This window comes from Nothoprocta perdicaria, unplaced genomic scaffold (genome assembly GCF_003342845.1).
Source record: "Nothoprocta perdicaria isolate Ctin4 unplaced genomic scaffold, notPer1 scaffold_187, whole genome shotgun sequence".
NCBI classification, from domain to species: Eukaryota; Metazoa; Chordata; class Aves; order Tinamiformes; family Tinamidae; genus Nothoprocta; species Nothoprocta perdicaria.
The window spans coordinates 1,405,987-1,550,165 of record NW_020455060.1 but is presented as its reverse complement, the minus strand read 5'-3'; the positions used below and the strand labels follow the sequence as shown (position 1 = coordinate 1,550,165).

The 144,179-nt window shown below is 42.9% G+C and overlaps 1 long non-coding RNA gene across 2 annotated transcripts; it reads left to right on the top strand.

Annotated features, from left to right (window-relative positions):
* Positions 1-30,735: 30,735 nt before the first annotated feature.
* LOC112945262 lies at positions 30,736-101,076 on the top strand. Of its 2 annotated transcripts, XR_003248983.1 has the most exons (4): positions 30,736-30,830; positions 93,681-93,738; positions 95,589-95,706; positions 100,433-101,076. It is a non-coding gene; the product is annotated as an uncharacterized LOC112945262 (long non-coding RNA). The 2 variants fall into 2 exon arrangements; XR_003248982.1 differs by lacking the exon at positions 100,433-101,076 and having other exon boundaries at positions 95,589-95,755.
* Positions 101,077-144,179: the final 43,103 nt, after the last annotated feature.

The following is a 144,179-nucleotide window of genomic DNA, read 5'->3' as shown; positions in this document are numbered from 1 at the left end:
CAAGAGTGGAATATATTTCGTGCCGAGGTGACGTTACCGAATGTCCAGAGAAACTCCCTTTTTTTTTCTTTTTTGTCTTTGAAAGGTGATGTTTTATTAGATTATTCCCATTGCCAAAAGACACAGCTACTGTCTGGCTTCATTTGCTGAAGATTTATTCCATGCACAAAAGCAACCTATTAAGAGGGGAAAAAAAAAAAAGTTGTTTGTTTATTTGTTTCTGCTAATTTCCTCCTAATTAATGCAGCATGTTAGGATGGAGGCTATGACTAGTCTTCGGTGGGTTATGAATTGAAACTGGCCTCACAAATTGAAATCTCTCTTGGAGTCTCTGAGATGGAGGTATTATTACAATGCAAACCAGCAGGAAAGATTCCAGAGAGAAAGAGGAGAAGTGTGTTAATTGAGAACAATAACATGCCGAAGACCTCCAGAAGCTGGTGGCCTTAATAAAACGAGACAATGCTGTGTTTTTGCATAACCTGAACTTCAAATTCAATTTCAGTTACAGTGGAACAGAAGTGATGCAGAGCTGGGTTTCCTTTTCTCTTTTCATTTACAAGGCCATCTGAATAGAAGAGGTTTCACAGGTCATGATGAACTGCGCTTGAACTGTATTTCTCTCTACCATATTAATTACTTAAGTTTCAGGAACATTGAGCACACAGAAAGTGACATTTGCAATTAAAGTAACTTACGGGTGGCACTAGCTTCCATCCTTGGTTTGCTTTCTTGCCCTGTGCAACTCTCCCATCATTGCGAATTAAACTCCTGGTAAAAGGATAATAAGAGAATGAGTTGATGGCTTTAAGTTTGGTTTGAAGAGCCCAAGATTTTGGAGCTTGTTTCAATCCCTTTTTTGTCTTCCTCACCTTGCACCAAACTGATCTGAACTTCCTTGGAATGATTCCAGAATTCCCAACATTGAGTCTGTCCTCCTTGGTCTTCTTGAGTCAAGACTCAATATATTGTGATATACTGATATATTCTGATATATTCTGATATATTGTGATATATAGCTGATATTCTACCAGCTTCACAGACTTTGGGCACTCAGGAAATCTCCCTGCTGAATTGCACCGTTTTCCACCCTCTGTGTGGAAGGTTCTGCTTTTCATCTTCCATGAAAAAAGTGAAGTTAAGAGCAAGAAGGTGCATTGAAATCCATGAGCAAATTCATGAGTAAATCTGCACAACCCGGTTGTAATAGCAGTGACAGCTCCGTGGGCATCTGCTGCTGGCACTGCCTGCGGACAATTTATAGCAGCAGTTCCTCATATGCCCAGGACGGTTTGGGATGTGCTGCTGGTATTATTTCTGTCTGTCCGGATGAATCACTTCCCCACTGATTTCCCTCTGTTTATTTTGATGCAATGTGCAGAAAAACATTTGATTTCTTTTTGCTGGATAAAAATGCTTCTTTTTGTAAAGGGCGAGTGCAATATACTACTAAAAGTCCTGAATATACTAAATTAAAGTGTATGTTTAAAACYGTCGTTAGTCCCTGTGTCTAGCCAGTATTAATAGCCCCTTTAACCTCCTTGGAGAGCAGCAATCCATAGCACCTACAAATAAGTTCTTAATTTTTACTAAACCTGGCACGAATAAGATGACAACATAAAAACGGTCATTTTCATCTCCTCTTATTTAAGCAAATAAACAGAGAGTAGAAAGTAAATAAAAGCTTTAGGGTATAGCATGTGAAATTCTACAGCAGCCTATATGTGAGAGCATCCTGGAACATTTTATTAGCTACCAAAGAGCAGTGCTGCTTTCCCGTCCTCCTTTTTTGTTTGGACAATAAGAATTTAATTTCATTATTTGTATACAACTTGTACAACCTTTATAAGTTTATATGTTGTTTGTGTATTTCAAAGCCACTCTGGGGTACAAACCTTAATTATTACAATACCTATAATAATTTTCCTCTTCTACCACTCTGCGAAATCCAGCAGTTTATTGTCTGCCTACATAAAGTATGTATTACTGGGATGTATTTGCACATATCAAAAGCAGCTCGTCTTTCAGTCACTCATTGAAGGTTCCAGTTGGCTTAGAGTCTTCCTGAAGAATATGTTTATTTTGTCTTCTTGACTTACCTTTCCTCGTGTCTGCGCATTGTGCCTCCAGGAAGAACAGCTTAAATTGCTGAAGTGGGGCCTTTTTACAAAGGCTGCCAAGAATAAAGTAGCTTAATAAGAAAGCACAGAGATTTCACTTGCTTGGAGGTAAAAAAAAAGAAAAAAAAAAAAAAGAATAAGTCATTCAAATTGAGACTGAAAACTTCCTTAGGAGCCATGGATATCTTCTATGAAGATAGCTCTATGAAATATAGAGCTAACTGGGCATGAAACTTGGAAAGAAGTAGGATGCTGCCAACCAAGTTTGATCTCTAAACAGGCACTGATTTATGGAAATTAATTAATTGCAAGTCAGTGACAGTAGGTTCATAGCATCGCTGGCTTCTCAGGAGACATCTCTGTCACAGCAGAGGTGTTTTCCTTGGGCCACACCAGTGCTGTTTTGCAATAGCAGGAGAGTCCGTGTGTCTGACATATCAATTTGGGCAAGAGAAGCACCTGGGAATGTGTTTCATTGAGGATCAGATGTAAAGGCCAGAGCTGCTCTCCAGGCGTGTATTGCAATCTAGTTTCCTTTAGGATTGGGACAGGAGGTCGGGGTCAGCCTGACCCTCCAACGTGTTTGTTTCTGGCTGCCATCSTCTGTGCTGCCACTGTCATCACCAAGGGTGAGGCTGAGATCACATCTGCCCATTTGCAACCTGGCCACCAAATGAGAAGACACTTCCATTTCTGTCGTGGCCAAGGGAGAGTGCCAACCAGTGATKATTCTGTTTATTTTTGTCTGAGCAGTATTTGTACAATAAACAGAATAGGCAGCCGTCTTGACTCATATTGCTTGGTGCAGAACATATCCAGTTTCTGTTCCCCTCACCAGCAAGGGCTGTAACAGTGGGAGGGAAATGCATTGTACGGGGAAAGATAGAGCAAGTTCTTGCCAGTTTTCTTCATCAGAGAAAGGGGAGTCCAGGCTTCAAAGTCCCATCAAGCCCTCAAATTTTAGGTCTTTCTGCAAGGAGCTAAGACCCATGTTGAGCTCTTCTAGCTCTGCCATCTCCTTGGGTGCCCTGGCAAGATGTCAAGGAGCTATGGGCTGAGGGCAGCTCCTTTTTCCTTCTTCCCAAGGTTCATTTGCACAAGTGCAGGTTTACAGAGTGGAACCTAACAAAGAGAAAAGAAAACAATATGTGGTGTTCCATACAAACAAGTTGAGGTTTCATGCCTCGGCTAGCACACGGCACCAGCGAGGGCACATTGTGTCCTAGCTCAGGGCCAGATCATCGCTGCAGTGTTGACTCAATGGGCTGGCTGCCACTTCTTGAGTCACTTAGCATCACTTCTCGATACACCTGGCTTTTAATTTATTTTTGGAGGTTTCCAGTCTAAGTYCAAATAAACATGCCCAGCCCATGTTAGATCACTCCCTTAGGTGATCACAACCTAATGCTCCTCTACGTGGCGTGCTGGAATTAGCTGATTTGAGTAAGGGTGTCAGGAGCTGCAGCTCTGAACGGACGAAGGCATTCAAGCCTCCCATGCTCTGTTCACCTTCAATTCAGCAACTAAGCAGATTTGTAAATCCTCTCATTCCACACCAGCAAAGTCACCTGTTTGCAGAAAGAAACTCGCTGGAAAAATTATGTGGGCACTCAGATTTCTTTGTGGTTCAGCCACTCCTTTGAAACTCTGCGCAAAAAAAAAAAAATCAGGCTGCCGAGCCCTGGAAAGTGCAATTTGTCAAAATCTCACTCRTTTCTGAATAACTACCATCATTTGTACTGTCCTGTTGCATCTATACCATGCATAAAATCTCTTTCCCCATGACTTTCACTTGGCCACTTCCTGCATCCAGGCTCTTTCACAGAGTTCTTCGTTTTAAAAATTGAGCTGATTCACGTAAAAAGTTATGGCATGGAATGGGGCAAAGAATCTGGCTGGTATTTCCAAAAAGCCTTGCAGTTAATAAGTTCTGCTTGAGCTAAGTAATTGCTTCCCTGGCAACTCTCTTCACTTTTCATGTGGAAATTTCTGCATTGCTTTGCAAAGGAGATACGTGTTTGCTGTTACTCAGATGCAAGGTCTGCATTCTGAGAACTTCAACAATAGGAAACTTTGAAAAGTAAAATGAAATAAAGTGCAGAGGCATATTGTTTTCTGCAACATTAGCTGCTCCCATGACCYGCCAGGCAATGGCCGTATCTAGCCTTTTCTTATACTATGAAAAATAAATTTCTCGAGATAGATAGCGCCAAGTTCAAGTTCCAGACAGGCCAGTCAGGTCAATCTCCTTTCTTCTGATCCTATTATTTAATACCAAATGCAGTCAATTCTATGGCTACATGCTGGAACATCACTACAAGTTTTAAACTCATTAAAAAAAAAAAAAAAACCTACTATAAAAACGGATTCCTGGAACGCAGAAAGCAAGCAGAGACCCAAGGAAAAACCCCAACCTACGTCAGGCCCAATATGTATCAGGAACCTGACACTCATGTGGTCATTTTTGTTTGTTTGCTGTTGAAATGAAGTTTATTCAGATTTGTAATCTACAGACTTTCCTTTAGGCTCCTGGGCTGAAAAGGGAAAGTTGGGTATGGATGAAGCACATTGAAGGAGGAGGAGAAAAGATGACGGGAAAGGGAGGAGGCAAGGAATAAACTCCGGCTTGCCAAAAATGGAGGGTACATAAACTGAAGTTTTTGCTGGTCRTGTCTCTGATTCACAAATACTGTGATGTGAATACTGTTCATTTTAAAATGACAAGCAAATTGGATTAGATAGATTTTGTCCTTCTTTACCAATAAAGGAATAATTTTAAATGCTAAGGAAAACTTTTCAGGGAATTATTATTTGTAAAAATAGGCTGATCCAAGCAAAAAGAATACTTATACAATACAAACTTGTATTGGAAAAAGCTGTTCCCTTTGAAGAAACTGGAAAACAGAGAATGTTCTCCAATCCGTTAGCTGCTTGCCCAACATATACCCAAATGCAAAGAGGAACAGTAATGTGATATGTTCAAAAATTCTGCTCTTTGGCTTCAGCTGTCTTTAGAAAATGATTGATCTACTTTCTTATGTGAATTAATTTTGAGGTCATCTAACCTGAATAGGTGTACTGGAGTAAGTCATTGAAAAAAAAAAAAAAAGAAAGAATATAAAAAAAAAGAAGCTCTATGAGACGCTAAGCTTCCTAGTTCCTAATCTAAAAAGTGTATATTGTGCACGGTCAAATAATGAAAAGGGAATTGCCCAAAAAGGTGAGATGCATGGGAACACATCACAATTTTGTTTTCAACTTGGAAATAAATACATTTTTCACTCCTAACCTTTAGGCTGTACAGCTTTGCTGGAATGCTGGCCACTGAATTGCTTRAATTATTTATACCAAGTATATCCATGTCCTATCCTGCGACATAAAATGATTATATACAGATAACAGGGAAAATACTATAATATAGTCTTTGTGGCCATTCATTTGGGTAGGAACCAGGAATTCTCTCTATCATTATTCTATGCACCTTGTTCACTTTTTGGGAACATTGGCATGAGCGAGAGGAACATGTTGTGAAACTAAGCAAATACTTACGCAGGAATATTCCTGTACTGTGTGTATTTACATAAATATTCACTTGAGAAGCTTTTAATGGCTGCTTTGACAGGCGATGTGCCGAAGTGAGCTGAAATAATACCCTGTAACTTGGTAACCGTTTGCACGGAGTAAATTGGGATTGGATTTGTGTAGCAAAAATGAAGCCTAGGGATGCAGAGAACACCAGGATACGGGGATCCTCTGGTTATGTGCYAGTAAGGTGAAAGAAAAGAGGAATTCTTCTTCCTTAGGGGGCCGAGGAGACCCCGAGCACATCTGGAGAGCAGGGAAGTGCCAGGCGGACAGAAGCTCTCCGGGCTCCGTGTGGATATTGAGGCTGTGCACTTGGGGCAAGGCTCGCCCCCAAAGTGCATGCAGTACACATGCCCGGCACGCAGGGYGAATGTGTGTGAAATGTTTCAATTACCTCTAAAATAATGTTTAACATGTTCCAGACATACTGCATTAAGCAAATACCCAAGCAGTATTTGAAGCATATTCTGTTTTTCATTTTAATAGATTGTAAATGTATTAAACACATGTTAAGAATATATTTCATATACTGCATTTGTAAAATATTATCAAATTTATATAGGCGGAAACCACAGAGCCACCACAGCATCAGCCCGAGAGCAATACCATTTTGCAAGTTAACCTTTTAGCACCATTCTATCAGAAGGGTGGAGGAGTGTATTTTATTTGATTTTATTTCATTTCATCATTTCATTTATAAAAGAGAAATGTAGGTGAAAACCTACTGTATCATTAACGCTTTAGCTGTGCAMTTCGCGGTGAATACGAAGCTTTGAGCTCAGTAGCCTGAGTTACAGGTTTGCATGCAAAGACTGAACATCAGAGCTGAGTTTTCCCCACTGCTTGTAATGTGTCTGCTTCACATTTTAGGTACCCATTCAAATCGTTTGATAATGTTAAACCTCTCTAGATGTTTAACATCGCTAGATGTTTCGAACTGTGCAAAAGATTACTGAGCATCCAGGATTCACCTCAGCTTCCATCTGCAAGCCTTGCAAGCCCTGAGAAAAGTGGAGATGATTTTTGGTCCAAGCCATGGGAAATGGATTGGGTTTGAAGAAATAGTCAGCATGAGGACACCCTCACATTTCCCTGAAATGAGAATCTTGAGCTTGGTCTGATCACTGGAAATCTCACTGGGCTCACGCAAAATCCTGAGTGCAAAACTTAATCCAAAGCAGAGCTTAGGGTTTGTGAGACTATTTGCTTTAAAACTATAAGAATTAATCACTGGTACCGAAAAAGTGCCCCTCATTCTTGAAGTGCATTGGAATCCATCACATTTCAAGAATCAGCCTTCACTGCTTGTAATAGAGSAATAATTCCAGTAGCTGGCTGCTACATTAGATTTGTCTCCTTTTATGTGGATGCAAAAGCAAAGCCAACCCAGACCCACAGCTTGTGAGTGAGAATTGCGACTTCCAAATTTCACACTCCGCAGAAAGTTGAATGGGAATCCCATAACTTCAGGGGCCAGGGGCCCAGCTCTTCCAGAGCTGCTGCTCACCCTCAGSTCTCGCTTGGCCTCTCGTCTCCTCTTAGTTTGGGAGCGCAGGTAGGAGCTTCACAAACAGAAGTGTCACTTCCCAAACGGGACTGAAATTCCTGCTTTGCTGAACTATAGAAAAAGCCACTAATTGGTGATGCAGAGGAATATGAGCATTCATATTGTCATACCACCACTTGGATTTGTCATCCGAGGAACTCAGTGCAGAAAACAACTTTCTTTAAAAAAAATGGAGTAAATAAAAGTCTGTGATTGATGCGAGGCCCTTTCACAGCCCCGGCAGCAGTGCCAGAAGCACCTTTTGCTCATTAGTAACTATTCTATATTGCTTTTCTATTTAAAAAAAAAAGATTAGAAGGTTATGAGAACCATACTGATATGGAGTGCCCATGTAGGAAGATTGTCTTCCTACATGTGTCATTAAGACACATGCAGTTAGAAAAGAAATAAAATGGATCAATGAGGTWGTTTCTTTTAAAATGTTATTTATGTTAGCCTCTACAGCCCCTCATAGAGGACCTAAATGAAGAATCTGGTTTTCCCCCTGCTTTGAGTGGACAGCGACTCTATTTTTGTGTTTTGCTTTGGGGAGAAGCTGCTCCGTGGCTGCGGTGGCGATGCTGAGTTGATGGAAGGAGAGGAGCTGGGTAAGAATTGGCTGTTGAAGGCCGGAATTACATGAAATCTGTGTCCGTMGCTCTGTAGGGAGCAAGCAGGGCCCTGGCCAGTGCTTTCCATCTCCGAGTCCGTGTGCAAGGAGAGGAGGTTGTCCCAGCTGCGGTGCAGCGCAGCCTGCCTCGCTGCTCCTCTTCCTCAGCCTGCTGGGATGCTAAGTCTTTGCTAAGACTTTTAGCAGCATCGCAACAAGTTATTTTTTTCTTTTTTCCTTTTCAGCTGTGGAAAATGAGATGCTGATACTATTTTTTCACCTCCAGCTTGAGCATTTTTAGTGAAAATGTAATGGCAGAGCWGTCTTGCAGACTGGAAATTCTTACCTCATTGTCCAGCCTGGCCATGGGAGCATTTGTGAGCTCCACACGGCTCTGCAGCACTGTCCTGTCCTTGGCTAGGAGCTCTCYGAGTTTCTTGCAGGTTTGATGCATGCAGAAAGGGGGATTTTATGAGTCCAGAATCCAACCTTGGGACTGATCTCCCACTTTCCTTCATCCAAGGGAATGAGTTGAGGAGCTTTCTGCAGTGCACAGGTGGAAAAGAGGGATCTTTCAGTAGCAGATGATGAGACCTTAACACACTACCAYGGAAATGATATACTCTATTGACACTATAAAATATATTACCATTGACCTGTGGATATTCAGTTTCCACGGGTCTGCTGCCGTTCTAGAGATACATTACAGTGCCAAGTGCATAACATCAGACACGTTATGGAGCTTCTCATAAGAGTTATGACATTCGTGTCAGAGTAACTTAACTACACGGTGAAAAAATATTAACTGTGAAGTGTGTTGCTTTTTGTAGGCTTATTCCGTGCCATTACCCACTTAACTATTCAATAATGTTCCAGGTATGTCCAACAAGCAGCAGGAGATAGCTGCTCTGTTTCAACTTCCCAGTGATTTTGAATGGGTGATGAAAATGAAACGGCAGTCGGGGATTCTGAGGAAAAATAATATTTACCAGTTCCTCAAAGGAATTCTCTTTATCTTGCTTTTAAAATTATAGGATTTGTTTCTCACATTTGATAAGACCTCTGCTGCATTGGTTATTTGCTTTGCAAGTTTAAGGACAGTTGAAAGGAATAAACTTACCTGGTTTTTACATACACATAGGAGGAAGCTGCCTTAAAACGTTTGGTTTTCAGGCAGAAAAATAAACACTTTGGCAAGCAATGCATTTCAATGCATGAAGCAGCAAAGCAGGCACCTTGCATTGTGTCTGACTTGGATTCATCCTTCCAGGCAGCTACTGTATAACCTAGCAAAGAGGCAGCTTCTGGAAGTCATTTTTCCCCATATGATAGCGTTTTTCCTTTTCATTGAGTCTGCAGAATAACTCAGAGCAAGACAGACATCCAAGGCTGCTTTCTCAAAGTGAAAATCAGAGTTTTCTCAACCTTACAAGTAATCCATAGCATGAGGCCGCTGAGATGTGCCTTCAATACGTTAACTCCTTCCAAGCAGCAGTCCCCACCGATGCCAGCTGGGCCTCTCCTCAMATTTGTGAGCTAAATAGGTGTCGATTTGTCTCGATTTTTCACCTTCCTCTGCAGCAGTCACTGAACAGGTAAGGGGGGGAATTGATTTTCTCTTTTGGAGTGAGTTTTTCTGCAGCTAACTAGACAAATGGGGCAGATGATAGGATTTTGCTGTGCTCAGAAGCCACTGMCATGAATTCAGTGAAATCCCATCAGTGGGTTTGTGCGGCAGGAATGTGTACAAGGAGTGCTTGCACCCTGGCTTCCTCACTTGTATTGMATGTGTGCATATAAATATTACTGTGTTAAAAGGTTTTTGAAGCCACACAGGTTTGCATTGGTTGCCCTTGAATTCAGTGGGAATTAGATGTCAGAAAACCTTTTAAAATATGATCTGTAATGTGTAAAACCAAAACTAAGGGTTTGGGGGTTGTTTTTCCACTGATAGCAGATCCCGATAACGTCGTTGATAGCAGAAGCATTGCTGCATGTCCTTTTTTTCTCCCTTTTATCAGATAACAGCTCTTGCTGCAAGGTTCACACTGTCACACAGGTTTCGAGAGCAGCACACCTGGCTTCGATAGAGCCACACCAGAAATGAATTGAACCTAAGAACCATTCTGTGCAGCTGTGAAATATATGCTAAGACACAAGGATTGAGAGCAGCCACCTCAAACAGGCTGCAACACGGATCCACTGAAGTTTTCCAGCTCTGGTAGGAGTCACCGTGAGTTCTGCTAAATGGCATTTGCTGCAGCAACGCGTTGTGCTTTTGTGACATGGAAAGATAAAGCTGAATTGGGAATTAATATGCCCTGTCCACATCTGTCTTGTACGGCTGCTGCTTGGCTCCATGCATTCGGGACAAATTCTAGGCAAGAGGCCACCGGGAAATTGTCCAGTTCTCCGTACCCCATGCCCAGCGCTGTCACACTGACTGCAGAATAATTTATTTCATACACTTCCCCCGGCCAAGGAAAACATATTTGTGCCTTGTGGCAGGGAAGCTCTGCAATGAAGGCCCTGTGTTGCAAATTATACACCCTGGGGGTTGCCCCGGGCTCGTGTGCCTCCTGACCTGGAGGAAACGCCGCGCACGGAGACGGCGCAAGCCAGAAACGCCCTTTATGGGTCCGGGCGCCCTCCGGAATCAATTTATAACCAATGGGGTGCGATAACTTTCTCTGCACTTCATAAAAGTCCGTGATGAATTGATTTTGTTGCTTTTTTTTTTTTTATTTACAGCTGTACACAAGGTAAAATTTGTTTCTAACAGGCTGAAGAAAGGACCCCTCCAAATGAAATATCAAAATGTTGTTTTATGTCTAAGCGAATCTGGGCTCGGGGAGGGGGGAAATGGCTGTGCAGCCGTACTCAAACTTAATTTCCTTATGTTTTCTCTGGAACATATTTTTATAAAGGTATATTGGAATACCTTTCATTGAAAGCAACCCCCCCCCACCAAAAACACATTTCTYGCTCTGCACCCCAGAAATACTTTAATTTGAAGCAGCTGGATGCAGTGCTTTACATCAATCATATCAATTTTGCCACTCGAACCTAATGTGGGGCAAAATCCTACCAATTTTGGAGTCAGTGAGAGTTTTGCTGTTGAATTCATGCATTTCACTTTGTCCTTTCAGCAGATCCTTTTCTGCCCATGTATCCTCAAGGCCTCTGGAGCCAGCAGGATGAAACAGACAGTTTAGGCTGGATATAACATCTTTTATACTTTTGGGATACAAATGTGGTGATAAATAAACGTTATCCAGGTATCACACGACAGGGAAGACTTTTCTGCTCTCTTGTAGCAACAGCAATTTCTGAATTCAATCTTCCAAATTTTTATATTTCTTTAATATCAGATATTTGGAAGAAAGAGTCAAAATTTTGTTTCGTGTCTCACCCGACCTTGAGATGGTCACACGGTCTTTGAGGGACAGGCAAGGCCAGTGCAAATCTGTCAACATGATCTGAGGTTCATCTGGCTCCAACAGTTGCAATACTTAAGGCTGGCAGAACACTTCAGAGGAAAGAATAAGCATGTTATAGTCTTTCAATCTTGATATTATCCTAATGTGAATGTTAAAAGCCACTCCTCCTGTTACTAAATCTTTAAAAAAAAAAAAAAAAAAAAAAAAAAGTCTCAAAACTTTCTCCCTTTCCAATTTATAGCATTCTCCAGAAGGCTCTTTCAAGGCTTAGCTATTGTTTTTATCCGTTCCTTTGGGCATTTACCATAAGGGCCCAAACCTAGACCGTTTTCTGTATGAGCTCAGTAAACCAGAGCTTCATCTGGAGCGAGTCAGGATGGTTCCTGCTGAACTCCCAACATCTGGTGCATTCTCATTCCTCACAAAGATGGGCAGCACGGGGCTGCCCACATGAAGGATGTTCCGCATGCGTGTAAGCGTTTGCAGGACTTCGTTCTCAATGAGCTCAGACACTGTATTATTAAAAAATAGTGCAAATTAAGCTTTCAGCTGCACTGATGCAAATGCGACCTAACTCCTCTGACAACCCTTTTATTTTCTTTGGCTTTCCAGAAGCCCAATTTCRCTGCAGTCGCTGGAGTTTCTCTGGATTTACAGGCACATAACAAAACTCGGGAGATGGGAGACGAGCAGCCTGTGGTCTGCTATGGACGTGGCACTTCTCTGCCAACTTRTGTGCATGGCAGCTCCAGCGCATGGAGATTCGGATTGGGATGAAAATGTTATATTGCAGTGAAATAGCCTGGTTCAGGCATTATAGCTGCAAGTTTTTTCAGYGTTTGGCTGAGTTCTGGGCGCTAGATTGTGCTGTTGGGTGGGAGTCTGGAGGGTTTTTCTTGATGCAACGGAGTTAATGTCAAGCTTTACAGTAAATGGGTGAAAATAGGGTCCCGAGAGGCTCCATACCCCGTGTCCTACAGGAAATTATGGGAGCGTCCAGCACGTGGGGCTCTGAAGCCACCATSCTGGGAGTCACTAAAAAGCACTTTTAAGCCAAATGGGAGAGCTGAGCTTTTGCAGTCCTGCGCAGCGGTTTCCTAGCTGAGCAAATGTGTGAAAGACTCAGCTCAGCATTCAGGGGTTTAGCCCTGCTRTCAGGTATATTTGGTTTCAGACAACTTGCAAGAAAACATTTAAATTCCGCGCTTTATCTAGTGGCTTCTGCTCAACTCCAGCCACGTGTAGCTCAGCAGAAAGGTTGAAGAGGGAAGAAACTTGTTTGTTCTCTTGAATCTCTCTTTCTCAGCAACGTTTTAGGGCGTCTTGAGCTAAATCTTCCCGAATCCTGTACTCGCAGGGCAAGCACCAGGGATACAAGCCCACCTTCGGTGAAATGTGTAGTTTGATGTGGAGGAGCTCCACTTCTGCAGACCTTGTGTGCAGGAGCTTCTTGCTGTGTCCCAAACTGTGTCACCCGGGACTGAAATTTCATCCGATCATCTGAGAAACTGAAAAATTCCTCCCTCTCCTGTTCTTTGTGATTTTTTCTGATGGCTGGTTAAACACAACCATCATGAAGGAATTGGCTGAAATTGGGGCTCAGAAGAAAGGAAGGTTTTGTGCATAGGTGTGGGTATGTGGAAGGAGGTAGCAAGGGTAGCCTACCTACATTTTTAATAGTTTCTTTATAAGTGTGATACAGGTATTTTCCTATAATAAAACTGTAATGTTCCCAACCAGCAAGTGCTGTTCTTGGCATCTTGTTTTATTCCAATTTGCTTTTCTTGCAACTGTGGGCAAGATTCATGAAAGGGCCATACCTAACAGGTAGGTAAGAGAAGGCACTATTTTTTATACAAATAAATGTCATTCTTAAATTATCTGCTTGCAGACTGCACCATATGGTTCTGGCCTATGCATACCTCTCTCCCACCTCCTAATTGGCAGCTACCATGAAATACAAAAAGGTGAGCAAATAGTGACTTGTTCCACTGAATCTGCAGCTAATCCTACTGCCAAAATTAAAGACAAATGAGTGAACTGCTTGCGAATATCAGTAGCGAGGACTGATTTAAAAGTTTCCATCAAAATGAATGAAACCCTGAATATTAAAAAGATTTTTTCAGTAGTATATAATGAGATGTTAATGTTTCCTARTAATTTATCCATAAGCGACTTAAGAATTCCTACATTTTTAAAGAAAATTCTCTCAACTTGTTTCAGAAAATTTCTTAGAGAAAATGGACCGTGAGACAAGGAAGAAGCGACGGTCTGGAAGTCAGGGAGCAGAAATCTGACATATTCTGCCCTTTATTTGCAGCTGACCTTGGTAACCTAGTGTCACTTTGCTGTGCCCGTGCTTGTCTGTGTGAGACTTGATCGTCCTACTCGCTTCCACAAACCATGTAGGGAAACATCTGCAACGGAAATCCAGCTGTGTCTGCACAGAGCATTGCAGCGTCCCGGAGAGATACTCAGGTTAGCTCTGTGCTACATATATCTATCTTTAGGTTTATTTTATATTTAATCAACATCTTTTGTATTCATTAATTTCAGTCTTCATTTACCTACACATATCAAATAGTTGAGCCTTCTAATGTTCTCACTGGGACCAGGGCACAGAATTTGGATACAAGCTTAGGCTCTAAAGCTTATTTTGATAAGAGTAATTCCGGATTGGCTATTTCTAATTACAGCAATGGAGCTCGACCACTCTATGTAAAGTTTCTAAGTGAATTATAACTCTTATATTCAGGGCAAAGCAGGACATCCTTCAACAAAAACGTGTGTTTTGTTTTGACAATAATTAGGGCAGCAATAAAATTGCATGAGAAAAATAATAGATAAATGAGATAATTCAAGGGCCAATGTAAAACTTTACTTCGAAGACTCATCCTTTTCTTAAGTATTATTTATAATAACTTTAATTTTGTGGGGTTGGTGAGCCRGTTTTCAGATAATTGATGACGAGCCAGTTTTTGCTGCTCTCCAGGATCTACAGTAATTATTTTTTCTGGGCAAAACTCTGCATTTGCTTCTCTTTACCTGTTTGCTGCATTCTACCTTTGAAAGAAATTTGGAGGGACTATTCCTAGCTCATCTGGAGCTGGAAACCCCGTGTGTCAGTGCTGGATAACACTTCAACCTTCTGTCTTTTCTGCCACGGGCTCCAAACCACTTTACAAATTAAAATCATATTGTGAACGAAGGGATCGGATCTCACATTTCAGAATGCAGGAAAAGGGCCTCTGGCTGCAAGTCAAAGGTTGAGGAACATCCCGGCTCCCCTTGCTGTGGAGGAAGCCTAGTTCTCCAGGGAGGCATTTTCAGGTGTGCACGTTTGCTGCAGCAAGTATGTCATTAAAATACCTGCTGCAAAACTGTCTGTGTTGATCTGCACACCTCAGCACTAATTCATAATACTGCACACTGCTGTTTTATTGGCTACCTTGACCAAAGGTGTGAGATTTTGGGGGTGTTTCKTTATTCTTCTGAACCAATCACAAGCTCTGCTAAAAAACCTGAAAACCCTTCCTTAAACTAATGGTTACAGTAAACTTCCCACCTTACAGTTCCAGGAATATAGCAGCTGAGGTTTTCCTGTACTAGCTCCAAAGGGCCAAGACAAACCCTAGTGTTGGTGGTTCCTCCACAATCCTTCAGTAAGAATAGGATGTTTCCATCCACCACTGTATATTGACTCTCGCTATGCTTCTGACCTTAAATCATTTGATGACATCACATTGTTACTTTGAATCCATGTACAAATAAGCTGTATTTCCATTAGGGAACATAAAATGGTCCGTTTTGACTCACTCTGCAAACTGTTTATGGGTTACTTGCAGCTTTCAGGGTTTTTACAAGAGAACATCCAGTGTTCGTTTCCTGGCTCGGCTCCAACTGGACATGTTAACTTTGCCTAATTTCCAAGACATTTGGTGGGAAGGCTTCATAATAGAAGCATGTTTTTCCACCAGGGAACTTATACCACTTTTTTTTTTTTTTTTTTTTTTTTTAAAGTCTATTTTTCCCAGACAAATTAAACCTACTTTTTATGAGCTTCTTCTAAAGGGTAGAACAGTAGCTCGCCTTGTTAGATATTAGTGCTTCTGTTCGGAAGGGTGATCGTGTAACTGCAGGGCCTCAGTATTTTACACTTTCTGGAGTTCATTAACCAGAGGCTTCTGTATTTGAACCTGTAACGTTTTAGCTGGACGAGACCCAGAAAGCGAAATCAATCCAGTCCCGTAGCACAGAACTAATTGTCATCATAGCCAAATGTGCAAATATACAAGAGGTATATAGGAAAAGAGAAGGGGGAAAATTGAAGGTTTTACTTTTTGGGGTATTATGTTGCTGAAAAGTTTTTACATGCTTCCTAACTGACATAAAATACAAGATTGAAAATATGTTTCCTATATCAAAATATCTGTACCAAATTGAATGGTTTTATATACCTACATTCATCTAATCAACTGCTTTCCACTTAAGTCATCTATTTGACCGCTTGTTGGGTTGTGTGGGAGGTGGAGGAGATTTTTCTTCTTGTCAAGGCGTATAATGTCACCAGCTAATTCAAGGAGAGAGGCAATGTTTTCGAGCTCAAGGGCTTGTAGAGCAGAAGTCTCTGCAAGCCTCTCTTCTCATGGGCTTAGAGAAATTAGGGACCTTCTCAATACCGGTATTACACAGTCCTGGAACTCCATGAACTGAAAGAATAAGTTTGTATCTGGCTGGGAAATACCTGCAAGCCTAGCAAAATTTTCAGGTGCAGCAGATGACACAGAAGGTCTTGATGTCAAGCCTACAAACATCTCGCAAGTGACATAGTGAAATCTGGCTTCTCCTTCCAATGGCAATGTTTCTGCAGCAGCTCTTGGGCTTACGAAGCTCCCATCCTCTAGTCAGTGTCCTAACTTCCATAGTTATCACAAAAGCGGAAAGCTGCCAAAATTCAGTGCATTTTTTTTTTTTTTCAGTTTAGAAGCAAAGAGGTTATTAATAGAAACACAGGCACTTGGTTATCTCCCGTTGTGACTTACAGCATCAGCACATTGGCAGCTTTAGTCCTTGGAACAGGAGYTGGGGGGCTATGGCTAATCCGAACTAAATCCTTTCTAAATAAATGCAGCTATATTTAATTCATGCATGTTTCAAAAACTCCAAGGATGCTTCCAGAGAAGGGTTTTTTTTTTAAAAGGTGTTACCATATGGTTTTAATTTCTCAGAAATATATAGACTAGCTTGTTCATGGAGAAAACCGTGCCAAATACGGCATGTCAAGATAGCTGAAAGTGTGATTTAACATCTAGTCTTTTCCTACAGTGATTCGTTACTAATACAGAGGCAAAGTTCCCAGCAGGAAAACTGAATGAACAGTTAAAGGAGGAAATCTAAAATATTTATTATTTACTGCGAATAGAAAAGAAAATATGTTTTATTGCCAGTATTTATTACCATCACCAATATCTTAATTTCTGACACTGTTTTCAGAAAAGGGAGGCAGCATTTGCTGTTGAACTAAGAAATTTAGCAGGGTTAAACAAATAATCTACACAATCTACATGAAAAATTCACTGAAAAGATAAAAGCTTAAAATCTAAAATTACCTCACTGGCAAAGAAAAGCTACGGCTACGCAGCTTTAGTTAAATTAACAAAATACAAYGTTTAGGTGGTCCGGTCAATTATTTAGTGACCACTGAAAGTCATACCCTTCTCTCTATCCTTGTCATCTATTTATTTTTTTGATGAAAATATGAGTGTACTGGGTAATTAAAAGGGAATCCTCCATTAGGGACCACCCCTTCCACAAAAGGCCATATTTTCTCCTGGCCCCAAACATTTTCCGTGTAACTATAAACTAAAATGTCTATCAGTGTATTTGCCATCACTGCGGTTGGTCCATTTTCACACTATTATTATTTTGTCTCAGAATTCCTGTGTTTATAAAATAGGCACAGAAACTCAGACTAAATATATATCCGTTCTCCTTCACACCGGACAAGCTAAAAAAAGAAGCCAGAATTCACAAGATTTCCAAATATTAATTAGGGAAGGTGCCTGAAGCTTGCTCCAGCGTAAATTTAAAGCAGTCTAGGGGAGAATCGCATCTGTTACAGGAGAATAAAACTATTTATGGACCAGTACAATGAGCAGAAAGCCAGTTATCACCCTGAGCATCTTAGAAGTGGGCATCATCAGTTAGGCCTTTTTAGAAGAAAAAGCCTCACTGGTCCATGCCAYGGTCCTGCTCCGGTTTCCCGCCAAGCTCTGCAATCCATATCAGAATAGATCTGCCAATTGGCAGATAGGAAATAGGAAGAGGACATTTAGACCAGGGTGTCCTGCAGTGCTTGTCCATATTCCTTCCAAAACTCATGAGTGAAAGAAGGAGCCTCCAATCAGTCCCATCCTGGAATGCCTTTTTTGGTGACGTTCAGACATGAACACAGTGTAAAAGAACTATATTTAAATAGAAACTTTGCAGAAAAAAAGATCTTTAGCAAGTCGCATTAAAGCTCAACAGCAAATTTAAAATTTGCTTTTTCATTTTTAACATTTTTTTAATAAATAGATTTATACAAAGCATAAATTCAAACATGTTTCCTTCTTGGCGGTTCCACAGCCAGCCCAGCAACCCACCCCAAAGYGCGGGTGATCATTACGAGCTGTGATAATGGTGCTCACAAAGATTGCTTGTTCATAAGCAATATTTGCCCACCAGCACTGCCTTGCGAAACGTCGTGCTGAAAAGGAGAAGGAGGAAAAGGAGGAAAAAAAGCGTGTGCGTGCGCACGTATAGCGGCRCTGCAGAACTGCCGGGGCTGTTTCCCATTTAGAGGCTGGAGCATTACGGACTCCACAATGCTCCTGGGAGCAATGAGGAAGACTGCGGGAACTTGCTGCCTCTGCTGCCCCGCGCCGGCGGGGACCAGCCTCAGAAATACACGATGTGCTGAGGGGGCTTCATATATTCTGGTGTGCACCGTCGCGTTGCGAGGGCAGGATTACATCTGCAAGGGCAAGCTGGAGCACGCTGAAAATACCRCCCTGGTTTTGGTTGGCTTGTTGGAAAGGAGAAGGCCAACTTTTGTTTTGAAGGCAAATAAATAAGTGAATGTGACGGGGTATTTTCACCAGCCTCCTGTTGACTTTGAATGCTCCTGTGTAGAGTATGGAGTCAACAAGTTAATTCTTCTTCCCGCTTTCGCAAAAACACCCGTCTATTCTGGGCCTGTGGGTACAATCTGAGTACAATACTCTTCCCTTTCCCAAACGGTTTCATTCTAGCTAAATATATATATATGTACAAGGCTTTTTGTCCTTTCAGCAGCTCGGGGGTGATGCACAGCAGAGAGGTGCTCCCGTGGCCGGGACCTGGGCCTCGRGCACAGCTTCCACCCTGGCTTTTTTCCATATCTCATGATGTATCTGCACTGCGGCAGGCTGTGAARGAAAAGTGACAAAACACATCAAAGGACCGGGCAAACATTCAAGTAATGACAGAGCCATTCCATGGAGTAAACATGCAATTAATCTTGAGCAAGTATTAATCATCCTTATATGTTTGCAAGCTTGTGTAGATGTATATGTATGTATATATATTGTGTGATCTTGTGGTGAGCATAGGAAAATGCAGCGGGCATTTTCAACAAACCTCAGCTGCTTCAAAACGCACTTTCTCTCCTCGTTTGCAGCATCACTGATGGTTCTCCTAATGTGATCGCTGCTGTGGTTGTGAGCACCATGCTAGTTGCTCAGGTAAATAGGAGCTAAAAGGGTTTTTTTTTAATTATTATTTCTGCCCAACAGAAGCTCAGTTTGGCCCCTGAGCGCATGGCATTCTTTTTATTCCTTTGCATCTCTTCTAGGGATGGGTGAAGTGCGATGGAAAAATAAGAGCTGGCCAAACCAAACCTCAGCCCAAACACTGACATCAAACCAAACATTTTTGAAGGTCAGTGTTAGTTTGGATAAGCAACCCATCTGCCCAGCCATAAGTAGGGCTGGTTAGAAAATGGATTTTCCATGTTATAAAAAATTTAGAGATTGGATCTTTGTTTGCAATCACAGGTTTTGAAAAGCTAAAATTTTGAACTTGCTCTTTATAACCTCGTGTATTTTCATGACTGCAGAGGCTGTCTTCCTAAAACACAGGACATGCTATAGAAGGCTATCTCTGGGCAAAAGTAAATTGCAGAAAACCTGGTAAGAGAAATATTGCCGTTGTGTTAGCATGTTTAAAATAATAATATAAAACAATGTTCTTCAGAGGATCTATTTTCATTTCAATATGAGACCAAAATAATGAAGGCAACATTTTTTTTCCATGAGCATTTAATTAGATACTGGGGGAAAAAAAAAAAAAAAGAAGAAGAAATTAAAAAAAAAGGCAAACAAACTAGACCCCAGCAACTCAATACTGAGCTTTGTGTATAAAGGAAACTTCACGAAATGTGAATCAGGTTAAATAGTTCAATTATTGCCGTTGCTTACATGTTTGAGAAGGAGTGCAACTGTTTGAAATTGTTTAAGTAGTTAGTAAGGTGATCGTAACATTTGCCAGCAAATGACATAAATCCAGAATTAATTATAATGGCTTAAATGGTTAAAAGGAAAAGGGATCATTGGTCCCGTGGTTTATTGTGAATTGTCAGGATAATGGAATTTTAATCAGCCCGTTTATTTTAGGAAGGATTAATTGCATGGCGTGATGCAAAAAATACAGCGACCAACTTTGGAAATGGAGCTGGCCGCGTAATTTTATTAAAGCAGATCAGCTGTAGCATCTTAATTTCCTTGGACATGTTTATGGGGAGCCATTTGTTTGCTCGGAGCCCCTTCCCGCCCGTCCCTGCTGCAGGCTGGGGCCAGACCTTCACCAAAATGGGGCGTTTCGGAGATTTCCAATGGTCTTTACCTATAAATGTGCCATTTGGCTTGAGGTTGCCCACACTGGGGATGCACGAGTCGCGGTGTGATGAGGAGAGCATCCCATGTGCAGAGGTGACATCTCCATGGCCACCCTGGCCTCCCTGCGAGCCTGGCTAACCTGGGGTTTGCTCTCAGGCACTTTTATTTTCATAAGCAGAGGTATTTAAAATAGCTTAATATCAATACAGACTGTGCTTTCCGGAGCTGTTTGTTGTCAAACTATTATTAGGCTGCATTCGTCAGCGAGTCTAAATTCAATGTGGGTTATGTGGCTGGGTTTTACTGCTGGGCTAAAATAAAGTGACATCAAGTGAGGAAGATGGAAACGGAGTTTACGGCATCGCTTCCCTTCCGTCTCCCTTCACAGCAAATGGAAAGTAGGATGTTTGCCTGGCCAGGGGACTGCACAAATAGGGTAAAACAAAAAATAGAGCAAAGCAAAGGGTGCTGTTGTGTCTGAGCTCCGGGGAGGAGTGCAACAGTTGTTGCACTACTACAACCGCTCCATTTGAAATAAGGGTTTTGAAGAAATTTTGTGTTTTCTGGAATTGATTATTGAAAAGACCCAAACAGAAGAGAGGTGCACAGTGCGGATGGGAGCGCTGAGCGAGCCGCGTTGCTGGAAAATCCTGGGCAATGTGAAAAGCCCAGGGCTGCTTTTGAGACGTGGATTGGGTTGTCGGTGTGTTACCCATGCTTCCCATTGGGAAAAACTGGGAAACCAGGAGGTCTAGATCTTGATGCAGAAGCGGAGAACATGGTGGGAACCTGACCCCATGGATCCTCATCCTTTGGGAGACACCTGGGTCCTGCTGCATCGTGAGCCGCACYCGAGGACGCTGCTGGGGACATGAATGGAGCTTTGTCCCGGGCATTGGGAGTCTCCTTCTTGCCACAAATGTTTTGAGAAGCAATTAACTTATTTAAAAAAGCAGCCAGCATGCCTACCAGTTAACAGCAGTTAACGTTTAAAGCAAGTCACTATTACGTCTTATTTTTTGAAAGAATCAGGCCTTAATGGATGCTGATACTTGCGTAACATTAGACTATGTGTTTATTTTAATATTACTTTTCAGAGAATCTGAAAATTCTCTATCCCATCTCAGATTGCTTTTTTGCAGTTCGGAGAGGAAGAATGGAACAGTCAAACTTGAAATTCTCATTGAATTTCAAAATTAGCTTTATATCTTTGTTAATATTTAAACTTATTGGAGTTTTATTGCCATCAAGTATGAAGYGAAAATTCAAGTGGAAAATCAAGACCAATGAACAACTGTCTGTTTTTTAAAACATTGATTTCTAAAAACACACATGAATTCTCCCACACACAATCATGGATATGATATCTACATATCCGCAGCATCCAGCCTAAGTCCAATGGGGTCTCCTATACAAGACGTTATCACAGTTCCGCAGAAACAAGCCTGATGAAAGTTAGTATTCATGACATGGTTTAAAAAAATGACTTTACATATACTTTTTTTTTTTTTAAATAGCTTTTTAATAAGATATCATCCCTGGTTTTTGCCAGCAAACAAACGTYGGCAGCTCCTCGCACAGCATCCATAAGCTCCATCCCAAAAACCAGGGAAGCAGAGCTGCAGGGCAGCAGGCTGACATCCCCCTTTTCCATCTCCGTGTTTTTTACATAAAACTATTTGTTTGGCTTGAAAGAGAATCCGTGGCGGGCTGCAGGGCGCGGTGGCGGGGAAGGGGCTCGGGTGACACTGCGAGCTACTCAAAACAAACAGCGACGGGATGGGGCGCGAGGAGCCCCCGCGCCAGGTACCAGAATGTCCCCTTTATAGGACAGGCCTCTCGGAGACGGAGGCWGTGAAATGTTGGCCGGCATCTTAACAAAAAAAAAAAAGGAAAGAAAATATTCCCCTGGAGGTAAAGAAGCCAGATTGACAAGTGGGGTTTTATTTGATATCAATTATAAATCGCTGCTGRGCTCATTTTATCACAGCCAGGATGTAAGAGACTCCCATTAGCAGGGCTGCAACCTAAAAGTGGGCTGCAAAACGGGGTTTTTGCTCTGCTTTTGTGCTGTTCTGCTGAGAATGGGACAAGTTTCTGCATCATGCCCACAGTTCCCTCAGGGACTCAGCTATGAGTTTTGTCCTGACGCTGGATGAAGGACTTTGGGGCAGAAAATAGGAGCATATTGGTTATTAAAAAAAATGAAATGGTCTGTTAGTCCTCAGCCAGCCTGGGCACCAGGGATGGGGCCTCGGAGTGGGTGACAATTTTGACAATTCAGACCCCAGTTTTAGCCCCTGCTCTTTGGGATCATTTACCCAGAGTTTGGGTAAAGAGCTCAGGGGGAGAAAGAGCGAACGAGGGCGGGGAGGGGGCTAAACCTGGAACTCATTTAGCAAAGGGGACCCGAGAGCGTTTTACCCATCGCGAGTGGCTGGTAACACCTCGAGTGCTCCTAAGTCCATTACCCAGAGAGGCAGCCCTGGCTGAGCTTGATTTTATGACCTGTGAGGCTGCTCTGTTGAAAGTCTGCAAATTGGACATAAATTGGGCTGCAGAAGGCCGGGGGGCTGAAAGGGTTGGGGTTTTTTTCCCTGGTGATGTAACAGCCTTTGGCTGCAGCCCGGCGCTCTCCCACGAGCAAGGTGAGCGTGAGACCCCCCATCCATCTCCCGGGGGGACTAGCACGAGAGCTCAGCCCCACGTGAGGACGGGCAACTCGTTACACATCCCTGGGCGTCCCCGGGCAGCGCCTGGTGGGCTCCCCCGGTCCAAAAATGGGGAATTTCAGTAGTTGTTCTGTTGTGTGGTTCTAGCCATGTCATTGGAGACATCGTAGGATGAGCTGAGGAGCTGAGGTCTGCGCCTGGATTGGGTTTGCCCACAATGGGGCTTCGAAATTGAGGTGGAACAAGCAAAATGGAGATTTTATAAATTGGGATGGGACTTGCCAAGGCCTCTTCCCAAGGCTGTTCCCAATCCAAATTCTTGCAGCCAGTGCTTGAGCCCAGGTGATGGCCCAAAYTGAGACAAACCAGGCTTGGTGCTCGCCCCGGTGGCCAATGTCCTCCCCYGGCAGCCCGGCTGCCGCTGCCTCCTCCTCTGCTTTCTGCTGCTTTTAGGCTCAAAAGAATTTACCCCTAGGTAATAGGTGCAGGGATCATCAGATTTCATTAACTGGAGAAATTGCCGGAGAAATATTTTCTACACAAAAAATTGTATGAAAATTTGATTTTTCAGCTCAATGGCTGAACTAATTTTATAGGAGAAAAAAAAATCCCTTCTTCTTCTCAGGGTTAACCTTTCTTTTTATTTTGAATGTCTGGAAATGTAGGCAGGTTTTGAAAAATGAAAAATTGAACTTATTCAAAAAAAGTCAGAGCAAGATGCTTCTATTAAAGAAAAACCACTTCAAAACTGAATTATTTTTTACAAAATAACTATTTTTTGAATCTCATTTCAGCATTAAACCTCCAAAACAGTCAGGCAAATGCCTGAGTTTGCACAAGCACTGGAACTAGCAGGTTTCATACTAACTTAAAACTACTTTTTGTGTTTAAATCGAGCACGTTCACGGATGCCCCTCTGGATGGGGAAAGCAAACCCTGCACCTCTCAGCATAGACCTCTGCAAATTTGATTTAGGAGATTATTTAATGTGTTCTGCAAGGTATCTTTTTCTCCCTGGTCATCGTGCAGGGTCRGTAGCAGCTCCTGGGGTTTTTTGGCCCGGCCGAGCACAGCACCGCTCTGTTATTTGATAAGTGAAGGTAACACTGCGAAACACGTGGCTAATTTTACCGGCAAGGTGGCAACAATTCAGTATGTGATACGTGAGGGCAAAGCACAGGCAGTTCATTTGGGTAATTTCTTAGCCTTCTGGCTTCTGCAATGTTTCTTTAGGGGGCACTGAATATGAGTGATTGAGTGCGAGAGAGTCCGACAGAATTAGCACACACTGGATCTTTTGACCAAGGGGAAAAAAAAAAAAAAAACCAACCCAAAACAAAACAGTCTAATGTTGGTCTAGGGGCACGTTCCCTTAGGATTTGGGAAAGAAAAACACCAAGCCATGTTCGCTCCGAGCACCTCGAGCGGAGCAGCGCGTTCAATTAAAATCCATTTCGACGAAATAAAAAGACACTTAATCTCGGATCAAAAAATAACTGCAAAATAGCAGGCAGCACCACCCAGCCCGAGCTGCGGTGGCATTTCCAAGGCAAATTCAGCTCACTGATACTGTACCGCGAAATGCCTTTCTAAGAAGTTGCTGGCAAGCCCCTCGTGGAGTTTCCAGCACTGCCTGCTCCGATGGAGCACCGGGGTCCTCCTCCCATTTACCCCGTGGAGAAATTTCCAGTTAGCTGGTGTGAACGGTGTGCTCATGTTGACCATGTCACCTAAACACAGGTAAAAATGTTCAAATTGCTCCTTTTTTTTAAAAATTCTCTTTCATTTTCTTCCATTTTCCTGTTTTTTTTTTTTTTTTTGTCTTATTAATTCTTGCTTATGAGTCAATGAGTTCCCCTCAAAAAAGACCACTTTTTTTTTCTTTCTTTCTCAGATGGAATTAGCACATGAAGAAATAGCACCATTTTAACACCAATGTCTTGCAGGACAGCTTAGAAACCTGCACGTGCCTTGCACAATCAAGCTGCTGCACAGAGAGAATGAAAGCTGGGATGTTCACCTCCTCCTTCCCTCCACATCTCGCCCCCTGCAAGCTTCTGCAGAGATATCTAAGGTATCGGTGATCCCTGCTGATGARGCTGTTGCCCAAGGAGTCATATTTCCATGGGATGAAGCTTGGACGCCAAGCTGGTAAAGGTGGCCACACAGCTCAACACCACACACGTTATTTTTGCTTKATTTTACCAGGAATTGTGCATCCCTCCTGCTCCAGCAGCTCCTTCCTCCTCACATGCAAGCCCCAGGTCCTCACGCACTACCAGGAAGGCATAAAAAAGCATTTAGAGATAATTTATCCTCACCGAGCAACAATAGCCATAGTTAATCTCCTCTATTAAGACCTTTAATGACTTGGGGGACTTATGAAACCATCGGAGCCTGTTTAATGAGTAGCTGCTCTGGCCCACACTTTTGGCAGCTTAAATCTTCAGTAGAGCAGAAAAGAAATTCACAACAATTTTTGGGGGGACTGCACTGAAATTTATGTTGCTGCTTGGCTTCCAGGCCTGCCGTTCCCGCTGCGCGAGGCTCTGGTGATGTATTACAGTGACATGTCATCGGGGCCATGCAGCTCCGTGATACATTACGGCAATAAGTCGTTTGCAATACATCATCGGAGCAGCTGCTACCCCAGATTGGGACTCGCGGCTGAAAATCAGGCAGGGAGTTCAACGTGCAATGAAGTTTCTTTCTTTATTTCACTCCTTCCCTTCTTCTTTGCCCTTCTTTCCTTCTAGCTTCTGATATCAGCTTGTCAATAGCAAATCACCGCTGATCGATTCACCCTGGTTCTCCCATGAAAACTCCTTTAGGGAAGAACCAGTCACCCACATGGCATTGCACCCCAGGAATGCTTTCAAATTATATATATATKTATATATGTAGTATATATAGAGAGAGTATGTATATGTATATATAAAATATACAACATTATATATAAGATAGATTATTTATTTTAATTTGTAAGCTGAATAGGTTCTGTGGGCAGAGCCTAAACTAGAAATTACTAGAAATCCTGAGGCAGCAGAGGCAGCCAGTGGCATCGTGCAGTCATGCAGCTCCTAAGCTTTCCCCTCCCTGCTTGTGCCCTTCTTGGCCTCTGCATGTGGCAGATAGACCCTGGAAACCCATCAAGCGCACTGAAAACCCTTTTTCTTTTCTCAGACTTGGAAACACATTGGGTTCTGTTCCTCTTTTGCTGCTTTCTTTAGAGGAGGACCAAGGTGAAATGATTCAGCCCCGAAGCTCGATGCTCCTCGAGCTCCAAGGAGCTCCARCTTGGCTTGTGCTCCTCCATGGAGACACTATAACCTTCAGCGGGGAGCCGCTGGGTACGGTGTCCACATGCACACACCCTGCAGAGTTCCTCTAATCCTTTTGTTTTTTAGGGGCTGTTTTGATTTTTTTTTCCCTACTCCTTTAGCATCTAATGCCCTGCACTTATTAAATCATGCAGCACAGAAAAAAAAAAAAAAAAAAAAAAAAAAAAGAAAAGAAAAAAAAGAAAGAAATAAAGAAAGAAAGAGAGGAAAANAAAAAAAAAAAAAAAAGAAAAAAGAAAAGAAAAGAAAAAAAAGAAAGAAATAAAGAAAGAAAGAGAGGAAAATCACATCCATGGGTTGTTACAATGCATGAGGCATAACCAAGTGCTTCAAATCCCAGAGGGGATTACTTCCAAATCACCAGGCCACCTGGAGTTTCATTATGGCTCTTACAAATAAGCTTTTAGCAAGAAGGATGAGGTGGGGGCAGGGAGAGGGGGGTCTTCTATTTAAGCACTGAAAAGAGATAAAGTTCAGCGAGCCCCACGGTGGTTCCAACGGGCTCAGCCGAGTCAGCTGAGACCAAGGGCTGGAAAGGATTAATCAGAGCGAAAAATGTCAGCTTACAACCAAATCTTCAGCAAAGTGTCCAAGCCACAGAGCTCTGTGGAGACCGGAGTTAGTCATTCCCTACTCATGTACTACTTCTTCCCTTGCTGCGTCTGTGAGTCAAGAGGTTGTGCTGCAATTCGAGTGTCCTCCGGAGCCGTATCGGTGCCGCAAGTTGCTCCCTGGACCGCACATCCCTTCGATGGCAAAGCCCTGCTCTTGCTCCCATCTATTTCCTGCTCATCCTCCTCTGCCGAGCCTTGCGCTTTTGGGGAATTACACAGGATTTATRTCTTTAGAAGCATGTTGCATACTTGGAGCAGTCTTAAATAGGCCGGAGGATTATGTTGCTTTGCAGCGCTAATGAGTACATTTGGAAGCTCTGCTGCAAGCCGTTTGCGGTAGGTTGGTTGGGATTCTGGCCCTGTTCACTTGAAGGAAAGTCACTCTTCGGGGCAGAGCCCGGCTGGACACGAGTGTTTTGGGTGCAAAGAGAAGATCCCATCGCTCACTTCAATCTGGGAATGCATTTGCTTCGAAGTTTTACCCCGGTTTACTTTATTTTGCTACAGAAACAACCAAAATCCTTATGATGAACAGAACCCTTATTGCCTTTATGCTCTAAAAACACAACGGTCTTTGTTTCAAAAAACCAATGCAGTCCAAAAAGAAGGCAGCAGCTGAGGACATACAGGGACAGAGGAGGAAGAGCGAGGCAGATTGGCCAGCTACAAAGGCTGTCGCTCCTCTCCCCATGGCCCTACTTCATATTTGCATTTTGACTTGTAGCATCAGTAAGACATGGCAGTATTAATATGAGCAAAACCCTTAATTCAGAGCCTATTCTTCATCTCTTCTCCTTTTGGTATGTTAGCATTTCTTTTTGTTAGAGTCTTTCTACATGGATGAAAACCCAGCCATTCTTTGTCGAATATTTTGTTCTGTTGCAATGACATGATCCTATGGATATGCAGGCACTCTTGTTACCTAGGGAAGAATTTAAGTCCCCGTTTTTCCCTTAAAAACTTGACTGTGAATGGGATACAAAAAGACTGCTAAATAAACAGCAGACTGGGCCTTTCAGGAGGCAGTCATGGAAAAGGAGCTGGAGAACTTGCTACCCACAGCTCCCAGGGACCTGTTTTCAAAATAGTGCACGTAACATATGTTCACAAGGCCTTTTTATAGCTCTGCTCTCTTGTGCAGTAGGGAGCCGAATTTCCTGTAGCTGGTTAATGAGAAGTTTAGGCTCTACAGAATATTTTCTTCAAGATTCTTTTCCATGATATACCAAGCTCTGAAGGGAGAGGTTTGGAGCCCTTGATTCATTTTAACACCATTGAACATATAGGAGCTCGGACAATCAAATTTTGTAAGGATTGCACCTTGTAAATATTGTAAGATTTTGCACATTGGAGCAAATATCGCTCTGCCATTCCAGTTGGGTAGATTTTGGTGCAGCGTCTACAATAAGGCATGAAAATGTAGCTGGTCACCTGCACACAATTGCCATGATTGCACATGAAATTATGGTAATTAAGGATGACATGTTAGCTTCTCTGAGGTTGGCAGGTTTTTCTGTGGTTCACTTAAAGAGGCCCAGGATTCCAACCAATGTAATAGGTATGTTTGGCTCTAAATGAGCTCTCCTCAAAATTAAACTCCCTGAGTTCCCAACGGGGTACTGGCTTTTTTAGTGTGGAATCCAGTACAAAAGCACATCCCTTGATCATTACCTGATCGATTGTTCAAGTGAAGTTGATCTATGAAAACATGTTTCTTTTTTTTCTCTTGTTGTCCTCTTTGTCCTTCCCCAGAGAGATGCATATGATTTTGTATTTCTTAAAGTATGAGCAATGAGTACAGAGTGAGGCTGTTAAGAATATGGAGAATGAAGATGAGGACCAGAGMTGTCAGAAGTACTGGCACCAAAGCAGAGAGACAAGAAAGTCTGAGGATTGATTAGGTCTGAGTGAGAAGCAGAGGTTTTGACTGGATCCTTTCCCCATCTAAACAGCTTTGCCCAACTTTGCAAATTTATTTTATTCACGCTCCAAAAAAATTTAAAATACATCTTTAGAGCAAAAAGTAAGTGAGCATATTAAACTTCTTCACACTTCAGTTCCTGCAGTACCTCCCCGCTCATTACTCTTTCACATGGACACATATTGCTAGAAATCTTGGAAGCACATAAAATACTTTCTTGTAATATTTTGCAAAATTGCAATAAGGAATCAGCAGGTAAAATCGGCTGGCTTATTATTAAGAAAACAAATGACTGGCTACAAGGATTGTCTTGAACGTCACTTTCGATTAGAGTTAATCCTAGTTGGTGAAAGAAAGGATGACGCATCTGCAAGACATGCTGGCGCTGCGCTCTGGATTTGCAAGAATAATTCAGGGTTTCCAGCTTAGGAATCTTCTCTGTAGGAATCTATTAAGTATTAGACTTCACATAGCCTATAAATACACACTGTAACTCTGATATATTCTCTTAAATAACCTGTCACTTTTACCAAATGCCTACTGGCAGACCAAGAGAAAAAAAAGATAAAAGGAATTGCATGTGATCTTCAACTGCTGTATGATTGTGCAGGTGTAAAGTTTATAGAAGCTGAAGGTCCTGAGGACCTAGCAAGAACATTTGGTCTCTCCCACTSCTGCTCTTTCATATCCATAAAGGGTTTGATCCCCACCCATTCTTCTGGTGGATGAAGTGGTAGCTCTGGAGCAGCACTCGGGAATGCTGAAGTCCTTGGGCTGCAGCAGTTTGGCCCCTTGGAAATGGATGTGGATAGTGTGAAACAGAACATACTAGTCCATGCTGAATAATTCCTATTAAACGGACAGAGGATTGAGACCAGAAAGGAGGTTATGGGTTCAGATCCAGGGAACCCAAACGTGTCCAGAGCCTTCTCCTCTCTGTCACTATCTGAGGGTAAAGCATCGTGCCRTCAGATGCCTTCACTGGGGACACTGGAAGGCATATCCCTCCTCTCAACCTTTTCTAATTTTGGCTTTAAACTGGATGCCAAACTGAAGCTATTAGAAAAAAAAAGATCTACTTACGCATTTGTTCTGTCACTCTGTTAAAAAAGAACAGCTGAACAAATTATCAACATTTTGTGAGGATTAGGAAAATTGATACAGGCTGAGTCACTGCATGCCTATATAACCCAAAGTAATGTTAAAACCCAGGAAATGAGACTGGGGCTGGAAAGGCTGAGAGAATTATTGTATTATTGTTGCGTCCTATAATGCCAGATTATTGGACTCGGTTCTCCACTGCCTATTTACACCCTTGTAAATGTTTGAATACTCTTGCTCCAAAATGATTACTATTTTCAAACTCCGAGAGCTGCTGTGCACAACTTTCACAAAGGAATTAACTCAATTTAAGCTGCGTGTTTTAAACATCAGAACTGAGTCAGAAACTAAACCCTCTTTGTAGACTTTAGGTCTGATGCCAAGCAATAGATAACAAGCTCTTTTAGCTTTTATTTCCTTACATATAGGAGATAGGAAATGTGTTTCTTCTAATATGGAATGGATGGATGGATTAATCAAAGGAGAAGTGGATGGATGGATGAAAGGAGAGATGGAGGGATGGAGGGATGGAGGGATGGGTGGAGGAATAGATGGGTAACCAATGAACTACTCATGTCCGTGGCAGAGGGAGCTCGGGCCTGTGTCAGCCACTTGCCTGGCTTTGATCCCCGGAGCAAGCAGCACACGGGCCCTGCGGATCACCTGTCAAAGGGCCTGTCTGCAACCTTTCCCTGGCCCTGGGAGGTCTTTTGATGCAGGTGGTGATGATAATTAGGGCCTAATTGAGTGATTAACAGCCCCAGCAGCTTGAGGCTTTAAGAGCAGATTGGGAGCCCCTCTGCCCCTTCCCAGCAGGTCTTGGCTCCAAGCTGCTGCTCCTGCCAGCTACAGCATTGCCAGTCCCAGCAAGACGTCCCCATGGGTCCTGCCTAGGCTTGGGCTTTGCCCCGTCCTCCTCGGCAATGTGTGGAGCAGGCAAAACCCAGGCGCGACTGCATCTTCTCGTGAGTACCATAATCGCTCTACCTAAGCCTCGATTGCCGATAGCAGCAGGAATACACTCCCGTTTGCCAAGGCACATGCTCTCTGCAGGCAATGGAAATCTGTTGGGATATACTGAACTTAATTAACTGCGTTTGAAGAGCCTATTAAGGCAATATTAAAAGAAGCCTAGCTCAGCAGGCCTGCACAGTGGGAAGACCCAGCAGAGCTTTYAATGCAAGACTTATTGCCCAGGCATCCTGCTGCCCAGCCCCGTGCTCTGCTTGGGAGCTGGTTAATAGACTGCTTGGGAGCAGCGTAAAGGGGGTTGCAAAGGGATCGGGCTAAGTGGGGCCTGCATCAAAGGAAATCAGCCTGTAATGTATTATGTGCTCCCTGTGCGCATAGGGAGAAAAAGGCATGTAAARATGGAGGTTGTTCAGCAGCATACCTAAAAGTTTCGGGATAGTATGTAGGGAATCCAAAATAGTTTTTTCCTGAGCAGGTCTAGCATTGCTCTGCACAGCAAATTTATTTTTTTTCCAAAAAATGAAAAATTCTCAAATAAGAGATACTTCTTGTGTCCCTTCTTTTTTTCCTCTACTTATACACTAAATTAAAGATTAGTTTTGGGTGCCTCTACTTCTCAAAGTAAGTGTTGCCACCAGTCTGAGTGTTGCTAATGGATTCCCGTCTCGGCTACGGGAGACTCAAACAAAGCTGTGAAGTTCTGCATTGCCTGAATGGTGAATAAGGAACTCTGTTTTGCACACAGAGCTTTCCTCAGGCCACTATATTTATTATAAACCGCTGAATTGCGAAACTATAGCAAAAATAACAAAAAAAAAAATAACAAATTATGTGGGCTTTGCCTTACTCAATGTAATCTGCAAATGGGTAGGATGGGTCAAATGAATAACAGCGCTAACAATAATTCCTAACTTTTATAGAGCGTTCCTTCCATCTGGAAGGTTATCCAACCAGTATGTGCGACATTGTGAAATGAGTGTTTGGGTTAAGTTGCGTTGTATGGAAGCGAGGTCAACGTGAGCTCAAACCTTTAGACCCAGAGGAGAGCTGCTGGCCAGGCCAAGGCTCCAGCTCTTGACATCAGTGGATTATACTGAGGTGTTTATTAAGATGGGAGAGTTCTGCGGCTTGCAGAAAGAAGCTTAAAAATGTGACCTGAGTTAACCTGATTAATGCAAGGAACAACTTCATATTGTTGGGTGCTCATATGTTGAGGGCTATAAACTCTCATGGTCTTTAACTGAAACAAATGGTCTCTTTAGGGGAATGAAATGGTACAGAATGGTCTCTGTCTCTGCCTGTCCTTCCATCAGTGCAACTGCTTCCTCCAGAGCTCTCCTTAATGTGCATTTAAGATCAAGCTGATGTTAATTAAGGTATTTGCCATGAGACTACTCGATATGTGTATTAAGCCTCATAATGTGGTTAATATCATGATTGCATAACTGTGTGGGGGTCTTGTCAGAAAAAATAATAGTGTTCTCCTTGAGATCCTTCTCTGTCTGTTTGAAGCTGTGTTTGGAGATGGGTCATCAAGGGCACTTTGCTTCTGCTTCCCAAATGCTTCAGCCACTGCAGTGTGTGGCCTTGTGTTGGAGCTGGGGGAAGAGGACATTTGCCCTRTTAGCCCTGCAAGCAAGAGGGAAGAAATTCAGCTTCCCAGAACAGCTTTATGATAAAAATAAGCTGGTGGATCATCTTTTCCTAATTATTCTTCTCTGAAAGGGAAATAAAGGACACTCTGCCTCAAGTACCAAGGTTTATCACTTTGGCTTGTGATGAACTTAAGAAATCAATGCCAATAGGGCTTCCTCCAAGGAGCCTGTGGTGTGATCATCAAAAGCTGCCAAAGTGGGTCTGTGCAGGGACAAGTGCTTCTGTGATCATGGAACTTGCATTATGTTGCCAAGAAGAACCCCCAAGTCAGCATTTGCATAAATAAGGTACCATGTCCATGTTTACGTGGCAGTTATTCCTRATGTTTTACATAAAGTAATGAGGCTGTAAAGCCCAAAGTTCTTAGCCAATTTACTGCAATTGCTGAATTAAAAATAGAAGATCCTACTGAGGAATGTCTGCTCAGTGCAGCTGATGCATAATTGTGTGTGGCTTCAGCTTGTTTGGCACAGGAAAACCCTGTGTAACTTGAGAATTCATTACGAGAAAAGTACAGGACTCCTGCCATCTTCTAATGGCCTTCTTACAGCTTGAAACACAAAATTTACAAGGAAAGTCTTAAAGAAATGACAGGAAAATCTGAGAAGATAACGAAATCGGACAGGGAAATTAATAGAAGCCTTGGGTTTTCTAATTCACAGTGATTAATATCTTCAAGTTCCATGATCCTTGCTTTCCACTGGAACTGATAAACTACCATCTGTGGCTTCTGTGCTTTAAATCAGTGTGGAAAAGCTTAGTTGGCCTYGTTGGCCTATCTGTCATTTCTTTCTCTAGCTGGAGGTCAGGAGTAAAACTCCCTGGCTGCAGTGGTGAGGTGTACTATTTGTTCCAGTTGTGTTTGGATTTCTCTATTTGTGTTTTCCTGTTATGTTCAGAGTGATGGTGTGACCAGCATTTAAGGTACTAATCAGTCCCCAGCACACTACTAAGACCAGCAGGTTTCATCATGTCTCGGTTAATTTTGCAGAGCCTCCACTCCTTAAATACTGTTTCTTTTTTGATAKTTTTTTTCTTCAAGGTATATCAGGTCAGATATCCAAAGTCAGAGGCACCACAAACCTGTTTTCACTGCAGAAATTCTCAGCTGTTTGCACGTAAGGGAGCCTGCCTGGCGTTGGACAGTTTACATGAACCATGCAGTCCTATGGAGAGCAGCACATGTTTTGGGGTTCATTTCTCACTGACATGGAGGCAGAGAAAAAGGGAGTCCCCTTAGCCAGCTCATGAAGCTGATGAATGGCAGAGGGAGATGTGRCTCGTGCGCTGTGGATGGGCATGAGCAGGCAGGTGATAGAGCTTCTGAGCACAGCAAAGAGGGAATAAAAAAACAAATATCAGCCTAATGGGCTTGCTTCTGCAAGCAGCTTTTGTGCCAGATGGGGGTAACTCTTGGCAGGAGAAGGCAGATGACTGGGGGAAGTGATCGATTCCCTGGCACACGGGGATGTGGAAGCAGATGTTTGTCTGCAGCCGTGGTCTGCTGGGGCTGGGCTGCTCTGCAACATGGACCTTCCCCCTCGCATGTCATCTGCAAGCAGGGAAGCCCCTGTGATTGCTGTGTAAAAGTAGGACTTGCTCTTTTAGTCTCCACGGATCTTAGCCCGTGTATTTAAAATGAAGTGCATAACAAATTTGTCATGTTTAATGCTAAGTGATATTCAATACCAGCTGTGATGCTTAGGGAAGGATGCATGAAGATGTGTAGTTGGAAGTCAGTGGCAGGGGGTCACCTGTGGGATAGAAGAGGTTAAGGGCTGGAGTAAGCCAAGGTTCAAGTCACTGCAGGTGTCTAGCTAACAAGAGCTGACTTGTTAGCTGCGAAGCAGAAATGATGTCTTGACTTTAGATGACTTTGCAGTGACTAGATTATTCAGTTTATTCTCTGATAAGGGAATGTCCCTATCTTGCCAGTGCTACACAGCAGTTTAAAACACAGCATATAGAATCTGAACTTTTCTGGTGGTCTGTTACTTAAAGCTTAAAAATAGAACTGGTGGAGAATCAAGGGGAAAAGTAGATTGGCATAGCTGTAAAAGCAGTAGAGGTATAAGACTTCAGCTTTGTGTGGTGAACACCATTTTCTGATCTTTCAAACTTTTGTTTTTCTGTAGAAACTGTTGTTGATAAATGGTATTTAAATGCAATTTGGGCGGTGAGAGGAAGCATCTCTACACTCCACCTACAAACACCCTGATGCTTCTTTTATCCTAGTTATTATCTTACATAAATGCACACTTACCTTGCTTTAACCCTCAGTGCCTGGTGCATACAGTTAAAAAGCACTTTGAAATGTGTTGGATTTGCAGGGCTGCTGCTAGCTAGAGTCTCTGCACAGCAGTGCTTGTGAGCCTGGTTTCTGTTTCAATTACTGCTTTCAAATGTGCCGCCTCCTTCTTTGGGGGAAGAAAAAACGGTGCCTTCCTGTATTTTTTTGCTCCACACCCCCTTCCTCTGCTTAGCTGCAGTCTATTTTCCTTCACACTTATTTGACATCATGGAAATTCAGTCGATGCCAATAATTTATTATGGCATATGTGGGAGACGTAGGTGTTTCTGTCATTAAGGCTTTGGCTGGCGTTCCCGGCGTGGCTCCGGAGCCCTGCAGCCGGGCCGGGTGTCTGCCAGCTCCCTCGCTGTCCCAGCTCGCTGCGCGGGAAGGAGGCACAAAACCAGGCCTAAAGTCACGTCTTTGACGGGGTTTAACACCCTTCTTGCCTCTTGAGAGGCTGCTGCTCATTAATATTTAGATCTAATGCTCCCTGGGAATTATTCCGCACAGGAGGAGAACTTGCTAGGCTGGAAAATGAGCATGTCCTGATGAGAGGCGCTTGTGTAAATAGATCCATTTTTGTACAAAATAAACCCATAATTCAGGCATACATTCTGTTTATTTTTGAACATGGATTTTTGTCAGGGAATGTGCAGCTCGACCTTCTGCTCAACAGGAAAATGTTTACCCAAAGAGTTAACGCAGATGAGTAATTGGGGACTCTCCTGCCAGTTCTCGGGTGGTGGGATTCCAGTAAACAGCTAGACACTTTGAACTTATGGGCTTTACTTTATGTCATGCTCCAACCACTAAAACAACATGCCACCATGGAGTTCTTCCCTGTTAAATCAAAACACCAATTAAACCATGGAAACTTAGGCTGGGAGTATCATTTGGGGGGACCTTCTGTTCATCATCACGTACTCTTTAATTCACCGCTGTCTAGAGATATGTGGTGAAGTTGTTGCCACTGTTTATGGTGTGGTGGTTTATTACAATATGAGCAAAGCAGCACTGGGTATATGTGATACTCCAAGACATGATGATGTAGAAGGCCTAATTGAAGACATGTGAAAAGCAAGGGAGAAATGTTCTTGAGGAGCCTGGGGCTGACATTTGTATGCATAAATTTTCTTCTAGTTCCTTTCCTTGGAAACTTAATCTTGGGCTGGTTATTCCATATCTCCCTRCTTCCAGTGCCCTTTCCTCTGAAATGCCAGGTATTGCCTGCTGTGAGGGACCAGCTGCTGGTCTGCTGGGGTCACTGGTCTGGTTCTATGCAGTAACTCCAGCATCCACCTTTCTTTACTGTTCATATCAAGTGTCACTATTGCCAGAAAGCCACTTTGAAAAGACTCAGTTTAATGAAACCTCTCTTTGTTTGTTGCAAGGTATAATCAGCATGTGAAAGGAGCAGTCATCTTATTTCCCAGCTTTTCCTAAAAACTCAGTTCTGCCGAGTTGTTAGTGCTAATCATGGACACTAGAGTTAATATGGGAATTATATCAAGACTCTTGCAGATTGTGTGAATGTTTTGCAGCTCAAATACTCTTGGATAATTGCTCAATATTGATGCCATGCAGAGTTATTAGACTGAATATATGCAAGAAGCAATAATATACATCACATGTTAAGGACATTACGTAAGCATTCTCTTATACTGCCATGAGTCACTGTTAAAATGCCCTGTATATCTTTCAGGGTGGATTAAGGATACTAGCCACTCTGTATTGTGAAGACTGTTATAATGTTCCATATTGGCTCCAAAATGTGTAATGCCTTTTTGGAAAAAACTCTGAAAAATAGTAATTTCTCATCTTCAGTAAATAACTTGGTCACTGGGGAGGTCAACAGCTAAGGGCTCATTCAGGTTGTGGATTAATGACCTGCAAAGTGCCATTTTAAAAATAGAATCTTCTTCCACTTAAAGACAGGCAATAATGAAGCATCTCCTACCATTTCCTAGCCAAGTTTCAGACAGAAAAATGGGGTTTGCAGTGGATGTACAGCGCTGAGTTAAGCAGTGATATAATGAACACTAAGTAAATCAAGGGCTAGTGGCACTGCAGCCTGTTTCTCGTGTTGTCAGGATGTGGCCTGCAGGARCAGAAACATCCCAGAGTCATTCCGTGTGTCAGGAACAATTGTGAGTGAGGAGGCTGAAGTGCGGGTGCTTCCTTGCGATGTGTTTACATTGGTTCAGCATCCAGTGACAAGCTATAAATGTCCCTACACGGGACAAATTTCCATTGCGGAAGGAGAATATTTATTATGAGATTAAAAGGTATAGGATGGTGAAAGAGAAGGCAAAAAACCAACCTGTCCCRTGCAGGGAGGATCGATGAGGTGCCTTAGGCCTCCGTGCTTTGTGTTGTAATGTCCTTGCATGTCCATGCCTGCGACTAATGGGCTGGGGTGGGTTGTTGAGAGTAATTTTTCAGAGAATTCAGTGTCTTTGAGCTTGCCAAGATGGTTTTGCAATATGTTTGGAGGCCCTGGTTTTAAAAAAAAAAAAAAAAAAAGTTCTGTTCTAAATCTGGCTTCTTTTGCATATTTCTTTAATGAGGCTAGAAGCCATGACGGAGGGGCTATTTTGTGCCTCAAACAGGTTAAAGCGGAGGCAAGCAGAGCAAAACACTGAATAGAGCTCCCTTAATACACAGGAACTAGAGGATGAAGCATATTCTGCCTTAGGTTAATGTATATCTCTGCAGCCTAACTGGACAGATAGAGATTGAGGATCTCAATACTGCAAGTCATGGTTGGAAAGATCTCTTTCCAGAGCTTTTCATTTTCATTTCATGTAGAAATGAGTCCCTGTGTGTTGATTTCCCARGTCATAGGAACTTTTCAAACAGACTGAGCCTTTCCTTCTGAAAGTGTTTCTGATTTTTCCCATTGCATCTGCACTTCCAAGCAAGAAAAGATGTAGTGMGTAAGAAGGGGAGTGTTCTAGTAGACCAAGCTTAGCTTATTTTTTGTCCTTCATAGCACAGGGCAGATGTTCTGGTTTTGAGTCTGCAAGAGACAAAGCTTCCTCCCAAATGCTTTATTTTAAACAGGAGAGGCCACCCACAGCTCCAAACATGCCTACTGAGAGGAAAAATAAATGGCTCGGCTCCAGACACACAGGCATGGAGCATATCCATGAGGAGGAGCTGTTTGGAGAGAAACATTCCTGGCATATGGGGTGTTGCTGCTGAGRGGATCTGGGGCACCCACACCTGCAACCAGCCGAGGGAGGGCATGGCACAGAATTGGCCAWGCTGGTAGGTAGCCCTGTGCCATCACCACCCAACCAGGACCAAGGGGCTATTCAGAAAACCAGGCCTGCGTGTATGTTGAAGGTAATTTGGGAAGCTGTCAACATGGGGATGCCAGCTTTCCTGCTTTGTAGGAAGGTAAAATAAGCAAATCTTTACTGGCTTGTGGCCACAACATCTAGTMAAGGTCTCGCCACAGTTCTTGAACCAACAGCGTGCTTTTCTTCTAAACATTTAATCAGAAAAAGGTGATTGGACTTCCTTGATGGGTGGAATCAGTGTGACTTGCTCTGAGAACCTTCTTCAGGGTGCATTAGGCTGCCGGCTTAGACAGGCATCTCTGGGATGCTTGGTGGGGAGGTATAAGCAAGTTCTGCCCCATCATCACTCCATTACACGGCCAACATCAGAGGAATGTTTTCCCTGTCAGTCCTGTGGCATCTGCTCCTCTGAAACAGAAGGAATGAAGATCAAGCGAGCAGCCAAGTGTTTATTACTTCCATCTCCACAGTTAGCTTGCTTAGCGTCTCCCCAGCCAGAGCAGGGAAATTAATGTGTTCTCTGTCTGTAATGTGATTTGTCATTCTGAGGCTAATTGCCACCAGAAGTGGTTTGGATTTTTTACATAATGGTTTCAAAACATGTAAAATGCAWGAGGTGGGTGTTGGATTAGGAGGTTCCCATGTCTGTTTATGGAGAGTATCTTCTCTGTATAGCAAGAATCAAGAACCATAGGCAGGTCTTCTCAAAGGATGGCTTTGCCTTAGCAAGTTGATTGTAATTTGAAAATCATAATTAAAACCGAAACACTTCTCAATTGTGCTTTCAAGCCTACCTTCTCTGTTAAAAACCAATATTTGACTTTTTAATGGAAGGTTGAGAGACAGTAGCCAAATCATGAAACTTGGGATGAAGTCAATAGCTGGCCACAGRCATCCTGTTGTTGCTCCAAACTTTGCAGTCCTTTTAGTGTAGTCTACTATGGGTAAAGGTTTTTATTGGAGAGCAAAATTGTAACATTTACATATTAGACTAAGTGTAGGCAGGAATTGTTTGAAAACTGTTTTAAGTGTTTTAACAGTGTTTTAAGATGTTAAGTGTTAAACACTGCTCAGTGTTTTAAGATGTGACTGCTATCATCTCTGAGATATTGGTAGGGATTTTAATCTTGCTTATGGCTTCATTTAAATGCAACCCAAATTCTGTGCAAGTCCAAATTGCTCAGGACTCTTCAGATCTTTACCAATGTAGAGCATGCCAAATACAGATAGAGCTGGAAATACTGAAGGTGTGTGTATTTTTGCATTAATTGGGTCAAAATAATGGACAGAGGGAGAAAACTGGCATCCTTCCTGCTTAATTGATTTGACAAATAATGTGCACAAAAGTTGGCCTTTGAGAAGGGATTGTAAAAGTGCCCAGAGGAACGAGCAGCTCTGGAGAGAAGGTGCCCAGGTCAAGTAAGGTAAAGGACAGGTACAGACAGAGCAGCTCGTCCCCTCCAGCCTTGCTGTCGCTGCCAGCAGCAGTGTTCCCAGGCTGTTTGTTTTTCTTTTCCTCTCTTTATATTCCGGGAGAAGCAAGCTCTGCATTTCAGCATTTCATCCCTAAAGTGAAGTGCTCTGTAGTTAATGGGTAGGCTGATAGCTTAAATACAGAGATCAATAAGTGTTTGCATTTTTAAAACTTTTTATTTTACCATTATTGTTGATAGTTTATATGAGTGCAGTTAAAGTGTATTATAGCAAAAAAAAAAAAATTTGAGGATTGTCTTGATAGGGTTTAATCAGTTACAATTAAAGATGCATGAAAATGTGGGATGGTAAAACCTGAGTCCACGAATGATGTCTGTGTTACTCAGACTCACAAGAGGTTGTAAGCTAATGCACAGCKCTGAATTTCAGGTTTGCACTAATGAAAACCTTAATGCAAACCTTGAGCTGAAGTGGATTAGTTTCATTAAAACCATATTTTGTGTGCATGTTTTCCACCATAAGACACAATTCACATGAAACCTAGTCCAGGCTGATTTGAAGGTGAAGCTCAGTGAATCTTTCCAAAGTTTAACTTGGGATTTTTTATTTTAGAAAAATCTCATATAACTGCAATAAAGAATGGGGGAATTGATGTGCGTGGAATCTGTTAYGTGTCCTTTTGTGTCAGCCATTCACAAAAACAGAGGGGAAAACAATTTCATTTCAGTTTGATTCATGTGTGAAAGCTTCTGTTTGCAGAATATTTTTAAAATCTTTCTCCATTTTGCATGGAAAACATTCATATAGGACATATTTGTTTTCACTTTGTCCCAGTAACCACACCTGCTTAAACTCTGATACTTGAAAAAAACAGGATGTTTCTTTCTCCAGTATTCTTCCCTTAATGCATTACTTTCTCAGGTGAGGTCACAGTTGTCTCTTTATGGCATAATGGAGATTTCTAGAGCCAACCGGTAAACATGGAAATGCAGATTTCACTAATATCCTTTCTTTGTTCAACTAATTTTACTTCCAAGTGAATTGGGTGCAGGTCTGCTCAGAACTATTATTTTGTCTTATCTCAGTGGAGGTAGTAATAGCCTGTTTGAGGTTATTCCAGTGAGACTCCATCCGGGAGTTACGTTCAAATCTTTTTCTAAAATACAAATATGTAAGAACATGTGCAGAATTAAACTGTTGGGCTTACGGAGGTAAAAGGGATGGAGGGAAAGCTTTCAAAAATGAGGCATACATATAAATTGAAAAAGATGATGTAGACTGATRAACTTAGCAAAAATAAGGTATGGAAATGCTGTTTTATTTTTGGAACCTACATACAGCTTCACTTGGAAAGTTATTCACAGCTGCTGAAACCACTCTGGCTCTGAAAAGCCGGGATCTGGGCGGGTGACCTCCCTCCCAGGGCACCTTGGGCACCCTGAGCTGTGCTGGGGCGGGTGCCAGGGCAAGGCAGGGCCGGGGGCTGCTCTGAGCACCCTCGGCGGGGCGAGAGAGACCACCAGGCTCGCAGCAACCCCGGATAAAAATATGYCCATTTACACTTGAATGCCCTTATTACAACTTTTCAAGTAATGTAATTTTAGAAGTGCCTTGGGTCCAGAAATATGACAATGCACTAAGCGCAAAATCAAACTGGAGGTTCGCTTTATTTCCATTAAATTCCACCGTGAATATTGCAGAAGCTTTGGTTTTATTATTGCTAATTCCAAACATAATAAATATGCTTCAGGATCTAGGCTGATTTATTATCATTTTAAACAGTATGATATTTGCAGCTTTTCATGTCAGGAGGGAATATGTCTATTCCAGCTTCAGTCTGTCTTTTTATTTAACTTAAGAGATACCATCATTATTAAAATTGGGTATTTAAAATGCAATAATTTCTTTCCCTGTATCATCAGCTATATCTTAAGCTAAAAGAATATGGAAAATACTTTTTTCTTGTCACCTTGTTGCTTTGAAGATTTTCAATGGCATTTATATCACTGAGTTTTATGTTTCTGAACTTTTTTGAAAAAAATTTTTGTAAGTTCAAACAATGAAGACAGCTGGTCTTTTATAATCTCTTGCACTTTTACTGGTGACTTGTAGAAATCTAACATTTTGTTGCTGTTAATAAGTGTTGAGTTAAATCAAAACTGGTATGAACATCTTACCAAACCAAATATATTATCAATCATAACAAAAATAGATAGCAATTTGAGTTTGTATACCAGGTTTTTGCCTGAGGAGGTGCTAGGCACTATYCTATGAGCCAGGTCTTGCATGTTCTGGTGAATAAGAATATCTATGATTCACCATTCATAATACTCCACCTTAGCATAAAAATACCAGGGTAGTCACTGGCTGAGAACTCTGGCAGGGTTTGTAGGAGGCAGCAATATTTTTTATTAAAATATATTTTATTGGAGGCACAAAAGGTATTCCTGCAGACACTGCCCTTGGAGTACCTGATAGTCATCAAACTTGCATTGACGGCTCAGCTAGGATGTAGGTGCTCTGCGAATTTTACATGCATCTTTATCCCCCTTGCTTGGCTTGATGGACGTAGGGAATGGGGGTTGGACTTRTGCTGGGGAGGTTTATGAACTGATGCTGTGTATTACACTCATAAATCTTAAGATGGGCTGTGCATTTCTATTCATTCTTTCCTGGTACTTTAAAACTCTTCAGATGTAGACCTTCTAAATGAAAAGGTTGAGTCAGGGAAAAGAAATCTCTGGATAAACTGAACTGTTGGCTGCAGCACTTGTGTGCAGCTGAGTGGAGAAGCTAGGCAGATAACTTCTAAACTTCTTAATGTGCTCAGCTTTCAAAATCATGACTCTTTCACCTTGCTGCTATTGCATTTCCAAAGCTCTTTAGAGATTCTGATTACAGGACAGGTGTGGAAGCATTATTTATACTGTAAAAACATGGATTGTGCAAGTGTAACTTGGGATAAGAACCCTGTGGTATACACACAAAATGAAAAGATATTGGAATTTTAAATTAAGAGTGTTTTCTTCCAGCAAAATATATCTTCACCTGCTTGCAAGATCTTTCCACCTTGATGCAGGAAGCTTCATTTTATGCTGATATAGCTACTGGAGACTATTTTCTGTGAATAAGAATAACAAACTCCATTCCTAAATGCTGTATAAAGCACTCTCCCTTTTTTCAGTGCATTTTTAGAGGGTATAAAAACAAACATACGTATTCACCCAAATGCTGCTAAAGGAGAAAAATTCTAACAAGTCCCTTTGGAGAATGCATTGGCTTTTTAAAATCAGGTTAGTCATAATGCAGTGAAATCTGAACTTACTGGCTTGGCCTGGAGAATCCCCAACACGGCTCTCTAAAGCCTGAGTCATCAGGCAGACAAGACTTGCTAGCAGGTTACTGAAGGACTGTTTGCTATCTTACACCAATCAGCCCAGTCTGAAAATAAACACAGGCTTGATAAACCTGAGCTGCCCCAACCCTCTGACCTTCTGGTGCAGAGACGTTCACCAAGAAGTAGATGCTAAAAATCCTTTTTAGTGGATTTTTAAGGATGCCCTTGGCCAGCTCTCTTGACACGAGGTTCCCATAGCTGAATTTGCAGAAGGGGACTGGCTGTTTAACCTCGCGTGTGCATGAGGACTTTGGTATTTGTTGCACTGATTGCTGTCAATATGGGTACTTTAGACAGGTTTATAGTGCCTGATGTTGGTCCTCTGCACTGACATGCAGTAAGGACAGCAGAGTCGTGTGAGTTGCAGCATTGCAAGAGTATTGACAGCGTAAGGAATTAATGGAGCAAAAAGGTAATTTGGTAGCCAGCAGCTTTTGATCACCAAGTGATACAAGAGATCAGCTGGAGATTAAATAAAGTATGAAACACTGAATCTTCAGGAGCTATTGACTATGTCACCACGTATTGATTTTAACTTGATCGTATGCTTGTCCACAGTGGCTGGATAGGTGATCTTTGCTAGACCAATGTGAATTTTTAAAAGTCAAGTCAATATTCAAAAAGAAAAGATTCTATGAGTGCACATGCAAGTCTATCCTTGTTAACATATTGGAGGGCATTATGCCTTTTATTCTCTTTGGAGAGCTGCAGCAGTTCATACGATGAGCCTATGATAGTGGCTGCCTTGCTTTGAGTCTTTCAAGATTTCACTATCAGTAGTTAAAGCTTCCTAGAGAGCTGTTTGCCTCATGAAAACTTGGCAACCCTAGGGTAAGTGACAATAAGATGCAGTTTATATCTAGCCCATGAGCATGCAAGGTGGTGTCACATATCTACACTTACATACAGTTTGAACTGGCCACTTTACTGTAAGAAAAATGCAGATTAAATTAGTTGCCACTCCACCAAATCTGATAAAACTACCTTGAGTGAGACAGGAACACAAATGTCTTCAGCAATCTCTTTTCTAAAGCGGCCATCGTAATATCAAGTATGCATTAATCTTAAGATGATTGCTATTTGGCACTTGTGTTGGTCAGATAACTGTTTTAATTATATCCTATCTCTTTATATTTTGATTCTTTACGGCTTTGCTTTGTTTCAGAGTTTCTTCTCTGCGTGCAGTTTTTACCATTAAGCTGTTAGTATGAATTCTCCAGCTTTTCCTAGCTTTTTGGGGAGCCCCGTGGATATGCTCCCCTTCATGCCTGTCCCTCAATGGTGGTTCCAGGGGCAGTYTTCCATGGCACTTTTGCATATTTGGCACCCAGAGATGCATGTGGGTGCCCAGGCGCTGGGGTGGGAGGTCAGACAAGATCCCCGCTTTTGGACAGACCAACTTGGGATCTGCATCTGAGAAACACAATTTCTGCCCGACTCCACCCCTTCTCCCTCCAAACCAGATGAAATATTTATTGGGTAGGAGTGTAAGGGCTCAGTGTTTTGCCCATAAAGGAACAGGGGACTCCTGGTTCTCACCAGAAAATTCTAAGGCTTCTTTGTGGCTACTAAACGGTGGAGGAGAAACCACAAATTACCATTGCAGTGGGGCTGCGCCTCGTGTCCTGGCTCCAGTGCTTCCCTCTTCCCTTCCCCCCTTGTCCTTTTTCACAGTGTGCTGCATCTGTGTAAATAAGTGCCCCGTGTATATGGTCGGGTAGTATTTAATGTGCACAGAATTAGCCCCTGACAGGGTGGGGGCGTGAGGGAAGAGCAGAGTTGTAATTACACACAAAATTAAGCCGTAACTGTGATTAAGATGTTTCTTTAATACATAGCTGAGGAACCTCCTTTTCCCCTTAAACTAGTCACAATTCCTTGCCTGTGTGCCCTGATTTTTTTCCCTYGCCACATCTAATCCCCTGTTACCTGGGGTTGTCCCAACCCATGGGTGAGGTGGTCCTGCCCTAGGGTGGCCCTGGCTGCAGAGCCACTTCCTTGCCTTCCCCATGGGGATATTGGTTTCATTCCCYTTTGCTTTGGCTGGGCTCTGGCTGAGTTCATCCTGCTTTATCCCTCTCCATGCATCTCGGTGTCAGGACATCTCATGTTATCTTCCTAACCATCCCCTGAGGTTAATTTGCAAACTGGGAGAAGATTCATCCATGTATGGAGTTAAGCATGGATAAGAAAATAATGCAGATGTAGGGATGAAAACAGTGGAATCTTGGTACATTCAGTGCTGGTGTGTTTTGGAAAGGAGAAAGGGGGGAAAAGGGTTCTATAAAAAAGGGGTTCTATTATTTCTGTGACCCACAGAATTGGAAAGAAGACATTCAGCCAGTGTCTGCAGAAAGAGTTCGATGATGTTCTAAGCAAGTTCTACACTATTGAGCAACCTTCCCCATCAGCACATACTTGATTCACAATGCAGTAAATTCCAAAATGATTTTTTGAGATGATTAGATCCACTCTGGATCTTAAAACGTGACCTATTGTGCCTGCATGACCATCATTGCTTTTATCTCACAGAATTAGACAGGTCCCGCTTTGCTTTTTTTGTAACATACTTTATACGCTAAAAAATCTTGTYAAAGGAGGCGAAAATGCTATATACATGATTAATAGACAAATATGTGGTAGTATTTCCAGTTAAAAATTTCAACAAACATTGCTTTAAAAAGGTGAATTGTTTATACATATAAAAAGAGTATTTCAACAATTTACCATCACATTCAGGAAAGTTATGTTCAGGAAAATATTTTTCAATGAAAATATTTTCTTAGAAATAGCATTGGTCAGCTCTATTAATGATATCGGGTTCTAAGTGACAATGAGCAAATCATGAAAAATAGACAGAAAACAAACACAGAATCACTACAGTCCTGGATTGCTTTTTAGTTATATTGGAGCCTTTCCAGGGCTTCCATTTTTCCACCAGTTTTTAATGGGCTCTCTGTTTGCATTTATGTTTTCCTGATCTTTCAGTGCACAGAAATGGCTGTTTCTGGCAGGACTCTGTTAGCATCACTTTAGTCGCTACCAAGTCTCCTTTTGAAAGAAGGAAGCTTTAATTCCCCCTAATTCCCTACTTTGTGTATGTGCGTGAGTGTCTTGAGCTGCTAGGAAGGAAATGCCATAATATGAATGTGTAAGGGATAAATATGAAAAAGTTTGGAAACTGAAGGTTTAAGAAATCAGAGATTTTGGAAACTACATGAGACTCCATCACTGGATTTAGCTTGTACACGCGCTCTGGAAAAAAGTCCCTGCCCCAGAGAGTTGATGCCAATTAAAATTTTCAAAAATGACATCAGTGAAATTAACCTAAATTTTGTTTGACCTAGAATTTAGGTCAGTTTAGATCATCATCTTCCCCAGGCTGTCTAAGGCTCAACCGCATGGAAAGCTACAGACACAGCAACGGACTTGAGGCACGGAGCTGGTTCTGCTGCTGTGCTGTGTATGTGCTGGGTTCACTCATTCCCAAATAGTTGGGAGCAATTGTCCAGGTGCCAAAGCTGGCCCAGGCTGCACTGTGGGGCCTGGATAGCTCMATGGTAGCTCTGCAAGTCAATCTTGTGCACGAGGTGGTTTATTTTGCTCTGGGGTGGCTGGTTTGCAGACTGATTGCGCTGCTCTGAGCGTGGTAGAGGTGAAGGCATATTCATATCATGTCTATTCAATTAGCACAGCACAAATGTGATTAACTGGCGAGATACYTGAATGCTTGGCCTGGACTTTACGTGGCTCCCAAACTTGCTGAAGTTTGCAGTCTTTCACCTATAGTTAGCTTGGGCTGCTTTGGCTTCTCTTTGATTGCAGTATTTGAAATGGAACAGGCAAAATACTGTTCTGATTTGAATGCAATGTGTGGGGGGAAATATCTATATATTCCTCCAGATTTATAAGGAAGTACTCCATTATTCTGGAGGACAACAGTGCTGTATTGTGTGCTACAACCTGTCTAGATGATGAGTTTTCATAATCCTCACTGCTGATAACACTAAAACCTCTATCACTTAATTATTACTTGTGCCACACGGACAGTTTTGAGTGGATGGAGCTGGAGCTCTTTGCACAGGCTCTAAGGACCTTGCAAACTGCAAAGTGTGCCCAGGGGACCACATGCACATCTTATACCTACTTGTCAACATCCATTGCTGCAGATCTGCTGACCTGCCCTTGCTCAGTTCCACTCTTGCACTTGCCAGGATGGTGAAATTTCCTTAACTTGCTCTTTGGATGGTTCCAGTGTCAAAAAGCTTCCAGTAAATGAAGTCTGCGGGTCCCTACTCCCTTTGATGCTGTGCCCTGTGCAGTCCAGCCTCTGATGTTCTGTTTGCAGGTTTATTGTAGTGACTTGTCCTGTATTTGTTCTTCTCTGACTCCTGGTAATCATCAGAACAGGACTAAAATCTTTTTGGAGTAATGAAAACTGAGCAATAAGCATCACGTGCCTGTTAGGTGTCGTGTATATGAGGCGTTTCAGGGGTTGTGCTTATAGTCTGGCAGCGTTTGCTTATCCTTCTTTTAAAACCAAGTGTGGATACATGGTCTAATGTTATATTCACGCTGCTTTTAACCAGTAGTTCAATGCTGATTTCACTGTAGAGTATTGCAAACTCATCTATGTACAATTCAATATTTTCCACCTCCCTGATCAAGACAAATGGTCCTTACAAGCAAGCTCGGTATTKTGTCCTGCAAAGCCTGCTCTGATCAAGTGGTGGCAGTAGGTTGCTTTGTTAGAATAACTCCTTCCTCCATGGATTTACATGTCCCACCCTCATGTAAATAGAGTTGGGATTTAGAAGGTGTGAGCTGGCATGGCAATGAAGTCTGCAAAATGTTAGCTGCAGTAGCCCTTTTTCCAAAGCCTTGACAGTTAGCAGAGTTAAATAAGAGACTGGGATCTCATTCAGTGTCTGCGAGTGGGAGAAGTGTTAGGGAAAATAGTCATGCATTACTCTAATCCATTCCTCCCTTAAAGACTATAGAGGTTTTTAGCTTGTGTGTGATTTTAATTTGAGGCWTATTTGTTCTACTGCCTGTGTTTCACAGAAGTAATTGGACTATTTTGCTGTTGTTGTGGGTGACAGATTGGAAGCTATTGTGGCGTGTGTTTCTTGAAGGTGTGAGATGTGCAACAACTTGCTCAGAGCATCTTTGTGCTGTCCAGAGAGATCCAGGGACTTAAGTTAATGATGGTCCAGAATATCCAGCAATGCAGCTGGAAATGTAGCAGATTTAAGTTATACATTCTTGTTCTTCAGGATTCAGCCCAAACTGAAAGGATTCTTAGTGTCAGGTTAGCCTGGATCTGCCTGCTGGAAGCTGTTCGGCAGCTCTTCGGAAGCAGCTGGTTATGCCAGGACATCGCTGCAGTACCGGGAGCTCRGCGGAGGTTTTGCAGCTGAAAGCGTTCAGCTCTGCAAGCCTCCTGGTAGGCTCTGCTAGCACGTAAACTCGGCAGGGATGCAGGCGGGAGTTTCTGCTGCTGCACAGAATAGATGGAGCTTTGAATCTGTTGTGCCCTTTTCTTTCTGAAGCAGGAACTTCTTGGTTTCTCTTTTCTGTCAGGGGGAAAAAAAAATGCCTGGCTGTGCTACTGTAATGCTGCACAGGGCTATAATGCTGTGAATTGTACAAATTAAGCTGTGTAGTAGTCTCAGATAGTGATAAGGGAACTGCCCCTCCCCTCTGCCTTGCTAGGCCAGGCTTGGACTATGCCACTGMTTGGCATCTATCTGTGCAGCTGCCTGATATTAAAAGATTAATGATTTATTTCTATGGATACTCAGATCAGATTTTTTTAATATTTGACAACTAATCCTATCAAATTCCTTCCAAGGTGGCATTTTTTTGTGGTAGTCGAGTGATTCATACCAACAGTAAAAGCCTGTGTAAAATGTCCTGGAGCTTTGTAGTTTCTGAGCTTTGTTCAAAGCCTCGGCTGCTCTGCAGCACTGTGTTCAAAAGGGAATTGCCCTCTATCTGAATGGAGCTTGGATCAGACTTGATGAAAAAAATAAAGCAATAACTGTCAATCTTCAGTAGCTTCCTACCTGTGCTGTATGATGTTACACAACAGTGGGCAAATGGTTTAGGACAGGATTTATCTAATCTAGCTGTAGTAATCCAAGCTCTGTAGACTCCCTTGATAATCAGGGGAGGGATGAATCATCCCTCGAATAGCTGTCCAGGAAGAGTGGGCTGACTYGTTTGCTGGATATGTCTGTCTCTTCCATCAGCTACATGGAGTTTAGGTAACCAGCTTGGACTAGAGGCCTAACTTTTTACATGGCCAAAGTAAAGGAAAACAAATCTGCTCTCTATCTCTTCTGTCTCAGCTGTCCACCCATGAACTTCAGACAAGAACTTCCTTTGAATATTTTGGGTTCTCATAGTAATCTCTTCATAATATGGCTTGGTGTCCCTGTGCAGCTACTGTACTTCATAAAGTTCATTACAAACCTGAATCTTGTACTGGATCCTCTATCAGTCACAATAAGCTTAATGAGCTTGAGCTGCAGGTGAACCTCCAGTTATAACACCTCATCTTTTGAACTGGAAGTGGTGCATGTACAGTGGTAGTGTCACCGGGAGCAAGAGAAGTAGCCTCTTGTGAGAAAATAATTCAGCTAATCCTCCCCTTTTGCATGCTGTATCCTTGACAGCTTCCTTGGATCAACAAAATTTACCCCAAACGAAAATTCTCCTTTAAAAACTTTCTGATCAATGTCATGATTTCAGAAGCATATTTCCAATTACATGATTTCAAAAACTTGTTTTCAAATATTGGGGCCACATGGAAATCCACATTGGTTTAAGACCTTGCCCATTTTCTTTCAAATGTGAGGAGTTATTGTCAACAGTTACAAGGATAAGCCAGATTTACTTGCTTTGGTTTCCATGTGCGGTCTCCTTAGGTTTGTTACACAAACCAGTAGTTTATTTTTGTTTGGAGTAGTCTCTCCAGAAGCTTACCAGTATGCACAATGTTACTCAGACATCATTAAAAGACACGGAGAAGCTGCCAAGGAAGTTTGGCTCCTGGACACCAGGACAGACATGGAATCCCTCTTGCCACATAGCTGCTTAGCAGGAGGAACAAGGCTTCGGTTCAGAAGGACAGACTCTTTCCTTGGAAATGCTGTCCAGGTGTTATCACCAGCATCTGAACCCTGGCCCTTCAATACTAATTGGACTAGTAATTTCCATTGCTTCTCCTGTGGATACTCATGGGAGTCCYGATGTCCACAACAGCAGGACTATGGTGCTTTGTTTGGAGAAAACAAACACTGCTGGTAGGTTAAGCCACCTTGACATAGTGGTCTTCAGAGAAACCGTTGCAATGACCATACACTTGATTTTACCTCCAGCCCATTCAGTGGGCAGAGGTTGCTCTTGGTCTGTGCAAGGCACGAGGGTTGCATGTTGAGTAGCCAGGTTCTTGCTGATTTAAAGGCATTCCTGTTAGGCCATGTGGTATATAGTGCTGTGCCACCTAGCRCTAGGTGATTGATTGGAGTTTTGATGGAGTTGAGACAAGACTGCAGAGGTTCCCTTAGGTTTCTCTTAACCCCTAAGACAGGATGGACAATGAGGTCCACAAATCAGCTTGGCAGCTTGCAGGAGCTGATCACACTCCAGCCATTTTCAACACACTTTTTACTTTTATTTCTAAGTCTTTCTTTATCCAGAACAAAAGTGTAAAAGACAAAGTGTCAGACACAAGAATATGCCGTCCTTATGGTTTTGTGCATGTCATTTGTTCCTATAAATACCAGTCCAGCTGCTCTTGAAATATTCACAACTTCAGTCTATTGTTTTCCTTGTGTCCATATTAAATAGGCTGTTTTCATAAAGCCCAAGTACTTCTTTCCAATGAACTGAATTTACCATTCAGCAAATGCTGCTCAGCCATCTCAGACCATTACGTTTATAAGTTATTTTGGGGGTTTGGCAAAGAGATTAGTATGAGGCTCAGAGCAGCTCTTCAGAATGTGTGCTCAGCTAAATTCACATAATATAAAAAAATATTTAAAGGTCCAACCAAGTCGCCCACCTTCCTTTTTGCTTCCCATGCTGTGGGATTCTTTTCAACTAAAATACCATGTAGGCGTATATATTCTACTGCCCTGTCCAAATGGATGTGGATTATTATGATTAATTTGCCTGCATCTGCACTCTCCTGAAGAACATTTGGGGAAGAAGGGAATGGGAAAGTGCACCTTACATTTCATGTAGATACTCTTGTGGGTTAAAATTAAGAATCTTCTGGTTTCTTTTAGGAATTTAAGGGCATTAGATTGGAAGACATCATCTGAGTCAGCAAGTCTGTGATCCGCTGCAGTCTGAAACAGCCATGTAATCTGCAGCTAGCCCAGTAGGATCCAGGAAAACATCCAGTCCAGAAACACCCACATACCACAAGGTTTAAATGGGTTTAATGGATTTAAAGCACCTATTTAAAAACATGAGTAACCACTTAGCATCCTCCAAAGGCAGACAATCGGCAGGAATCCCTGAAGGGGCTGTGATTTAAAGTGTTGAAGGGAGAACTGCTTTCCTGTCCCTAAAAACCCCAGATAGCTGCCTCTAATGCCCCAAGACACAGCACTTTAGGAATGTCTGTCACTTGACCAGCAAATTTTTCAGTTATATGGACTTGCAGCAGGAAGAAGGATTCTTCTACAGCTCAGTATTATAACTTTATTGTAATTTTTATTGCTTTATTGTGATTCATAGTCAGAACTGCCTGTCGGTTGAGGCTCAGGTTTTAGGGCTGACTTTGGTTTAAGTTTCCTTCTCTACTGCTTTTGCAAATCCAGACAGGATGCAAAATAACCCCATTACATTGTGATACTGGGAAAGCTCTGATTTAGCTTTGGCCATAAGTGGCATGGGTGGTTCTCACCCTGCAGCAGGTGTTTTAAGTGTCTTGTTTTAAAGTCTAGAGGATTGGGAGCTGAGGCCCAGAGAGCAAAAGGGCTCTAAGGGTTGTTTCCTAGCAAGTGGGTATTTTTGCTTTTTGTGCTATATGAAATGAGTGTTCAACTCTGCATCCCTGTGTTCGGGACGATGCTGGGATTGCTCCCACCAGTTGCTGGCTGGTTGGCTCGGATTTGCTGCGAGTTCCTGTATCAGATATCTGATGCTAATCAAGTCACAGCTAAGTGTTGCTGTTAGGTCAGAATTGTTGGCAGGTGCCAACAACAGCAAAATCAGGTTTTCAAATTTATGTTCTGAGCTCTGTGCAAGTCTGACACTTCTCCAGCTCCCACTCTGCRGTCTTCACACATACCCAAGGTGTACCCATGGTAGAGGCCCAGGATTTGAGCCATAAAATCTAAGGGTTGATATCTTATTCTACAGAGACTGGTGCCTTTGTGTCACCACCGTGATCCTGGCCAGGAAAGTTGTGTGCTGAAACTGCCCTCATGATACCTAAATAGTGAATAAACAAACTTAGTTTTTACTGCTGGTATCATTCTCCAAGCTTTCTAAACAAGAACTGCTCACCAAATATCACAAGGTCTTGATGGATGGATGAACACTGCCTAACTAAAAGTACAGAAAGGGGGTTTTGTTGAGAGTTTTCTTTTTCAATTAAGTAGATTTAAAAAAAAAAAAAACTTTTGCTTGTGGTCTAGTGTAAGCAACTTTGTGACGTATGTTGCTCTGGGATTTATATACTAGAAAACTTTGGTTCCAAAATTTTCTAAAGATTTGCAAGCGAGCTTTGCTCTATTTTGGCTGAATCTGCTCACCATGAGTGATGGAAATGAGAAAGACCAGGACTCCTTCTGCATTACTTGAAGCAATTTACCTGCTGATTTTAAATCAGCAGGTCTGCTGATTGCTTAAGCAAGGAGAAAGTTTGCATTTAAAACCAATGTTAGTGTATTTTCACCTAACGTGATCTGAGAGGTTTCCTTGATGCAAGCACTCTTGGCAAATTGCTCCTGTATCCCTGTTTGCTTCTTCGCTGGAGCCATGAACAAGGAAATCCAGCTACCCGTTTTGGCCGATGCTTTAAGTCTTCCCCAGACATCTGGCAGATGCAGTGCTGGATCAAACATTTKTAAAGAGACTTTTCAGGCAGATACAATCTGAACCGCAAGGTTCAGCTCATCAGACCAGCTTTGGGGGCGTTTAAGATCTGTGGTTTTGGTTTGGACCCATCTTATTTTTTAATGTCATGGTTGACAAGTGCTCCTTGTTCCTACATGCAGATTGGCTATGAAAAAAAACAAACAGTGGAAAACTTTTCTTGTGGAGAAGGCATAAAGCCACTCACACGCTCTGTCGGAGATTGCCCAGTGGAGTTGGAACCTGCTGAATAGCCCCGTGGAAGACCCCCAGATTGCTTGAATTTGCCCTTACCCCAAACTTTCCCAGAGGATGCCCTGCTAGCATCAGCAGAGGTGATTCTCCTGACTAYGGCAGTTGTTTCGAAGGACAGATTGCAATATTATTGGTTCTATTTTCGGCAAACCATTTTTTTCCAAACTSTGCAGAGCAATCTGTTCTGTGGGTGACTAGCAGAGACGGGAGTGTGATCCTGTCACTCATTGCCTTTGTTCTTTTCATTCGCTGCTTTTAGCGTATGACACTTGCCTGTTGTGAGCTTTATTTTTTGATCCTAAATGCACGAAGACAAGTAATGTGTCATCAATCTGTCTCTTCCAGCACTTGCATTATAGGCTTCTCTTGGCGTGTGGGTGGAAGAACAAGCTGTAGTTTTTTCGTGATAATTTCTATGCCAATGAGCAAACACTCATGTACAATAACAAATGATTCATTGAGATAGTGCCTGCAAGCCCCGGAAATGCTAAAGAAGCTTATGTAAGTTTAGGTCCTGTATATTTGCTTGTGAATCTCCAGAGAAAGCAAAATAAAACAAAATGCAGAGCCAAATTATRCAGTGAGCAGGAAAGAGGGATATTTCTTTCCTGCAAGTGATCAGCAGAAGCCTTGATGCTTGAAATCAATATAATGATAGTGGTATAAAGTTCTTAAACCTTCTTATCCTAAAACTGATATGAATGTTTCCATGAATTTTTCATTGGTAACATTGCTTTTATCAAGGCTTCATTGTGTATTCAGATACATCTCAGAGCATTTAGTTGCTCTTCAGTTTAGTAGCTCTTCAGTTGCTATAGAAAGGTGGGTATCTTGAGACAGCAGTTTACCCTATTTATCCTGCACTTGGGATGATTGAGAAACTTCTCTATTGGTGTCATCTGCATTTTAGGCTTGTCTTTGATCAAAAACTTTGGATAAATTTTGGTAAAATCTGGATTTGTTGCTAGGAAACAGCATGTATGTCTCATCTCCTGATGAAGATACTAGCACTTATGTTGATTTATAAACCCCACAGTGACAAACAATCAAAATGTATAGCTGCTTTATATGGCTTTTGGAAAGTGTCTGAGCAGACTACTAAATATTTCAAAACTGTTCAGATAGCTTCATATAATGGTAAAACTCGCTTAAAATCTTTGCCTTTGAGTGGGCAAGTAAAATAGCAAAGCAAGAGGTATAAACTGCACTTTGTTTACTTGACAAATAAGCCTGTATCATCAGCATAGGAAAGATATCCAGCATCACTTCTACCATGATGTGCAGTCCAAGGAAAGCAAATAACTAGCAACAAAATCTCGCCGGGAGCTTTCCTAGGGCACTCAAAGGTCCTCATGGAAGAGCAAAAATGGTCCGCGATCCATCATTGGCGAGTTCTCCGATCATATCGGGTTGTTTATAAGCGTACTGGTTTCATGTGGTGCCAGACAAGGCTGTAAACACTTGCTGGTCCCGCTAGGAACGTCGCGACCCGTGTTCTGTTGTACCGCACTGGGACAGAATACACAGGGATGAGAAGGATTTTTGTTTGGGGAGTAAAAACAGTTTAGACCTATTAAAACTACACATTAAAAATATGGGAAGAGGCATGTTATCCAGGCTTTGATATTTTGCTAATTGCTTCTGCAATTCTAGCTCACTAAAACTGTCACTAGCAGAAAGGATATGGTTGGGAGTAGGGCTGCAGTTTCCAAGGGCTTGAAGCACCTGGGAATGTTCCTCTAAGCAGGGGAAAACTGCCTCCTTACAGGCAGGAAAGCACAACCAAGAGTCGGTAAATCGCCTGGAGTAAAAATTATTGATGCTCTCGAACCATGCACAGAATACAAACCCTGTTTCAAGGCCCTTTTAAGGGAACAAGTRTACAACAACTTTAAATGCTTCTCACTATGCAAGCATCAGGGATTAACAAAGTGCAAAGTCACTTTGCAATGTTTCATAGCAAATATTTGATGCAACTTTACCAGTAAAGACCAAGATAACTGAATTGGGTCTATAACACTGGGCTTGCAAGAGCCTTTGCTTCCCTTCCACTCTGAAAAAGCAATAACAAAGTGCGACTGGTTAAATGACTATTGGTTTATCTGTTGCTGTGCTGCCACAGCCACTCGTGTTYGTCTGAGCTGAAGGAAATCAGGATAAAAAAAAAAAAATGTGTTTGTAGTTGAGTAGAAATTTGATGCTACCACTTCAAAGCGTGCATTTTTAATCAGTGGGATTTTTTCAGTATGCACATTGTCATTTATTTACCCGGGGAGAGTTTACAGCAAGAGCTTTTTTTTCCCCCCCTGAGCACCACTAATGTTGTTTTATATGTACTTTAATCTCAGCCCCAGCTTTGTCAATATTTGGCCTTATCTTAAAATAAAGAACTCCAAAGCAGGGTCAAAAGAAAGTAAACTCTCCTTCCGGAAGGCAATTATCAATTATTTCTCTACCTCAATCAGAAAGGGTTTTTTGGACAAGTTCAAAATAGAAATGAAGAGAAAACCTCATTCTTCAGGCAAAACCGTGTTGTGCTTTAGCTCCCACCTCCCCATTCCCCAAATTGCTGTTGATAGAGAGAAAACCCAGCGGCGGCTGCATGATCTCACCAGGCAGGGACATAACATCACTGTCCCTCAAGGTGAAATTGTGGCCCTATTAAAGCCAGTGGTTCTTTTACCATTGGCTAGAACAAGACCAAATTGTAGCTGTTAGGGTCTGAAGACATAATTCAAATACCCTTTATTTACAACTGTTTTCTGGAAGTATATTCGGACTAAGTAGCAGGAAGGGAGGCAAGCTATTTGAGCCGAAGGACAATTTTGGAACAAGAGCTACTGTGTGTAAATAGACCATGAATTTTAGGCTGGAAATTAAGGGCTCTAACTATYGAAATGAAGTAGTTGGGGAACATGAGCAAGAGCAAATTGTGGGTGAGAAATTTGCCTGTTCTTAATTTTATGGAGTGAATTGCATTAASATAACTTGTCAGTGATGCTGACAGCATCATAATGAGGTACCATTAAAGGTGCAATGTCTGTTCGCAGATTTTGCATGTTTCTGCAGTGTATAGCATGGATATTATGAATGTGCATGCTAAATTGAGTTTTAGTTTGTGTAACTGTTGTAGCATCTTATGATAGGCAGCAGAGTGGCTGTGTGAGCTATAGAAATATGGAGCAAAGAGAAGATATATCATGTATGTGTACTCACCTCAAAGATATTTACATGAAGATACSGTATTACAGAAGAAAAATGGCAGTATTTTTGAGTATGGTGCATAACTTGGAGTTCTTGTGCAATGCGATTTCCCTCTTTTTAACCTGTTTTCTGTAAAGCAAATTACCAAGTTATACAAGCTGAAATGGGAACACTGACTAAATGCATGTGCTCTTGAGCCTTGCAAGGCTGCTCAAACCTCTTTGCCTACGATCTATTCAGGCTTGAGCCTAAACTCCCATCCTGCTGATACAAATGGACCTAGTGGAGCCTGGTAGTGAGTTCATGCATGCAAATACCACTATAAATTTGATAATAGCTCCCKGAAGTAGAAGCTATAACAGATTTATAAACTTCTTTTTGTAGTAGTAGTGCTAGAGAATCAGACTGGGTTAAAGGAGGTTGTGTTAATACCTCGCACTTCTATAATCCTCTTTCTCACCTTTTTTAATATCAATAGTAGGCAAAATGTTCCTTTTGAGCATATTCCTTATCTGAGCTTTGTTTCTGCACAATATTGGTTAACCACATGTTGTTGCTTGAATGCTCTAATGAYAGGATACATCCCAGTAAGTGTCTARAAATTAGGATTATACAAAATTACTCTAAAATTATAGGTCCCAGAAGCACCTTCTCAGCAATGCTATGCAACAGAAATGGTGATTTGGGGATGATTTAACTATTGGAAAATTCTAAATAAAAATTACTTTGGGGGCCATCCTGAAGTGTTTGAAAAAGTTAGCATAGAATATTAAATATTAAACCATGAAGTGCTTGGCTCCCGTTGACTGTCATGAAGCATTGCWTTGCAAAGCTACTGTATTACAGAGCTTTAAGACACTGACTTTTTTACTGCTAAGGGACAATGCTCTATGAGGTCTTTGCTAGTCTGACATTTTTCTAGTARAATTTGAGGAGAGACAAGAAGATGTAAGTGATGAACCAGGAAATTCTCTTCTCTTTTATAGTCTCCAAAGAACGGAAATTTAGGAGCRAGAATCCTGACCATATTCTTCTGTTCCATATGCAGTGTTACTAACAGAATCAAAATTTCTGCTCGCCTATTAGCGTTATAGAAAACTGTAAATGTTTCAGCAAATAGCACATCTCACCAAACATTGCAAAAGGGTTATTGCAAGGAAGGTTTTTGGTTTAAATTGGTCCAAAGTTCCAGGTATGTCCCAGTGAGAGATCCCTGAGCTAGGGGAGATGCCATCAGGAGTTCCTGGTGCTCATGTAGAGTTTTTGCACTCCACCTTGGATTTTGGCAGACTTTAAGAAGCACCTCCTGAAGCAGATGGTTATTTCCTTTGAGGTGAAACAATGGTCACTTCAATCTTAGCTAAGAYCCCAGGTTAAACCAGCTGCAGTCCTATGGCTTAGATGGTGCTGTATTGAGAAAAATGGTGAACGAGGGCTGCAGTTTTGCATTTCTCTGCAACTGATCACAGTATCGTTTGGATTTGTAATATTAAAGCTGAATTAATGGTCCCTGCTTGAGTCTAAACCTGGGCTCCAGCAATGCAACAGGAGATAAGCCCCAGACTGCAGCTCTGGCTGCTGGGCCCCTCTGGGCAGCTCCATGCAAGGCAGGTGACTTGTTAGGCAGCACGCRTTTTGCTGTGGATTTGCTATGTTTTTTATTCAGCCTCCTAAAAGCTGTAAAAGTGAACATTATTTAAAAAGAAAAAAAATCAAAAAGAAAACAGTGCAAAGCAACAAGGAAGGTTTCTGTCCAAAAAAGTCCGAAACTGGCTCCAATTGGACCTCAGTAAGGAAATGCTGGAACTTGTACCCTCCAGTGGCAAAATAAAACAGGCTACCATTATTAGGAATTTTCTACAGCTAAAGATGTAACATCATAGCTAAATTCAGTCAGAGACAGGTCGAGCAACAAAAACCAGGAGCCAAGGCAGTCTAGTCTGGTCTGAAACTTGATTCAGGCACCAGATTATGAATAGATTTAACTAGTTTGCCAAATGAAAATGTAGATTTTGGCAGTTGTTGGGCTTTTTTATTTTTTTTATTTTTCTGGTGTGCTATATGTGGAGTCCTATTGCACGCTGTGGGGATAAGAGTAAAGAGTCTTTTATATAATATAACTACTAGACGTGTGTGTATATAATATAGAAAACAATTAACCCCATAGATGCCAATAACCAGCGGTACCTTTACATGATGTCCCTTAAGAAGGGATGGGTGATGGACACAAGTTGTGCTCTTGCCTTTTACTCATTCATGAATAAAAAGGGGTGGTATCGCTGCTGTATTTGAGCACCTATTCATATAACTAACTTCATCCCTCATAGCCCCATTTTCGTGGTAACGTTACCACTGCCCTTTTTCCTAAAAATAAAAAGGGGGGAAGAAGGCAAGCAGGMAAGAAGCCCTTACTTGGACCTCACCTGCAGCACTTCTGCTCTGAGCTCCCCAAGAAGACTATATCTTACTTCACTTTCCAACTGAATTATGGAAAGGGAGAAGTTCTCTGGATATTTTGGAGCAGCCATACGTTCACGTGTCAGGAGAGGGACCCCTGAGGGTTAGGGAGAAAATCCAAATCTCCTTCCTTGACTCATCTGTGGTGCCAAACGCCACCACCAAGGCTGGCAGGTTTCTGGCAGAACCGGGGTTGAGACTACCCGGCTTCTTCCCAAGAAGCCTCCAAGCAGCTTTCTGTTTCATGGAGCCTGTTCTTGGCTGCTCCGAGAGGCTTGTTGAGCTGCAAGGAAGCTGGAGGATCTGGCACCACCTGCAAACTCGGGCATGAAGTTTAGCCAGAGGCTCCGTGGGGCACCAAAGCTCCTTCTGCCCGAGTCCTTTTTCACTTAGACTTGATGAATTATGGCAAGAAAGTAAGATCATCTACTTATCTGCTATGTTTCAATCTTAACAGCAGAGATAGTAGATACAGCAATATGCATCTAGTAATAAGGAGATCTTTCAAACTACTTTAGCAGTTAAAATCCAGATTTTTTTCTTAGAAATGAGACTTTTTCTTATGAGGATCATCACTACAAAGCAGCTGGAAGGTCTCAAATTTTGCAAAAAAAAAAAAGAAAATATTACTTTCATTTTTCAAATCAAATAAAGCAAATTTCCAGGACAGCCCTTGAAGCACTGTGTGACAGCAAAGTGCCTATCATGGGACAGTGCTGATGGATGTCCCGATAAAACAGCCTGGGGTGGCAGAGGGTAGAAAGCAATCAAACCCCAGTGAAAAGCTAGGGTGATTTCCTTCCATCTGTTGCTTAGGGGCTTGCTGGTCCTGCAAAGCCATGCAAGCTGGATTTGCAAGGAAGCAGCTGAGCTGCCCAAGCAGCTCGTGGAAATCAAGTCTGTCACCTATTTATGCTTGCAGGAAACACTATGACCACTTAACTGAAAATACTAGGAATAGCAAAGCAGTAGCCTTATAGGTTATAAGTGATTTAAAGTGATCTTTAAAGTGATCTTCAAGCCTAAATCTCCTATGCAAAATCACCCCAAATATGCTGAGGGAGGTGGGTGGATGTTTCAAAGCAGAAAAAAGGTTAAAAATACCCACGATGYTGCAGAGCACATATGTGCAGCAAGAAAAACAAACAGGCAACCTCGGGAGGTATATTTTGATGACAGATGCCAGTTCTCTGTGGTCAGATTTCGCTCTGATTCCGTTCAGGTATGTGATCTAGGAAGTAGTAAAAAAGGTAGGAGTTTAAAAAAGAAATTGCAATCAAGGTGGGGAGGGGAGGATTGTCACAGGAGCAGAGGACCCCATGCATGATTTGACTGCTGCTGGCCTGGGTGTTTTGGGGGGAATATTTGATTAACAAGGAAAATACGCATCAGAGTCTGCATATGTCTTTGCCAGATGTCATGGCTGAGTCTCATCAGGAATATCTCTATTAGCTGGTGATCTTCAGAGTTATTGTCCCTAAGCCGAGGGACCCGAATGTTCATTGACAGAGCACGAGGTTTAGCAGCTCCTCGAGCTCACTCGAGCGCTTAAGCATCTGTGTGTTAAATTGTAGTAAAGATGTCGAACCGCAGAGCTTYAGAGTTGTGTAAATACATGTAGAGATGAGAACATGACTGCCAAGTTGAGCCTCTCTTAGAAGAATCAGGATGTTGTTAGCGCTTGTATCATCCCGAGTTTGGTGTTTTGCACAGCTGGGTGTTTCATGAAAGTGCTGCGGATTTGTTATGAAACTGTATCCTACTTTGGGGGTAACTTGGATTTAATCTCTTGAACCATTGCATGCGTCCATAAATTAGCTCGCTAATTGTATGGTAAATCACTGGAATAGCACCAGTGTGACAGATCACGGTATGTTTTACACTTCTTTACGGCAGGAGTGCTGATTAACTGCATCCTACAAGGGTTAGTGTCTGCTGGTGTCTGTGCCAGCTTGGGGATCAAAAGGGTGGCTTTATTGCCCCAGTGCTGTGTCCTTATCAGAGCAGGGGCTTGCTGCTGGGCTGCTGTCCCTGCATGGGGGCTTATATCTAAATACAGATTTAAAGAATATATTTCTCACCTCATCACCCGTTTCTGGCCTTTCAGTGTTTTCTCTTATGTGTTGATTTAAAGAAGAGTCTGAAAAGACTGTGGTTAAAGGCACCTTTCTCAGGGATGCCCACATCTGCCGAGGAGACGCTCGGAGGCGCGGGGAGCGCACACAGCTCCCGCGGCAGCGGGTTTCACACCGCGCTGAAGCGTCGCGGAGGAGAATCCACAGGCTGGGTTTGATATTCATTAATCATCCGCCTAATTTGTTTTTACACAGGAGCGCTGACAGCAAACGAATGTTGTTATAGCTACAGTGCACTGCATAATCCAGGCTATTATGGTATTAGCATTGATGAAAAYGGCTGCTCTGTGCTCACTTGTGCCCAATTCTTTATCTGACTGCAATTGTAAATATATCTATTTTTATTCACATCTGCTGAAAGAAATAGTCCTGCCATATGTGGCTAGAAGGATAAAAGGATGGCTGTGGGCTTTCTTCCCTCCAGTCCTTATCTTGGGAATTTGAGTTGAAATCTGGCCCCGGATTTACTGTTCAGAGACCTTTTTTGAGGCAATGCTTTATCAGACTGGGATTGTTTGTGTATATACGTACAAATATATATCAAATGTATACATGTGCATGCATGTGTTATGTCTAAGGGTGTTTCCCAGTACATCTTTCATATTTGTAGGCAGTGTGCATATGCAGTACTCACACTAGAGAAAATAATCCTCTAGTTCAATTAATGGCATTTAGACCTGGTTTTATTCTTTCGCCTGCCACATTTGCTCTCTATGTATATGTGTAGATGTACACGGGTACCATGGTAAAGTTGCATAGGTCACTGTACACTTTCAAATGTGGACCTGAACTCATGCTGGAGCCTAAATCTGTCACACTTTCATGGACAGGTGACCCCATTCAGCCAAGGGTTTCAGTGAGTTTAGACCCACATGGCTTGGGACATGTCTCTGAGGACAAKCCCAAACGCTCAGCAGTCCCTGGCTGTCCAGACTCATGTAAACGATGCTCAGACCAGACACTTCCCTCAGTTCTGTAGGGATAGCATGGAGTGATGCAGAGTTGGTGGTGCAAAGAGCTCGTGTGATGGTGAACCCTGTCAGAGGGATCCTTCATCAGCTTGTCCTAAACTTTCTGCTCCCGCTCTGCCTTTGCCAGGTACCAGCACACCACATGACTTTAAAGTATTTTAAGCTTACCTGTGACTATAAGSATTATTTTGAAACAGATGGGCACCTGGCTGCTCACAACACAGCAGCTCCCTGCTCTCATGTTGTGTTGTGCTCGTCAAAACCAAGTGCACCAATAAAGGGAGGAGAAAAGAGTTTTCAGATGTTTAGTGGCTGCAGAATTATTAATCCCAGCTCAAATATGATTGTGCTCTTACTGATAACGCAGTAGAAAAATTCAGAACAATAAAAAGTGAAAAAAGGCATTTTTTTGAAAAATGTCAGGAGTTACGCACATGGCCTTGATTATACTGGGATTTTAACCATTTGGATAGCTACAAATTTATAATAGTCCTGCTTTACATGGCTGCAGAATGATTTACAAGAGTTCATTTTAGCCTCTCATCAAACAAGGACTAAGTGCTCTATAAAATGGACCAAAACCCCAAATCCAACTAGAGTCTGTTTTAAGGAAGACCTGGAAAGATATGAGACCAAATCATAAATACATTGACACTCAGTTCTACCTGGAAAAATTGCTGGGCATGGAAAATGAACTGCTCCTTCTTGTATCTGTTTATCTTCCATTATTTGTGGTCTCTTGCACAGTAGGAAAGTTGTGGTTCCCCTGGTTTGCTCACTCATTCTGTTATTAGAGGAGATCTTGGCCTGCACCATAGGGAGCTGTTTTTCTGTCCGCACTCTTGAGCCAGTGCTGGGATCCCCGTTCATCAAAACAGTTTGTCAGAAAGTTAAAACACGTCTATGCTTCTTCCTTCCCYTTTTCTGTTGTTCAAATACTGACAGCCAAAAATCTGTTCATATGCTTTATGCATGAGGAAAGGTGACTATTGATGTTAGCAAATGTGTGGTCATTTTTTTCTTGTCAAAAAATCAGTCTCTCAAATCACTGATGCCTTTTGAAATTGCAGTCTAATGTAGCTGACTAAAGTATACTGTAACCAATTTCTTTATTTTTAAGAAAATTGTTCTCCTGGAGGTTGAAACACAAAACCAAGAAATACATGGAGTTATTTTTGTCCTTAGTCAGGGGAAATTAATGAAATAGCACCTCCCATTCTGTTGACATTGGCCAAGGCTGCTGAAGTCCATAGCAATATTGGGGTTCCCGTTATAAGAAATACTGTAATCACAGGAAGCTTTTGGAATATTATACTGGTGGGAATCTGAGCGCCAATATAGCCAAGTTCCTAAGCTCATGCTCAGCTTTAAGCAAATAATCAGTTGGAGTCAATGGTTGAGGACCTATGATGAAGTGCATGCTTGCACGCTTAGTCGAGTGCTGTAGTAAAAAACATGTGCACTGAAAATCTGATTTGAAACACAAGGCTGTCAATTTCTGTTCAAAAAAAAAATGCCTTCCTAAATGTTTAGGAACATGAATCTATTCTTAAAACACAGTATTTTAGTGATTCTTCTATAATTGACTTCATTTTTAAGAATTATGATACTTTCAACTCAGGTTTTCAGCTTGCAGGAGCTGAATTAAAACAGAAACATCTAAACCAAAATTACTAGAAGTCATAGTTCCATTCCAGCTCTAGGGTGATGGTGTTGCTCAGCCTTATTGAACAACTTACCTGTGCTTCCAACTTGGAGACTGCAGACCTAGTTCCTTTGGTCTATCAAATACTGTATAGCCATCTCTGTGATGGGATTTGTGACAGAAATGACACAAGAAGGATGAATATGCACAGAAGTCCTAGTAAAAAAAAAAAAAATTCTTGACTAAAGTCATTAGTATCAATTTAGAGAAGTCTTAAAATACAGATTTTTCTTTGCATAGATGGTTTTACTACAGTTCTTGCTGGAGTTCAGCATTCTTCAATACATTTAAACTACTGATTTTGTACCATATCAAAAAGTCTATGCTAAATAACTTGTGCATTAAATTTATACTTATATTAATAAAATTAGCTCAGTTAAATATGCAAACTGGGAATTTTTTAAATATCCTTTGCGACCTTTAATTGACATTCAATAGGATTTGTTTTAAAAAATGTATTTAATTTGCCATATGAATACGTAGCTATGTGCCTTGATTTAATTGGTTTGAAGGCATTCTTTTCTCATAAAGAATAGCTGCTATATGACATTTTATTTGGCCTCCAAAATACAGTTTTTAGAGTATAATTTTCAGTATAATTTTAAATCTTTTTCTATAAAGCATACCTGATGAAGAGCTAGTTTAATAGTCATATGAGGATTAATTCCTGTCCAATTTCCATTGGTTTTGCCATGAKGTAACTCCCATCCATTAGAGTGGAGTGGCTCTTGACGTGTTGCTGAGAGCAGGAGGGCTGGGACTGACAGACTAGATAGTTGGAATGAATCCAGCTGCTTTCCAGCATCCTGGTGATTGGGGAGCTGGCTGAGGTCCCATCGCAAGGAGAGTGATGGGGTGTTGCAGGAACCYCCTTCCCCTTCTGACCTTGGCACGGGGAGCTTGACTACAGTGTCTCCCTGCTCTTGTGATCCTTGGTTGCCTGGAATTTGGATTGCAGGCACCTTCCCTTATTTCCAAAATAGTTGAATAACTGCCCTTATCTTGTCTGAGGAGCAATGGTCACATCAAGGACCAGACAAAGGTGGAGGAGCTGTATCGTTTGTCCTGCTTTTGCTTCTTCCTTTGAATCCTTCCTATCGAGAGCAGTGTTGGATGCATTTGTACATGCATGTGAACAGCACCGTGCTTCCAAACCGTTACCCAACACATGCTTCTCATTTTGCTTCACAAATCCTGAAACCAGAACAATTCCGGAGCGCTTAATGGAACGTAGAGAACCCCAGAAGCACGGCAGGATAAGGCCCCGTGGCAAGGGAGAGCATTGCCCAGTGCATCAGAGAGAAAGTGCGATCATTGCAGCGCTGTGTTGGCTCTTTGGCAAAAGACCTCTGTAAACATTTCCCTTCTAATCTCCCTGATACCGAGTGTAGCAAATTCTCTGTAGAGGATGAAACCTGAAACCCAAGCCAGGAGTGGTGGGTTAGGAGCAGACCTTGGCCAAGGACTCTCTCATATCCCTTCCCCGGGTGCCCTCCCCTTCTCCGCCCCCCCCATGCATCCCATTCCCTTCCATGCATTGTGTGGCTTCCAAGATTTCTCATGGAAACAACCCCATGGCTTGTTTTCCACTGCAGGTTAATACCGGATTTAAGGCTGTTATTTTCTTTTTCCTGACATGTCGCCCATCACATTAGGATTATTAGGGTTTTCTTTTGAAGAGTTACCTGAGGTGAAGTCTAATTGGGCTGGAGGCTGCGAGGAAGGAGGCCAGGCTGGGAGGCTGCCAGCGCTCCTGCAGCGCACGCATGGGCAGCCCTTGCAGAACGGGCTCGATTTCATGCCGTGATTTAAGATACCGTCTGTAAGGCTATACTGATGATAAAGCTTCTGGGCCCGGTAGAGAGCTGAAAGCAGGAACGGAGCCACTTCGATGCAGAGAGGCCAGTCAGCCTTTAATAGAATATTTAAGGGCAAAAATGTCTGTGTATCAGATGACAGAGTACAGCTACAGAGCAGTAGCTGCAGCCCACTTAGTTTCCATGTGCTCTTGCTTGTTTGGTGGCTAGTAGATGTTGCAATCCATTGCAACATGCAATGCATAATCTATCCATTAATGGATAATGAAAATAGTGCCATAAATTACAGGCCATCTTCTGCAAGATGCTCTCAGCAAGATTCTGCCACCCATGCTTGCACAAAATGTCTTGGAGATCTTGCTTTTTGCATTTCTGCTCTCACTGACTTTAATTTTCCATACAAATGAGGTCTACTCAATGAGTAAACYGGTGAGGAGAGGTTGAAAGAGCTTGAATGGTCATTTTATGTTAACATATTTAGTAGTAGCTGTGTAAAGAGTAGCAGTAGGACACTGAGCAGCTCTGGTAAAACTCCATTGGTTTTGCTCTGCTTTTTTATGCTTCAGTTGATATCTGCTTTCATCCTCTGACTCTAGCCAAGACCTGGCTATTGTTGATAAGAAATAAAATATCTATTCTAAGAATATGGTTCTTCCAGATTGACTTCAGGTTGTTTCTCCATCGGCATTTTATTTTTCTTATCTTCTTTTTTACATAGAGCTTTTCTGAAGTAGTGAGATAAAAGCCTGGCAGTAGGAAAAACTCAAAGGCCATCACAGCTCATGTTCTGGGCTTCGAATGCCCCATTAAGTATAGGTTAACATTAATGTATACAGTACCCTTCCTGACATGTGTATTTTGTCTGCCTTGGAATTCCAGAGCTCAAAAGCCTGCTGAATATCCAAGACCATTTATTTTCAAGAGCTATCATAAGTAGAAGCAAAGGAATAGGGTGGTGTGGGGGCTAGGAGGTGATGAGTATAGATATTTGTGGAGAAAGCATGTTTTTAACACAGAAATGAGTATTTATTTCTTGTAATCTAGTGAAATGTCTATAACAACAATGATCACACCAACCAAAAGAATAATGCATCTTCTCTGGGTTTTTTTGTTCACTCTTTTTTCTGATGAATTAACGAGCTGCCTCAGGTTTTCATCTTTTCTGAGGAAGAGAGCAAAAATACCAATGCATCTAGATTATGTTTATATCTAAGACTGCCTTTATATAAAACCTGCCTGCAGTTAAATGTTCTATGTATTACCAGGCATTGATTGTAACTATAGGAATTGGCATAGAAATCATTTAACTCTGGAGCTGATTTTTTTAGAAAATAAAAATAAAGAAATTTAGTGGGAAAAGAAGAAAAGAAAAATTGAAACAAGCTTGATATTCTCTCCTACCTWTTTTATAAAGAAAAACAAACTCTAGAGAACATTTTGATGTGGTCTATGGGATTGTTCCCTCAGATAATTAAAAACAAATCCCCATGGCTGCTGGGCCATTTCAAYATGACCATGTTTTTCCATTTAAATTTATCAGCCCAAATGATGACTTAACTGGGAATGAGTGCCAATGGGAGACCACGTCTCGCAAAGCATTTTACTGCCCAAAGGTGGTAAAGGCTCCTTGAATGAGTTCTGACTTTCCATTTATAAAAATGTCCAGCACAAATGTTTGTGCATGCAAACACATGCACACATGAGTGAGAAACTAAAGCCTTTATATACCATTTCTGTACAATCAGATGTTTTAGAGATTAAAAGGGGAAGGGAGAGGGAGGAAAAAGGGAGAGTCACATGGGACAAGAAAAAATGAAAGCTGGGGTTTCTATATCTTTCTACTTTTTTTTCTTTTTGTTGTTGTGTTTTTTAAGTTTCCAACCCCATGTTGTGACTTTGACAAATGATGATGCGTAGGGAAAATTTATGCCAGGTCTCGGAGCATTAGCACATTATCACGAGCAAAACAGAGCCCTTGGTTGACATCATTGGGGACCCATTGAAAAAATCTTTGAAAGTGATATATGGGCCAAAGCCCATCGCAGAGAAATGTGGTGCTGTCATGCTGGATCCAGCCTCAGTAATGCCCAGAGAGACAGGTGAAGACACTGAGCATTAGATGAGAAATGGTTAGCAAAAACCCATTCTGGAAAGGAAAGAGGAACCTTGCTGCTCTCGAGGGGCTGGCGTGTTGAATGATTTAATGGCTACCTTTAGGAAATGCCTTTTGCTTTATTGCTTTCCTTCTGTGTTTTCACTTTTTTTCTTCCTCTGAAAAGAAATACAGCGTAGTCTCTTCCTCTCATTTTCACTTCGGTAGCCCAACAGCTTGGGACCTGTCATCTTAGCAAGACTTCCAAAGTGCCTACAGATGGTCGCACTGATTAAAAGACTCTGAATTGACTAGTTGTCAAAAAAAAAATCAAGCTAAATGTATATGTATTTGCTATAAATGCAACGAGGTTTCTGCAGGTCAATGCAGAGGGTGGCCACTTCTGTTAACTTCATTCTGAAGTCATTTCAAACAGAGCTTAAGAGCAGGGTTGTAGCTCTCAGGATTAAGCTGTGTAGACTTTCCAGAGAGGTGTCRGAAAATGCATGGAAAACTAGTGGGATTTTCAGAACTACTTTGAGGCATGGGCCCAATTCTCTTTATCCTGTTTCAGTGCCAAAACTTCTTTAAAATACTTCCCATTTTCACCCCCTGAAGAAAGCATGCAGAACTTCAAATGCATGTACAATGTGTTGCTAACTGCATGTATTGTGCTTCTGGAATTAGTTAGATTTCTAGTGTTTTGCCACAATTAAAATTGTGCTTGGGAATGCCCTTCAGCAGTTCAGTTCTGAGATCTTACACTCCAGTTTGCTCTGTCGTCCAAACAATGGCAAAGAATCTGGCAGTATGTGTTTTAGTTCTGGTTCATCTATAGCTGAACCAAGATTGTTCCAGATTTCTGGATCTGGGACCTCAGGAGAAAGATTTCAGAATCATTTTGCATCAAATCAAATTCTTATGCAAAATACAAAAATGTATTTTCAAGGAGTATACACAAATAGATTAGTTCCATTTTTTTGAATAAAAGACTTGTACCTTTTCAGCGCTGTTTCAAGTAAAATGTGTCAAGATGATTGATGATATCAGCCGTTAGCAGCTTCATGACAAATTAGTGATTTTGACATATGTTTGATGCTCTAAGCATTTTTCACTTTCTAGTAAGAAAACTGGCTTTCAGGTGCTGCTTTTGCTCAGTAGCTTACAATTGAGTCTGGGAATTCAGTTATCTGAGGGACAGCAGGAGCTCTGGAAATATCATCAGAGCATTGAACAATCAGTGTTTTCCCAGTACTACCATCTTATTATGTCTAAGGAGATACAATTTAAATGCAGGAGGAATGTCATTAAAAAAAAAGGAAATTTGATATTAAGTTAGAAAGGAACACAGAGTAAAGTTAGTTTTGCTTTCTCAGGCAAATGTCTTGTCTTTGAGAAGTAGAGCCTTTTATTGATTTATCTATTTTGGCTAATTGTTTGGGCCTGCCCTTTTATAATTTGGTGAGTTTATACCTTAGTGGCACCCTATATGCAAGCAAAACAATATCCTTAGGTCAGGTCTGTTTTCTTCAAACAGAGGAAAAAAAGGTAATGTGGATCTTTTGTGCAGAAACAGCAGTGTTACAAATCCAATTTCCAGGAAACACCGAGGATCCTGATTTTCCCAGCTCCCTTGATTTAAGTGCAACTTCATCATCAGAGCAGCAGGCCAGGGAACTGAAGATTTGTAAAGTCCTCATCCCTTCCCTTCTGCTTTCTATGCGGGTTCCCTATGCTGATGTGTTAGACCCTACTAAGCACATGTGGCAGGTCTGATATTTTATCATGCATAGGAAAGAGGGTGGAAAAAGGGCATTTTCCCCAAATAATGCAACTCAGTGTTGCAGCCAGCTCCGCACTGAGATATCAGACGGTGCTTGCGCCCTTTCCTCCCTGGACAAAAACACACCAGTGTTTTGAGAGAGCACCGTTGTAATTGTGGGCAGTTATATGGAGGGGAAAAATAATGTGGTTTGTCATCAATCTCTCGGTGTGGCACACAAGGGCTGACTTGTTGAAATTTTGTAGGCTGTATTTACAGAGAAAACATAGACCTGGTGCTGTGCAGAGCCCTATCAGTCCCAGGGTCTGGRAGAATCATATCGGAGGAAGAGAAGGCTTGAATCGTAACCTTTCAAGATAATCTGATCCATAAGGGAACCGAAATTACTCTGCTCCTGCGAGCAAGATCAAAACCTGGGGAATTTAATTATTGGAATCCTATTGATGACTATTTACCTAGACTGGTTCAGGGCTGGCAAAGAGCAATGATTCCTGCCCTTACCTCCTGGTACTCTTTTATGTAGCCACAGACACTGGAGAAACTAGGGATTGGATCTGTAGATGTGGGGAACATCTACACTGGGATAAAACTATGTTGTGTTGTAGAGAGGCAATGTTAGAAAAAGCATGATATAGTGCTAATTTGAGAGACAATGTTCAGAGACTGCCTAAGGCACATCTTGTTGCAGGGTTATCCTGTATTTAGCTTTCATCAAGGTTGTGTCCTTTACTGTTACTTATAGCTTTTAAAATTACCTTCTAGGCGTGGGAAAAATTCAGGCATCTCTTCTGAATTCAAATAAACCACCCACAGTAAGTGGCGAATGGAGTGGGGCATCTTAGGAGCAAAACTTGCCTTACAGCACAACATGATTTTACAATCCTGAAATTAAATGTGAGTGAAGGGTTTGTAGCCCCTTGCAGGGATGAATTGCACCTACGTCTATRTAACAAACCCCCAGCTAACCTCCCTTTGAACAAATTTTCTTTGCAACTCATGCTGCTTTTGTGTGTGTATATGTGTATATTTAACTTTATTCCGTGAAATTATGAACACTTTATGAAAAGTAAAATCCTTCCAATGTAGGAACTCATTCTGCAACTGGACTATTTTTCTTTCATTTCAATAATTTTGCTGGAGATTTCAAAATAAAACCGAATCTACTTATTAATATTGCCAAATGAGTCACCCGCATACATAGCTCCAATACATAAAAGAAGCATTTTCTTTTACTTCCATAAAAATAGCCAGAGGGCAATGGCAGTGGGAGAAAACTGAGAAGACCAAAGTTAAACAAAACCAGTCTCGTACATTCTCTGCAGCTTCATTGTCTGCTTTGTGTCTTGCAGGGAAAACGTGTACGTTTGTACTGCAAAAGTCCTAGAGATTAGGAAATTATCATAAATCCCAGTGGCTATTTTAACTAGCTCACTTATGCATGCATATATATATTTAATATTCACATTCTATCTTAAGGCCATGGTAGGTAGGTGGTGGGTGCTTATAATGTCACCTAAATGATGTGAAATTTCCCAACTTTCAGGTTTTGTTATCAGTCCAAATCTAGAGCAGATTTATAGAGTTTTATTACTGAAACTCATAGGCTCATATACTTGAACTGACAGGCCTGGAGTCCATAAAATACCAGGGAATAATTGACTGACCAATCAATCTAGTGTCTATAAATATATAAAGTTGAATATAGGTACTTTTCAAAACCAAACCTTCYATCAGTGTTAAATTCTGGAGCAGTGTCACTGTGAAATCAATGGCAAAGCTTCTCTAGATGCCCCTAAATTTAGTGTCTGGTCTGCAGAACCTTGTTTGCAGAAGAGAAAGTGAAATTTGTTGTGCAAACACTTTATTTGCCAACAAATGTAGTTTTCAGYAGACATCTGTTTGCACATTTTGCATTCCACCATAGTTTTTACCAATCCAAAGGACTATCCTTACTGGTSATAAGTAGTATTTTTGATGCAGAAATGCTTCAATATTCATAACTCTCTTTCCAAAGAGACCGATATTCAGCTGCAGAATGATCTAAAAACATTTGCACAATGAAACTGGCATTTTTCTTGTCAGTTTAGAGGTGAACAGTTTTAATGTTTTAGGGGCTAGACAGCTTATCAGAAAATCTGTTGTTTGCAGAGACCTTTTACAAAAGTCACTGGTAACTTTCAGACTTTAGCAGAAAACAATATCTGTTATATAGGTCTTTAAAATGAACCTCTGGGATTTTGTAATGAATTGTTTCCCATGGAAAAGAACCCTTAACTGTTTAGTTCAAAGCCCATTGGAATCAATGGAAATCTTTTCATTTACAACATGGGATTTTGAATAAGACCCTGTGTAACCGTGAAATAAATATAGCTTTATAAAAATGAAACATAAATATGCACAGAAATCATTTTGAAACTGCTTAAAACTTCAGGGAGAGTAAGATCTTTTCTGCCAGATTTTTTGACCAGTATGGACTTTTTAGGCAGAAATGCAATTTCGTGGCAGATGTCAGAACCTGACTTGAAAGTCTGCAGAAAAGATCTCTTTATCTGTTATTCTCTGGGAGATAGAATACCCATCATTCTAGAGAGGAAATAAGGATCCTTCAGGGATTAATCCCAAATTAGCTCCTTGCTACAACCTCCCCATGCACACACCCCAGTGGTTATTTTTCTCTTTGCAAAACGTRGTCCAGGCTCCTTTGAGGCTGCAGCTTTAAACCCATCTGCACATATTGTGACTCTTTGCAGAAAGTGCTAGGGAATTGCATTATTTTTCCCCAAAAAGCAAATGTTCCTTTGTGCTGGGGGGATGTACTGTGTTTCCCCTGCGTATCTGCCTGGTTGAGGGTATTCCTGCTCATCTGCTCCCTGTTCATCCCATATATGTGTGCATGCAAATGTTCTTCCTAATGCAGTTTCTTCTCAGCTTAGCGGAAAATTTTCATCAACCCTATGGGGTAGATTTCAATATCAGTGTCAAAAATATGTGTTCCCCTTTGGGGGAATTGCACARTTTACTTTTTGTGTGTGTAAGAAGGTGCTGAGATGAGTTACTGGTTTTAAGGGTTAATGGAGCAGGGTTTTGGTCTTGCTGCTGCTGCAGGATCCATAGCAGCTCTGAGCTACATGATGTGAGATCAGACCACGCTTTCCTGAAGAAAGGGAAGGGGGGGGTCGAAAAAGGCAAATTTACCACCAAACGAAGAAGCAGTTCAGTCTGGTTTAGAGGAAGGGGAGGGAGGACGAAAGGGGGACCAGGGACTAACTCTGGAGAGAAAATAACAAACTCTAAGTCCTGAGGTCTTTCCTCTACACTGAAAAGGCAGCTTGGAAAGGAAATTAGTAAAAACAAACAGAAGGTGCCAAGGTTTCTTTATCGTACCTGGAGTAGGATATGCTAAATTCCACCCAGGCTGGCGCTGGCGCCTGCCGCCGCGCTGGAAGGAGCGGCACCCATGGCTCCATAAAATGATCTATGGGGACTTCAAAGCCGCGGCAGCCCCGCGTGGCGCAGGATGTGCGCAATTAATTATGTGGTTCGTAAATGGCAGGGGCTGGGAAAAGTGAAAATAAAAAAAAAAAAARRAAAARGGGGAAAAAAAATCAAAATGCCAAAGAAAAAAGTTTTCTTTTAAAGAAAATAATATATATAAAAAGAAATGGAGAAGTAAACTGAAAGGCCTTGTTGTCCGCCTGCCAAGTGGCAGTAGCAGATAAGGCCTGGGGTTGCTGTGGAAACTCAGGCCTGTCGGAGCCAGAATCCAATTTCAGAAACCACAAAATCAACATAAACGTGTGCAAAAATAAAAAGGTTTGTTTGGCGAGTAATAAGGAGAAGGCTACCAATGTATAAAACAGATGAACCGGGGTGACCTTAGCCAACTTTAAGCCATAATAATGACGGTGTCCCATGTTGATCTGGCACCTCCAAAGTGAGCGGGAGCGGGACCGATCCCCAGCTGCTCTCACTGGTAATTGCTGCCCTTTTTCTCCAGCTCAACCCCCTTGCTCCTTCTTTTCCTTTCCCTTAAGAAAAAAAGGAGMAAAGAAAGAAATTGTCATTAAACTCATGTTAGCCACCCATGTCCAACCTCACAAAGGCTAGGGAATTCAGGACTGAGGCCTCACATTGGGTTTTTCACCTATTTATTGTGCACTGCTGATGTCTAAARGCATTATATGTGAAAAAGTTGCTGTCTTTTCTTGTTCCTCTCATCCGCCATGAGCAGAAAGGAGCAGATGTTAAACATGTTCAAGCTACTAAGGTGACATGGCTGCAACCTTTGCTGTTGACCTGGGGAAATGAGGTAGAACCTGGATGAACATTGCTGTGTTAGAAAGACTTCACCAAAAAGGATACTTTTACCTCTTTTCTTTTAGTGCATCGAGAGATGTCTTTGCTGAAGAGCACTTTTTAGGCTACTTTGAAACCAAGCTAGTGAGGTCTTGGGTTATATGGGCTGGCAGATCTTCCATGTGCTTGTTGTTCCCTCCTACTCTACTGTCCTGTTGAGCATTGATTGCAAGTATTCAATGAGGATAGCAAAATTTAAAGATCATTCATCTTAGGGTCTTCATTCATCGATCTGTCCTATAACTTTTCAGTAAAATCCTTGATAAGATCYTAATCTGACCTTATTCAGGTGAATTGCAATGTTGGTCATCCTTGAACTTGATTAGAAGTCTTATTTTTTTCCTGTTCTTTTTCTTTACCTTGTGTTATGGAGGGCCTGGCACTACTGGGGCTGCAGATGTGGCTCCCTTCCCTTGGAGCTGGGCAAAGCARGCGCTCGTTTTCCACCAGCAGACACCAGAAATTAGTGACGACTCCTCTGCTTAGACACATAACTTGTGAAGAGATAATTACTTCTTCTCTTGCACATCTGCACCAGGCCAAGTATAATGAAGCCCTATATTTTAATGGGCAGTAATGTTTAATATTTGACATTAGGTAAATATACTTTGCTTGCCGCTAGAATAATTTCATACAGATTTAGGGTGGAGCTTTGAAAAGCTGCTGGGTAATGGAGTACAAATTCAACTGCGCTCAAGGCTTACCCTGTTTTGAAAGTCCCACCCGTAATCTCTGATCGTTATAAGCTCTTACCAGCCAGTAAATCTCAACCACTGTGTTTTCAATAATGGTTACACCAAAAAACCCGAACGCCTCAGGTCAAATATTCTGACRTTACACAGTAATTTCTGAGGACAGGCAGTGATGTCACCGGTCCAATACTGTGGTCTGGGCTGCAGGGTACAGAGACGGGGGGAGCAGAAAGGGAAAATTTCTATTTATGCAAAAGCCTTGGCAATTCGGAGCAGTGGAAAAGGACAGGGAGAGAAGCAGTATATAGTTGAAATGTAAATAGCAGTTTTTCTGAAACATGTCTCCAAGTCAGTCCATGCCTGACAAAAGTACTTGAAAAGTATCTGGATATATTGTAATTTTTAAGTACTTTACCAGTCTATCTATGGTAGCTCTGTAGATGTCAGCAGCAGTGCTGCGTTTAAAATGATAGATATTTTAGAATGAAGCTATAAATCTTTGCAGACTTACAATTCACTTCCTTTTTATAAAAAGGAGAAAAAAAAAARRAAAAAAAAAGGTAATGGCAAATGGAAATTTACACTAGTGAAAAGAAGCCAGGCCGATAGGACCTGGCCTTGCTGCAGCAAATGTACCTCTGTCTGGTTGGAGCATCTAATTGGGTTTTGTGAAGGGAGTTCTTAGGCCTTGGAAGCTCATGAGGTCTGTGTTTGGGTGGATTATGAATATATGAATCCGTATCTGCTTTGAGAGCTAGGCACAAACTTCTGCATTCCTGGGTCTGAGGTCCCRTGGGGTTCCTTGTGTCTCTGCATGCTGGGTGGAGAAACAAGGCAGCGTCCACCAGACATGGGACTCTTTGGGACAGCAGAGAGGGCAGGAAGGCAAAATAATCTAAAAGACACCAATTTAGTCCTAGATCAAAGTGGACAAACCTGGTGGAGAYTGCTGTGGAAAGGCTGTGTTGGCATCACTTGTGGAGCTGGGTGGTAGATCGGCTTTGTGTTGAGGAGCTGCAGATCTATCAAGCTATCACTGCCATCCTGTGAGCTTTAGCTGCTCTCGCATTGTTTAGAAACAATGTGCAAGCGTTTTGTTACGTGACAGCAAGCAGAAGATGGTTTCTGCTCCCAGATAGTGACCTTATTACGAGCTACGCCAGCATCTTGCGAGATGTCTCTTCCACTATTTTCCTATGCAAGATAATATAATAAATTATCTTGAAATGGAATAGCAGAACCTCCTTAAATCATAACATTGAGAACCTGAATTGTTTTTCAAAAGAAAATTAAACAGCCCATTTTATGATTTATTCTCTTTTGCTAGGCATGTGAGGCATAGCTCATCTTTCTGTTAAATTATAGATGGCCTCCAAGCACAAAAAAAAAAAAGGAAGAAAAAGAAAAATGCTTGCAAATGCCACATTTCTGTAAGGACTGGTAGGGCTGGAATAAAATTTAGATATCACTTTTTATATTTGATCTATATATAGCAACACTCCGTGGTTTCTTTTTATCACACAGTAATGGTAGTAGGGTTAACRATCAGTGAAATGGGCCTTGTTTCTTGCAGGATTGATTAAGCAAGACAAAAATCATGTAGCATCAGAAACCTCACAGGTTTCTGCAGGCAAATTGGTCCAATTACCAGCACTGGGAGAGCAACTTAGGAGGCAATTAAAAGGAACAGCTGTAATTTCACTAAGTTATTTTGTCACCGTCATATATAGTGCTTTTTAGGCTGACTAAAAAGATATTTTGTCACTTTAATTTTCATTTAATACTTACATTTTTATTTTTAAAAAAGAAGCATACTCTTATTCTGCTGGTTTACATTTGGAAATATTTCCTAAAAATGCAATAGGAGAGGGTATGTGCACATATATGTTTGTGCTGGATGTGATTCAGGTAACTGCCTTTGGAGGGACTCTTTCTGCTCCTTGCTCCCAGAGCTGATGCTCGTGCATAGATGTTTAAGGAAAAAGTCCCATATATGTGTGTACAACTCATGCTTTCTTGCAGAATATCTATCAGCAAAGAAAACAAGGAAAGAGAAAAAAATTATCCAACCCTTTTCCTTTAAACAAGACAGGGCATTCTGTTTTATTGGCTTATGTTTATCACAAATCTGATAGACCATTTTGGGGGTTCTATAGGCATGAAGTCTTCAAGCAAGTATTTCAGGTCACACAGCAAATAGGAATTGCTTAAGCCTCACTCTAGTTGTGCTTCACAGGCAGCTGGGGGTTTCTTTATTGAKCAGGGAGCTGAGATTTGAATTACTCAGCCTCACCCAGGACAGAGGAATCCTAATCTGTAATATCTCTTGTGCAAATTCACCATCCTTAGCCTGTACCAACTGATGGAGAAACTCCCACTGTGCAGTGTGGCCCCATTAGACTGAACCTTCCTCATCAAACGTCCCTCCTTAAGCATCATGTGTCCTCACTAGCCATTCCCTCCTTGGGCTCTGCCTTTTTCCATTTGCCTTTTTAAGCCTTTTGGAGGTTCTCCATCTTCTGTGCCTTCAGCCTCAGGGCCCTGCTTAATCCCAACGTGTTTAGTGCGCTGGGTGCTGGCTGGTTTCCTCGGGCTTGGAGCTGTTCAGCGGTAAAAGGCTCCGTGCCAAGGAGAAAACATTTCTGGTCAGTGGGAGGCAGAATTAGCGAGGAATGTGGGGAGGAACAAAGTCATTTTTTTCACCTCTTTGACGGATCCACCTCTTCTTTACCCGGCCTGTGTTTGTGGCCGGAGCAGCTCCCTGTCGCTGCTCGATCCGAATCCCCGTGTGAACGTAAAGGCGAATCGGGAGTGGAGCCGAGGACAAACGTTCCCAGGGAGCGTTTCTTGGCCAGGGAGGTGCTCGCCGTCAGGCTGAATCATTTTGCAAATCCATCTCATCTAGGGGCGAGGGAAAGCGGGAGCTGCTGCACATGGGGCGCTCAGCAGTGCCAGGGGAGCTGGGAACCTCCATCAGCGGGTGAGGAGATGCCCTGGGGAAAGGGAAAGCCCTGGAAAAGGAGAAGGAGAGATGGGAGAAAAGGCTGCTGTTGGGGGACAGAGTGAGGAAAGGATGGAGTGATTTAGGTAGGAGGAGTTGGGCTGCCTGTTGCATTTGCACATTAGCATTTAAAGGGTTAATGGTCGTCTTGGTTAAACATTGTGCCTTGGTCTGAGGGGTACCACCCAAGGGAAAAAAGCAAATTAAAATCTCACACCCAGGGCTATGCAGTCAAATGTGCCCCGTCACGGAGGAGCGGAAAGCAGCGCGCTCCAGCCCTAATAATTCTGATGATTCATCGCTCCGAATTGAGGGAGGCCCCTGGGGACGGAGGCGATGGGATCACACCGAGTCCTCCGGGATAATAAACACTCCTGGTAAACACGCCTTCCCCRGCCCCTCAACACCCACCTCGCACACGTACTGTGAGTCACAGCTCCCACCCAGAGCTGCAGGTCACCGCTCAGACCTTCCCCAGCACACCCTTATACCACCCAAAAGCAGCTCCCCGGGCAGCGCCGTCTGGAAACCATCCAGCATCGGTTTGTCCAGGCAGGGATGCCCGTGCATGCGCGTACCCCTGCACGCTCGCCCTGCTATAGCTCTATATAAGAAGGACTATTTTTAATTTTCTTTTCGAAGGGAGTATGGAAAGGCGCCCTGCCAAGTAAACGACACTAAGCGGCGCGTTCCATTTTAGGTGTTGACAGTGTATAATAAATCCCGGCCCTACCTAACATTTACAGGAACATTATAAAATAAGTGAAACGGCGTGAGCTGGTTCCCAGGGCAACCAGACAAACACAATAAACAGGCCGCAGAGGCAAGAGTAAGTTACACCATACTCCTGGGTCTCAAATATATCACTTTACATTAGCCTTCTGCTGCTCCTGAAAGCTCTTTGTTTTATTATTCCTTAAAAGAAAGAAAAAAAAAAAAAAAAAGCTGGTATTTTTTTAGTGCAGATCAGTGTGAAATCGATGAGTGGCTCTGGTTGTTTCTTTATAGGTCTTTTACCATACGTTAAAGCTTCTATGGAAATCATAATGACGATTAATAACCCCATATAAAGAGCTGCACGTGTCCCTCTCCTTCAGACGTGTATTATTAATAAGGTGTCCAGCAAGCCAGGGCCTTCATGGCCAGCGAGAAGCTAGTCTTGTGGGGTATTTTCCCTCAAGCTAGATGTGAGATTAACTGTAAAATATATGGGGTGGCAATGCCAGCTTTCTCCCCCGGTTGGAGAGGACTGTTCTGGACCCAGAGGGGACGTTGGAGCTTGGTTCAGCAAGGTCTGTGACAACCTCTGCAAAACGATGACGTTTCATTGCATGAAATAGGAGGGAGTTGATAGGAGACTTCTATCAACAGATGATTTCTCTTTCCTGGGGAAATGTGCGTATGGTACAGGAATATTTGCAGACTGGTCAGGAGCAAAGACCTCCGTGAGCGAAGGGTGGTGGGGTTTTGAGAGGTGCGAAGCATGATGCTGGCAAATAAAATATCTGCTGCTATTTCTCTGCTTTTAAGACCACCTACTACTGATTCATCCACTGGTGCATTGTAAGCACTGGATGAACCAAGCCAAATTTGTGTTTTTTCCCCCTACGCTGCCTATCTGCTACTGCAAACCACATTGTGCTTGAAGTCCTCTTACATTTGCATTAACTAAAGCATGTTTTGGCAGTTTCTGTTAGTGTTTTGGCTTGTTCTAGWTCAGGATGGGCAAACATGGCCCATCTGAAAAAAGGCACCAGGCAAATTGTGCTGTTGTTTCTACTTAGACAGGACCTCAATGAATCCAAAGCAATATATGGAGCATGAGCATCTAGAGATCATAAATGAAGGAGTAACTCTGCTTCCCCTAAGCCGTCCCTGTTGCACGAGGAGCAAATAGCAGTGACCAAAGGCAARTTGCCTGGATGGAGGCAAGTGGGTGCCAGTTAAGAGCCCCAGACTTTTCAAGGCACTTGGAGAGTGCTGGCTCCCTTCTTTGCCTTTTCTCCAAGCTTTTCTGCAGTGATGACATTTGGAAGCACGGATACCAGACTGACTTACAAGTCAAGGGTGGGGTAATCACATGCTCCTGGTTTCTTTGCCACATTTAGCTGTGTCCTTTCCAGACTGCTGCAGTTTATGGTCTCRGGTTTAGTGGTCCTGCCAAGTAACAAGCTCTTGGCCACTGAGGTCCAGGGTGGATGGCTGCTGAGTGAGAACACATCCGCCCTGGCCAGGGGAAAGCAGAGGGGAGAGTTTTCTCTGCAATAACTGCATGTAAAAGCAGGACTAAAGGAGTGGAGAGAGTTTTGATTTTCTTTTCCTTCTTTTTTTATGACCAAATCATTGCTCTATTGGTGACTAATTAGAATGAGTGGGGTCCAGATGGCCAGCTTTTTTAATGAGGCCAATTAAGGATCCAAGTGTTTTCATATGGTGCCATTTTTCCTAGAAAGTCTGCACAGCAATGGAGGTCTTGCCTTCTGCTCCAGGCATAGGTCTGTGCTGTGATCCTGGAGTGCTTAAAAATAAAGGGCAAATGTGATAAGGGAAAAAGACGGAATAGATCTGATTTTCAGCAGGGAGGTTTTACATAAAGCCTGAGCTGCCAAAATCCACCCCCAAATTCCTTCTCAAAACTAAAGAGCATTTCTTGCTAAGTTTGCCCAGCCTCACTTTCTCTTCTTTTTCTTTCTTTTTTCTTTTTTTCCTGCTGCAAACTCTGTGCTCCTGAGTCATGGTCATGAGAAGAGCTGTAACGCTGTGAAGCAGAGTTTCCGATTTCTAACCTGCAGAGACACATGGCGAGTGGCTCACCAGGTTTCCACCCTTGTTTTTCAGGTTTTTCAATAGAGTTGGCCAAGCGACTGGCGCAGGGTGTTTCCGTGAGCTGTGGCTCTGTCATCACAGGGACACAATCTGTCTGGGTGCCGATTCCCTCCTTGCAAAGGTCCCTGGCTTCTCTCTTGGGATTTGTGCATCTTTCTCATTCCAGGTCTCCYGCATTTTACAAAGCGGGGGACTAGGGAGCAGAAAGACTGTTCTGATCACCCAGTATCTTGCAGGACACRGGAACCAAAGCGGAGCAAATGATCTAAGTTCCCCAACCGCAGACTAGCATTTAGCTTAGCTGCCCCATCCATCTTCTTGCTCCTGTGCTTGGTGAGCAGTAAGGAAGGAAGCCAACTCTGCTTCTAGTGACAGGTTGGGTATTTGCAACCTTTACCCTGCTTAAGAAACATTTATTTGCAAAGACAACCACGCTAAGTTGGTGTCGGTCAGGGATGCTTAGAGGAGAGGCTGCTAGATCTGCGGCCAGTTCTGTTTCGCAGTGCAAAATTTCTCTGTTGAACTGATCTGAAATTAAAGCTTTTACACTGATTTTGAAAAATGCATAATCCATCTTTTATTTCTGTCCACAAAAAAAAAATTTTACAAAATAAATTAGAAAAAATCCAAGGGGATTTTTAAAAAATATTTCTAATAAGTTGACTTTTCTATTGGCCTGATCGTCCACCTGGTTTCAGTACCGGTTCATGTCACCTGAGAGCCTGGCTTATATGTTTATGGATGCTCTTATGCTGAGAAGGGCAGGAGGGGGATGCTCTGCATTCCCGAACATCTAAGGGCTCTTTGGAAACATCCATGWCTGTGTGTGCTGGACTGGATCAACCACAGGCGCTGAGGTTTGTGGTGTGTCTGAGTGTAACAATAGCACAAGAAATCCCCACGAGATTTCTTGGATGCGTAGGATGACTATAGGTTGCGTATGTTCCATTAAAGCAAGCTGTGGGAAAGCAGAGAAAATGTCATTGTATTGGATAAGGGATTGATCCTGGATCTTGGGGAAGTCTTATTGTTGTTTTCAAGATGTTAATGAACGAATGGCAGGAAATACCTGTGGCAGCGAACTTTTACCAGGTCCTTAATAATGAATAGAAAGAAAAATACATCTAGAGAGAGAGCCTGGGGCTGGACAGAGAAGGAGAGATTAAATGCTCTAGAGGCCCATGGGTCTAGAGCCTTATGGAGAGGCTGCAGAAGGTGCTGAGGGCTGCTCAAGGCCGTTTAAGACCAGAAACGTCTTCTGGGAGCTTCTTGTGTATTGTAGGACTTTAAAAAGCTAATATTGGGCAGAGTAGAGACAGTCTAAAAAGCCAGAGGCTGAACTGCCTTTMTAGTTATTTGTGGTACTGGGTAGGATTGTATAGGATTGTATTTGTAGTTTCTATTCTTTCCCCCGCTCTCAAAAGCTGTGATGAATTCACTAAGTCTCCTAACTGCCAACGTGCTCCAGCGCTTGCAAAAGGACAAAAYCCCCCCCATTTCCACCAGTCCTGCTCCAAACCAGGGTCTCGCCCTGGACATCCAAAGCACATCAGGTTTTGGTCCAGTGCCACAAAATGAAGCCATTATTTTGCAGCAGTTGTCCAAAGTTTTGCAGGTTGTTCAGAGAAAAGTTTTCTTAGCAAGTTACCTTAAATACCCTCCTACCATAGCTGCATTACCTATTAAGGAAGGATGGAAACTTTATGAAACTCCAGAACAAGTTGCCTTTATTTTGGTCRGGTATTCTTTATTTTACCGTACTCTGGTGCAGATAGGTTCATCTAACTCACTGCATGGGAACAGTGAGTTTCTGTCCACCTATAATAATGGTTTGGGGAAAATCAAAGCCTTTTCGTCTCTTTGCTTATTGTTGAATAAACATATACATATATACAGCTGCCAAAAGCCATTTACTGAGGGGATTTGCCTACACCACCATGTCAACCCAGCACCCAGGCAACCTAAAAACTACTTCCATGTGCAAGCAGGAATTAACCTCCATCCTGTCCCTATTTCAGGGAGCCCTTTACAGCCCCCAGCCAGCTGGCAGAGCCATTTCCCTGACAATGCTCTTGGCCTTTGCATTGTTCTCCTTGGAAAACTCTTTGATCAGGTTGATTTTTTCAGATGTTCTCTCTTAGATTAGCTTCCAGTCAGACCAGGTCCAGGTACTCTGGGCTTTTGAGATTTGATCATCTTCATAAGCTGCATCATCTTCTGAAGCACCCAACTGGTCGCTTGCTGCAAGGACACGCTTTGTGGAGTGACTTGGCTCCTCCATGTGCCCCTGGGCCTGCTGCAGTTGGTCAGGCTCTTTTATCACATGTGAAAAACTGTGGCTCTCCATGTGCACCTGCACCCCATAGGCACCTGGAAAGACAAAACAGCATCTATTGCGTGGCTTGCATCTGCTTACAAGTCAACAGAGAAGGGTCTACACACTTTGGTTTCTGCAAAACTACACGCGTGGAGCAACAGCTCTCAGTGAGTGATAATGAAAAGAATCCCTAAAATAAGCTTGTTTCCCATTTCCTTATTGCTGCATCTACTCTGTGTGTGATATATTAGAGGTATTTGGCAGCAATGAGCCAACAGGCTCCTTACAACTTCCGTAAGCGCACAGAGCCAAAATCATCTCCGATACAGCTGCTGTGACTTCCCTCTGGTGAAATCAATAGCCTTTCCACCTGCCAAAGCTTGAACTATCTTTTCTGTTTGCTCATTTAGTGAAAACAGAAGGGTATTGGGTGAGTCTTTTCTGAAAAGGATATTGAAAATCCATCCTAATCTTCCCTGAGACCCCTCATTGTTTTGCTGCTCAGTGCCACCAGTTTGAGGCTTTTCTTTCCCCTGAGTTTCAGCGTGATTTCTGAAGTACAACAAGGTGTTTGAGAGGTCACATCTTGGGACAGGGCTGGAGTTAGTGACACGAGATAGCCAGATCTGGCAACATGCCTCTTCAAGGCCAGTCAGCCCAAATGGATACTCAACATGGTACCGTGGAGTAGAAGCGAGCTATAAAAATGGAGAGTATCTGCAGGAATCYGGCATTTCTCTCTGTGTGATACAACATGTAAAGCCACAATGCTGTTGGCTTGAGCGTTTGCAGATGGGATTTGATGTGGCAGCTCATCCTGGGGACCCTCCACAGGGCTGCTGTCCCCTCAGGCCAAACACTAGGAATCAGAACCCACACCAGGAGTCACCATAAAAGTGATCACTTTTCTAGGAACGTTCAAGCCTATATCATGCAGAAACTTGTAAATAATGCTGTTAATCCACATGGACCTGATTATTCCCATGCTCTTTGGTTTATTTTTATCTTTTTGGGTGCTTACCATGTTCCTGCTTTGCGTGCTGCGGGCAAGCTGCAAGGTCGGTGAGGAGAGGGCTACCAGAAATCTCCTCCATGGCAGAGCAGCTCTCCTGCTTGGAAGCACTGGAGATGCTTGAGAACGTGCTGACAACATCAGGTACATTTACCATCTTCATTGTGAGGTCTCTGTCCTCACCACAGACCCCTGCAGAAGCTAAAAACCCAAAGGAATGCAAGAGCAATAGGATAAATCAACCAGGGACTGAGGGAGTRGATGAAGGTGGGAGAAGGGAATGGGGATCAAATGCTTACGTGCCACGATCAGACTCATCGTTTGACTTTGCTGCTTCTGGCTGCCTTCATTAGTTGCTCAGAAATGAGGGAAATGAAGTGAAAGTGAAATGAAAGTCGAGGCAGTGCGAGTTACTCATGGGAGGCAAGGTGACCTTTATGAGGCTGCGGATGATTAAGTCATCTCGGAATGTGGGGCTTTATGAGAAATCTTCCTTTCTGTGACTCTCCCAAATCTTGTTCTTAAGCGAACGGGGAGCTGAAGCCACAAGTCCTGCGTGCCCAGCATGCTATCTCTTAAAACTGAGCTGAGAATTTTCCATGAAATAGGCTGTTTGGGACTTTGGCTACTTTTTTTTTCCAGGCCAAAATATGCTGGTCTGCTGAAACCAGAACTTTACAAGAGGAGGGACAGATTTAGAGAGATATTTTAGCAAAAACCATTTAGAGCAGGAGGGAGGGACGATATTGAAATTGTTGAAGCGGTCTAGAGTAGCCACTTTCCAGCTGTCACTAAGGCTGTGAAGACTTTTTACTTTGAAATATAAATTGGTTATTGAGACATTMATCTCCCTGCACATTTCTGGAGCTATACCGTGTTGTCCATGGTTAGCAGAAACACAGAACCTGTATCAGCCTGAGACAACGTGATGCTGGAGGGTTCTCTGACAGCAGATGCCCCTGAGCAAAGGCAAAGGCTCGCCCTGTAGCCATGGATGTGTTCCTTCCATGAGGACCTCATCCCAGCTACCAGGAGGGAAAACGACACCAGGGCTCACGCTTAGTAGCTAAAAATCATCTTGGCTCTGCCCAAATTGAGCAGAATGTGCTGATTTACAGTAGCTGAGGATCCAGTCCAGGCGTTTTTCATACCTCCACGAGATTAGAGGTTTTCTTCAGCAAGCAAATCCTTCCTCCTCACACAAAGGAAATATATAGCCTAAGAGTTCAAATCCTCTTAGAGCATGCTCAGTTCACCATAATTACAACTTGGCATTCAAATCCCTTAGGCGGCTTGAGGAACTGCAAAGCAGTTGCACCTATGCAACCGCTGGAGCCCTAATTAAAAGTTCACTTATCTGCCTGGAAATCGGAGGAGTAATTCCATGACAGCCTTCTTAGACCATAGTTTGTTTTACAAACCTGCGGAAATCTAATTCCATCTCCTGAGCAATGGAATACATGAGCCTTTTGCTAGCAGTAGTTCCAGCAAATGACAAAGAGGTTTGTTTTTTTTATAGCAGAAAAACTTCAGGCTGAGTTTTAAACAATAAAATGTCTTTTAGTAGGTTTCTCTTTTGCCAAATTAAGGCTCAGTGTGCTTTGCTTTTCTGTTTTCTTTTTTAAGGGTCTAACTTGGCTTAAAGAAAATGGTGCAAGGAGGGATTTTTTGTTTTTGTTTTTCTAAATAAAAGGATGGATSATAATAGATAGAAATGGAGAATTAGTTCTCTAAGGTGCCATAGAAGATTAAGAGACATTAAATACATTCCTTCTGATTTACACCACCATAAGAAAGGGAGAAATTCTTTCTATCAAATTCTGTCTAATTCCATAACATTTATTCAAAGATGGTCAATAAGTGAATAATTCATTGGACTACCTGAAGGCTATTATATCAAATTAATCTCATGAAAAAATGAGAGCAAAATCTGAGCTAATTACTTATTCCACAGCTTACTAATTTTTGATGGAGATTCCTGCTGAATTGGTTATGGCTGGTCTTTGATGGAAACATGGGGTTTCCATTTAAGAAAATGAAAATATACAAAGAAAATATCTTGTTTTCAGGAGAAAATCAGATTTTTCTTTGGAAAAAAAAAATCCTGGACATTAAAGCACAGAAGTCTTTACTGAAAGCTAGAATTTTTCAGCAAAAGTCTCAAAGACCCAAGCCACAAAGTGCAGCTCCTGAGTGGATGGCACCAAAGGGACTTCTGATGGGCCTGGTGCTAATGAGTAAACTGGYATTAGGGATGGGGTCTGTCCTGCCACCCCCTTTAGAGGAGTCCTTGTTATGGGGAGGCTTTAGCAAGCGTGAGACACACAACATTGTAAAATCAGAGCAGCCTATGCATTGGGCTGGAAATTTTCCGCTGCTTTTCATATGCTCTTCCTTTGTACAAAGTTATTTTGATTTTCACTGGCATTTCTATGTTGTATAAATAAGGCCTTGGGTGTTTGCAATTTGGACGCTTTTTTTTTTTAGGCTATGCTTCTTGTAAACACACTATTGGGGATGGAGGGAGCTTGGAATTTTCCTCCATTTCTTCTGAATTTAGGATTTTTCACCTCCTTTCCTAAATTGCCCCAAAGTGGCTACCCATCAGTAGTCTGGCAATGACTTCTAGAAATGCTGGGCAGTTTGCAAAGTGCTTGGGTTTCTTTTGATGAAAAGCATTGCATAAATGTGAAGTCATTACCTTTTAGCCTCCTCTTCYATAACTGCGTATTTACAATCTCCGTCAGGGGGTCTGTACCATTATTTTTTGTTTCTGTTGATGGTGGTAAAGGGAGGTGCTGATAACTTGTGTACGTTTCCTGTGTATTTTGTGTATGATTTCAGCACCAGAGCATTTTTGGATGGGTACCAGAGTTTATTATCACTCTAACAACCATCCCCAAAGAAGRGTAGTAGGGTTGGGGGTGGGGACTCCCAAAGAAGACAATAAAAATCTTATTACCAGTAGTTTGGCGGGGCTCCTGCGTATTCCCAGTATCCAGTGTATCCACAGCAATAAGTGGTTCCACCTGGGAAAGAGAGAGTGGTGATGTCCTTTCAAAATGAGGAGCAGCAGCTTTGCACAACGGTTTTCCTGATGCCGTCACGTAAGATGTGTGGATTAGGGAATGGGGTCCTGACCATGAGAGGGATATGGATGATGGAGAGCGCAGCGGACTGAGCTGGTTTGGACATGAGGCTGGATCCTGATCTCCTCCCACCCTCCACTAAATCGGAAATAACTGGCATTCAGATTCACATGAACTATGTGGTCCAAAGGCAGAAAAAGCTTCCTTCAAAATACCCAATAAACCCCAGATCYGAAGGGTTCCCAGGAAGGCAAGGTGCTGGTTTCCTCACCTATCCCAGCAGAGCCTATCGCCTCCCCTGCATCTTTTGCAGCTCCACCAGCAGAACCTTCCTCCTTTCCCCGTCCATCAGTTTCCGAGCCAAATCCAAATGCTCTGCAAAGCTTGGCCACTTTGGAGCAAAGGCCAGGCCTGAGCCCTGAGGAGCAAGCCAGCGTGATCTATTGGGTGATGCTTGATGGCTTGCTGGCACCGAGCTCTCCTGCTGATCTTTGGGTGGATGGAGAAGGCTTTTTCTGATCTTTAGCCTCCGTTTCATGCCCTGGTATTACCACCAGAAGCTGTTACCTGCCTATCGTCACCGTGTCGCACACATCATAACTCCCCCTAGCAAATCCTACCTCCATCTCCCAAGCTCGTCTGGGGACAGAATGCTGGAATAACATTTTCCAGTCAGTTCAGGAAGTYTTTAGAAATTAAGAAAGAAAAGTAAAAGAAAGTAGTGTCAGTTCTACCCTCTCAGTACCTCCATTTGGGTTTTTTTGTTGGTTTTTTTTTAATTGCAAAGTGAGGATGCTTACTCTTATAGACCTGGTAAAAAAAAACCCGTTCAGCTCAGATGCTGAGAACAGATCAAACCTTACAGGAAMATTCCTCATGTCTTCCCCTGACAGCTGTCAGGGGATGAGATTCAAAATATCAACAAAGGCTATTAGCAAGAATTTGAAATTAAAAAAAAAAATCTTTTTAATTGTTGGTGGGTAAGCATGATATGTAGCAGCAGCAGGGATAGCTTAACCCTTCACTGAAAAATAAATAATCATCGATAATACTTCCCTTAGGGATATTTTATGTGTTAATGCATCAGCAAAGTATGTCATTGCTCATGATAACACTGGAGTATGTCTCATTTGAAAAATGAGCGCAAAAATGCTTTTTAAGCATGAAGAAAGGATAACTGAAGAAAACTTGTTACACATCTGATAGCAACTGTCATGTATAAGAAAACCCAAGCTGAGATAATGGGTGAAGAATGGAATCTTCACCACCTCTGACTGCTCCAGGCAAGAAGCACCATGGGTCTGGTTGCTCATGATGACACCACCAATAACCGTCCCCTCTCCATCCACCCCATGTCCTTGGTGATTTTTATCTGGATAAGATGCTTTCTTACCTCTTCAGAAGAAGCTATGGACACCCATCGTGGACGGCAACAGCAAGGTCTGAAGCTGTTTATCWGAACACAACAACACCTGGGAAAGGAGAACAGAAGAGCACAGCACTCCATTAGGACGTGTAACGCAAGCTGGCTCTCGGCGCAGGACACCAGCAACGCGAATGAAGAACARGTACCACCTGCGTGAAGGTTAAATGTCCTGTCACCGGCTGCTCTCTTGCCCAAACATGGCCAGGTTCTTTTGCACCCGGCGCTTTTGCTTTTGGTTCTTTTCTTCTCAAGCCACCAGTTTGGTTTTTGTAATTGGCTTCTAACAAGTTGACACCTCTCCTGCAAACAAATTTGGGATTATCAAGCAAGGGCTTGAAGGAGTGTCTTTCCTCTCACTCCCAGGCCAAGGGGTCAGGACGAGGTGGGAAATCTGATCCCTGCTTTGATCCTGCTTGGATTCCCAAGGGAAGCGGGGTGACCACGGGCTCGCTGAGGGCCAGCAGCCCTTGCCCATGTGCTGAGCGAGCATGGTTGTGGAATCACAGCTGCATTCCCAATRGGACACTTTATTGTGCGGATGAACACGGCAGCTTAGGGCTGTTTGAGGATAAGGTTAAGCAATGCTCACCCCCAACCCTGCATCTCAGCACGGCCCTGTGGACTCCAACAGCCTCCACAAGCTCTTCCCATTCCACCTGCACGCCCTGACAGGGCCGTTTCTTACGTATTCTGTTCCGTTAGACAAAATTTAGCCTCGCTATTGCAGTTAAAGATAAATTTTCCTCCAACTGAGCAACGAGGGAGCTGTAGCACACCTGAATGGCTAAATTTGTCAGTGTGAGCAGTGATCTGTAACAGCAGCTCAGCTCCTCCTTTAGACACAACAAAACTAAGCGGATGGGCATTTCCCTCCTGGCTCTCCAAGGAGCCTCCTTTGATTTCTAGAGGACTCCTGTAATGCAGCTTCAAGGCGGAGATGTTGGTTCACCAGAACTCTTTGCAACTCTTCAACAGCAAATTTTGATTGCTAAATAAGAAATTGAGATCTCCCACGTACTTGGGTGAAGGGAAATTGAGACTCCAAATTGCTTGCTATTAACCACAATGAGCTGGGCTGGTTTTGCTTTCTTTTCCCTCAAATCCCCTCCCTGCTCCTCCTAGGACATCTTTTCTCTTTCATACCAGTCTTTCAACCACGAATCCCAAGTCAGAAGTCAGATTTGTGTCTTGCTCCGAGGCTTCCTGCCCATTCTCTTACTCATACAAAATGATGCAATTAATTTATTGTAGTCTCACCACAATTGTTTTATTCATCACAAATGTAAGGCTCCTGTGAAGTACACCCAAGAGAGGTAATATCATTTTATCCAAACTGTCCTGATGAAAGAAAGCTGGGAATCCAGGGAGAAATGGTAGGCATATATACTTAGATTGTGTTTCTTAGCCAATATTTCTTCCAGTAAAATGTTATTTCATATAATAATGAGTATACAGCCTGTTCAGGGAAGAAGCCACATAGTAAATATATGTGGAAAAAATCAGAAAGGACAAAWGCTGTTGACAGACTCCTGAATAAGCTTTGTGAGTAAGGAGATGAAGAATCTGCTCTTACCTTGAATGGGTCAGGGATGAAAATGTAGCCTTCTCCAAAGGGTGTGCATATCCAGCAGAGAAGTGATCACAGAGGTTAAAATGCAGCTGTGATGGATGTCAAGGGACTCCTGTCTGCACCCAGAGAGCCAGTCTTAGGGCAYAGGAATTGCCTGAAAGTTGGGGATCACCTCATGGCAAGAGGATCATCCATCCACAACGCAAGGAAGATGCATGGCATGGAGGTCTCAGGAGTGAAGTTGGTTTTGTAGCTCATTTTTAAAGTGTGTTTTGGTCAATTAGGGTGATTTGAGGTGCGCTGGACACTCGTGATGATATTTTAGAATTTGGCAGGAAGACTAGGGTAGGTCAACCCTACAAATCAGCTGTGTAAGCAGGTTGCTATGAGGTTAGGCAGCCTTTAAATGAATCTGAGCAGTTGGTTTTGCCTTGATGGGGTTAGGATCTCGGCTAGAAATCCTGACAAATGAAATGGCATTTGTGGACTTAGCATGTGCCTGGTTTGAATCTTTCTCTCCAAAATGATAGTGAGCTGTGTTCTAAATCTTGGTTTACAACCTGGCTCACACAGTGATTTCTTAATGTCAAGTCAAAATGCTGAAATGATTTCTACCTTTCTTGTGTTTGATTTTTTTCTGATTTTCCCTGTCAATGCCTGAAATCTCCCGAGGCTACGCTAGTCTATGCCATTGACAAGCACACATCATTCCTCCTCCAGTCCATCAGATTTGGTTGTAGTTCATGTTAATGGCTGTGGAGAGCTTTACAGGGACCTGCATTATAATTTTTTCTCTTAAAGAACAACAACAAGCTGCGATACAAAACTGGCCTGTCTCACGATGACATAGCGCCATGAGGTTCCCAGACTGCTGCTAAGAAAATACAGCTCATACGCGTGGTGCCCCTGCCCAGCTCTGTTCCCTCTGCCAGGGGATGTTGAAATTGGGCCGTCCTGGCGCTGCCTTTATTTACCACAGTGGCATTGACTTCATGCGCTGGGGCCCTTTCCATTTGGGTTACCTCAGCCAAGGTCATCATTGCGTAAAGCACGAGCCCGCAAATAGCAGTTTCTTGCTATTTCTGAGGAGAATTACTAGTTCTGTTTGCATCAAGGACYATGAGGAATCCCTGCTACACTTGGGACGTGGCAAAGCTGACTTAGTCAGAGTTTCTTGGATTAAGCAGTAAGAAAAAAAAAAGAGCTTGAAAGATGAGTCACTGCTGAATATGTGCTCTGTAGCTTCTCATGGAAATGAACGTGCTTAGAAAATCATATGATCTGTCTATTTTTCTATATATTCATATAGACATGTGTCTATATATACATGGGTGTGTATATATACATGTACATGCATAGCCTCACGTATACCTATGTATGTCTATAAATATATAGCGTCAAATTCTGAGTGGCATTGAGTGCACATGCTGGGCCATAAAACCAATACACAACATCCCCTTGCTTCCCTCTCCTATGYCTACTTCTCCAAGGGGTTAATGCTTAAGAAAGTAGAGGGACACAAAGAAATGATCTTCTGGGTAACATTAAAGCACCCCCAAGCCAGGATTTTAAGGAATTTTGATGCCCAACTCTTGATGAAATACCAAAATAGATGCTTATCTTCTGCCACTTGCTCAGGTATCAAGGTAGAAATTACTTGTCCTTTACTAGGCCAGAATTTGTCATGGGTTTGGGGATGTGCAGTAACGGTGGCTGCTGAAAGAGTTTATTCCCAAGCTGATATATGTATTCCTCTCACCTGTTCAGTCCTTATGTTATCATAGTTCTTTACCTGTTCTTAAATTGTGCTCCTGGAAGGGATGTGGGGGTTCATTGGCAAGGCTGCCCAGCTGGTTCTGAGGGATAGATATTTAAGCATAAACCCAAATGGCCACATGTGTCTCCAAGCATCTTACCTGGAAATACCCTGCTGTTCCACGCTGCCTAACAGAACAGCAGGACCACAAAGTTAGAGGCCTAAATAGCGCCTATAGTGAATTACAAGCTGCGTCTAGCATCTATAATATAACAGGAAATAAACATTTATGTTCTTTTCCATAATGGAGCTAAATCTGTTCAATGATTTATTCCAACAAAACACCTCTGCTGTTGCTTATTTCTTACGGCTATTTGATTCTGGAGGAGGTATAAGGTTAAGGGATAAGGAGCCCCAAAACAGCTAGGGAGATGGAGCGTTGTACGTCTATCATGATTTGGTTTCTCCTGCTTTGCTCTAATTTAGGTTTCAGAAGATGCCCCAAGCCCTGGTCTCTCTCACCCCATGAGAAGCCTCTTTTGCACAGCCACCATGTTCCAAAGAGAAACCCCCATCTAAAACTGCGCAGAGAATTTTTGGGTCTCAAAGATGGTGTTTATGCGGAGACTGGGCAGAGGGGAGATCCTGAATGTYGGACCCTGTTGGTGGAATATCATTAATCAGAGGATAATGGACAGGAAGGTGGGTGGCTGCTGATAGTTTTGGCTCATTTAAGACGGTTTTGGGAGGCTGCCAGGTGGTGTGTAGAACTTTTGAGACGTTTCAAACAATACTGTCTTTGCAACCTTACCCGGGTGGCTCAAGTGGGTTTTGAACTGGCTCCAGGCCAGTAAAACCTCAGGATTCCAGTGAAGTGTAACCCGGAGCAGACGAGTGTCTGGGGTGCCTGAGGTCACCTGCGCCTGGCGCCCTGCTCGGGCTCCGTGCCTCGCCATAAATGAGAGACCGCCCGTGTGCCTGGCGTGGCCGGCCCCAAAGCCACTCGTTTGTCCCTCGGTGGCTTCACTGCGGCACCTTAGCGGGTGTATGGAACGGGGCTGCAAAGACCTTAGGAAAAATATGATTAAAAATAAATTACTCACGTGTTTGAGCTCATATTTTTGTTCAATCTTGTTTGCTTCTCAATGCCCGGTACCCACCAGCTCCTGCGACGCTGCAGGATGCTGCGATGCTGGTAGTTGGATGTGCCCTGGTCATCATTCCTTCTCCGATGGTACYGCCGCCATCTGGGCATCTCCTCTCCCTCCCCACACGGGGATCTCTGCCTCCTCCTCCCCATCTTTCTCGCTCACCTGATGCTTTTGCATCTCTAGATTCTTCTTGGAAGGCCTGGTTTTCCCTGGGGAATGGGAAASCCCCAACAGGCTCCTTACTCTTGTCCAAAGGAGGCAGTTGCACTATCGTTACCACCAGGAAAACTTTCCTGGACCCTCTTGAGAGCTACAACACTCAAGTCTTTCAGCATTTTAAGACTAGAAGTTTCCTTTGTTGGTAAAAGCGATATTATGTCATTCTATTCATTTAATTTTTTTTTGTTTTAATCTTATTTTAGTTAAATATCATCCTGATTTTTTGTTATTTTTCTTGCAGAAAATAATTCCATTTCCAAATGTGACACAGTTCAGAAAGCTTTATTTATAGGAAAGTAAARCCTAAACCTGAAACTATCTTTTCCTCCCTCCTATGTTTCCATAAACATGATTTCTCCCAATAGAAAAAACTGTAGAAGTAACTTGTCATAATATCATTCATCAAAAAAGGTCTGATAATCCCAGACATTTGAAGCCACGTTTGCAAGTAAAACAGACTAAATGGAAACAGAACGCTCGAAGAATTAACCATTTTGCATTTCTTTTCCTTCCTTGTATTTTAAGAAAAGACTGTCACGTCCTAGGGCTCCTGATATGTTCTGATGGCRCCTTTAGTCTTGGAACGGTAAGTCTTGAGAAAAAATGTTGAAGTGGGAGAAGCCAACGGTGTCATCCCACCTTTACCTACGTGCTGCTCCATGTGGCAGACATCATAGAGCCAGGGAAGGTGTTTCCATTTGCTTTGAGAGAGAATATATATATGTGTGTGTGTGATTGCGTAATAGCTTTGAAGGCAGCAACGTTATAAGTCTCTTGAATRTTCCCATAATACTAAAACAAAATGTATGTTTTCCTGCATTCCCAGAAATAATCCTTTCTGAGACGTGAACTCCTGGTATGAAATCGCATGTTCCTCCCTGCTGGTGAGTGCCTCCCACCCCTGATTCCCATTTATGTTGTGAGTGGCTTTTAATGACAGAACAGGGGAATATATTGTGGTTTCACACATACACAGATTTTATGGTCGCTTATTCCTAGGAGATAGGCGTAGCAGAGCAGGATTCTTTCTTTCTTCCAAGGTACTTAGCCGCTGGGTGCAGGAGGCAGTTTAGCGCCTTGTAATGTAATATTCAGGAGTATCTGAAAGGAGAAAGATRAAACGAATAATCCTGAGGTCTAGAAGAATGGGAAATTGTTTTAGGAGAATTCATTTCGCCCCTAATACTTGTGATTTGGGGCAGCTGAGCGCTTGGTTTATTGCCTCGCCACCGGAGCTCATTGAGTTACTCCTCTTTGCTGTCTCTCCCCCTGCACAGGAGGCTCTGGACTCTGGCAGCAGTGGTAGCTGGGTGCCTATTGCAGACTCACAGCATGGGTAGCAAGAGTGTTTTTATTCTGTCTTGACGCTGGCATGTGGAAATGGCAACTTAAATATATATCCTACCTAGCTGTAAGGGCTGCTCACTTKCATGGTGTCTCTGCAGACGGGTCCCAATGGGATGTTGTGGCAAGTCCTGCCTTCACGAGTTACACGGGAGCAAAGCAGAAATGGGGGGGACCCGTTGGATAATAATGTGTGCTGACTCCCCTGCAGCCGTGCAAAATGCCCCGACTTGGATAGTCCTTCGTATGTGTTTTAATTTTCCCAATTCAGACAAAAAGGTTTTAATTTCKATAGCACATTAGTAATGAAGTACTTAAGACCCGCTGTGCACAGAGCAGCGTAGGCTCAAGTACATGCTTAAAATTAGGTGTATGTTTAAGCACTTTATGCATGACAGCTTAATGGCTCAACCCTCGCCTTTCCTATGTGCCTCGCTTTACACAGCCAAATTTGAAAATATTGGTCTAAATATGTTTGAGTCACTTAAAGTCTCTTCTTCACATATCCTCCATGACATTATTATTTTACAAGCATTTGCCTTTAAAAAAAAAGCAATGAAATATATATTTTTGAAGTAAACATAATCTAATTTGGCAGTGCTTTTGATTGGCATTTCAGCTTTTCTTTTTTAACCAGGATATTAGTAGCTCCTTTACAAGCTTCAAAAATAAACAAGAAAAAGTAAATGCAGGCCTTTGTTTGGGATTTTTTTCCTTTTTTTCTTGGGGTTTCTATCCCCACGTATTTGGCCGTCTGGGGTGAATCAAGGCTGATCCCGGTGCAAAACTATTCTCCAGCAGATAGCCAAGCTGCTTGAACAAATGGTTCGTGTTAGCTGGAGAAAGACACTGAATCTAAACCATGTGCTTCTGGGTCCTGTGGTTTCAAATGGAACCACAAACACTCAGGCAAGCTGTCAGTCTCTATTCACAATTTCACCCAACCTTGCAGGAAAAAGGGGGGCAGGTCTTTGCCCACCAATCATGGTTTTTAACCCTTGTGTGATTAGTGGGGTGGCTTTAATGCTTTACGCTAGGGAGGCAGGCGATTGCTTGGGAGAAGAGGTAAGGAGACTCATAGCCTGGGAAAGGAATAAAGACATACATTTGATGCAACGGGATTAAAAAAAAAAAAATGTGAATTGTGCAAAGTAGGGGTGGAAAGGATCTCAAGTAATCATGCAACCCATCCTTCCAAAGGTGCAAGACTGAATAAACATCAGCCATCCCAGGCAGGTGTCTAACCAGCTCCATGAAAACCATAGAGGAGCAGCTCAGGCAGGTTTTTTACAAACGATAACATATAAAATGTGAGGTTTTGGCACTCGGTAGTGCAGGGGAGGTTGAAGGAGATGTCCTGATTGCCCCCACTTACAATTTGTTGGTTTAGGTCCCAAAGCAGACAGTTYAGGCGGTGCTGTAACCAGGAAAATCAGAGTACCATGGAGCAGCACACACAATCCCAGCCTTCGAGACAGCCCAAGCTCCTAGAAGAAGAAGATGCCTCTGTAAGTTGGAGGACTTTATCCAAGGCAGCTACTTGCAGGTTCCTCCTGTTTTCTTTTTTCTCTAGCATGTAGGTGACTTACGTGCAAGGAAAGAACTGCTTGTTCAGGAACAGAAGCTGCTGGGGAAAGCACATGGGGACAGGCTGCCGTTGTGTTCCAGGAATCCCGCCGGGTTAAACCCTGCTCGGAGAGCTCAGACACACCTGGTTGCAAGCCCAAAATGGAAATGTGCTCGGGTTGAATATTCTGTGAGGACATGTTCTATAACAGCATTGTCTAAAAGAAGTTTCCCTCCATAAGGCCTTTGTAAACCTATATGCCCCGCTCTAGAAATACCCTAGGAATGTTTGTCTGTTAAAACTCTATATCATATTAGGGACTGCATAGAGGGGGAAAAAGAGGCATGGATCAGAGTTTATAATTTTGGATCTCGTTGGTAGCTTATATGGTAAAATGACTGGCATGGCACTTGTTCTTTGGTCTGTGTTTCCCTATGTTCTCACTAAGATAACGTGGTTGAGGACTTCTCAGGAAGACCATCAGCCCAGAAAGGGTTTGAATGGGTTCGTACACCAAGTCTTCTCATGCCTTCCTTTACGATGATGATCTTTACAGCAGGAGAAAACTACCATTTCGAAATTCCGTTATTTCTTCTGCAAATAAGTCCTGGTCTTCGTTGCCAATTGCAACTGTGAAAATCCAACGTGCAGCCTACAGTACATGCCAAAAATTCTGCAGTCTCATCAGATGAAAACGGATCTCTTTGCTAGGCTGTGAAGGCATGCACTGCCACTGGAACGGGCTTTCAAGGAGCTCTAAAGAAACACCTCCAAATATAACTAAAGGTGCTTTTATAATCTCTCTGTTGAGTCAGTTCTGCCCGTGTCTGAGGATGTTTTATGTATGTATATGTGGACAGAGAGTTTTTTGGGCTCTGTTGCTTAATTACATTAATTGACTGATCAAGTAGCCAGGATGTTCCTACAAAGCCTGCTCAGCAAAATGAGAAAATGTCACCAAAACTCGGGACAATGTCACCAGCTCCCCCAGCACACGCTTGCATTTTCTAGCAGACAGGGAATGAGGGGAATKTGATGTGTTTGCTGGTTGCGCCAGCAAAATATAAAGCTAAGTTTTTAGTTGGTGATAACTGGTTATGAATAATACAAATAATATGAGAGTTTCATCCTTTTTCTTTCTAGTTCTCTTTCAAGGAGAGGGAAGATTTCATAAGAAAAAAAAGTTCAATGTGTCATCAGAAAACACTGAAATCAGTTTTCTGCTTTCAGGTTTTTTTGAACTAAAAATGAAAAAAAAAAAAAGCCACGGTCTTTCTGTGAATTTGTGGAAATTTCCATTTAGGATGAAAAAGACATTTTTTTATTCTTGATGAAGCTCCAATGCAGATTTTATCCAATTTCACCACAGTGCACCAAGACTGATCTCAGCGGCTAAGGATTTACTCTGGTGATGAATTGAAGAAATAATTCCAGTGTAAACTGATAGTTTTAAGTATTAAAGAGGACAAGATGAAGGCGTAAGACCAGCTCTTATTTTGTAAGAAGCTCCAGCACTCAAGTCTATTTATGGTGAGCAAATGTATGTTTTGGGGGCAGATGTGTATGTCTTAAAGAAACCAATATTGGCTTTTCATCCAATCTACTCACTTCTGCTACTCACGTTGGTTGAAGAGGTGGTTCTTCCTACTGTTTTTCCACAAGGAAAAGAAGCACCTGAGGACCAGCCAGAAAGGAGGAGATGAGGCCATGGAGGAGCTGAGTGCTCCTTCACATAGGACATGGGACACCTTGTCACCTTTCCACCACTAGCCCCTTTTGAGGGGTGATCCAGTTGGGGTGATCTCCAGCTGATCCAGTTTAGCTCATGTTCCTTCCTTCTTTTATATTCCCTCCACATGCAATTTGGAGAACTTCCATGAGCCTTGCTCATCTTTGTGCAACCAGATGTAACTCCGGGTTAAAACTGCTGCAGACAAGAGCCACCTCAGATTGACACTGGTGTAAATAAGAGCTATAACTCTTCAAAAAACGACCTTTTTCAACATTGCATGAAGGTTACATGATCCCCTGCTTAGTATGCACATGAACTAGGATGCCACAAACTTCCCTAGGGTTTTTTGAGGGCTAAAGTAAAACTTAATTATACCAATTGGTCAGACAGACTGTTAAAACTTTTGTTTCATGTACACTTTTTATTCCCTCTTCTCCATCTTCTCCCATTTGCCAAAACCTCCTGAAGAGAAAATAGAGATTATTTTACTTTTTACCTTAAAGGGCTCCTTGTGTGCATTTGCCTTATTAAATAACTGCCAGAATATCTAATATTCCATGGACAGCGCTGCTGAAAATGAAGCATAACATTGGTCACATGAGCAAGTTTCACGTTCAGCATTGTCCCTAACTTGGTCTACAGCCAATGAAAATTTCATACCATGCATCTGGTGGCTACAGATGAGTCTTTGCATTTAAAAGGACCTTGGAAAACACAGGCTTTTCTCTTTTCATCATTGCCATTTTGAACATAATCATAACCATTCATTTATGCCTCAGGTTTTTGTCAGCCAGATTTGTCTTTCATCTGTCCCTGCGCGGGGCTGAGTGTTCTGGTGCTCCTCGACGCTGTTATTTTTGCCAGTCTTGCAAAGAGGAGCTCGCACATGTTGGGTAGAGCAGAGCTAAATCCAGCAACAGATATTATTACTAATCACACCAGCCTCCAAACTCTACCAGAGCAGTGACAGAGAAATGCAGTTGCAACTATCTACTCTAAGTCTATTAAGTTTAAGAAGGAAATGAGCGACTTTAGCRTCTTCAAAGCAGCCAGCTGAATATCCAGAATGCCTCAGCGCATCTGGCTGAAATGCACTGTGCAAATTGATGCATCATTAAGTTTTCCTTTAATGATTTAAGGGGGAAAAGACCTTTTGCTGCATTTCCAGAGAAGGTCGGTTTTCCCTTTTCTGGCACATCTGCAAGGTCCTTAATAGCAGATGGAAGGAAGCGGTGCTCCCTTTCTGCACGCACCTCTCAGTAGTGAGCCCGCTAATGCGAGGACTGTCGTATTTTTATGTTTTACCTATAAGAAACCCAACGCCGAGCGCTGATACGTTACCTCGCGATGGCAGCTCTCTCCCTTTCCGGTGGGTTTGCCAGTTATTAACTAGGAGGTTCCATTCCCTAAGACCTCAGGCAGGGCTTTCTTGCTCCATGGTGAAACGTCGCCTACCTGAGGCTCCAGGATCTTGTTCAGCAGCTCCGTCCAGAAACAGCAAACTCAATCTCGCTGCGGCAAGCCGGGGCAGARCGGGAATCCAAACCACGAGCTGCTGGAAACCAGGCCGGCTCCTGGCGAAGCCAGAAATTTCCACCCTGTTTTCTGAAAGGATTTCACTTGTCCGTGCATATGGACAGGGAGGAATATGCAGCTCCAGTGCTAACAGCCTGGCTGTAAATCATCGCGTTAAACTTCACGCCACATGTGGACCATGGGTTTTGAACAGTTTTTCCCCAAGTTCTTCTCTGAGGTGCGTCGCGGGCTGCTTGGAGCACGGCCAGGCGCCCTCTTGTTGTATTTTCAGGCTTTAAGGAACCCTTCCTGAGAAACAGGCTTGTAATTCTGTTAAGAGATAGGGATATCAAAGAGCTGGTGGAAACTCAAACATTGATAACTTTATACTAGATAAGAAGGCATCAGTGCTCTAGAATCCGAAACAATTTCTTGCACTGTCATTTGTCTTTCCCCCCTCAGTTCCTCTTGCATAAACCCCACACCCAGGCAGGAGAAACATCTCTCCATTCCCCTTTCCTTTTTCACTTCACTTTATACCTGACTCCCACCCCTTTGCAGGACTTGTCATTCTCCCAGCCACTTAGGAGATAAGAAATTTAAAGCAGGTATCTAACTTTGTAGAGCAGTGGCAAGATGATTCCTCATTCAGATGCAAATGACCTATTAAAAGATAACTAGACATGCCGCTGGGAATAATCCATTTATATTTCAACATTGCACATTAATGCTTATTTCGGCACCCTAAATGGGCTAGAGAAACAAATTAATGTGCTGGAGCAACAGTGGGTGTCAAATAAAATAAATAGGATTGAAGATCTGATCCAGACATTTCAGAAAATTCTTTGAGCCTAAGTTAATCCAGAATGTATTTTGAGATGCTTAGCTGAAGATCAGTTATCATGTAAAAAGTCTTAATCACGTAGAACAGTAGAAATTAGTAACTGTATTTATTTTATGATTCATATAAGGAGCGTTGAGTTTTTTCCTTTAAAAATAATTGATAGAACATTTCTATCAGAGTGGAAAGAGAGTTACGCAGGGTATCTTGGATTTAAGCAAGTGAGCAGAGGTGGGAAAATGTGTTTTAATAAATTTTGATCTTGCATGAAATGTACGCGTTAAAGAACTACTAGGGAACCAAACTGTTTCAGAACGATTGAAAATGTGAATGTGACACATTTTACTGCACTCTGAGTAATTTCCCATGGAAAAAAAAAAAAAAGTGAGGGCTTGCTTAATTTAAAAATAATGTGTTTTGTTTTCCTTGATTGCCAGGAAGAAATTGGGCCATTGGACTGTTWCAGAAGCCTATGGCCCAAGTGAAGGCAACCAAGGGGGACTTTAAGAATGCATGGGGGGTTTATTTCTAGATTTTGGCTTCCAGGTGGCCAACATGGAAGAATCTTGTGTGTTTCAGGAGGCTGGGACCGAAGCAAAACAAGAGTGATGCCAAAAAGGAGCAAATACRCTCAAGAAATCTGCCTGCAGCTCTGTGATGTCAAGGGCCAGGCGWGAGGTTCCCCATGCATTTTGTTAGATAATGCACTTCTCGGTAGCTTTGCTAGGACAGCATGAACCTGAAAACYAGCCTTAGGACAGAGAAAAATACCTTATCTCGCTTTCAAGCAGACAGTCATTTTTTATTGTCCAATGTTGATTTGTAATCTCAATAATAGTCCCTTTACCTACAGGAGTCCACCAAACAAAAATCTAAATCCTGAATATAGATAATTTCCAAACTCTGAACTTAAATTCTCTCCAAGATGAATATGAAGATGATAAAAACAGTAAATACACAAGAGGTCTGCAGCAGATTAGCTTTCCATGCGGTGTGCTGGGGAGCTCCAGATTCCTCCTGCTGAGGATATTATGTCCTCCCAAACAGTGACAGGAGAATTCACCCCTTTCATCTCTATGGGAAAGGAAGATCCCAAACAAGAGTCTGGGTTAACTTTAGGAGTCAAAAAAGAAACTAACCGTGCTGTATGGAAAAGTGACATTTATATACTCTACATAGAGATTTTTTTTTCCACTATGGAACTGTTTAAGTTTACTTTTTTTTTTTTTTTTTTTTAACTGCAGCCATGGGAAGCATTTTAGGACGTTTTGTACACCTGCTAGCTCCATTTCATTTGTTTAAACACATTTTATAACTGCAGTTTATATATTTTTCCAAGAAAATAAAAATGCTAAAAATATAATGTGGTGCTCGGGCGAATGTAGGTGAGGCTCTGCGGGGAACAAGAGGGCCTCATCTTGGCACGTGTTCCACTTTATGCCAACTGCAGCACATTCATCATTGACGTGCTGGACGGGGATTACCTCGGCGCTCTCGCTCGCGCACACGTTTCTCCTTTGCACCAAAGAGCAAAACGGTCTGCAGGACACAATAGGGCTATTGGGCACGGGTGCTGCTTCGCTGCTAATGACAGGCTTAGCTTCGCCAAGGTGTTGGTGCTATTAGCCTTGGAGCAATTTTCTGCTCCGTTGGTGTGATATGCCCCAGCCCTTGCGGTGCAGTCATTGTGCTGGAGCGCCGCCAGCAAGAAAGGATTTCTATACGTTAAATATCACATTATTCCATGGAAAAGCCTTTGCAGGGAGAGGCAATGCTGAGCTCAGAGATGATATTAAAACTGTCTTATAACGAAGGGCCTGTTGTATTTTTTACATGTTGTCATTCGCACTGGACTTASTGCCCCTCTGTTTAGCAGCCTCGCTGTTCAGCTGCAATGCAGGACTGTAACCATAGTTGGGGCTCATGACACGCAAAGAGAGGTTTTATTYCTGGACCTTGAGAAACATGAGTTTGGAAGGGTATTTTTCAGAAATGTTGGCAACTTCCGGCAGTTAATGTGATATGTTGATCCAAAGCCTTTTATCTGATTACAGAAATACAAAAAAGCAAAGCTGCTTTGGGTCCTGTATCCCCGTTGTCCCGAGGAGCACATTATCTTCCACAAATCCCATTTCAGCCGTGTGCTGCTAGTGCCTCTGGGTCCAGAATTGTTATCTTCATTTTATGAAGTGCAGAACAGCGAGCGTAGTCACTGAAGTGCCATTTTTAAGGCCTTGCAATCAGCTATTTTAAGTCTTGGAAGAGAGAGACCTCCTCTCCAAGAATGCTGGCTACTGGTCTAGAGGGCCTGCACTAGCCTGGCAATAAATAATGAACCTGCTTCTGCTGAAAGCTTTAGTAGAGGTAACTACTGGAGGTACTTGGAGCTTCATGGACCATYGTGGAGCTCGCCTATCCTCGAGTATGGAAAAGCTTCCTGCCCACTGCATCTGTGACCTCAACGGTTACGTCACCTCACCACAGAACATGTTCCCTGGCACATAGGGCTCTTTTTCCTTCTCAGCGAGTTGCTGTTCTTCGAGTGGAGCTCCAGACCAGCCAGCATGATTCAGAGCTGCCAAACGACACATTAGCATAACGCAGGGAGAGGGAGGCTCCATTCCCAGCAAGCGCCGATGGAGCCCGGCGCTCAGTGCCTCCCTTCAGCTCCCCGGCCCCCTGTGCAAGGAGCTCATGACCTTGGATCTTCTGTTCAGTTTGCGCCCTCCAGAATCCACGTGGTCTCCTCATATTGGCCTGCCCCTTCCCTAGGCGATCCCTAAGATCCTAGGGAAGGATCCTTCCTTCCCTAGGAGTGATCAGAGAGGTCTGTCGCCTCTTAACGAAGCCACATCTCAATCCTCTCCTGCTGCTGATGTTAATTGAGAGATAATGAACAGAATAAAAAGGAACCCAAACAAAACGAGAGCGTGTTTTGCCTTCTATATTTGAAGAGGAAAAAGAATAGCCTCAAGACAAGAAGACTCCCTTACGGCCAAAACGACTGACAAATTCTTGTGGCTTTCTCCAAAAGTCAAACCAAACTCCAGCCGCCAGCCAAGCTGAGTTCTGGCAATCCTGCATTGCCTGGAAATGAGCGCAATCGTATCCTAATAGCTATTTGGATAATTGTCCATARGAGTGATCTGCCAACCAATGTTGGAAGCAAGTCTTTATTACAAATATAGCATGAAGTCTAATCTGGAATACATTAAAATGTTATTTCTGTAACTGCCTTTTCCCGAACTTTAAATAATGGCTAAACCATTTATCAGCTTTTGAAGAGAAAGGTTGTGTATACCGCACTTTAGAGCAGATGGGGAAAGAAGTCTTGAAATATTCTCCGTCTATACTCTATAATTTTTGGTCCCTCTTACATTGCTGAAAATTATTGCAAAACCATTTTAGATTTCCTGAAACGGGCATGATATAACGTAATAACAAAAATGTCATTTTAGGCACCTGCTACAGACCTCGAGCAATATCATTAGAGGCTACAAGTGGCCCAAGCGGCCAGACCCGCTCAGGATGTGTGTAATGTGTACAAATATTGCACAGCGCTTGGTCAGATATGTCTGAACAATTCATCAGCAAGGAAAGATGACTGCTCACTAAGGACAGAGCAGAGGCAATTCTGTGCCTCTCTGTACATTTAACACAAAAAATATCCTTTGTCATATTATCGTTCTCTTTATTTTACTGGCAGACGAAGAATCCATAATGTGGGCCAGGTGAATGTGTTAGTCAATGATTGTAGTTCAAATTCTGCTCTCAATTATGTCGCTGGTTTTGCATAATCAGAATCAAGCCGGTGGAGTTCAGAAAGATCAGAATTGTAGCATCCACAGCATCAGTTTTCCTGCTGTGAGCCACGAACTCTTGGGCAGCCCGTGGACCCCTTGCATATCCCATACAAAACAACTAAATCACGCTCAGTCTCATGTTTGCATTCATTAGAAGACCTGAATTTTCTCTAGCAACTTTTTAAGGACTGCAAATTGAAAATTCAGTGCTCTGTAGCTTCATTTTGCATTCTCTTCATTCAATGGAAAGGTAAAACCACCTTGTATCCTCAAAGGAAGAGACACCAGTTAGATACAGCTCAGATATCTCTGAGTAAAATTTAATGAGTTGTCTCACAACTTGTATCACACAAAGAAGCAAACAYAGACCTTGTGATTAATGTTCTAAGTCTCAGTGACTCCTTTTGACTCTCAAAATACATTTTTTTTACATATAAATTTGAATTGCATCTCAGGCATCAAAGCCACTTATAACACTATAATGGTTCACTCTAAACTTTTTTTACTTGTTGTGTTCTCCTGTACCTCAAGAAGAGTATTCTGTGTTTGATGGATATGCTGGGACTGCCATATTTCAGTCTCTCCAGTTCTCTGTCTTTTTTTTCTTCTTGTTATATCTATTAAAGTGATTTACGACTTTTTCATTGTTCTGCCTGGAGTTTGGCCAACTCTTGAGATCAAAATCCAAAACATTCTCCTCAACGAAACATTAGGGTGACCAGAACGAAACAAAACCTGTGGAAAAGATTTGAATTGTGGGAAAGGAAATAACCCCATCTCCATAGAAACACACTCACGTTTTCCAGTTGCCCTTGAATAAATGAAGTTTGTGTTCTCTAATTTCTAGACTTTGATTTTAAGCACACCTAGGCTTAGTACCTGGGAATATTGTTAAAAATATCAAGGTTTCTCTGAGCAGCATTACAGTTGCACAGCAATTCTTTTTTTTTTTTTTTTTTCTTTTTTTTTTTTAATTTTCAGGAAACTACCATCAGATTTTTCAGAAAATGTCTGCAAAATGCACACAATCCACAAGGTGCTTATAAGAATTAGCTCTAGTGGCTAAGTTTCTACTCCAGAGTTGCAAGGCCTCCTAATGCCTTAAGAACTGCTATAGCAGTGAATGCCACTTAACAAGCCCCACGTGCGTGGCGTTACTAAAAAAGAATCCTTAAAGCTTTTGGCTTGAATTTACATAACATGAGTCTCCAGCCAAGTATTTGGATCCTTCCCTGAGCAGTAACAACTGGTGCCCACACGAGGCCATGGCGAGATCCCACCGAGATTCTTGGGCCATTGAACTGGGAGGAAGCTGAGATCCCCCAAAATCATTTTCATGTAACGTCTAATTCACATCTATTCATCTGTCCTTCACAGGTGGTTGTAGCATCAGGGATCCTTCATCTCCAGGTTTCTCTCTGGGTTAGGGCAGAGGTGGCCTTATTTTTAGCTCAAAATTTGGAACTTCTTTTCCTTCTGGGCCTTGATCTCTTAGTCATTCTCAAAGACAGGAGAAAGAAAAAAGGACTGGGTCTTGTAATTTTGGGGAAATTACAGTTCCTTTTCACCACAGAATTCTTTCTTTTCTGAGCTTAAGTGTATTTAGCCTTGTTCTGRACACTGGTTCTCAGCACTAAATCAACCAAATTATTCAGTAGCCAGCATACGGAGATGTTCCACACTAGACATGTAGCCTTGAAATCTTGGCTTAAGTCCTGCTGACATTTYCCACTGCCACGGAGTTATCACGCACGTTTATTTTACATCATTCCTCACGGTGCAGCCGACACTCCGATTCTYGCAGTGCTTTTTTGGCAGTTTCTGCAAATGTTTTAAAATGGCTTCCACAGAGCAGAATTGTCCCTGGCTGCTCAGGGAACAGGTAGAAGGTGTCTGGTCTTCTTTCACTGTTACAGCAGACTCGCAAAGACCCAATAGCTGCAGGGATCAATAACCCCTGTGTTTTCAGCCTGTGCTTATTAAAGGTGGTGCATGGAAAAAAAATAAGAAACTTTCTCTATTTATATCTGGAACTTAATGAAGTGAAATTATCACAGCCGACAGGCGCTGGTGTTGTAATTCAGAGACATAGCTTGGCTTAGAGGGATCTGCAGGCTGTTTTTATTCCAAATAATAAAAAAAAAGAGTGAAACTTAATCCCCTAATCATTTCCAATTTACATATTCACAGGTCTTATTTCCAGCCTGCTGGAAGAAAAAAAAGATAGTGTTGGAGTCACGAAGCGATTATTTGATTAAGTAATTATTAATCCCAGAGTGCTCTGATTAATTCCGAGCAAGTTAAACAAACGCATTGGAGCTGGGCTGGTCACCTTCACGCCATTGTAACGTGCAGGGGCAAAGCTGGAGGAGATATATTTTTACCTGCTCTACACTGAGGAGTTTTGTTCACTGAAGGTTTCCCTTTCACTTCCCAAGGGGTTAATACTCTGCTAAATGAAGTGTTACAAATTTGAATTTTATCTGTGGCTAACTGCAATACCAAATGCTGATCTTTATTTTCAGACTGGAAACTCCATCCGGGATCTGTGCGCAATTCATTTATTACAGGGCTGAAGGTCTAAATGAAAAAAAAAAAAAAAAGAAGAAGAAGAAAAAGAAAACCTCTAAATGTCTAAATGGTTTTTTTTAACAAACTTTTGCCTTCTTCCACGAATCTATCATGTAGATAATGTATTACTTGAGAGTGCCTCAAAGTGGACTATGTACACTGATTTCAAGAGAGTTGAGATACACACTTCAAAATATTGTTTTGCTTGTAAACACGGGGAGGAAATACGCCGAGARATATTGCTGTGTCAGAAACACTCCGTTTTGCTAGTTGTATTGGAGTTTGCCTTTTTTATTCTAACTTGCTCGGGCTGCTCGTTGTCTCTTGCTTTGACTATTTCCTCAGGCAAACACAGACCAAAGCAAAGCTCGAACTGACTCTGCTGGTTACTTCAACTTAAACTGCTCTCCAAAACAGGCCTTTCCCAATTTCACTTTGCTGAACAGATACCCACAARGAAAGCTGGGGTATAATAGAAAGATGATGTATAATAAATAACCTGTGAGGAATATATCTGAGGTTAAGTGTATCAAAGAAGAAGGTGAGAAGCAGCGTGGGGTCCCCCTTACCAAAACCAGCTTGGGAACTTGTTGCTGTGGCCAAGGGCAATTTATATCACACCGATATATTACAGTAAAAAGCAGAGTTAGCCAAATGTCTTGGGCATTCTGAAAATGCTGATAAAAGCACCAAGTTGCAGGCCAGGGACAGAAGAAAGCAATTAGACTTCACCAYGATGCTTGTGTGTCAGATGAAGAGATTATCAAAGTCTATTTGTTTTTCACTGTCCTTTCTTTTTCCTGCTTAGCTGTATCTCCTCATCTGATCTGGGGTCCAGACCCGCCTGGCTAACCAGAATAAACAAGTGATGAATATTTCAAATCAAGAATTTTCAAGCAATTTGCAGGCTGAAGCTGACTTTGGAATGATTTGTTAATGAATGCAATATTCATAACAAGGAGGTCTTCCTGTGCGCATTCTTAAAGACCCAAGTCTTTCCATCAAAATGGTTCTGCAATGATCCCTCCTAACAAATTTCAAATCTCTTGATTAAAAAGACTTTGTGCTGAAGGAAATCTTCGGGGCCRGCAAGATTGCAGAGGATGTGGACTGGGGCAGGCTGCAGCCCTGACCGTAATGTCTACAGAGCAGGGGAGAACGTGTGAGGAGGCCTCCAAGAAGGTAACCAGCAACCTCATGCTCTTTCAAAACCTTCCAAGCTTAAAGGAAACTACTAGTCAATGCAGAAATCTCCAAAAAGGAAAATAAGCACTTAAAATGTGGTATTATTTTTTGTTCTTGTTCTCAGATCATGAAATCTTTCTGCTGCTTTGACTTGCTGTCACACTCGTGGAGCGCTGTCAAACCCAGTCGAGAAATCTCAGCAGCATCTCGGCTGATATTTCATCCTGAGCCCAACGAAAGGGGAAACAGCGGAGAGTTCAAACCCTTCGGAAAGCAGAGCTCGAATTCAGCCGGGCTGCTCCAAAGCCAGGGTGGCAGCGCTCCAGAACCGAGGTGTCACCGGCCTCATGGGCTCCCAGTCAGATACAGCCTGTGCTAGCTGAGAGCCATCGTGTTCCAGAGACCCTCAAGCGAGAAGCTTCTTCAGGGCTTGAAGGAATTTGGTCCAAGCTACACTTGGGCAGTATTTCCCTTAGCTTATATAGCATGAATCTCCCTAATTAGTAATAGTGGCCAATTAAGACAGGCACTTGTAAATACGAGAAGAACACTGTGCACCAGCTATGTTGTTATCCACTGAGTTGGTAATAAACCATCCAGAAACACACAGAAGTCCCCTGAGTTCTTATAGGAACTGCAGGGTTTTAATAAGCCTTGAACGATGTGGCTCGAGCAGCCACTCTGCACTTAAGTGAAAGAGCTGAAACACGGGTATATGCTACAACAAAACCTCAAACAAGAACATTATGGCATCTGAAACACGTGCAGAGACCGAGGTGGCTACGTCTGTGTGTGCAGAGAAGCAAGAGAAAGAAGTGTAAAAGGGAGGAAAAAATTAAGGGCCTAGCTTTGACAAATGTGACAAATGGAGAGAGGAGAGCCATTCTTCTCTGCCCCACTGTCTATTCTTGAAGATTTTCATTTTAAAGCAATTTCTAAAAATTGATTTCTTCAGTTTGTTGGGCAACTCTATTCATGACCAGGCCTCATTGGCTTTGTCTACCTTTCAATCTGACCACGAGTCAGAACCTGTATTTGAGCCAACACTTCTCTGCGTGTCCAAACTCTGTGGACAGAAATGCTCTCCACAATTCATGTAGCTGGAAATCCTTAGGGAAATGTGAAGAAGAAAACTTGAGCTGCCTTCTGCTTTTGAAAACCCAGACCCAGGACATGATGAGCTGTCCGTGGCCCATGGACCATATCAGAAAAATTGTCATTCAGCTCCCTCCAGCTACAACGTGACCCGTGTCAGCTTCACTGTAGCTGCACTACAGGTATCATCTCAGCCKATGTAGCCAGCAGCAGTGTCCCACCTCAGCTTGCATTTTGAGAAATTAAATGAGAGAAGTTCTAAATTTGCCCGGTGCTTGATTATGGCCAGGCTGGGARTCGCTTTCAGCCTCGTCCCGAAGTAATGTGCATGCTGCTTTAACCTTTATAGTTGAAAATGGGCTCGTACTTCATGGCACAAAACGGAACAACTAACAATCTGCGAGGGCGGGATAGAAAATCTGTCAGTCTGAGTCAGACTATTGGACCATCAAGGCCAGTATCCTGTCTCTGAAATGCTGTCAGTATCTGACACTTCAGGCTTAGTTGGGATAATAAAACATTTTCCTCAGCGTTATGCAACATCTCAAGCTGGCAAAGAGAAGATTTAAACACTGATTGCTTTCCACTCCCCTCTGTCCCATGAATTTGAATCTGACTCTTTTCCAAAATGAACAACTCTGATGAGCTGGAATTGGTTTCTGGGCAGGATGGGAAAAGCTCCCTTCTTGTTACTCATTCCTGGATAGATCTGCTAAATCTTTGCCTCCTAAAAGGGGGCCTTGAACTGCGATACATAAAACTGCATCCGCAAAATTCTGGGTGCCCAAGGATACCTTTTAATGGAAGGTGGAAATGCATGTCATAAGACTTCATGTCCACTTACTTTATTTTTCCCCCATCATGTCTGCTTCCTTTATTTTTTTATTTGTTTAAGCTCTCCATTAGTTTATTAGCTTGACAGCAGCCCAGTTAATTAGACCGTCTTCCCTCCCCCGGCGTAAGTGGTGTGTTAGGCTCCCCGAATGCACACAAAATTTAGTGCTGCTGCTGGGGCACTTCTCAAAACAAATAAAAGATTTGCAAAGCAGCCACCAAGCATCCAAAGTAATTAAACTGCATTTGTTACTTTTTCGGCACTCGCACACAATCGAGGCCTTGTAAGAAGCAAGCAGTCCCCAATCAGGCTGTTTTTCTTTTGGAGGGAAGAGTGCCAGGAGCCTTACCACCCCAGGTAACCTAAGATCTCAATGAGCAGCGAATGGACAGTTGCAGCCAGAGTGAATGGACTGTGGGGAGATCTATATGAACGTGAATATCTATAGCACGAGGTATAGATATATGCAAACATGCACATACAGGGCAGTATAGTTCTTTAGGGGGAAAAAAAAAAGAAAAAAAAAATAGTGGAAAGCCTCCTAGAAATTACTGTGCCATGCACAGGTATGTAAATGACTCTGGAGTCTTGCTGTCCACCACCTTCATCAATTACAAGGTTATTCAAGATAAAACAAACACCATTTCAATTAACTGCATATACAGCCGTGGTTAGAGGCACAGGCAGGGAAGAGGAAGTGGGAAGAATTTTTGGAAAATGGAACTTTTTTTTCTTCTTTTCCTCTAGATATGCGCAAATAGAAGTTGCCTTGAGGTGCTGTGTGCACGGCTATGAATGGTTTTAAACTCCATCCTAAAGCTGTCATGCTCTAAGCTAAAAAGAAAATGAGAGGGAAAAAAAAAAGAGTGAGGGACAGAACTTTGAAACATCTCTTGAGTCTGTATTAGTTCAAATTAACTCTTTGAAAGAGCCAAAAGGAGACGAAATCGGGACAGATGCTTGAGTATCACTGCTRTCTATTGGACATAGGTACTAACTGGCACAGTCCTCTGTAATTCTACAGGGCAGCTCTGTGCAAGCCTCGATTTCCTATACGTCTGTATGGGAAGGTTTGCAAGATTAGGGCACTGCTGGATGACAGAATCTGAAAACAACCTGCAAATTCAGCAGTGATTTGAGAAAGTGATTGGTGCAGTCACCAAGGCACGGGGACCGGACTCTTAATTTTCCATAGTGTGCATGCTTCTTGAACAAACCATTTTGCCTCTTCTCTTGTGCTCTGACACATCTGTGCCACAGGCAGCAATCCCAATCTTTATCTGGCTGATGCATTTACAATATGATCTTTTCAGTCCATCAACAATGTCCCATTCAACAGAGGCTTCACTCTCACTCGGGTATGTGTCTGCCACTGGGCCATAAATCAGGTGCTCTGATTATAATACATCATGTTCCAAAGGCAATACGACATGACCAAAGGCATCTGTTCTCCAGGGACATGGTTGTTTGAAAACAGGGGAGATAATATCTGACAAATCAYTGATTAAATGAGATTTCATGCTCTGCCTGTCTGGGAAAGGGCCATTATATTTTGATTGTTATTTGCCAATTTAAATCATGGGCTAAGAAGTTCTGGATAAAAGTTCTATCTCGCGGATTCTTCACCAGCAATCAGGGTGATATTCAAAATAAGATTTATGTGATTTTTTGGCTTCCTTGGCTGGTCTAGTAAAACAGTTATGATCGAGTGGCTTCTTAAAAAAAAAAAAAAAAGCTCCTTAATGAAATGATGCTTTCTAGATGAAATCCACCCAGAGCAGGAGATAGGAACAAAATTTATAGCTGCAACACCATAAATCATCATCCAGGCTCTTCAAGTTATGATCACGTGATCATAAGCAATAAATTTATTGCATGTTAAAAGGTTTTCATCTGTGACTCCAGACACAGATGTGGGCCTGTGAGCCTGCTCCAAGCCCACTGCAATAACAGGGTAAAACAGCTTTACGGAAAGTGCCTTCGCTGTGGCTTTGCTCACCCCCATTTGGAGGGTATTGAAAGCCTGTTACACTTTCAGGCTGCCTTTCACATCACTTCATATATTTTCACATCATATTTGTGACAGACCAGAAATACCCAATTTTTGCACTGATTTTCATCCCACCTACTGGGCAGTAACTTCTTCAGGTGTGCAGCTTCCACAGTTTGGCCATGSTCACCTACTGTTGATGACAAGATGTCAATAAAATCTCGAATTCTGGGAGGAACCAAATCCAGAGCTGATTCCTAACGCTATCTCTGAGACGACCCAAACCTTACGCCCAGCAAATTTCAAGAGGTAGATGCAGGGTGGGCAAACTTAGAAAGACAAGGGAAAAATCCTCGCCTGGATTTCAATGACTGTAAATTCAAGAAGTCAATTCTTCTGATCATTTTTCYCTTGGAAAAGAGGTTTTCCTCTTCTCCAGTTCACACAATGCAAAGAGCCACCCAAAACACGGGGCCAGAGCTCCCTGCTGCAGCAGACACCCAGCTCTGGGGCTTTCTGTGCACTTCCCAGGACTATTAACAGACTAATATAATAAGAAATGAACTGGGGTTAAAGAATTCAGTACCTCATGTATTTTCACTAAAAACACTCTCTGTGTCAGGGGACCTGCCAAGAGGAGAGTTTAATATTGTATGAAAAGGAAGAATTTTCATAATGATACTTGGCAGTGCCTGCATCCCCCCCATGAATGAAGCTGCCGGTGCTTCATTCCTCAGCCCAATGGCAAGACAAGTTATTTTCATTTTGAAAACGTGGTGGGAACCGGGAGATGTACTGGCTTGTACATCTCAACATCTAGAACTGGGGGATGTTCAGCAAATCATATACTTTCTGTCTTCTGTTCTGTCACTCATGCTGTAAACGTTCCCTCATATCCAGTAACAAACACCAGATCTTTAGCACAAAAGGTCAAAGGGCTTAAGGATAATAATGGGTTGAATGAAGAGGGTCAGAAAGGATCAAAGCAATCACTAATCTCTCTGGCTTCTGCGAAAGTAGGGAGTCTGTTATAGGAAAATGTTACATGATCTWCAGAAATGAATAATTTCCCACACCAAAGAGGAAGACCAGTTGCACAGCTCGGCTCTGAAGGGAGCTTCTCCAACTAAAGGAGAGAAAAATACATTCCTSATCTCAAATCTGGCAGTTATTGTGCACGTAAGCAAGGTTAACCACGAGGGCACCTGGAATGTTTGCACGCTCGGAAGATCCATTAGACTCTCTGCTCAGACTCTGCAAATAAACTTCATTCTCTTAAGCGTGGACGAAAAGTGCCTCTCATGAGTACAGGATGGGAATGAATGGGCAAGACGCTCCTGAGATTAGAAATCAGAAACATTGTGTTTGGCTGCAGATTTTAAGGGATGTGCCCTGGAATAACAAAACTGCCAAAACACTTCCTGTGAAGGAGAAACATGTTGATACGATCATTGCGTTTCTGACATTTTTTATTAAAGGAACCAATGGTCCAAGTGGGTGGAATGAAGGCCGGGTTGGCTTTTTGGGGGGATTTAGCCATTAACTCTTCAGAAGAGCTAAGCTTGCCTAGATCTAAGCGTGGATGGATAACGCTGTGCCCAATAGTGCCTGTGGAAATGCATGGAAGCCTGGATATGGTTTAGATTATGTTACGCTCTATGCTAGACAGAAATTTCTGGAGTGCAGCCTCTGAACTTCCAAATGGAAGGATAAACCAACAAACCAGAAGCTGTGACTGCAACGTGCTATTCCACATAAGCTCCCTCATCTTGTTTAGTGGCCATTCTGGCTTCAGGCATCTCCACGTTTGCTGCTCAAGTCCCTCTGAATATTGTTGAGTTAACATAAGTCAAATCAGCCTCCAGGCAGGTCGGGGCAAACTGTTAATTCCTGATCTCAGTTGGATAGGAAATCTTTCAGGGATGCTTTGCAGAAAAGTATTGAGACCTGATGAAAAATATTTCTTTACTTGCATTTTTAACTACTGCTTGAGTTTCTCATTAAAAACAACCGCTTTATCTAGCCATTCACCCTGAATTGCCCAGTTCTGCTTATTTTCAGAAATGCAGGGCAGCTGTGAGGGAGGTTATGGATCCTCTGAGCCCTGTGTGGATGGTGACTTGGGCAAGGCTGGAGACCCTCTCTGTGCTAGTTGTTCCCCTGCTGCTCAGTCCCTTCTGCTCAGAAACGTCATGTCATTAAAAAAAAAAAAAAAAGTGAATGAAATAGAAATGAACACTTTGAAAAAGGTTAATATGTATTATATAGCACAGATCAAATCTGGTTGTATTATGTTTTAATATGTAGTGAGCACTAGCTCTCAATACAAAAAAAAAACCATGGTCACAGCTGGCCCCAGTCCCAAACTGTGGACTGACTTTGAGCGGTTTTACCACTTTTATTCAGGCAAAACTCACTGTGGAGTCGGTCAAAGTTCCCTGTAACTAAAAGGGAGCTAAAACCTGACAGAGGCCTCTCCAGCACAGCTTGGAGGTGGAACAAATCATAAAACAAGATCCTTGCTGGAGAACAAGCCCGGTATCCTTGCGGTGCCAAGGAGGAGCAGCGGGCAGATGCCCCTCGCTCCGGACGATATGTTCAAATTAGAATGATCACTGCGAGACCTCGGGGGCTTAACAGCCGCCCCCAGGGAGCCAGTTAAATCCTGGGGCAATAAAACAGAGCACTCTCAGTTCGCCTTCACCGAGGCTCCTGGGACAAAGTAAGCAAAAAGTACCCTGGAATAAGGATTAGAGAATGTAAGTCTTCCTTTGGAGATGACGGTAGGGCCCTCATTTGCAAGTGATAAATGTCAGGGCTCTTGCATCTGCAACCTTTTTAAGCCGTTTTCGGGCCTCGGCCAGCGTRTGTAATGAGGCTCCGCAGGCTGCCGTGGCTCGGGGGGACGGCGCAGGGAGACCCAACAGCAGCCTGAGTTTTATTGAGTGTGTCTTGGGGGAGTTGTCCTTTTTTTTCTTCTTTTTCTTTTTTTTTTTTTAAACAAAATGAGGTGCCCCAAGGGAAAGTCAGCAGTTAGAAGCAGCCCCACCTGAGTGTGTCTTGGGAGGAAGCCTACTGCCTCATATTTTTTAAAAGGGAAAAAAAAATTATAATAATAGAGCTGAGCCAAAAATATCAAGCAGTTCAGAGCTGCTAAGAAGCCAGGGAAAGCTGAGTCGCACCCGYCCAGTGTTGTTCTTCCCAAAGCGCTGACCACCCTCCCTTCATAACATCTTATTTATTAAAGCAGAAGTTGCCCCACTGGAATATAATGATGTTATAGCCATATACCTATAGAGGGTATATGCAGCCCCCCTCGAACATGATTATGTTATAGCCATGTGTATATGTGAATGTATAGATACAAGCGTGCTTATTTTTGTGATTCTACACAATATTCAGCTCCCCCCCCCCCGGTGTTTTTGGTGTGCGTGAACTCCTGCATTTGTTGGTTTACAGAAATAACCATTTAAATGCCAGGGAAGGCAGCGACCTGATGGGGGAAACGCGGCCCTCGACCAGCCGAGGCGCCCGCCTCAGGCCGCCATCACACCGGGCCCGAAGCCCGCCCTCCCGTCGCCAAGGCAACGGCATGCCCGCTTCCCATTGGTGGAGAGCTTCTGGAAGTCCCGCCCACACGGCTATAAAGGCTTGGGCGGGTGCCGCGRCCTGTTTTTTGGCCGCCACGTGGTGCGGCGGTCACGGCTCCGCGCGCGCCGGGGGTCGTGGGGACCCCGCGTTCCCCCGGGGCTCCCTGGTGGCCCGAACAGCCTGGCCGGCCTTTAAACGCCTCGCCACGCTCCCCAGAGCACCGGCTTGGCCGCAGCAGCCGCTTTGGGGTATATTTCCTTCTTTATTTATTTATTTTTCCCCTCGCGTGTTAATTCCCATTTTTGAGAGCCCCGTGTTTACCCGCGGGCGAGTCTAGACGGCTAATAAGGTGGTAGAAGCTCAGTGGGTTTTTACAAGAATGCAAACAAAAAGTCCAGCAGAAATAGGCATGTGTTGGAGCGGGGATGAGGAGCAGGGTCTCCAGCACTGAATGTGCTGGGATTCCCTGAATGTTGGATGTGCTGCAGCCCTTCCAAGGCCACTGCCCCAGCGGGATCTCCTTGTTGCTCCGGCAGTGGGTCACAGCTATAACATGGGCTTAAAGATAAGATCCCCACTTCTTTTTTTCTAGCAGTTCATAAACTGAGGTGTAGAGCCACTGCTGGAAGCTGGTGGGAGAAAGGCCTGAATCTTCTCTAGATGTTTCTCATAAATGCTGCACTTTTCATATCTGTGTGATTAAGGGCACAATAAACTTTTAATAAACTTTTTAAGGTCGGACCCGGTGTTTGCACTGTGCCAGGAGCAGTAATATAAGTGCTTAAGTACTCAGTATTTCTTTTCCAGAAGAAAATCTGAAGAAGTGGTCAGATAACGAAGCTTTCTCTTTGGTATATCACAGCAGCAGCCTCAGGGCTTTTATTTCATGTTCATGTTTGTCCAGACTCTAAATTCTGGAGGTGGCTTCCAAAATCCCAGGAATGCGAAGCTGCTCTTGCTGTTCTCCAGAGGCGCTTCTCGTGTCAAGYGGCGCTGTGTTGCTTTCACTCACACTGAGCTGCATCGCGGCACGAGCCCATGCTGACCTGGAAAGCTCCTTTCTTGGCTCCATCCTTGCCCAGGAAAGAGATAGAGAGGATGAATTTTCTCCATTACCGCTACCTGTTTCTGCTCTTACTCATTGCTGATGCTTGTCAGGCGCTTTGGTGCCTGTCACTTTTTCCAAACTGGTGTCATTTGGTGCTTCCTCCCGCTCCAAGGTGCCCTGTTGTTTCTGGAGCTCTCGGTGCTGCTGCTTGGCATGGCGAAAGCCACCCCTGCCCAGCGGGAAGGCCTGGCGGCCTCGCAGGACAACGTCCTGCTGAGACAAGTCACGTCTGCACTGCACAAAAACAGGGGTTCAGCTTGATTCTCTTCTCGTTCTGCTGTCCTGATGCTGCAGGGAAGTGGAGCTGTTGTGTTTTCCTTTGAAATGTGTTCTCTGCCTGCAAGGATTCCTTCCTTTGAATGTTAGTGCAAAGGTTCTGTGGTTCTATGTTGCTGCGGAGAAAGCTCCTTTCTCTTAAAGCATCCTGTTAACTCTGAAGAGTAGCAACCTCGGCATCTTCTCATTTTCTGGTGTAGAGTCAGAAGCAATGATAAAATTGCAGAGATTTAGAACTGGAAGGAAACTGCATAGTTTGGCTGGACTTCTTGCACTGTCAGGWTACCTGTGCTTAGCTGGATGTGTACCTGATATGTTCTTATGTCTCCAACATGGCCAGGTATCTTCCACATTTTTACATGGCTGCTCTTCATGTTCCTCCACTGTAAGGGAGAGAAGTTATTGACTGACTTGGCAAAGCTAATGATTGAGGAAACTTGAAATGCTTTGAGGTTCTTTGCTTGGTAGAGCTTAGACCTGGAGCTTGTAGTGCTCTTTAAAAAAAAAAAAAAAAACAGGAAGAAATTTGGGGTGTTTTTCTGAGGTGTTTTCTGTTTGTGAGACTGTAATGAGTAATTTTAATGGTAGAGAATGAAAGAGCGCCCTGCAAATGGTAGGTTTTCCTGATTTTCCTTCTTTTACCGTGCTTTGCTGGGAACTGAGTCATTGGGGCAGCTGTTGATCTTCCAACCCCAGCAATCTGTTGACTCTTGCCTAGCTCCATCACTGCCCATGCCAAAGTGGGGGCAGCCCTTTCCCACCCTGCTCTGTCCTGTGCCCACCGACACTTTCACACCTTGCAAAGGGCAACCCAACGAGCCGATGGGTCTTTCGGCTAAACGCATCGGAAGTCTTATGCAGACCAGAAATATGGGATACTTGGAATCAGAATGGGAAATTCTGAGAAAGCAAAGGAGGGAAATACACTAGACAGGTTTTCGGGTGATTGCAGACATTAGCTCACTCTCTTCGTTTCAGAGAAGCCGTTCAAGGTGCTCAGGAACGGGATGRTAGGATCTGCTCTTCAGCAGGAGCTTGGTGATGTCCTCAGTGAGGTTCATCTAGAAAGCTGCAGGATTCAGCCTGTTCCCACGTAGTTCATGCAACAGGAGCATCTGATGGCTAGTCCCTACCATTGCATATGCCCCTGTTGTGAACTCCTTGTAGGCAAGAGGCAACCCCTCCTGCTTCTCTTCCTTCAAGCTGGTCAGGCTTTGGGGTTCTGAAGAATTCAGAAAAATCTGTTAATTCGGCCTTTCCTCTTAATCCACTTCTTTCAGGGTATCCCATGAGTCAAAAACCAACCCTTTGTAATCATCACTCCGAATATTTTTTTGTCACTGGCAAAATAACTGTTTGCATATCAAGAATATTTTAGCATGTTCCTGTGCATTAAAAAGTGCCCAAGAAATTCTTTTATCTTTATCTAATAGTTGATACAAGAAAGAATAGCAATAAATATTTTTGTAACCATTTAAAAATCAAATCTTCAGTGTAATTTTCTAAATTATTTTTTTCTAAGGAGTAATTATTGAGTTCTGTTTTTTCCACATTTCTCGGGATTTTGTGAAAAAAAAGCAATAGTTTCTGGCAATGAGCTCCTATAAAACTTCCAGTGAACAACTGTCAAAGCAAAAGCAGGACTCGTTCATCGTATTACTGGGGCAAAAGAAATAACTGCCAGGTTTAGTTTGGATGATTTTGGAGACTTCTTAATGCTTAATGCATAGAGTATTGGCCAGTATATTGGTTCTGTACGGCTTTTCTGGAGGATAATTGGGGATTGGGAAAAAAGGAAGCACATCACAGAAACAGTTGAGCAATAACATGTCGTGACATTGTGGATAAGATTTTCTTATATATTTCAGGAGCTAGAATTCAAGCCAAAAAAATCAAGTTGTCCTTACCTGGGCTGAACGTTTTTCACTATCAGATGAGAATTGTTGCACTGAAATYGATGGAGAATGGGATGATAAGCTGCAAGTGGCTGGGAGAGGAAACCCCCATTTATATGACTCACCATTTTTGTGCAAATATTAACTTTGGCTGATACACATTGCTTCTGGTATCTCTTTTCCAGATCTAAGTGGAATTACACAATGTCTCAGAATAAGTTAGCTTGGCTATAGGCATGTGCAGCCTTTGCTTATTTGAATAGCTTCTATTTTTAACTATATATTACCTACTTATTACTTCTGAAAGGTAAAGAAAATCTATTTTTATCATTGTTCTGTTGCAGTGCAGCATTAAATTTTGCACACTTGAATAACCTAGATTTGGTGATGGTAAAAAGAATCACCAAGGCTTATTCTTGAGGGCTTATTCTGCTGTGCAAAAGCATTAGAAAGTGGAAATCTGCTTTGTGGGGTCTGCCTGCCCTTCACACGCCCACGTTCCCACTGGCTTATCTTATCCATAGTGTTTCTGAGGTACCAGGAAAAATCGTGGGCACTAGATTTAAGCTTTCATTTGGGCAAGTGTTCTATCAAACTTGTACTTGAGGTTGCTGCCRCCGAGCAGACAGTTGCATCTGTTCAAAATGATGCAGAGATGTAGAATTTGTCTCTAGAACCGGGTATCTCTAGGGGTGAAATTCAGGGGTGAAATTCAGTATTGAGCTGTGTGGGGAAGGAAAACAGATCCGAGCAGTGAGACTTGGCTGTTCAGCATGGTCAGTGCATTTGGGCTTCCTGAAAGCAGCCTGGAGTTGCAATGATTTTTTTTTTTTTAAATCCCAAGCCAGCTTTTTCAGTTTGTGGGTGTTAAAAGGCTCTTGCAAGACAAGAAAGGAGGCCCTGCCTTCCCAGGATTTACCAGCCCGCGCCCCTGGCATTCYGCATGCCACCACTGCAACTGCATCGTGACGCAGCTCCAGACAGAAAAGCAAAATTAACTTTTCCAGTTGAAACTCCAAGCAGTATTTTAGGGAGGCGGAGTATAAATAGCCCAGTTTGGATTTGGCCGGTAGACCAGGGCTAACACCCATGCTCTTGCAAAATGTGCCCTGGGATCTTCAGTGACCACAAGTGGTCAGGAGCTCGGTTTTGGCATCCTGCATGGACATAGTTTCTCCGTGAAGTCAACATCCATCTCCCCTGTGGTCCTATCTGTGCTCTCCGTGGCAGCAGTAGCACTGCAGCCTTGCAGCTGTGATTCGGGAGGCTTTGTGGAGCCAACGTTTCTTTCCCCTCCTCTAATTCTTTTGCAAAATGGATAAAAGCTGCCAACCAGATAAGGAGCAACTGCTCCAAGCCAGGATGGAAAAGAACTGGAACAAGTTCCATGAGGAGTGAAGGGAGCGATGCAGAGCTCCCAGGGCTTCATCTGGTAGCTCTGTTTTGTTCTTCCTGTTCGCTTAGCTTTGTCAGTTTGGTTTTGTGTAATTTGGGATCCTTAGATTGTCCTCGTGTTTGGATTTTAGGCTGTTGCAGCTTTCCTGGTTACAAAGTCCCTTTGGGCTTATCTTATCTGGGTTTCCTAATTTCCTCTATTAGGTGATGTCTGACACCTTGCTCAGTCTGGGGCCGCGGTGAGTCACCCATGAAACTCCCCCACGTATTCCCACCTCCCCTCATCCCCACATGCCGGCTGTGACTGTTTACAGCGGGAGCTACCAAAAAACAGCAGCAAAGTTATAAATGAACAAGTTATAAAGGCAAGAAATTATTTAGAAGMAGCAGCCAAATCATCAATAGGCAAAAAGCTGGAGGAGGAGGGATGGWCAGAAGTCCCAAGGACTCATCCGCCTCCTCAGTGGCTCCTTGCTTGTCTCCACAGYGCTGAGGTTCTGCACCTCGCTGCCAAGCTCAGATTCCCCCTCGCTTTATGGCGTTGAGAATCACTAAAAGCTGAAGGGTCTGCCCTGAGCAGCTGCATGCCCCTGCTTGCCGGGGAGGGGGGAATTGCCCCTGCTTCCCGGGGGAATGCCTCGCATTGCTCCGGAGCAGCCCTCGGGATGCCTCTGGCTGCTCCCATGCACAGCCTGGGTCTGTAAGCACATTCCAGTGGGTATCCCTAATTCCCCCCGGGCAGACAGGACGATCCACCCAAGTCAGATGTCTCTGTATTTGTATTGTGACTGATGACGAGTGTTTACTACCTTCCCGTGAGTCATTTGCCCATGTGGTGGCTGGCTAAAAAAGTGTTTCCAAGAACCTTATCATCATTAAACATTAAGTTTTGCATTGTTGTTCTGCTGCTAGATAAAATGACCTACTGTTTGACTTGAGGTGATAATAAAGTGTGCACCTCAGCCTGGGCTAGAATAAATAGCATGAGAAAAGGGGATGCCCTTAGAGCCCTGCAAGTTGTCCTGCTTTTCCAGCAAGGGCAGAATTTGGCCACTTTTCCTGCCCCAAGGAGTCTCGAGAGACTTGGTTTTATTGAAATAAAAAGGAACTTTAGCAAGACTTGAAGGCATGTGAGTAAAGTTTTGCTTCATGGAGCACGCCGTGTTGCTGAGATGTGTTCGAGGCTCTCTGCTGCTGCCATCCTGGATGGATGCTGGAATTACCACGGGGGATCCATGGGGATGGAGGGAAGGGGAATGAGCATGGTAAGCGTTCCAGGAAGGACAGAGTCTGCTCCATACTTGTCCAAGCAGAAGATTTACCAGAGGCAGGGAAAGCGGCTGCGAGTCCTCCCTGTGGGTTTATATGGGGCTTGAGAAAGCACTTAGTGTGTGAATAGCACTGACTGAAACAATCCGAGGGTAATTGGTTAATTGCAGGAAGACAATTAGCAGGGAGGAACTGGTGGATGGYTTGCTGTCTGCTCGGCTTTATTGGAGAGCCCCAGAGACTGATCCAGAGTCTCTCTTAACACTTGCCACTTAGCTTTTAGACCAGAAGTTGCTATTATTGCATTAAAACGCATTTGGCTGCAGTGTAATTTTCCCATACAATTTCCTCCTGTTTTTTTTTGCCTAATAAATAAAAAAGAGCTTGAGTGTTAATAATCTTGGCCTTTTAAAATATTTTCAATCTCGTACGAAGGGTGATAAAAACCTCTTCTGGGGTGAGAAAACAAGAGGGTCTTTAGCCTCCCGCTCCCCCCATCCAATAAATCTTGCTCCTACAAGCTATGGCCATGCTGGGCGGATGTCTTGGCTCCAAACCGACCTGGTGGCGCCTCCTCTTAGTCTTGGGTTTTAATTGGAGCCAGGAGGAGGATCTGGCACTTGCCAGGTGGCTACGAGCTGTGCCCTGGCGGGCCGCCTGCGGCCCCATTGCTGGTATGTAGATTAAAACAAGGACAGCAGGAGGGGTGGAGGGAGGGAAAGGGAGGAAGAGCAAAACACTTTGTTCCCGGGCAGGTGAAGGAGCCCATGCCACGTCCCGGAGCAGGGAATGAGGCGTTTATGGTTGTGGTGCGTTCTGCAGTTGTCTGCCAAAGCCCCTGCCTGCTCCGACGGGTTCCCGGAGGAAGCTCTGGGAAGGGCCCGGCTGCCCCGGGATGCTCCGGCCGCTTCCAGCTCGGCTGCTCCGGAGGTGCGGGGCTGCCGGAGGCTGCGGGCTCCGTTGGCTGCTGCTCTTCCCCAAGCTCTGCTGGATGCACTGCTCTGTCCCATCAAAACCCTGCAAAGAGCCTCCGTCCTGGATCTGTGTTGCCCTAGCCTTGGTATGGCAGTATTCCAATGGGAATATTTCCTCAGCTGTAACTGAGCCACTGGGGCTTGTGAATTGGGTGATTCCAGATTCTTGGTCAAAGAGCAGGAGCAGAGATGCTCTTAGCCCATTTTCTACTTTGTGATCCAATCTGGTTTGGAATGAGCCAGTTCTGAAGACTTTTCAATCTAGCAAGCTTTGATTAGGACCAAATATGCCCTTTTAGGAAAGGGTATTTTAGGAAAGGTTTAGGAGATGAATCCCCGTAGATTTTCAGGTTGACTTGGGTCTGATGGGGAAGACTCCGCTTGTTCACGTAATGGCAAAAGCAGGGCTATGACGAGCCTGGAGCTGCCTATTTAATGCTGCTGGAGACAGTGAGTAGGTCTGCTGGGCAGTCTTCCACCAGAGAAGTTGTCTGATAGAAATTGCTTCTTTGCAATTTCAGAATTTGTCCTGGAAAAGCTTCAGTTTTGCACAAAAAAAAAATACCATTTTTGCCAGTGAGGAAAATCAAAATGACAGTATCCTGGCTGCCTCTTGGGACGAGTCTTGGAGTTTTTTGCTTTCTTTTGAATGAAATAAAAGAAAAAAATAAATTGAAGAAATCTTTAAAACTTCAACAACAACAACAAAAGTCCAAAGTGTTCGGAGAGCCCATTCTACAAAGTAGTTTATATGGGGCTTGTTTTATTGTTCACTTTTTGTCTCACTAGGCCTAATTTTCATTATTATTAAATTTTGAGAACTGCTTTCTGCTTGGAAGGGAATTCCATTTCCAGGCTGCTCTTGTAGTGAGGAAATGAAACTAAAGGAGACAGAGTAGGCATGGAGTTAGGTGATATGCTGAGCCTGGAAAAAATTATGGCCTTTTTTATGACAAAAAATGATYTTTTGGCTAAGACTGAGCCCTTTTCCCATGAAACCGAATTGATTTCCAATTGATTGCACGCAAGGACAACTGAAATGTTTGAAAATCTATGTTTGCACGTTGTTACACTTCCTGCTGTTGAAGGGATCTCAATTTCAAATTAAAGAATTGTAAACTGTTTTTTTCCCATGTTAATCAATTTCCCTGATATTCTGGCCAATTATAAAGTGTCTTGGTGGAGGGAGGTCTGAGAAATCCAGAAGTGTTTAAGTAATGGCTTGCTTGAACCATATTCAAGGCAGAGTCTGCCATAAGTCTTTGCAGCTGAGTCTSGTTGCTGATGGATCTCAGCAAGCAGGAGGGGCTGAGAGATGCAGAACATAAGTTAAAAGCACCTGCAGAAGTCCTCAAGCATGAGAGGTCTTAATGGTGGCAAAACCAAGGGTACATTGACTTCAGCCCTTGAGCCAGTGCGCACCTAACCTGGTGAGGAGAACCCATGTCTGAGGTTCTCACGTGGTCCTACAGCACTCCAGCTCCTTCAGCTGCAATAAAGACAGCACAGGCAGGATTAAGGGAAGGAGATTTGTCTATTCTATGGTAKTAATGCTCTACGGACTTACTGTCCTTGAGGTAATAGAAGTTTTGAGTCAATGGCGTGAGATATCTGATCTGAACCTCAGAAGAATGCAGGTGGTTGGGCACTGTTGGGAATTATTAAACCACAATGCAGTTACATCTCCCAAAGAGACCTAGCTGTAAGAGATGGGCAAAGTGCATTATCCTTGTTTGGTCCCATTATTATTTCAGTTATGTGACCTTCTTTTAAAATGCAGCAAATTTGACTTTGTCCAATATTTTCTATAATTCTAAGGTTTTAGACCACATCTTGAGAATTAGGTCATCAAAAATTCTATCCAAATAAAGTTACCCAGCAATTATACCTATATTCTGATATTTATGAGGCTTGTTGGAGAAACACCATGTCTTCTTGCTGCCATGTCTTTATTTGAGCTTGTTTACGCTGTGTAAACTCCTTGGAGACAAGGAGCAAAACCTCGGAGATCTCGTGGCCAGATCAATTTGTAGAGCTGTTTCCATGTTTTCTGATGCAATCGAGTGTAACAATGTTGTATCCCAGTAAACATGGAAATGGAGCAAGGAAAACATTTCTCAATCCACTTCCTAAAAATACTGCTCTGGGTGGGGAGGGGCTCAAGTTTTATTCCAGGAGCCCTTTCAAGCCCTCCTCGGTTTCCACAATGTCTCAGATTTTTCTTAGTCTTATATTTCATGTGCTTATAGATTGGAAACAGTGCTACATGGGCCAAATGCCCATGAGCGTGACATGCAATAACCATTATGCATTCAAATGTACATATTCACGGGTGGAGAGATGCCAAGCATGGCTGGAAGCAAATCTGATGTTTGGCGAAGTGGGCAGACCTTTCACATCAAGGCTGATCCTTGAACTGCCAGTTCTGCTTGGTGTTTGAACACACTCRTGCATCCTTCAGGAGCAGAGGGAAATGGGGGAAGATGGTGGGTTTTGAGTTGATCTGATCTGCTGCAGTTTGTTTTGGCTCTATTCTTGGTTTGGTTTCCTTTTAATTATCTTCCCCTCACTGCTTGTTGCTTCGTGTTGGACTTGTGGATAGGGCCTGAAGGAAGCCTAAGTTCTCGCTGGGTTTCTTGAAGGAGGGAATAGGACGGGTACCAAGTGCATCAGAGCCAACTGAGGAGCAGGGGTTGAGTGAAGATTGTAAAGCTCATTCCTGTGCATGTCCTGTGCCTGTCTCCATCCTGTCAGTAAGACACCGCCTTTAAAGAACTTCACTATTATTATTTCACTGTTCACTGTCACATTATTCACTGTGCCCTTCAAGTTACTCATACAGCGAGATATTGRGACATATTTGCTTATCTTGCCTTGCCTGTGCAGTAACGGGACAGTACAGTGCGCGTGGGGATTAGCTGTTTGCACAGGGGCCGGACGGTCTTTTGTGASTGGAAAAAAGCCTGCTGTAAGTGAGCATCCATATAAGCTATATGTGCATTAGSCAGGCTAAGCATGGAGCAAACACGTGTAGACTTTTTATGCCTTCAGCTCTCAGAAGTCAGGTATAGGCATGAACATTTACTACGCCTTCATCATCSTCCTCAGTGGAGATGGAGTCAGCGTGGTGTCTGCAAGGGGTASAGCCACAGCTATACAGCTCTCAGCTTCCTCAGATTACAAAATGCTAATTGCAKCTTTCTTTTTATGCTCTTTTCCAGTGATGTTGTTCCTGTTTTCCRCACCCTGTAAAGAGCGTGTCTCCCCAAGGCCGGGATAAGAGCCACTGTCCTGCATCCCGTGCATCCTCAGCCACCGAGTCCCTGCAGCCCCGGGCCAGAGGAAGGCATTTTACACGGGGACATCACAGACCAGTGCAGCTAATCCGGCCTTGCCCATGGTAATTATGTGAAGTGCCATTCAAGCCAGAGCGCCTTTTTTTCCCTAGCCTTGGAGATTATTACATTACAAAGAAAGTGTAGCAGCTCCTCTCCTCCCCACATGTCTGCAGCGCGGTCTAAATATAGCCTGCAGCGTTTGAAAATGTGCCTTAATCTTTTGACAGGGAAGTGGGTGAGATCACAAGGCTGGGAGARGCCTTGGTGGCTGTCGAGAGGACGGTGACGCTGACGTGTCAAAAAGAGCAGTGCTGCTGGGGAGAAGAAAGGTAGGAAAATGTGGCCCAGCAGGCTTTTTCTTGTGTTTTTTTGGTACACATCTTTGCTCCTGAAATGCTGTGTGTGAAACGCGTTGGCTGCTTTATTTTCAATATTGCAAGCTGCAAAGAGCCTACGAAGAAAGGCAAAACGATGCATTGAAGCACAACAAGGGTTAATGTGGATGTTTCAGGGTATGGCTGTGCTTTGAGCCTGTCTGCAGCTCCACATCTCCATTAATAGTTTTGAAGTTTCTCCTTGCTTGTGGTAAACCAGCTGYGAATTGGTTTTTCAGAGGTTTTTGTTGTTGGTTTTGGGCAATGTCTCAGATCTTGCCCTTCCTTTTTTGCTGGAGAATTGCTAAGCATATGTAGTCAGGATAGTAAGCCTATGAATACAGGGAAGTTAAGTATTAAAGAATCAGTGTTTCCTCAAAGCAGGCTTCATCTAGGCCATGAAGACCTCCSAGTTGATCGGTAATTTCCAGTTGGTTCCCATAAGAATTAAACTGAGGTATTCTACCACCCTAAAAAGATGCATTGTGAGAGTCAAGTATTCTCTGAATTCTCATTTTCTGCCCCTTCAGAATGGCCCAGGCTTCCACGGTGATTCCTGCACRAACCACTTCTCTGCAAATCTGCAGCCCAATAGGAGCAACTCTATTATAGGTCTATTATTTGCATAATTGAGTGGTAACAAAAATAAAACTAACAAATTGCTGATAATTGCAAAATGTCAACTATATTGGGGTGGGTCAGAGGTGAAATATGAGGTGAAGTCTCCAGGTGTGTTGAGGTCAAAAGCGACTTGTTTTTGAAGGGAAACTTGTTTGGGTAAKAGTTATCAGAAGAATAATTTTAGGGCCAGCCAGAACTAGAAGAGAAGGGATTCTTAATGCAATTGGTTATTTCTTCRTGTGTTACTTCAGAAGGGCTACAAAAGGTATTAAAGTGTAATATTCTTATSATACAGCAAATTGTTCAAGATAACTGCATGCAATGACTTTACCAAGAAAAGTTATAAAACAGAACAGAGTTTGGTGAATAATTGAAGCACCTGAGCAGATTCAAAGTGTTTTTTCCCAGAAAACTCCATATGGTGTTTTGGGAATAGCTGGGAAGAACAGAGATTTCAATTGCTTGCAGGAAGGCTTGTGAACCTGAGGGTCAAAGGAATGAACTGGTGCTGGTGCTTTGGGGTGATCCAGACCTGTTGCCTGTAGCCAGCCTATTCCTACTGAAGCTGGAAAGCTCCCTGKTAGTTTTAAGACAACAGAAAATTGTGGATAACATGAGGAAGTGCATGTCTTTAAATGGCCCTGGTTTTAACATACTYTTGATTCAAATTCTCTCAAGAACTTCCTTATGGACGTGAAAAGCAGCCACACAAATTGCCAGGGTGGTTTAAATCAACTTCAGTTAAATAAAAGGTGAATGTGCTTCCTCGGTCAGGGGAGCTGGAAAAAGAGCTATCAGTAACAGTCTGTCAGATAAACACTGAGGGCAAGAAGAGGACTTTGCTGGGACAGGAGTTTTTTCTTCTCTYGGAGATTCTCTTTCCCTTCTGTCTTCAGTTGCTTTTATATCTTTGACTGTGCAGCAGCCAAGGCAGGAGAGGATCTGTCTGACAAAGGTTTCATTGACAAAAGGGTATGACTTTTGCTAGACAGCACTTCCTTCTCTGCTGAAGGCTTTGAAGCATCATCTTTGTTCTTTCAGGCTTGTTATTTTTCCCCCACCCCGCTTCAAAAATGATAGACAAAATACTTGGAAGTCATCTTGGAGTGCAAGCAGCAACAGAAACCTTTCATGTAGAAAAAAGCACCACCAYATTAAAATGATGTATTTGCAATACCATTTTTGATCCTTATTGAGAAAATAGTCCCTTAAATAATTCAAACTAGTTGAATTTCCAGGTTGTCTCCTTCCTTCGTGGTCTTGGTGGCCCTTGTACCTCTTCCATGTGCCTTGATTCTGCTCTCCGCAGAAAGGATTAATGGGAATGAAGTTCTTCGTRAAGTTATTTGACTCAACATTGGAAGGTGCTGTTGTAAGGCAAGGGATTATTAACGCAGCCTGTTTTTTAATTTTGCTCGACAGCACCATGTAATTTTTTGCATCCCCACTGACCTACATCCYGTCTGGAGTGACGGAGTGAAAGCGAGCTCCTGTTACTGAGCACATGCARTGTTCTCCGTGCAGTTCAATAGGCAGGCCGGATGAGAGCAGGGGTGTTGATCACCGTGCGTGCAGGCCTGACGCTCCCTTGCTGAGGACATGGAAATTTCGCCTCACTGGCGGGAGGGTCAGGTGCGTTCCAGGTGCTGGAGGAGCAGGTCTCCGGCCAAGGCCGTGGGGTTCCTGGTGGGGAGAGGGATGCACGACGGCACGGCCAGCGCTGAACTTCGCTCTTCCTAATGACTTCAGTTCAGTCAGACCACAGAGATCAGCAAACCACCAGAGACAACTTCCTGTGGTTTGACACTATAATCCTGTAGTGAAACATGACTGTTAACCACTCCTTTTTTTTCTTCCCTCCTTGATTAACTCTCTCTCTTAACTGCAAGTTCTTTAGTGAAAGACCATGATCTCCGGTTTATTATTCTCCTCCAAAGAGGGCTCCTTGGCATGGGTGGGAGGATGAAGTTCCWTGGCGCGTGGGGCTGGGTGGTTACAGCAGCGCGATTCCTTTTGGTGCTCCCAGGCTTCACACCGGATGAAAAGCTACGTGATGCACATAGCAGGGTCTGTCCTGGGGGAGAACCTTTTATCACAGGCAGGAGATCACTCGTTCTTGTGCCTATTCTTCTGCAGAGCTGCTTGGCTGTGTGTTTCGCTCCATAATTGTTGAATTTAGCAATCCAGGAAAAACTTAAAACGCAGATCAGCAGCAGTGTTAAACATACGCAAACCATTGGGTTTAAGAAGGAAGTGGCAAGAAAAACAAGAGACAGATGTTGCCTCTAGTACAGATGCTGTAAGTGCTGCCTTCCCTGTCAAAGGTGTTTCATGTCATTGGGAAGACCCCTGAGGATGCAGGACTCTGCTCCCCGAAACTCTGCATCCAGCCTCTTCTCCATCAGCCTTTTTTGCTGTTTGCAGCTGGATTCTGCCTGGGTCCTAGCAGGCTGTCCCAGATCAGCACTGTGATCTAGCAGTGATCAAAGCTATTGGGGTTTCTGTGCGGAACAAATAACTTGTTGCTGCCCATCCCTCCTGCTGCTCTTCCCACTCGGATGGAATTGGAGTAGCAGCTCCTTAGAGAAAATAACGCCCAATAAACCAGCCTAAACACGGGTTTTTCAAATCCCCATTCTTAGCATAAGCAATGCTCAGCTGGAAGTCTAATAAAACCTTTGAACTTGTAATTCTCACCCATTCTTTTAAAGCCTTTTTCCCATTTTAAATATTGGTATAAAAAGGGGATTTGAGGCGTCGGTATCGCCAAAGCAAACATTTGACACACTGTTATATTAGACTTATATAATATAAAGCTTAGGCACATGCACCCAAGCTGCTGCTGTTCTGTAAATCGGTGCTTATGTCTGCAATGAGGACAAAAGTGCTGGAAAAAGAAATTGTTTCTTTTTGAGTGCCTGTGCGCACAGTGTTTTTAAATAGGAGGAGGATTGCACCATGTTGGTATGGCAACCAACTGTAAAAAGAAAATCCTCCTATTTAAGGTTTTGAAGGATATTGACTAATTTCTATCTTTCATAATAAAAACAGTAACACTGACACACTTTTTCTTTGCTGTGCACCAGACATTTGTATTTGGATGTTGTCGTGGAAACTAGTGGGGRTGAGAAGTTATTTTGGGTTCTGTTTCTAAAAGGATACCGCGAGATACCAGATTTCGGGCCCAGATGCTTCAAGTGTGTGTTCAGTTTTACGGAGCAGAATATGTAAAGCTAAATGTACATGTGTTTCTAGGAATGAGCTTCTGGATCTTGGAAGCAGAGAGATGGAAGCAAAAATTCTCGTAATAAACAAGTAGTGTTGTATGCAGATGTATTAATGAAAGCTACTTTCCAATATCATCTCAGTTTTTTTCCCTTTTATGCAATTGCTGATGCTTTTAATAAGCAGGGGGATATTCCTCAGCATTTGGCACCTAGGTGCAGTACCCAGTTCTTGTTTCGTGAAATATGTTAGAAACTTTTCTTTGAGTTCCTCGCTGCTTTGATAAATTTGCTTGTAATTAGCCAGATGGTTACAAATCTTTGGGATAGGGAAGGGAGAGGAATTTCATGTAGCAAAAGCAGGGAAGCCCTGGTGTCTTAGGCATCCAGCTAAAACATTGAACACGCTTAGGGTGGAAGGCAGCACACGGGTCTGACACTCTCTGCTTGTCACCTATCCCCGCGAGTCCAACACTGCAGCTTTATGTTCCCGCTGGAAAGAAAAACAAACGGAAAACACAAGGAGAAACCACAGAGCCTTGCCTGGAGTGCAGGGATTTGTGCAGCGACAGGGCTGGGCCAGCTGTGGGGAATTAAATAATTTCCCATGCCCTGGTTATAAAAGGGATGGCCCCAGTGCTGGGCTTGGTGGGGTCTTGGTTTATGTGTAAGTTCTCTCCTGTTTCCYTATCATTGCTGTCCTTTCTACAGTGATTTCCAAATACTGAGGACAAAATACTTGCAAGAGGAGGATGGGAGGTATTTAATCTCTTAATTGAATTTAAATGGGCTACAGTTTTGGCCTGTGTTGAAGACAGGGTTTTTCTCAGCCTTTGCTAAGGCTTGGAGAATTTCATTTTTAGCCCTTGAAGGCCTTGAACCTTTTCTATTCCTTTTCTCTTTCTTTTCACTTGTAACTGGGGCCTGCCAATACAGCCCAGAGCATGGAACAGGAGAGCTAAACGAGCATGCAATGGCCAAATAAAAACCATGAGTGCAGAAGGAAACACTGCATCTTCTAATTGAGAAGGTTGCAAAATTAGAGGGTGGGGTTTGTGCCGAAGTAAATTCCTTTCCATACTCTTAATGCTCTTCAGTGCATAGGGTCTGTGACACTGACATTAGATTTAGGGTCTAATTCCCTTAATGCTTTCCAGGTTCCCTTGCCTCTAGTTGAACCTGAATGAGAAGTCATAGTGCAGTCACACAGGGGAAGTGAAGACTGAGGAAGGTCTAAATAGTCTTGCCTGCGTGTAAAAATCTCCTTTGCTCTGCACAGTAACATAGAAGATGGAAGAGATGTTCAGCACTTGGTTGGTTTAGTCCCAAATCAGTAAACCCCCGTGATTATCTGCTGGTAGGAGACCCAGTTTTATTTCTAGGAAGTCAAAAGTTTGCCCTGCTTGTGAATGAATGGCTGAATAACACTGGATTAGAGTTTGTGGATTAGTGTGTGGGGAAGTGGTGATCTTTCCATTCGCCCACGTGCAGGGAAGGTTTCTCCAGTAATAAAAAGGGAAATAACGTAGGCACCTATATAAATAGTGAGAGCACCTATAGCTCTCCACTAATATCCACTTGTCTGGAGCAATTCAACTCGTTAGAGGGAAATAGTGGGAAAAATTGTCTGAAGACAATAATAATAATAAATCCAAATAGGCAAGAACAGAAAATAAGGGCTTAGTCTGACTAACCGGGACCCTTCGTTAGGACCCTTTTCCTGCAACTTTGGAGGGGCCAGATGAAACCTGGGCTCACAAATATGTCACTGTTTTTCCTTTGCTTGTGGCATAAATCAAAAAAAAAAAAAAATCTGTTAGCACAGGACTTGGGTTTGTTTATTTTTTTGCCAGCTGCAACATGCTACCCTCTTAGGGGCTCACGTTAAAGCAGCTATGGTTTAGGTTGGAGTGACATGTCAAACCCAAAATGTATGCCTGGCCCCTCTCAATGAATTACAGCTTGTCAGGAACCTATTATATATATGTATGTGTGTGTGTCTATGGACACAAATATATGTATTTTTTTGAATTCAGGCAGGTTTTTTATCAAATACCTACTCACTAAATTATCTTTTGGTGCCAGCCTGGCTCTCCTTGCTCTTTTCCACGGCATTAGGATACACGGGGTTTTGTTCGGAGGCCTGTGCTGCTGAGGAAACGCTGCTTGACCTCAGCCCACGGTTTGTTTTTGGCTGGTCACCGCACCACATCCCAGCGCTGCTGCCTTCATGATAAAAATACTCGGAGCGAAGGCCTGGAGTGGTGGGTGAGAGGAAGGAAGGTGAATCAGGAGCGGCCGTCAAAGATGTTTACTCATCTGTTTTCCGAAACAAGTTTTTATTAATAGGACTTAAAATGCCAAAGAGAAAGCTTAAAATGAAATAAAAATGCCACATGTTCCTCTGGCATGGAATTTCCTTTTGTACTTCCTAAAATTAGTCGGGTGCTGKCTCTTCCCTTTTTATCCACCTCCTCCTCCTGAGGGATAGGTGCTGCAGTTGTTTTGGAGGAGATCAGAAAGCTCTCAGCAAATGGAAGTAGGCAGCTTCTCTTGAAGACCTGCTTAATCCATCGTATTGGTTTGGCCAGGGCCAAACCATCTGACTGTCAGATACATAAGTGACTCTGAAGAAGCACATACAGGGTAATTAAATAATTAAGAAGCAATGAAGCTATCTGTGACATGAGGAGCACCAGGAGATGCTTCTGCTGCATCTGTGCCTATGCTGCACAACTTAATTGCAGGGCAACTTTGGGCAAACTAATTTGATGCAAAGCATCCCTGTGCATAAAAACTTGATTGTGTGATATATCCTCATGGAGGAAGGGAGGATCTGGACCTGGTTACCAATGCACCCAGCTGAGCATCGGTGTAAAATGCTGTGTGTGCTTCCCAGGGCACGCTGCCTTGTTTCTGTAGAGTGAATTCAGAGCACACTTGGGGGGAATGGGTAGAAAAGTTATTCCCTTAGGGGCTGCTGCAAACAGTGGCCATTTCTGTTCCAAGAACATAATGAAAAACTCTTACTAATTCTATAGCATGTACATCTGGCCATAGAGCTTGTGTGCAAGCAGAAAAAGGGTCTTGCCCRTAGGAATCAGTTGCATGGTAATCAAGTAGACTAGTGTCTGAGCATATCAGCACTGCATTAATGCCAGTTTATGCTCAGACCGCCCCAAACTCAAGCAATTATTTGTTATACAAGACCAGAGGAAGAGAGAATGCTTTGGAAGAGAGACTGCCTTTCCATTTCTCTTGGAAGTGCCTGTGTTGATGGACACAAAGGCCTTTGGAGCAGGTCTCAGATCCGATATTCTTTATTTTCCCTTCTAGATCAGGAAGGGACACCTGGGTTTTCATTATTAGAAAGCTGCCAACAAAATGTATAGCTATTCTTGCTATCTCAGAATGGCAATAATGAAACAGACTGAAGATAAAAGGAAAGTAGAGCTATGAAATGAGGAGAGAAACCTAAYGAAAGGTTAGGACATAATAAGATGCTAAGTAGACAGCTGGAGGAGGGGATTAAGTTTAAATGGGAAAGGCTGCACAGCGGTGGAGAACCAGTTCAGGCTCTATCTGCAAACAGTCAAGTCCCCGGTTCAGACTTGGCTTGATAGGACCGGGAATATTAAGGCAACCAAGTCTGGGGGGTTTATGGCATTTTTGCAGGCTTTGTGTCATTCCTGGTTCATCAAAAGCCTAGTTCAYCCCAGAAACGTGTTCCCCAAGAGGTGCAGTGTTATGCAGCCCCCCCAGTGTGTGCATGCCCTGCGGCACATAGATGCCCATGCTGTGCGTGGGCAAAGCGGGTCCTGCCGACGCCTCTGCCTTTCTGCACCCGCAGCTCTGGAGGAGGTGGAAATCACTGGCTGCAGGGGCTGGCTCAGGAAAAGCTAAAAGTGTGCAGGATAATTGCATTATAGCCCTTATTTAATAAGGTACAGGCAAACATAAAGGTGGACTGCTCTTATTTTGGATTCAGATATGTAAATTTATGTACCTGATTATGCCGATGTGGTGAAGCCCCTCAGGTTGCTGAGCGGTTTCCAAGCTCAGCGTGGAGTATTTTGCTGTTTTGTTCTGGTTTTTCATGGGGCCTACCAGACCTCAAGCATGTGCTTGTGTGTGCAAGGATGTTTGTGCGCTCCCAAACAAGTCCTGCATCCCATGGACTGAATCTGGCACAGGCTTTTCTGGCTGGTTGAGGAAAAGTGTGTTTCTGAGGTGAAAATTTGCCTTTTAAATTTCTATTCAGCATATACAAAGATTATAATTCATATCCAGGGCTGAATACTAAATGACCCTGTTTCTCATTTCCACGAATATTTTGAAACTCAGAGTGAGGCAAGGGAAAATACTGGCCTAAATCCAATGCTCTTAGAACCTGAAATAATGGCATTTATGTGAAGGATGGATTTGGACTCCTCCATCTTTTATTTAGAGCTATAAGGTGAACGGGATATAAATATTGCATGATGCCCCAGAGCTGCTCTAACAAATCTGCTCCAAGAGACATCTTTCCTTTTTGAACAAGGCAAATATTGTAGAATGAAGTCTGTATAGCAAAGACCCTGTCTCCTGGAAAAAATGTTAATAACTGCTATCGGTGCTGTGTGTTATGAGGTACTTGTGAAGCCTAAAACTTGGAGGATAAGCGCTCCAAGCCTGAAAATGAAGCTACCCTTTGGCAATAACAGTAGAACAGTCCACAGTGGCTATTTACACTGGTGTGCCCTTCAGAAAAGCCTTTAGTCATAGTTAGCCCTTCTGTTTCCATGCTGAAAGACCCAGGTATTATCCCAGGATTTTTCCAGAATAAGGGAATAAGAAATAAGTGACATCATACTAAGATGAACAGACTGGCAGATGTACTGGAAGATCTTTGGAGCATCTTGTAGTCGAAGAACAGGATTTACTTAGGCATCTACTGTGAATACAGTGTATTTCCATTGTTGTATTGTGGAAAAACTTGGATTTCTTTTATCCTGAAATAATCCTCAGTGTGTATTACTCTAAGAATGCTACAGCTCCATGTCTACTCGTATGCTACTAGAGATTCTTGTTGAAATGTTGGACCATGTCAAATGTGCTTGCAAACATCACCCTACCATCAGTGCTCTTCTATGTCCAGGTCAGCAACTCATGCATCGTAAAACTTTAAACATCTGGTGCTAATTGTTTGCTTGCATATGAATCCCAAAGAGACAATACAGCAAAATACTGACCAGAGCACTCGTTTAACTTCCATTTTCAAGCCTTTGCTCTTTGGGATTGAAATCTTGAGATAAAACACACGGATTTCAATTGTATCTCAAGGGATGCAGAGTTATAGTCCTGCAGAATGCATATTGTGTATAATGCATAGTTGTTATTTCTATATTAGCACTGCCAGTGCTAGAGCTGGCTGTTAGTGTGTCATTCTCTTGACACATCATTAATAAAGAGGTAATTTCATACCTGATTTCCACAGAGTGTCATGCTGAAAACCACCTGGGTTTCGGTTTTCATCGACATTTAGGGGGGAAAAAAATGCAGACTGAAAAGCGGTGGCTATATTTGAAATAGGGCTGGTCTAATTGGATAATGGATCAATCAGGCTTGGACAAGCCTGTGTGCTGGAAGGAGGAGAACGTGCAGCTGAGACCTCTGAGGCTCCATGTGCGCGGTTGCCATGATTGGACTTTACAGCATTAGCCTCATTGCAGGAAATCTGCTAAATGAGAATCTTTCCCAAATCTTTCTTCTTGTAATAGTATTTGCACTGAGCTGTAATTACATGTCTTGTCCGCCAGATACGTCAAGCAAAGTATTTCAGTTTGTAGTGGCTTTTTGTATATTTGAAGTCCTCAAAGGTACCTTCCTTCCATCTTTCATATGATGATGAAGTCCAGTTCTTTCCACTTTCTCTCGTATATTTTTTGCAAGAAAAAGGGAAAAAATATTTGGGCTCATGAATTCCGATTAATTTTGCAGTTGATCCTTTTCCAGAGGCTGTTACAGGAGCTGTGCTTGCCAGCAGGTGTCACCAGAAGAGAAYAATAAATGCAAGCGCCGACCGCAGYGCATCTCGCAGGAAACAGTTGTCTCTGTTTTACATTCTATTGAAACTCATTTAATTCATAGCGACTTGTGCTTTTTATGGAAAATAGATATTCCTTGAGAGCAAGASGCGCCCAACAGAGTAAAAATAGATCAGCTTTGGAAAAGGAGCTGGGTTAGAGTCACCGGGGATTTTGCGAAGCGGGTCCTGRCTGGTGCAGGCAGAGACCTGGCTCAGGATGGGGAGTCGGAGAGGCCCTTGGGTCTCGGGATCCYTTCAACGTTGGCTTTTCCAGGGCACCGAGAGTACAGTCCCAGAAACTCTTTTTCTCCCCAGGGCTCATCATGGGTTTCTGTTATGAGGGCAGGGCAGTATCGTACTTATGGGGAGCTTTTTGTGGCTATTTCTAGCAGAGTTGGTCATTTAGGTGCATGTTAGGTGCACACAGGTTTCACATGGACATGCAAAACTAGTACAACCTGCCTTGTGTAAATTGGAACATGCAATAGAAAGGGCTGAGAAAATGGTGGGGCTTAGTGTGTTTTTTTTTCTTGATTTTTCTTCAGCAGCCACTGTATAATTACTGGAAATGAAAACTACTCCAAACTGAAGGATTAGTATTTAGGTCTTTATCTAAATACACTCCATTCTCTCTGCTCCCTCCGCACCCCCCTCCCCAAATAAAATAGCGTTGTTTGAAATTTCCAGGGAAGCTTAAGGCCTAAAGCATTGGGTGAGATGTAAATTTCTTAAAATATTTATCCATCCATAAGTGGCTACATATTTGACATTATTATAGGGTTTCTCAGTGTTCCATTTTATTAAAAAATATTTATTTGGTTTCTAAGATTACTGCTTCTCTGACCACAGAAAATTCAATTACTGAAAACTGCAGCTATCAAATTGGTTGAAAATAAATAGTCTTTTATCCAAACCTGGCATGGGCTGGTTTACTTTTAATATGTAGCCATAAAAAAAGAAGCTCTTTCCACAGAGAGCTGGTTGGTTGCAGAGCAAGAAGCCAAGGAATACTTTGCATCATCAGGTTTTATTTAAAATAAAGGTAGGGAGGTGATAGAAGATAAGTCATTATGAGACTAATTAGCTGTTGGCTTTGCTCCTTTGTTATAACAAGTGAGAGCTGGTTTCTAAAGTCATTTCTTCTGTCAGGATGAAGAGTTCTGTCAGACTTGTGTTCTCATTCACGCCGGTGAATAAGGTGGGCAGGTAACAATCCCAAAGCGTAGCTTAAAGCATGGGATGCCTCATACCTGTAAGGTTTAAAACGGGAATTATGTTTGTGGATATTCTGGATATTATCAATAAATAGGGAATAGTGCTGGAGGAACACTTAGAGGTCACCTAATGCAGCTGTCTGAGACAGGTTTGCGTCTTACTGTCTTAATCTACTCCTGTTCTATATTTATTGTTTAGCGTCTTTAATAACGTAGCTTCCTTCACATGTGTAGGGAATGGTTTTCACGGGTTTACTTGAAGTAGGTACCAGAATGTAGATAAAGGCCATTAGATCCCTTGTGATGCTCAGGAGTTGTCGTAGGGTGAATTCCTGGCTTGTTTCCTCAGCCACCACCTTTTCTCCACTAAAGTTTTGCAAAGGGGAGCCAGATCAGCGAGAAAAGAGAAACGAAATTGAAATGAATGGCTGTCATTTCCAGCTTTTCCCAAATGGCGCRGGCAAGACTTCCCCTCCCTTAATTTGCTGGACTCCAAATTTGTTAGGACGGTGCTTTCAGTGAGTTCCCTTGCCTGCGAAGTCCCGTGTGCGCGGAGAGCGGCCGCGCTGTCTTTCAGCCGGGGCCGGAAGGGCCTCAAAGGCTGGAATGCGCCGCGTCCGCGTGGCGCCGCGCGCCGGGAGCGCCTCGCTAACAGCTCCTGTTGGCGGGAGGGCCGCCCGCGCGCCCGGCCCGCCATGGATCAAGGCCGCGCGCTGAGAGACGGCCCTGCCGGCGGCTCCGGGATGCGGCGGCTCCGGGATGCGGAGCCGCGAGATCAAAGCCCGGGCACGAGCAAGGGGACACGGGGCGATGGGCGCAGCCTTCTCCCCAAAGGCCTTTTTTAAAGCGCGGCTCCCTTCTGCCAGTGGAATTCAGTGTCCGTTCCTTAGGGTCAGGCCTCAAGTGAACCCCATTCCTTAGGGTCAGGCCTCAAATGGACCACACTGGTTATTTTTATGATTTTTTATTGGTATTAAATCTCAACTTCTGTCATACTGGAAAGAGGCTTCTACATCTAGAAAACCTGCAGGCAAAACTAGCCGGCTGCTGAGATGGGCGAAAATATTCCTGTATCTCCCATTGAGCGCAGTGAGGGAATCGGAGCTGCTTCCAGTCACCGTTACAGCCATTTCCTTGGAAACTGGAAGCACTTTGTAGTGCTATTTACTGCATTTTCATACCTGTAAAATTGCAAGGGAGGAGGATTACCTGTGGATATCAATGGGAGCGCGTGGGTCAAGCCCGTGGCCCAGGCCTGCTGTGTTCTTACCTGCTTTAGATGACACATTTAATTTCCCCAAGCCTCAGTCTTTCTAGCTGTGGAACAGAGATATTGCAGAGACATATTCTGCAGTTTTGTACAATTAAGTAGTGCCTGGAAAGGGCTTTAAGGAGATTTTGCGAGGAAAGGCCTCGATTAGGCTTGAAGAATAGCTGGCTTTTTTTCCCCCCATGTGGTTTTGCAGGTCTGTACACATGTGTCCCGTTGCACACAAAAGCTGCTTATTTTTTGAAGCCCGTTGCTGAGCGTATTATGTGTCATCAAGCCATCCAGTGAGATCACATCAGCCAAAATGGCAGGAGAGAAAAGAGGCTGCGAACCTTTAATCTCCTTTCCGATGTGATTTCCCAATTGCATCAGAAGGCAAAGTCTCCCTGAGCTTAAAGTCCGATTACATTGGAAAGTAATACACAGCAGGGGTTATATAAGGCCCAGGGAGCCTTCCAGGAGACCTTCCCTCAGCTTCCCTGGGGATGATCCCACTCCCATTGTTTCCTGCCCAGGCTGCTGCTGAAATGCAGTTTATGGATGAAATATAGTTTATGTATCTGTAATGGATCCTGCACTCCAAGCCAGTAGACCAGTAGCTTAACCATCAGCTGTCAGCCCATAAAAATCCATGATTACCTTTCGTCTCCCTCTTTTCCCCCTGCTCTCTTTTCACTCTTCTTGAAGTGACGGCAGGAGGGAAGCTAATGGGTCTGAAATTATATGAGCAGCTCAACAGCCGTCTTCAATAAATGAAAATAAAAGTGAGTTGCAAGTTCATGTTGAACTGTATGACCGTGGGTAGCAGCGTCCCCACTGCTTTTCTCTTCAGGGCCGAGTCCCAGCTTTGCTCTCACTGTTGATAGGTGTCTTCTAAAGACCAGTAAAACACCAAGCTGCAGAGAGGTAACCCATGGCTCTCAGCAAAAAGCTCCCAGAATGTGTGTTTGTTTAAAAGACTTGTATATTTGTATGTATTTCGAATGTCTGCTGCTAGAAAACGCTGCTTTGCTTGTTTTGAAAGCTCTGCCTTCAAAGAAGAGCTTCTTGGAAGCTTTCTAAATGCGAGTTAATACTTATGTTGCCTTGGTAGCAGATATCCTCCAGGTTTGGGTATTCATTGCAATGCATACAAACAACGCATTGACTGCAGCCCTGTTTTACACTCTCCCTAAATCAAGGTAAGGCTTTTAAAAGCCCAAATCATATTAAAATATTTTCCTGTGGGTGCGAAGTGATTTTGACGTGGGCACGCTAACGGCGAGCACCCTTCAGACTTGTGGCTTAGAAACAGTTTAGAGGACCCTTTCGTAGTGGATGTTGACCTTTGATTCCTATCAGAAGAGACCTATTTATCATGCAGCGCCTTTTGGATCATCTAGTTTGCTGATGCTTATATRTCTCTTGATGAACAGAAGCTCCTATGTGATTTTTTTTTTTTTAAACACCAATCAAAGACTGTTAAACTTATGAAATCCCTTTGTTCTCTGGWGCTATTCCTAAGATCTCTTCCTGAGGTCCCCTTGGCAGCCTCGGATGAGTTTCCTTCCCTACGCCATTCAAGCAACGGCGTCTTGCTGGGACTGACAGTGGAGGTGATCTATGTAAATAGACATTTTTGAGTGCTCCGATTAACTGTACTCTCTTCTGTCTTGCAAAATGAAGGATTTTCATCATTCCTATAAAATTGCATGTGCAGTATTGTATTTCTGCATTCTCAGTTTGGACAAAGCCCTGAGGTGTCTGGGGCTGAAGGCTGGCCAAGAGCATCCAAGTTACAGATCCAGTGTCTCACTTCGGCCTCAGSCCTTGAAGTGTCTTCCACTGAAGGAAATGCCAGTAGATCAATTTTCATTTTAAGGCACATCTGAACTGCTTTAACTTAGCAATTGCTGGTAGAGAGATATAAAAGTCTGGATGCTTCGCRCGGCGTTTGGGTATGACCTTTGCCAAGGGTGGAGCAAGGCAGGAAGCTCCCTGTCTCTTTGGTGATGGATTAGGCACCTTTCTGCAGGGAATGTCGCTCGTTCTCCAAGCTGGGGACGTTTGCCACAGGATGCAGACAGGTTCATGTTGGGATGGTTGTGAGGAAGATAAAATGAACTGGAAGGCAGGGTATTTTATTGCTTTCAGAGGGTCTTGGCACTGAGGGACCACAGGTGGAGGTCTCCTTGGGTTGCGCTCCTAGGAGCGTGCATGGTGTAGAAAGCAGCAAGCAYCAGAAAAACAAGTGCATCTGCAGGGAAGATGCATGTGAAGGCACCAGAGATGGTGCCCAAGCCACAATGTACAAACTTGATCAGGCTCCAGACCTCAAACATCCCTAATTTAAGGGTTATCCAGATACAGGTTTTTAGGTTTGCTCATTATAGAAATTAGAGACTTAACTACAGCATTCAGATACTGGTTTGAATCCTAGTAAAGACCACAGCATTCAGAGATGTGTGGGCCAAAGGTGTTAATTTAATCCGTTTTTAGAAAGGCACGATTATTGCAGGGGTAGCTATTTTAAATGTTTTAATTACTTGAGAACAAACTGTTTTATACAATTTCCATAACAGCTGAAAACTGCACTTTGGAAGCCACATATTCTGGCAAAGGACAAGATTACTTTTTTTGTGGAAGCAGGAAAAGACAGACATACGGAACATGTTACGAAATGCTAAAATTATGGTCCTATGTCTATTCTGTCAGTCACTACTAATTCCCATAGAATTTCCTTTAAAGATCTGTATTTTAGCTATCAGCTAGGAGGTTTTGTTGCTGCTTTAAAGTGCAAGCAGATTATTTTACTTTAATTCCAAGTCATATTTTAGCTGGCCAAATCTAGAGTCATTTTATGGACATGAAAACATTGAAATTCTTTGTTTTTCTTTAATACATATGTTATGTATTTATATTTATCTGAATATACAACAGTCTTGTATTGTGGAGAATATGGCAGAAAGAGGCTTTCACTGTAATTTCACTTCAACAGGGCATATGCAAAACAAACACTGTAGACAAGCAGGTCCTGACGGGTCCTTTTTAAAAAAATTGGGAGGAAAAAAAAGAAGAGAAAGAAAAAAAAAAAGAACTTTATATTGAATTCTGGAATCAATACAAATATTTTTTTTAAAAAAAGGTCTTCTTGTAGTTACTTTAAAAAATGAACCTCAAGGTGTCAATGTAAGATGGGCTATTGCTTTTCTCTCTGAAGAGAAACATTAAGAAAAGGGAAAATAGAATAAACATGGGAACTAGAAAAATAAATATAAGCAGAAATAGCAAACTCCTTCCTTTTTTGTTTGTTTTACAATGAGAAGCATTATGCTTTTATCTCTCTGCTTYCAGAGCCCTTCGCAACCTAATTTTCCTGATTTTTGATGGAAATTTTCCAGCCTGGAGGTATGGAGGGAGTATGTGCATTTAGAGAAGGAGAGAAAAGGAATGGTAAACTCCCTAATAAATCTGTCATTAGGAAAGATCCCTGGAAATAACATAGTTTTTAGCTTTCTCCAACTATCACTTCTGTCTTTTAACAGTATAAATAGCTGGTTTTAAAAACAGATTTCTTGAGTGAAAATACAAAGTTTGCTGGCATATGATGCCAGCTTTTGACATTAGAATGTAGGACCATTCAATTAGATTTACTGTCCTGAAGTCCATATTCCCTTGAAGATTATAAACCTTCATTATGTTCCCCTTTTTTCTTTTATTTCCTGCCTTTTGCTCTCATCATACCATAACTTTCATAAGCACTCTCGGTTTTAGTGCTTTAATAAAACAACTTGGGTGAAGGTCTAAAGGCACTTCAAATTCTTTAAAAAAAAAAAAAAAAAAAAGACTTTTAGAAATTTGCCCCAAGTTGGTAATTCAACCTTCCCTTTCCCCTTGTCTCCCACCATACGTCTTCATTAAGATGCATCTAAAAAGAAGGTAGTCTGTAACTCAAACAATTGCATCAAGGGTCAGATTTTCTTTTTCTCTCTTTTTTTTCCCCTCCATTGTTATGACTAGACAGAGGATCATACTGAGTACATTAGCCAGGCAGCGACTCAGGACACCTACTGCTTGGAATGCCATTGCGCTCTGAAAGGAAAGGGATAAAACCGTCTATCCTCCAGCCCTGAACCCCACTATGTAGTAATATTTCTGCCACAAAAATACTTTGCTGTCAGCTCCAGCAAGGCAACACTGGATAGCTGCGGTAGTTTGTTGTCAAAATGAAAAATGGTTCAGTGCAAAAGGTCTCATTGCTGGGATGCTAACAATCAAGGAACACTAAGTCAAGCATTTGACAAGGAACTTTGGTCTTGCTGTTAAATACCACTTAATATTGTCCTGCCCGATAATCCCTGCTGTTTAACAACTGTGCAATCATGGCTCAGTGATGGCATTATGCCTTTTCTGGAGGAAAAAAACTAGGCCATATGTCATGCATTTGCCTGCAAAAGAAAATACATGTCTCTGAGCATCCAAGGAAAATAGAGATGTTTCAGAAATCAGGCAATTGTGAGCACATTATAGTCTTGATTCCGCTTTGGAGTTTGCGTCCAGAATAGAGATGTGTGTTGGAGATCCAGCTAGGCTTAGTTGTGAGAAGCTGAATAGCTGCTAATCATAACTGTGTTGAAAACCTTGTACGTACTGCATGCAACCTAGGAGCAAATAAATGCATTTTATACCTCCCGCAGCCTTTCTTCAACACGGTAGATCTGAAATCTTTTGCTGTTACCACCTTAGTCTCCACAACTTTGGCATTAAAAAAAGCTCCCTTTATGGTATGGGTTATCCTTTCTGGTTAAGATTTGTTGCCTTCAGGCCATGACCTCTATCGTACTTAACTGGTTCCCTTCAGATAAGCCTCCCCATCTCTGGTGTCATTTTTCTTGTTGCCTTTCGCTGCCTGATGTCACGAGTCGCTCTGCCTTGTGTGAGCCCTTTCTCTATTTTGATGTGATTTTTGCCGGTGACTTTTTGCTGGTTTTGTTCTTTGTGCACATTATGCCCTTTGCTTTCTAGTCCAGTTCAATTCTGAACATACCATTTGGCATTGTGAATTGGGGAATACGTGATCTGAAGGGATTCTTCACAGAGGCGGTAGAAAGTTTGCAGATGAGTAGGTTGTTGACTGGAAAGTCCATTGGACAATCCTTCATTTCAGCTTGGYTTCAAATCTAAGGTGAAGCCAGGAATAAACCTGCTTACCTTGGAAAGGAAGCCCCCTGCTAGCAAAGTATAATGTATAAAACTAAGTGTCATTATTGATGATTTATTCCCAGCAAGGACAGAGTCAACCAGCCAAACAACTCACAACTAAACCATTTGCAATATCAGCAGGGATAATAATGGCCTATGAGTGTCGGTGATATCAACACCGTTTTGCTGCTTCTCTGCTGTTCCTCCATCCGTGTGCGGTCAGGGCTACGCTGGGGAGCATTTTGCTTGCATATAGACCCAAATGAACTAAATAACTGTGCAAAGAGAAAAAAAGAAGGCAAAAATTCTGGAAGAGATGGCTGATGGCAAATATTTTTCTATGCTTGATGAGTCGGCAGGGTTCTGGCAGGTGCCCTTGGAAAAATAGAGCAGAAATTTTTGCGCATTCAACACCCCCTTTGGGAGACGCTGTTTCCTCGGGCTGCCCTTTGGGTTACGTTCGGCACCTGAGGGGTTCAAAGGAAAACGCAGCACGTGTTTGATGGTAGGGAAGGTGCAAAGGTTGGTGTAGATGACATTTTGATCTGGGAAAACCAGGAGAGGAACATGACTAGGAGCTGTTAGCAGCCTTGGATAAAACATGAGTTAGGCTAAAAGCTAAACCAACAGCAAAAGTAAATTCCGTGAAATGGAAGCAACGTACCTGGGAGAAAAATGTGCATAGCAAGGGTTAGTGTAGATCCTAAGAAGCTCAAAGCCTCACCAGCCCCAAAAGGTGAGGGAGTCAGAGTTTACCTGAGCGTGGCCCAGGTGGGAGCTGACCACCACCTGGAGCTGACCACCCCCGCATGAGGAATGTGTTGTGGATTCCCACCTTTTCTTCCCAGAACCACATTTCGAGGCACTGTCACTTGGTGGATCTTGTAGGGAGACTCGATATGGTCCATTCCTGGTGGCAAGAGCACCTGGGCCTTGCAGGGTGCCTCTTTTCTGCATGATGTTCCTGCATCAGGAGCTAGCAGATCTACAGGCTGGAGAGGCCAAGTGTGGATTTCTTTTTGGGACTGCTGTGAGGCRATAGGAATATAC